The 111,416-nt window shown below is 40.4% G+C and overlaps 1 protein-coding gene across 5 annotated transcripts; it reads right to left on the bottom strand.

The window, feature by feature from the left end:
• Positions 1 to 8,903: 8,903 nt before the first annotated feature.
• On the bottom strand, positions 8,904 to 110,906 carry SEC24D (SEC24 homolog D, COPII coat complex component). 5 transcript variants are annotated; one of them, XM_070609232.1, is made up of 24 exons: positions 110,484 to 110,906; positions 109,891 to 110,368; positions 106,385 to 106,546; positions 98,438 to 98,567; positions 91,880 to 92,028; positions 90,392 to 90,667; positions 89,967 to 90,094; positions 82,168 to 82,279; positions 73,762 to 73,889; positions 51,874 to 52,012; positions 48,099 to 48,214; positions 41,447 to 41,571; positions 35,294 to 35,485; positions 34,605 to 34,698; positions 28,434 to 28,550; positions 27,471 to 27,641; positions 26,127 to 26,223; positions 25,853 to 25,998; positions 24,681 to 24,819; positions 23,755 to 23,873; positions 19,139 to 19,318; positions 16,356 to 16,547; positions 13,508 to 13,597; positions 8,904 to 10,109 (listed from the first exon to the last, which is right to left on the bottom strand). In XM_070609232.1, the coding sequence occupies exons 3-24, from the start codon at positions 106,500 to 106,502 to the stop codon at positions 9,969 to 9,971; spliced, it is 3,099 nt and encodes a 1,032-aa protein (XP_070465333.1). In that variant the 5' UTR covers positions 106,503 to 106,546; positions 109,891 to 110,368; positions 110,484 to 110,906; the 3' UTR covers positions 8,904 to 9,968. The 5 variants fall into 5 exon arrangements, 4 of the variants coding, with proteins under 4 accessions (XP_070465333.1, XP_008532747.2, XP_008532748.2 ...); XM_008534525.2 differs by lacking the exons at positions 109,891 to 110,368; positions 110,484 to 110,906 and adding an exon at positions 108,725 to 108,968; XM_008534526.2 differs by lacking the exons at positions 109,891 to 110,368; positions 110,484 to 110,906 and adding an exon at positions 107,962 to 108,651.
• Positions 110,907 to 111,416: the final 510 nt, after the last annotated feature.

Below are 111,416 nucleotides of genomic sequence, written 5' to 3'. Positions count from 1 at the left end.
GGTCCACACCTTGGGCCTAGCCAAGGGAAAGCAACGGTCCTGTTGCTTACCTGGCCTAGTCGACTACCTGTGAGATCTGTACCATAACGTCACCTTACACAGAGCTAGGAGTGGCTTCTTTGTAGCTTGAAAGTTAAAGGGAGCCACAGCCCACCATATTTCGAGCAAATAAGAAAAGAATAGGTGGTGGGAAAAAATACAAGGCCTAGAATGATCCCTTTGACAGTGTAATGTGGCATTCTTATGACAGAGGATGGAATTGACTCACTAGTTTTGCTACCTCACTTTCAGTAAAGGTTGGGGGATCACTTTCACAATGGAATCTGTGTTCACTGAGGAAAGGTTTCCAGTGAAAACTCATTACTCTGACCTCCTCTGACTTTTGATCATCTTTATATTTTCATGTCTTAACATTTTCACAAAATTATCTAAGAAATCACCAAAAATAATTTTTAGTTGCTTCACTTAACGATTCTTTATTGGGGATAGGAGCTAATTTGAAGTAACCCTAAATTTTTTCAGTTTAAAAGTTCTAAGATCAGCATACCTAGTATTATGCATGATGACAGTTGTAGGTATTCTAAGCCAAATGGTGGTGTGTATTTTCAGCGGCAGCACTTCTCCCTGTTACCTGTCTCCTTTCAGAGGGTGTTGATAGGAGGCTCCAAGTACTCCAGTTCTTTTGGACTTTTCTTCACTGTGTAGAAAAGAAAAGGGAGGAGGTCGATGATGGCAGCTGGAACAGATTTTGTGGTGGGGAATATCACACCAAACACTCCTGAACCAGGTGAGACCAAGGAATTGTGGCGATGTCAGTCAAAATGTGGAATGGCCACCATGAGACAGCACAGGGTGAGAGGTGTCAAAGCGAGGGGACTCTGGCATGGCAGCCGGGTCACATATCCAAAGTTGGGATGGACCAGTCCTGCATCAGCAGTAGACTGTTCTGGTAGAAGAGCCACTTGTGAGTCCTTAGCTCATAAATGTGGAAACTGAAACCACATCTCTCTCCTACTCTAAAGCCAAGGAAGTATTATGCCGTAGTTTCATTTTAAGTTGATGAAGTTGTAATGTAAGATGCCGGGGAGTTAATGTGCTGTCAAGAGCCGAGATCTTTGTGTCATGGCTGTTACTAGGAATGATTCCTTTTCATGTCTCGTAAAATACTTTCTACTCATCTTAATTGCTAAATTACAACTTTCGGATAAGTTACAGCAGCTTATTTTAAAACCCATACTGTTTTCATCCTGAATTTAAGAACATAAGATTTGGTCTTTGAAGTGTAGTTCCAGATTTTTCTGATTAATAATCTTTATTAACTTGACAAAATAATGGCCCAGTTGGTACTCATTCTAAATAGTAGTCTTTGATCTGAAAATGTCTCATATTTTTGTAAGCTATTAAAGACATAAGCCTTTGCTTTTAAGAAAGGCTTTTCTTCGAACAATCCTGTAATCTTCGGGTCCATGTAGGACTTTGAGCATTATCCTATCTGTGATGTGTGGCGATAGGGACTAAACTTTAGCTTGGGTCTCAAGTATGTGTAGTCAGTTTTGAAGCTATAAATCTAGGACTTCCCAGAAGGTTAGTACATTTATCCAGCAAACTGAGCCCACTGAAGATTCCATTTCTGGAAAAGCCACATTGCGTCCGCTCTCAAGGCCTCCATCATTTACTCAGATATAAACATGCTAGCTAAAATGCACAGAGAAAACTGCCTCATTTCATCTAGATAATTCTTTTCCAATGAACCCTTTTTCTAGTATTGGACAAAATATTAAAATAATCAGTTTGAGTATGGGTTATACTTCTTGCTTCTGTAACTGGAGGTGCTAATAAACAGTAAAATCAGATAAGGTAGGTTAAGCATACAGAAACTAAGCATATAATATGAATCAGTGAAGCAAGGCATGAGTTTTTCATATCGTGGAATAATTGTCTTTTTTAGACATACTTTGAATTATATTAAGCATAGAAATATTTACTTTCACTCGTTTACTTTCTCACATTTATCTTGTCTGTGCTGTTTTCCTACTTTGATGGGTTGTCTCAGCTCCTCTCTAAGAAAGGCAGAGCAGCACAGAGCACCTTAATAGCCAGTGACTTGATCTTAGGGCCATAGAGACCCAGAGAGAGAGCTGGGGACAGGAGAGCACATGCTCTGGGTAAGGTGGACATCATTACTCAGCTCCAGCTAATTGTCACCACAGAGGGAAGACGGTAATCTGAGATGTTCGTGTGAAATCTCCCTAGATGTTGGCAGTTAAAATAGTTTGTCTCCTTTGCTCACTACATTTTCCTACATGAGCTAAAATTTCTTAAAATTAATTTGGCTAAGTACTCCATGCATATTTTAAATCCTGGCCTCTAAATACTACGTAACCAAATTTACTAAAAAAAGAGGAAAAAAAGTTACCCAATTGGGACAGGAAACCATCACCTTGAAAACATGTAGTCAGTATACTTTGGAAGACACAAATGAGATTGCTGATGTGGACTAAGGCAGTGCTGTGGCCTCAAGCCGTCCACGTGTCCAATGGGAGGAGAGGCCTAGGCCTGTGTTGTCACGAAACACACCTTTTATAGAATCCCACGTCTGTTCAAGTTTTTAGTTTACAATTACAGTGTTAATATTAACTAGTGTTAATATCGTGAACGAATAACTGTATCATTCTGCCTTTTTTGTGTTTTCTTTGTCTTTTTAAAGCAGAGGGCAGAAAGTCAAACACGATTTTGTTCAGAGATAATCCAGTTTAGTAGTTTATGCTGCTTATATTACCAAGGTAATTGCTTAAATGTCTTATGGAATTTGCCGTCATTTTACAGGTTTATGCTTTTCAAGACAAATTCTGGGTAGGTACATACTTGAATATTTAGTAAAGGAGAGGTTTTTGATGTAATAATATTGCCTGTAATTCAGATAAGCTACACCTGAGGATGGATTATTTGGCCTTGTCCAAAAAGCTAGAGTTACATGCATGGTAAGTAGGAGCTCCAGATTATAACTTACTTTACTCTTATATCTTATTGAGATGAAAATTTTAAAGCATATAAGCATGATTAACAATACTGTATTTATGAAAATAATTCCAAAGCAAAATTTAAGAAAATACAAGCACAAATGTAAGATTGTGAGCCAGCTAACTTCGTCAATTTTAAATCCCACTGCCTCCTTGAGGTGCTCCTGACAGGGTCTTGCATAGGACGGCGTCAGAATCCCTTTGGGAACATGCCCAGTTCTGACTGCTTTCACTCACCCTCGAGTGAAAGATGCCGTCCCATCTGATAGCTGCCTTTGTCTACTCATTAAGTCCTGAGCTTGTCACCCTGCTGTTCATGCTCTGAGGAATTAGTCTTTGTCGTTCACCTTGCAGAAGCAGCTTCTAATGTGTGGCACAGAGTAGTGCTCAATAAAGAGCCCCTACTCCTTTGCTTGCTTCAGAATTGGAAGTAATTCCCAGACGACTTTTAATATCCCTCTCTTTTCACTTCTTCTTTTCCCTTCTGCTGAAGCTTCCTTGCTGCAGAAGAGGACTGTGTTTTTCTACTAAGGAATAAGAGAACGTTATGTTTGAGGCTGAGGAAATGAAGTGATTTCCACTCACCTCTTAGCAGCGGAGTCATAGAATCAGTCTCCTCTGGTTTGACTTTAAAGGCATCTGACTCTTTGCTCTGGATATAAATTTTTGCTTTCTGCCAAATACAACCTATTTTGAGTAAGGAAAATGATTTAACTTCATCTGTATCACCTTGTTACTAATAGCTTAAGTCAAAAGTTGGACTACATTCCTCCAGTGAGTGACAGTGGAGCGAAGGGAGAAGAGATTGCCTGAGAGCAGGGAGAGGACAGCTTGGTTGAGGATGGGCCTGGGGTGGCGCCCAGGCATCGGGAAACTGCTGCAGCTCAGTGCATGGCCTCAGGGAGAGAGGCCCTCTAGGAAGTAGCTGAGGGGTGCACCTGGGAGAGTGGCCATCCTCATTCATTTCTGCCAAGCACAGTGAGGTGGCAGGAAGGGCCTGGACGTCAGGAGACCATGGGGGCTTTGACACAGTCATCAGTGTGCACCAAAGACAGCGAAGCTTCCCTGCCAGTCCTCTGGACTAGAGGCTCAGATGCAATTAGGTGGATTTTTAAAACATGACTTGTTTTGCAAACTAGACTTTACTGTTGCAAATTCCTATCTATATGCTAACTCTGGTTTCTCCTAAGTCATAAATGTAAGAGCCTGTTTGCAAAATAAGCATTTTAGGTCCCTAAAACTTTGATTGGGTAACATGAATCTAAACCCCATGAGATATCCTCAAACTATTTTTCAAATATGAATAATATGTTTTTAAAGAAACAGTTTTTCATGGACCCAATTGAAAATTGAAAAATACTGATTTGAGAAACTAGTCTTATTCTATAAAAAGTCTTAATGGAAAATTCTTACTGCAAAAGAGTTTTGTATTTATAACTGGTAACAATTTTTAAACATGTTATCAAAATAAAAAGCACACCCTAAAAATCCTTGCACAGCTCACGTACTCTTGAGATATCTGCTGTCCCCATTGTTGTCATGGGAGTTTCCTCAACTAGACACTAGTCGTTTTGCTTCCCCAAAGTGACTTTGTTCTTTATGTGATGTAAAACTGGATTTTCAGGCATTAAGTTTGGATGACAGTGGCTCTGGAAACCGTATCTGTGAGGACAAACTTTGGGGATTGCAAGAGTTTGGCCTGGACGAGGGACATGTTAGGGATATGGGATAGCCTTTGAACTCTCTGACCACTGCCATCAAGTGAAGGAAGAATTCACCTGTGGCCTCAAAAGACAGAGCTTGCACAAAAAGGAGAAATTTCAGGAAGACAGCCTGCCAAAGAAAATTTTCCAACGAACAGAACTGTTCATAAATGGCTGCTTGGGAAGGAGGGAGCTGCTCTCACTGTTTCTCAAACAGAGGCCAGGAACCATCCATTAGAGATGACGACAACGGGATTTCTATCGCCTCTTTCAACTAAGATTTTTTTTCTTTTTATCCAGATTAGTCAGTATTACATCTTGTGTTTTCAGCAATTAAAATATACATTGTCAGTTCTCCCCAAAGCAATGCCTTCTCTGGAAGATTACTAATTAACCTTTCTGGAAGGTTTCAGACACTGTAGTGTATAATGCCTCCTAGGGGAGCTGAAGTTCAGTTTCAGATTATCTTTCCATGTCAAAAACATGAGCTAAATTTTGATCTTTATTCTTCATTGATTTATTAATAGACAAGTTTCCATCTGACTGTTGAACATTAAAACAAAATTAACATACCATTCCTAACTATTCTCAGTCTACTGTCATTGGTTAGAGTTTAGGAGTGAAGTTAGTGCCATTTAGTAACTTCCTCAAAGATGTGCCTTCTTCTATTTCTATTTTTTTTATTGAGTTAATGATAGGTTACAATCTTGCGAAATTTCAGTTGTACGTTAATGTTTGTCATTCATGTTGTAGGTGCACCACTTCACCCTTTGTGCCCACCCCCCACCCCACCTTTCCCCTGGTGTCCACTAATCTGTTCTCCTAGTCCACATTTTTAAATTCCTCATATGAGAGGAGTCATACACAGATTATCCTTCTCTAGCTGGCTTATTTCACTTAACATAATTCCCTCAAGGTCCATCCATGTTATCGCAAATGGAATGATTTTGTTCTGTTTTGCAGCTGAGTAGTATTCCATTGTATATATGTACCACAAAAGATGTGCCTTCTTGAGTGAGTGAACGCGCCTTTTTTCATAATGGCTCCTCAACATTCAAAATACAAATTCTTACCTTTGGTTTATATATTACTGAAGGTTTGGGTTTTAACACTCAAAGCAGCTTAGGCTACAGTTTTCTCATATTGGTGAATTTATTTTAATCTCTGAAACCATCTTTTAATTAGACATTTCTATAGCATTTAAAGATAGCTTGATTTGGGGGATATCAGTTAAGATACTCATGGCATAGTAGCAAATAAAATTAGGAGTCAGATTAGCCCTCGTTTTCATGATCCTTAGCAAGTTTAATTAAAAAATCTGATAAAATAATAACGGCAATGAACATTTAAATAATAGCACTGTGCCAGGGCCTACTCTAAGCCCTTTACAGTTATTAACTTAATCCTTGAAATACCAAGTAGGAAACCGAGGCACAGAAAGGTTTCTAACTTGCCCTGTATCACACAGCTAGTGGTGGAGCTAGTATAGAAACCCATACCGTTATGTTGTTGGTGCCAGAGCCCACACACTTAGTCATTGTGCTCTCCTGCCTCTCACGGTGTGGGGGGAGGGGGGGAGGGGAAGTACTATGCAGTCACACCTCCCATTGAAAGCTAATCTCTCCATTTGCACTCTGTAGTATATTCCCTTCTGTCTTCCAAGAGTCTTGCTTTTTTAAGTATCTTTTCCCTCTTTCTTCAATCTTCAACATTCTTTGGAGTAGAAGAATGAAACAGTATTGCCACTATTTTTATTTCTAACATAATACCGGCCTTCCACAACAATTTTGATGTTAAATCTTTGCCTGTCTGAAAACAAGGAACTCCTCCCTTCCACCTGGGACCCTCTCTCATCCCCTTGAGTTGCCTCCGTTCTGCCTCCCGTTCCTCAGCCAGTTCCAGTCTAGCACTCAAGCTCCTTGATGCCAGTAACACGGCTCTCACCAGTCACCCCTGACCTGTTTATTAATTCCAGCATACATTTTAGTCTTTATTTTCACTTGTCTTTGGGAAGCCTGTAACTTGGCTGCCCGCCCTCTCCATGAACTCTTTTGACCTTGGCTTTGTGACATCCTCCAGCCAGGCTTTCCTTCTTACCTCTCTGGCCCTTCCTCCCCAGTCTCCTCAGGTTTCTATTTGACTGTCTGTCTCAGGGATTTGCTGTGCTCTCACTACCCAGTTGCTCTAGGTTTTTTCATCCATGTGTGTGGCTTCTTTTTTTTCATATGTAGATGGTTTGCAAATTTCCAGTCCAGAGGTCTCTCCTGAGCCTCAGATTCACATTGTTAGGTGCCATAGTTTACCTCACTTGCATAGCTTGCAAGCTACCTCACAAGTAAAAATGTAACTACCACCCTTTACACAGAGAGAGAGACACACACACAATCCACTTCATCTCCTGTGTTTTCTTTCTTAGGGAATGGTCTCACCGTATACCCAGCTGCCCAAAGCAGAAATCATTTTCAGACACTTTCGTCTCCTTCAGTAACTCCAGTTCCTCCCTATCTCCCCTGTCAGGTGCCATTATTTTAGTTCAGGCCACCACGTCCTCTAATGGACTACTCCTGTAACCTCCAGACGGTCTCTCTGCTTCAAGTTCTGCCCCATACAACCCACAGTGATCTTCCTAAAGGGCGACCTGGTCACTCTCAGTGAAGTCACTTTGAGTGTCTTCACTTTGCATTTAGGACGGGGTCCAGACTCCCCTTGGCTGGGACTCACCCTACCCATCCCTCCAGCTTCATCCTTTGCCACTTTGTCTCTCCCTAGTAAGTTCCAGCCAACTGTAGCTGAAAGTTCGAGTTCTTTAAGTTTATTGAAAGGGAAATATATGCTCTCTCCCACCCTAGGCCTTTGTGCTTTTTTTTTCCTTCTCCTGGAATATTTACCAATACTCCCATTTATCTGGCTAATGTCTACTAATTTTTTTCAGCTCCCAGCTTCAGTATAACCACTTCTGGGACATCTTTACTGACTACCCTGCCCCCTGGCCAGGCAAGGTCAGATATCCCTGCTATGTATACAATGCTATATATATTAGCATAGCAGGGATATATATAAAAATACTATATGATACATAAAATCATATATATATAAATTATATATATATATACATGTCATGGCATTTCTGAGACTTTACTGTAATCGTAGAGGTGGCAGATTGTTAATGCTCTCTATTGTCTGTCTCCCCAGTAGAGGGCATAGTGCCTGGCACACAGAAGGTGAGCAGTACATATTTGTTAAGTGAGAACATACTACCTCCTAGAATGGCACATTCTTTAAGCACCTCATTACTTAGAAGGTTCTTCTTTCAACTGAGCAGCACCTTATCACTCCTATTTATTGGTTCTGGTTCTATATCCAGGGAACACACAGAGCAACCTTTAGACTATCTTCAGGTGAATTAAGGAATGTGCTCTGGGCTTCTGTTTCACACAGTGTGATGCTGAGAACTGAACACTCCTCTAGGTGTGGTCTGCCCTCAGGGTAGAGTAGGCCCATTGCTGTACTCATTTGACAGGCTATCCTTGTAATAAAGTAGCTTGAGATCATGTGTGCTTTCATTCCACTACTGAGTCATACTGACAAACTCTCTAAGTTCTTTTTGAAAAACCCGTTGCTGGGGGCCTGCCTGTTGGTATAGAGGTTAAGTTCACCTGCTCCGCTTCTGCAGCCCAGGGTTCATGGGTTCAGGTTCCGGGCGCAGACCTACATACTGCTCATCAAGCGACAATCTTCCTCAAGCAAAAAGAGGAAGATTGGCAGCAGATGTTAGCTCAGTGCCAATCTTCCTCACCAAAAACAAAAACAAAAACAAAAGCTGTTGTTTCCAGGAAGTATCTGCATGTGCATTTGGTTTTTGGATACAAGTTCAGGATCCTACATTTCTTGCTAAACTCATCCAAGTCGATCTGACACATTATTGCCAATTGGCTAATTTGTGGGGAGATTATAATCCTGTCAGTAAATTTGTTATTTTACTCAATTTCATGGCATCTACAAATTTGTAAATAAACCTTACTAGCTGTGCAATCATAGACAAAGTACATAACCGCTTCAGGCCTGCTTCTTCATCTGTGGATGGGGCTGAGAATAAGATTAGGGTTGCTGTGAGGAAGAAATGTGGAAATGTTCACAAAACACATGGTGCGATTCTTGGGGACATTACATGGACTCAGTGTACTGTAGCACTTATTATTTATTCATACCTTTCATATCAAAGTTAAACAGGGCAGATAACGACAGATGCCAGAGTCACACCACTCAAACCACCCTCCTAGGTGTGTATATTCATCAATAATGGTCTCATGTAGTTTTTATTTTGCCCACAAGGACATATTAGAGAATTTTTAAAATGCCTTTCTCAAATACACTGTCTCCGATATTTCCTAGGTTATTTATTTACCTAATACTCCTCAACTCTCAAAAGAATTCAGTTGTCCTGATTTGTTCTTAGTGATCCATACAAGCAACTGTTTTCCAGGACACTGAGTACTACCCTATTTCTTTTTAAAATCTCAAAATAGCTAAACAATGAATTCTACCTGCTGAGTAAGAGCACATGAAGTGATTTATTGATACTGGTTAAGATCCATTATATACAGGTAGAAACTTTCAAAATTGTACAGAGAACCATTAAGAATATTGATAAAGACAGTTTTATAGACAAAACAACAACTGGACAATAGTGTTAACATACACAACCATATAATTATGCAAAAAACATAGAACACAAATTGTCCTACCAAATAGATTCCAAGCTTATTAAAAGTCCACTATGCAAACCTTAAGTTGAAAAATGTGTTCAATGGGGTTACATGGTTTAAAAAAATTAAGTATAATGTAAAAATTAAGCTTTTTCCCTCACTGCAAATGGGAGAGGAACCAGGACAACTTTTTACCCCAAATCTATACATTTCGAAAAATAATTTATATGTCTAGCACAAAGAAAGAAAATTGAGAATGTTTACAGTTCTGTAAACTCTGCCTTTCATGAAATGCCAACTGCATCAGTTTTAACAGTTAAAAATTGTGCAATCAGAAATAGACTGTTCCCTTTACGGTACAACAGTACCTTCACTGGCTTTATACCTGAGCACCAAAGCTGAGTTCTAAAGGCCGTCTCGGAGAGCTATTCTGAAAATGAGCAGGAAATCAAAGCTAGCCTGTTACCACCTGGAGAATGAGGCACCAAGGAGGAGAGCATCTCCTTAGAAATGCAACAGCAGCAAGAGAGAAGGTGCAGTTAATTGAGCAGCTGGCAGATCTCCTTGTGGACACAGCAAAGGAAATCCACATAAGAGGATCCTCCGTAAAGTCCTTTGTCTTCTACCAGGAACTGTCGGAAAACCATTTCTGGCTGTTCACGCTGCTTTACTATCGTGAGCTAGGGAAAAAAGAACAAGGTAGCGGGTTATAAACATTCTCTGACGGTGACTCAATTTTGTATGCTTCAGTTTCACCAAAATTACAGAATGTCCACTGAATGTGAGGCCTTGGAGGATGACGGGAAAGTGCCTATTACCCAGAGTGGAGGGAGGCACTGACCCCAAACCTACAAAAACCAAGATGTATAATGATAAATGGCAACAATGAAACGTAGGCAGAGGGCTATGGGAAAGGCATCCCAAGGGTGGTGACTAGCACTGAGCCTTAGAGGACAGGGTAGGAGTTCCTTAAGAATGGGGGTGAGGGTAGAGAACATTCCATACCTGGGAACCACGCGCCATGTGCCAAAGACAGTCACGGTTGGCATGTAAATTAGCACAGGCTTCTAAAAGTCAGTGGGAGGTTAGGGACAAATGACAGTAATAATGAGTTTGGGCTTTTGTAGGAAACGTGACCCAGTGAAGGTGCCCCAGAAGAATTGGGAGCAGCAGACAGAATGTACTGGTGAAGGAGGAAACCAGGTAGGAAGCAGTTGGAAGCGGGTCGGTGGGCGATGATCAGAGGCCAGGTTAGCGTAGTGTGGGTGGAAGAGGGGGTGGTTTGAGAGGCAGCGCAGAGGTGGACGGCCAAGGGAACTCTGTTCCTTGCACATCGAGCTGCTCTAGGGCTGTGCTGTTGATGCTACAGCCCCCAGCCCCAGGTGGCTACTGAACACTTGAGTCGAGGCTAGTCCGAATTGGGCTGTGCCATAAACGTAAAAGACATGATGGGTTTCTAAGACTTAGTGTGAAAAAGAAAACGTAAAACTCAGTCATTGGTTATACTGATGACATGGGGAAATCTTAATATTTTGGATAAACTGGGTTAATAAAATATATTATTAAAATGAGTTTTTTGTTCTAAATGTGGCTACTAGAGAGTGTAGAATTACACAGGCGCTTGCCTTCCTGGCCAGTGCCGCACTAGGGAAGACACGCCCGGGGAAGAGGCCTGGGAGGGGGCCGTTCTGTCTTGAACTCTCTGAGCCCTCTGGCGGCCCCGTTCCTCACTCCTTGTCAGGAAGTCACAGCAGATGATCAGCACGGTAGAATTTCAGAGCTCCTCAGCCATGAGTGCGGTTAATGGAGCCCCACATGCACAACAGCGTCTCTGCACCTGCCTCCTGTATAACTAAGAGAAGCCAGCGCGTCCCCCACTCGCTCCCCCGTCCTGAAGCTACCGCAGGGCCTGCCATCACTAGCGTCGCCAGCTGCAGCAGAGGGGAAGCTATGGTACATTTTGGCTGCGAGGGCCCAGCCCTCCCTACTTTTGCTTTATATGCTTTTTAGTTATCAAATGGAATAATTTTGTCAACACAGCTTGCTTTTTGTCCTTTATTTTGGCCTAGGCCCTAGGCTGATAAGCTTTAAACTACCTCTGACCTAATAAAAATAATATAACAACATTAACAACCACCACTGCTGCTACCACTGCAACTCAGCTAATTCCACGTGGACTCGGACATGTGTGATGTCTTGGCTTTCGGATGCTAGGCACTGAGAGGTGACACAAGGACAGCTGTGTGGATCAGCACATTCCTCTCTGACGTGGGGAAGCACAATAACTCCTTAATGGAAACTTCTCCAAAGGAGTTTGAGGCTCGCATGCCGGTGAGCCTGAAGCCAAGGCTATTTTCTTTTTACTTGGGTTATATCCACCTTCTCCCACATGCCACTAGGACTCTGCCATTGTCCATTGTGGGCAACAGCAGTGTGGGTCTGCCCTCCACGATACAACTCAGGCTGAGATGGGACAGAATGAGATATTGTGGATGGAAGGATTTGAGGCTCCAGTTCCTTTAGAATGTAGTTCCTCCGTGGAAATTAATGGGAGGAAGTTCATATTGCTCATCTGTGGGCTTTCTAGTGCTGCCGTTCACTTGGGCTATTTTTTGGCTTTCATGTGGTGCTCACTGTAAAACCTCCTCTGATGAAGTGTGTTTGGCCATGATCTAAGGTGAGAAATAGCATAGGGAATGAATTTTCAGCCTTGGGAGAAATGTGTAGATTTTAGATTTTCAAATTCTTTATGGAGATGGTACCCTGAAAATGTCAAAGAGATCTTACAAACAACAGATAAATTTGCAAGTGGCACATAAGAAAATCTGATTCTTTAAGTATTTAAGCTGAAATTTTTTTGCCATGCAACTGCTTATATTTTATTCACATGCCATATTCGGAGCTTACGCCAGATGTTTTAATAACCAGAGCTAACATGACCTTGATAGGCAGTTACTGGAGCAGGTGGGAAAAAGCAGAGGAGAAGGTGGAGGGAGAACTGAGCACAGGGATGGCCTCCAGGTTTAGTCTGGCCTCCTCTCTGCAAATGGGGCCAGTTGTGGAGACGCAGTTGCTGCCACTGGTATAGAGATGGATTATCATTGCTATTCATTCTGAATACCAGTGGTCCTCAATTTGTGTTTCATGAGACCCTAAGATTTGATTACGTATCTCCCAGGTGTTCAGAGAGTGTCACGTGAAGAACGTGTTTAGTTCTCAGCCATCTCTAGGTCCTGCCCTAAAACTGAACCCAAGTAGGTGCTGTGTGGTGTGAAAGCAATTCTGGAAAGGTTCTATGTTCACCCAGACGTCCTACAGATTGTAAAGCTCTTCATTAGTTCAGTTCACCTAAGCTCTACCTAAAGTGGATACTTGCATGCCTGAGTATCTTTCACGGTTAAGAATGTTGATAGACTGGTACCACATTTACGGTTCAGGGGAAAATTGGCCCCATAATATCTTGGCCCTTGTCAAGGCCTGTGTCCAGGTCACGGTCCTATCCCTCTGTGGGAAGTAGCACAGTAAGAGACCATCATCATCTGTACATCCCAAATTCCACGGAACTCTAACAGTGAGCTTGGGAAGGAAGACAGGCGAGTAGCTGGGACTGAGCAACAAGGCACGATTTTCCTGAGTCACAGACATTTTAAATTCTATTACTCCAACTTGGAAAAGGCTTAGAAGGCTTAGAAAGACTAGGATAACAAAACTTTTCAGAGATAATAAATCAAAAGCTGTAAAAATCAAGATTAACAAATGTTCTGATACTTCTAAATTAATTTTAAGCACTGAAGGGTAAGTCATTTCCAAGCCTGTTAATGATATCTATTACTACTAAACCATAAAGAGGCTCTTCCTGATTACTAAATTAACACTTACTAAGATAACCCATGGTTAATCTGTGGTGATAGCTGTTTATCTTTTCATGTTTGTGATTGCTAAGTAACTAGATAGAGGTTAATGTGAGCTTTCTGTCAAAGATCATGTTATAAAAATACAGGACTTGTATTTTAAAATCTGTAACGAATTTTTTTAAAAAAACACTTGAAGAAAGAAAGAAATAAAATCTCCTTTTTACCTTCATTGAATATGGCCTCTTTTGTTGGATAATACTCATTATCATTCTGAGCGTTTGAGAGTACGGGCTTCCCACCTCAGGCAGTAACGTCTACATTTAAGAAAATCAAAATTTAAGTTTCAATACAATTTATAACATTTAGATAGAAGAAGCAATGAGATTATTAGAATGTTAAAGTTAAAAAAACATCCTTTTAAGCCATATACTTGACTATTGGCTTAGTTCATTTACCTAAAAACCAAAAAGGTGGGAAAATGCACTAAAAATTATTCATTCGTATTGGAATACATTTCTACCAGTGATCTGTCTTTTGAAAGTAAGACTCCTTCTCTGGAATTTGACACATGTATGTCACTGAAATGACACAACCTCTATATGTCTTATGCAAAGGATGTCTTTGGACCATTCACCAAGACGTTTAATCCCTTTGCAGGGTGGATATTTGAAGGCTCTGTTGGGAGAGAAAAGGATGTACTTTATTCCTTCAGTAGATAGCTGCAGGACCCTGAGGCATTATCACATTTGGAAAATGCCATCCAAATACCACTGGCCCTATGTTGAAACCACCCACCAAATGCTGATTTCTCCAGGGGAATATAGTCTCTCAGATTTCCCTGAAATCTGGTTAATGGTCTACAAAACTCTCCAGGTGCACGTGGCCTCTGGGGGACGTGAAGGCTCTGGGCTTCGATTTCTTCCATTAAGACAGTAAAATGCTAACGCTTCCTTCTCAGCAAGAAGACACCAAGAGTTAACACATCCTCTGTGAGTTAGCCATTGAAAAGGTGAGTTAGAGCATTTTACCAGTCACAAGTCTCAGGAAAAGATCATGACCAGTATTTTTCACAGGAGTTGTTAAAAAAAGAGCAGGAAATTCATCATTTGTGTTCACATTCCATTCCCTGTGTGTATTCTTTGACATGAAAGTAGAACTTTTTATTCAACAAATAACATAAGTATACTTCATGCACATGTCTCGAAGTGCCAACTGCCTCTAAAAAGAAAGCAACATTTGGTTTTCCTTCTGTTGTATCTTTTCAAGAAGGCTGAGAAGAGGTATGCTGACAGAAGCACACACCTGCGGATCAGCTGCGGTGTGGTGGAGAGACTGGGGCTATTTCATACATATATTCACTTCAGCAAATATGCACTGAACGTTTACTTCAACAATACATTGTGAAATAACAGGAGGTTTCCTTAAATTTTATATAAACATTCTTCAGGCTCATAGCTCTTTGCCTATTGAATTTTAATTTTTTAAAAATTGCATTTCTAATCATCCCTTAATTTCAGCCATATGCAGACATCTTACTATTTCTAAATCTTCATCCTCATCTTAAAACTAGTCTCCTAATAGGATATGGACACCTTTCATTCCTTTAAACATGTACTGTTGGGGCTGGCCCCGTGGCCGAGTGGTTAAGTTCACTTGCTCTGCTGCTGCGGCGGTCCAGGGTTTCACTGGTTCGGATCCTGGGCATGCACATGGCACTGCTCATCAGGCCATGTTGAGGTGGCGTCCCACATGCCACAACTAGAAGGACCCACAACTAAAATATACAACTATATATTGGGGGGATCTGGAGAGAAAAAGCAGAAAGAAAAAAAAAAGATTGGCAACAGTTGTTAGCTCAGGTGCCAGTCTTCAAAAACAAAAAACAAAATATCTATACATACTGTTGACATTCATATGAATGTGCAGCTCTCTAAACTTACCGCCTGCCCATCTGGCCTGGAATTTTAATCCTGCCCCTTCCTCCAAGAAGCTATGTATCTACCCTCACACCAGAAACTGGGGAATTAACTAGCCTGAAGCCATCTTGCCATAACATAAGTGAGGCCTCAGGGAACAAACTATCTGCTGAGTTCTACACGTGAATTCATAAGGAATCCGCCATCCAGCAGCATAAGACAATAACCATCAGATCAATGGGGTTCCTGCCACCATCGTCTGCAAATAAGGTCTGCAGTAAGTGTTGACTCCGGAACAAATTCTAATTGCTGGTTTTTCCTACTATACTTTAAAAATAAAGTCATTTGTATTCATTCCACATCAAACCCACAATGCTTTGGTAATGATTGCAAGAGGGGGGTATATAATCTGTTTCTGTGGGGTGATTATTTTGTAAGTCAGTGATCTGACCTAGTCTGTAGCTGTACATGGATGGAAGAGTTCTGTATGCCCATGACTCTGCGCCTCAGCAGCAGGGATGAGCCCGGAGCATAAGAACTGAGTTCAGTTCCCACTCCTGCCTCTTACGGCCTGGAAGAACTTGCCTCCAAGCCTCAAGTGGTTCCTCTGTGAGATCTTGATAACAATACCCTTCTCACTGATTCGTCAGGAGGGTGAAATGAAATGGGATATTTAAAGTATTTAGAGCACGGTGACTGACACACAGTCAATGATCCAGAAGTGCTGGCATTCTCTATTAAAGTCATATATATATATTTATTTTTTTGTGAGAAAGACTGTCGCTGAGCTAACATCTGTGCCAATCTCCCTCTACTTTATGTGGGATGCCACCATAGCGTGACTTGATGAGAGGTGCTAGGTCCACTCCCAGGATGTGAACCTGTGAACCCTGGGCCACCGAAGAAGAGTGTGTGAACTTAACCAGTACGCCACTGGGCCGGCCCCTGTATTAAAGCCGCATATTTTGGTTGTTTGATAATACTTTATACAAATAACTTTATACCAGCTCATTGCTACTCACTAAAACATGAGATTCTCTCATTCTTACACAGGACTATATGCCTTATTGTTTTTTCTTCTTTGTAATACATGAGCAAAAAGCATAAGAATTTTTTTTTTGTATATTACCACAAAAACAACGAAAAAAATACTTACCATATCTGTGTTGACATGTGCAAAAGATGGCACATTAAATATTCCTTGGATCAGTTCTGGTGGGCTGCTGACTCCCAACCATAAGAACATGTTCAGACCGTTGGCCAACAGGAATACTCCTTCTTCTGAGAGCCGGGACTCAGAGCAGCGAATCGCAGTAGGCAACGCCGTACTCTTGACGTCTAACGTGTGCTGTGCAGGCAAAGGCACGAGGGTCAGAAACTCCATCCTTCCTGCCCTCCTTCCTTCCTCTCTCTTCTTTTCCTTCCTCTTCCCTCCCTCCCGCCTTTCCTTCCTTCTAGCGTACATTTAATGAGTGCCTGCTGTGTGCTAGGCATTGTTCTAGTCAATCATCCCTGCCTTGTTCAGTTTTTTTGGAGGGAAGAAGAGACAATGAATAAGTAAAATAGACAGAATTTTGGATGTTGTTAAGTGCTATGAAGAAAAGAAGCAGGAAAGTGGGGTGGGGCATGTCAGTGGTGGTGGTGGTACAGTTTTAAATAGTGATGCCCAGGAAGGCTTGATGAGAAGTTAACTTTTGAGTAAAGACCTGGAAAGATGAGAAGGAACCATGGGGTTATCTAGGGAGGAGCATTCCAGATGGAGGGACCAGTTGGTGCAAAGGTCCTGAGGTAAGAGCCTGTCTGGGGGGCTGGCCCCGTGGCCGAGTGGTTAAGTTCGCGCGCTCCGCTGCAGGCGGCCCAGTGTTTCGTTGGTTCGAATCCTGGGCGCGGACATGGCACTGCTCATCAGACCACGCTGAGGCAGCGTCCCACATGCCACAAGTAGAAGAACCCACAACGAAGAATACACAACTATGTACCGGAGGGCTTTGGGGAGAAAAAGAAAAAAATAAAATCTTAAAAAAAAAAAGAGCCTGTCTGGGATGTTCAAGGATCAGCAGGGAGGCCGGTGTGACTGGAGTGGAGTGAGCAAGGGGAGAGTAATGAAAGATGACGTCAGACAGAAAGGAGGGGAGGAGAGTGCAGATAGCACGGGGCCAGGGCGGGAGGAACTTTGACTTTGACTGAAATGGAAATCCTGGAGTGTTCTGAGTAGAGGAGGGACATGAGCTGACAATTATTTTAACAAGATCACTCTAACTGCTGTGCCAAAAACAGACTGGAGAGGCAAAGGAGCAAGCAAGGAGACTGGCTGGAGGCTGTTGCAATCGTCCGCAGGAGGGACGATTATGCTTGAATCTGGGTGATGACAGATGAGCGGGTGAAAAGTGGTTGGACTCTGGATATTCTTGGAAAAGAGAGCTGACATGTTTGCTGATGGATGAGATGTGGCGGATGAGAGGAAGAAAGCAGTCAAGGGTAACTGCAAGATTTTCGGTCTAAAGAATTGGAAGGAAGGAGTAGTGATAAATGGAGGGGGAAAAGCCTGCCGGAGAAGCAGGGCTTGGTTTAAGATGCCCCTTACACACCCATGGAGAGATGCTCAGGAGGCTACAGGGACAGACACATCTAGAGTTCAGGCAGAGGTACGGCTGGAGGTATGAACTTGGGAATCAGCAGTGTATCAGCGTCCCTGAGCGCCATGAGGACAGATAAGACCCCCAAGGGACTGAGTGCAGAGGGATAAGAGGGGCTTCCCAGGGACTGAGCCCCGGGGTACTCCGACAGGGAAAACAGGGTAAACTTAGCAAAGGCAGCAGAAGAAGCCAGGGAAGCAGGAGAGAAAGCAGGAGAAGCCAAATGAAGAAGGTGTTTCTAGAGGGAGAAGTCAGCTGTGTAAGAGGCTGTCGCCAGATCAGAACAGGGAAGGACCGAGAACTGCCCACTGGATTGAGCAATATGCTGGTCAGCGGTGACCCTGGCAAAGGAATTTGAGTGCAGTAGTGATGTTCTTGACCCTTAGAGTTCTGGTTTCTCTGGTGTATAGATTTAATAATCCAATTTGACCTGAAATCAGTCATTTGTAATAACTTACACCTAACATTCATAGTGATTGAAAGAATCAATAGCTTTTTTATTTCTAACCTAATTTAACTCTTTCTAATACTGATTGCACTCTTACTGAGAGCCTGAGTATGAATTTGAATACAGGAATTAGAAATAAGCCATTAGTTTTCCCTGTTCTTATCCCTCAATTCTAACTTGTTAGGTCTCAAGGGAAAAAAACCTAATCACACAGTACAGGGGAATGCAAGACATGAAGGACTGGTTTCGAACGAGCAGAATACATGCCAAGTAAATTCTCTGAGGGCCAGGGCAGCAGGTCCCTTGTGCAGTGGAGGCATCCTCAAACATACACTGCTGGTTAACCCCTGACTGCATTTGGTCAAGGCTAATCGTAGCCATTCTGATTAAATGTGGTGACTCTCAGACATTCGTACATCGTATAAAGACACATAAATACATGCATGCACATGGGATCCCATTTGCAAACACATCAGCTCCTTTAATGCTATGAGATAGATTTCTTCAACAATCGAAGCTTGGCTTGCTCCAACTTGTCTACTGACCTGTCAATATGCCGCCTCAGTTGAAGAGTACCAATTTGGGAACGAGGGAAGAAAAGCATTCATCTGAACAATGAAGTAGGAACTCCTCAAATCCTGCTCCCGCCTCCGCCCCCCACACTCTGCACGTGGTGACACAGATAGGCAACGTACTCAGAGCGCCTGTCCTCAGTCCCACACTACACATTCTGAAGGCGTTCGTGACTAAATTTCTTCTTAAGAACAAAATGTTTCAGATATAACATATGGCAAAGGACAAAATATGATTGCCTCGCAGACTCCTCCGGGAAACGCACCACCACCATGTGCTTACTATTGGCAGAAGCTGTGGGTAGAAGAAAAGCTGAGAGTCGGCCACACCCATGGTCATGACCAGCTGTCTCTGGTATGCCCGCTCATCTGTTGAGATCTCTGGCCTGCTGAGCAGCACACAGTTTTTTAACAAACAATTCATGTACACGGGCAATACTTTCATGGAATCTGGTAGAATAAGCTGTAAAAAGAAAGATATTTGTTTCAGGTGCTTGGGCTTTACTAAGAAAGACCTGCCGAGCTTTATCTGTGAGATGGAAACATCACTTGATTTTGAGGTCCTTGTGAGGTTTAAATGGCAATCCATGCAAAGCACAGAAACTGGCACAGAGTAGGTATCCCAAGAACGATGGTTGGTTTTATTCATCTAGCGCTGCAGGAGCTTGATGCAGTGGTGATCAGCAACCCCCACCTAGGGTGCAATCCCAGCTCTGCCTCTTACTAGGGGTGTGACCCTGAGCAAATTACCTATTCTCTTTTCCTTGGAATAATAGCGCACCGACTTCACGATCATGGGGTTGTTATGACGGTTAAATGATTATTAATTTTGAAGCACTTAAAATAGTGCCTAGCACAGAGTATCATATACATGTTTATTACATAAAATGAACTAAGTGATTTCCTAATCTGTATTACTGAATTCTACCTCTTGAGTTCAAGCATTTCCAACTTCCCAGGAGCTATCTCCTCCTTTATTCTCTTTATGCATCTTAAACTCACACAGTTAGTCATGAACTCATCAAATACTTATTAAACGCCACTATGTCACAGGTTCTGTGCAAAGTGTCGAGGACGTACAGTCCTGGGCCGCACAATGACATTTCAGGGAAGGACGGGCTGCATATAGGACAGTGGTCCCATAAGATCAGTAGCATACAGCCTAGGTGTGTAGTAGGCTACACCATCTAGGTTTGTGTAAGCACACGCTATGATATTCGTACAATGATGAATCGCCTACCAACACATTTCTCAGAATGTAGCCCCATTGTTAAGCGATGCACAACTACAGAGGAATGAGGCATAGTCCACGTCACAAGGTACCTGAAGTCTGTTAGGGATGATAGACATACAAACCGGTAAAACATGATACGGAGATTGTGGTACTACAGATACAAATGAAAACAGGAAATGCTTCATGAATTTAGATGTATCACTACTGAATAAGGCAAAATAAAACTCCTACAATTCCACATATATGTTTTTCCTCTTATGTTTCCTATTTTAGATACTGGAACCAGCAGATGAAACTGAAGTTCATTTTCTTTACTCTCCATTAGTAAATGAATTCTTTCAATTCTACCTTAATAATCCACCTGTACCCTCCTCTCCATCCTCACTTTGGCTCACATGACCTCATTCTGGCTACCTCAAAGGACATACTTTGTAATGTGATGCTGCAAATAAACACAATGCAGCAATTCTAGAAACACAACCTGATGAGTAATAAATTACAAATAATTTGCCTGTGTTAACCTTCTCCCAACTCAATTTTATAAAAATGGCTAAAAAACAAGATTGACCAATCTGAGTATCACTTCCTTCCATTTATCAGTAGGTCAATGGACAGGGAAATATCCATAATACGTAGATCCATAATCCAGAATACATAATCCAGAATACAGAGGAGATAATGATAATTTGTAAACAGAAATATCTGGTCTATAAATTCGTGATTTCTTTTTAGCTTTCTATCTTAATGATGAAAAAGAATATATAGCCATGTGTCGTTTAATGACAGGGATACGTTCTGACAAATGTGTTGTTAGGCAATGTCATCACTGTGTGAACATCATAGTGTCCTTACACAAACCTAGATGGTACAGCCTCCTACATGCCTAGGCTAGACGGTGCCAATCTTATGGGACCACCTTCCTATATGCAGTCCGTTGTTGACCAAAACGTCATTATAGGCTACATGGCTGTACATTTATCAGAATCCACACTGAAAAGAAAATTTCCCTCGGGGCTCTTTTAACATTTACTCTTCAACTCAAATCCGTTTACGTCCTACGTCTCTTCTCATGACCTACTACGTTGAGTCATGTGTAAGGCAGACCTTTCTAACTGGTTCAGGCAAACATATTTCAGAATATTTCAGAATTCTACTTTGTAGTTTATTTCCCTTATCAACTTCTAATCTCCTTTCAAAGAACCAAAGACAGTTAAATACACGTTTCCTCCTATGAGTAGAACACTCTCTTATAATTTTTTCTCTAGCATAAAATATTTTTATTTGATAGCCTTTGATACTGGATTACTTTTTCAACCAAGGAAAATCATGATCCAAAGATGGAGGAGCCAGATCATGGTCATCCTCCAGAGCCAAACGGCCTGGATGCTACTTCTAAGCTAGTTAACTAGTTAGGCCTCTAACACATTATGAATGAAGAACGTTTTCCATTCCCACATAGAAGCACGCATACTAAACCTATTACTTTGCAGGTAAGTCATTTGACTTGCATTTCTGAAATCGCTATACTTCCAAATAACGTAATACATTTAAATTCAGAACAGTGAGCTATTAGATTTAATAAAAAGAATCTACTTTGCTTATGTGAGCTTAAAAAACTGTTTTAATGTTGTTTGTAGTTATATGTCTTAACCCAGCATATGACCCCCAGAGTTTAGTGCCTCCTTACACTCTGAGGGGTCACACGCTGGGTTACACTCCTTACACTCCTTTACACCCTAAGCACCTCTCTGCCTCAACCTAGTCCTGGCCCTGGCATACAGTAAAAGCAGTTCGACTGAGGTCCAGCATCACACAACCCAAGTATACAGCTCCTTAACAGTCTTGTTTGGATCAAGGAAACTTTGGTCTCTATAGAAAAACAGTGGAATTCCTTTAGGAATTTCTCCACAAATGCTGTTTCTCGCAAGCGAACTACAAGAGGCACCAAGTCTGAAGTTACATTCTCTGAAGAGAAGCCCAAGTCCAGCCATTCTAGGTTTTTACTTAATAGTATATTTTAATATATTATAATCCCTACATTTTCCAGACTCCATGCTGGATAACTGTAAGATATCTAAGTTATATCACATCTTAAAGCATATCATTGGTCAAAAGGTACACTTGAAATGTGCTAATGCGGAAAGAAAAATCTCATAAGAACAGGAATAATCTCCATCAACTTTTTAAAAGAAAACTGGTCATTATAATGTTTTTACTCCAAAAATAATTAAACAGTAATAAACAGATGATCTAGTAGTAGAGACAAAGCTTTTAACTTTTAAACCAGAAGGAACTGACAGGTTTTCTTTCTTTCCTTAAATAGGGAACAGATTTGTCTTTAACTTGAGGTCTCTGAATCTGATTGTTTCACCGTTGGCAAACTTCCTGAGAAGATGCTAACTGTACCTGTTCTCTGTCAACTAATCCTTCTGAAGAGTGAGATACTCCAGACACAGAAGAATGTTCCAGGCCTCTAAAACAAACAGTAAAACTGGGGTGTAAAGTGCTCATCATTGGACTCTATCCAGGTGCACCTGGTGGGCTTTGTCTAAATTAAACAAGCACACTGTGACACGGTACTGATATCAGAGTTTACCAAAGCGGCCAATCTTCTGAATATGAAAGAGGACTGACACTCATATAGATTCAAGAGCTGCTTATGTGATTATCAACACAGGGGATGAGAGCATGGGCAGCTGATTGAATCACTCTGGACAGCACAGAAAGAGATTTTTGTGAAAAGTCCGAGCTAATAACTGTGTTTGTTTTATTTTTGTTCTTTACCCAAATTATGAATTTGGCCCCCAAATTTATCCGTACTGTCTTTGTTGCTGGGGGCTTACTTTGGGTAGGGTTTCAGATGTCCCCTCAGCATGCACTTTTGACAGTGAATGAACTAGAGAGTTTTCCCATCTCTTCGTATCTCTTCTCTTATAATCCAAATTCTATACTCAGAAATTCAATACTCAGCTATGAGAAATGGCAGCTAGCTTTGACTGACAGAGGGAAGAGTGTGAACAAGAGAACAGATGCAAATATAAATGTGGACATGAGGTTCTCCTTTTTCTTTTACAGGAGAGAGTCTAAATGAGATTTATTTAAAGGACATTCTCAAATTCATATTAGTAGATGATGGCCAGAGACAATTCTTTCAAAACTCTTCATACCTATGAATAACTTTTAAATATAAAGAATTCCAATTTTATAAATTATATTTATGCTTATAAAATATAAAGAAGTCATTACTGCCATCAGTTCATGTTAACTTTGATTATTAATATGTCTAAAAAGTATTTAGGAACACAAATTTCACAACCAAATATCCATCTTCATATATCCATCTTCATAGGCAAAAAAAGAATCTCATTTGTATCGTGACATTTCTTACATATAACATTCTTCTGTTTATACATAATGTAGTGAATGTCAACTCAATATGCATACACATTTTTTGGTTCATGCATCTTGTAAAGCCACTAAGGTTTTTATTGTTGGCTATAAAAATACCACAGTCCCCAAAGCTGGCTTTCTCATTCTTTTTGGTAGAATGGTTTACTATATGGCATCTAAATCCGTAGAATATTATAAGCCTTCAACAGTTAAATGCTGAAGGAACAAGTGGTCATTTGGAACACTTTAGCATCTTCGTACAACAGGTAGCTTACCTGACTCGCTGCAGATGGACTTGCACAATTCTTTCGGTAACATGCCAACATATGGGCAGTCTGATTAACTAGAATTTCCCGGATGACCTTCAAGGGCTGGTGCAGAACTGCTTTAAAAGCTATTTGCACAAAACAATGAAAAGGGCATCAAAGTTTTAAGCTTAGAAATTGATCCCTTCAAATAATAAGAATAATAAAAAAACCCAAATTGCTATTATCTTCAGACTACCCAGCAAGGGATGACAGGATTTAAAATGTTAATATCATTTGCTAATGATCTCTGCTTGACTAAGTATGATGATCTGGCCAATGAAGAACAATGGCCTACCTATAACAAAAGGTAGGTAACTGGTCCAGATTTTTCCTTGGAATATTAGAGACAGAACTCTACACACAGAGAAAAGACAGATCAGTTTGCCATTTTCTGATGTCTTGAATTCCAACAGGCTGGATTGCTGCTGCTTCTAAACCTTAGTGTAGAAGGAGAAGTGTAGAAAACTTAAGTGTAGAAACCTTTCATGGGGGAGAAGGAGCCAAAGAAAATTCCACCTTGGGCCCCTCCCATTTCATAATTATCACAGTATGGATAATGTTAGGGACGGTCTTTTTTCCATTATCCCCATGTGCCAGAGGGCACGCTCATGTCCCATACTAAGATCTAAGTATCACCTTTCTAAATTTCAACTCAGACCCCTAGGGAAGGAAACTTTAAATAAAAGTTTATAGCTGAGCCTGAACTCAGTTATCTCATTATTAGAGTTAGAGATGCTGACTATTCTCCTTGACCCTTTGCTTCTAAATTCTGAATTTACCCACCAAAAGGCTGCACCGCCACAGTGCCTGTCAGCTACTAACTCAATTAACCAATAAGTCTTGACTGAATTACTAGGCAGGGTATACTGCACCACAGGATTAGCAAAGGTTACCTGACTTGGCGAAGAAGTTGACCAGGGCGTCTGTCTCACAGCTCTTATAGAGATCAGCTAGCTGGGAGCTGCAGTTCAAGCTGAGATTGTGAATCCGAAGTCTTCTCTGACCCCCAACGGTCGTGTAAAGCACAGCACACTGCAGAGGCAACATCGAGGACACGTGTTTTTCAGGTCAACATAACCCCCCGAAGCAAGTCTGATCTTATTTCCATTTACAGAACACTGTGTACAGCAGAAAGCCCTCTAAATTTTTCCAGAGGATTTTTTCTATTATTGCTAAAAGTCAAACAGCAACAAATGATGGAGGAATAAGGACCAATTCATACACTGGGTTTCTATGTAGGATTTCACTGGTTTAAACAAATTTTAATACAGCTATTCACAAGTAAATATCTGTTTGCATTTCCACAACTAGTCTGCATTTCGCCTATCTCAGATTTCATTACCAAGGACTCAGGTCCAGAAATAATACCTTCATGTTCTCATGGCCCTACTCAAGGCTCACTTCCCTTAAAAACATACAACTAGCTCTGAGGATGCACTTAGGTTTTATGCTGATAACATACACATTTCAAGATTGCAAACATGTAACTATTTCTCCAAATATCTGAGACTTTAAAATAAACATTGGTTAGAGTTCTTCCTTAGCGTAACGCCAGCCTCTCTCCATTCTTTAAGGATGACGCTCATGTCTGAAAACTATGACCATTAGATATAATTTTCTTGTTTTAACTCACAGTTTCCATGGCTTCTAGTTAATTTTATTTACTACAAAGCCAAATCCTATTTATACTTGCTTATAACATGATAACATGTGCTCACCATGGTGTCTGACATGTGGCAGGAGAGCAACAAATGAGTGAATGGGCGCTGAGCCAGAAAGAACTGAACACGAGTGGAGGTCAGCGAGCTGATGCCTGCGATACTGACCACGAGTCTGCAGGCCTCTCATGCAATGATGTATGATTGCTACTTCATAGAGACAGCATATATGAATCAGAGTATGGAGAATACACAACAGAGTACTCTAATGACTTTTGCTTTTGGAGAAATAGAGTGGAATTTCTTTATGGGGAGACTAACACAGTTGATGGTATTTTAGTCTCCCCACTGAATCTCTGTCAGTAACAAACTAATAAGCAAAAAGATGAGAATATACTTTAAATCACCTGGATTAAGGCTCCGCTGTCTTCACCAAGTTTGTCATCATGCTTGAACTCCACGGTCACTGCCTTGTCACAGTCAATGGCTGCCATTTCTATATCAGTGGTGTTGTTCATAAAAATCCCACCAAAGAAATCAGTGGCTCTGAAACCTAAGGATGGGGAAAAAGAAATTTTGCTTCTCATTATTTTACTGTTATTTTCTTGGTGGCCTGTTGTCAGTCTGAAGAAGAAACAATTATACAACAGAGACTTGAAAAATAGTCTAAGTGAAAATTACCTGTGCTGGTACGAACCCTCATAATAGCATCAAATCCTATTTTCTTTTCAATATCATTTCTGAGGTCATTCAAAAATTGTTGGCTATCCAAATGCATCTAAAAAATAAAGTATGATCAATGTCCACCAGATGGCAGTAAAAGACTTAAACAAACAATTCTTTTTTTTTTTTTAAATCTGGATTAAAACCTACTTTATCCAGAAATCTTAGAAAGGGTTTTTAAAGTTTTTTCAATTTTATTTCATTTGCAATCTTTGGTCTTATCAAATCCTTTAACTAGTTTACAATATAAATATGTGGCTAGGCAATTAAAAATAATTTATTGATGATAAATAAAAACAGATGATAATTAACATTTATTATTATCTTGGGGGAACACTCATGCTCACTCCATGTTTCAAAGTGGAGGTGCATGAACTAGACGGCAGCCCCTGACCCCTTGTCCTCAGGTGAGGGCAGGTGACTTGTCTGATTAGTAGTTTGGGGAAAGGAGTTGGGTGGGCACAGCTGAGCCTCTCTGCATCCTCTGTCTGGGGAGGCAGCCTATCTGCAGGAGGCACATGTTTCCCGCCCCTCAGGATAGTAAGTTTTCAAGGCACAGCTGTCCACAGGAGAAGCCTGTAGCTGTGCCCACCCTGGGCCTGAGTGTATAAGTTAGTCACATTGAGAGTGAAGCATTAGTGAATCCACTTGTCAACGAACCCAGGGCCACTATAGTGCTGACATTTTGATCATCTCCTGACTCTGTCTCTCAATTCAGGCTTAGAAGAGAGGGTATGATGAATTGATCCCCCAAACTGGAACAATTTAAAACAAATATATAGTCACTTATTTTCATTTTTTGTGTGTGTGAGGAAGATTGGCCCTGAGCTAACATCTGTGCCAATCTTCCTCTATTCTACATGGGATGCCACCACAGTGCATCTTGATGAGCAGTGCTATGTCTATGCCTGGGATCCAAACCGGTGAACCTGGAGCCACCAAAGCCGAGCACGTGAACTTAACGACTACGCCACCAGCCCAGCCCCAATATAGTCACTTTTTAAAACAATATCTTAAATATATTTAATATAAAGTATAAAACTTTTATGTAAAATATATTTTTCTCCATCATAGAAGCTTATATTGATATTCACCTCTGAGGCTGAAGGAGCACAATCTGCTGCCAAACACTTAGGGAGCAGGAAAGCAATTGCTTAACCATACATCCATTGTTTACCACTGGCTCTACAATGAACATTTGTCAGTTTCCCACAGCGGGGCACAGCTTTCTCAACCTATAATCTAAGCACCAGAAGTCAAATGGCAGTAGAAAACTGAGGTGAACAAACTGCTGGCATTTACCTGGAAATTGTTGTATTTGTAAAGGGTTCCTCCAGTGAGCAGAGGCACGAGACCCAAGGAGGCCACGTCCACATACTGACTGGGAAAGAGGAAGAGCGTCACGCAGCAGCCGTGAGCCACACAATCCCTGGCCAGCGAGTCATAGACATTTGTCTGGGGCTGGAAAAGTACCTAAAGAAAAAGATGCACGTGAGGAAAAAGAGAGTCACAATAGGTTTTTGGTTAAAATTTTTAATATCCACTGAATTCGTATTAAATTTCTTAAAGTGAAAAAAAAAAAAATTTTTCCTGTTAAGTGAACTGGGCTGAAGAAATGAACTGTGGCATCATCAGGGCAGCAGCCACTTCCTGAGCAGCCATTCTGTGGTCGGCTCAGCTGCGCACAATTTGATGTGATCCTCCCACAACGCTAATGAAGCTGATATTGCTGTCCTCCCGTCACAGCCCTAGAGGAGGCAGGCTGGCTGCTGTCACGTGGCCAGTAGCTGGATGCCTCCGTCATGGTCTTACCTTGCCCGCTGACTTGCCCCTCTCATGGCTCCACTGTCCGAGGGTGTGAGCAAAGCCTATTGTGGGCATCAGGCCCTCTGCCTCAAGCCTCAGGAGTGCTGTCAGATGGTGCAATCTACATTCTCCCTCTCCCTTTTACTTTTTTTCTGCATTTCCCCCATTTCCTCCATTTCTATAATAGTCTTATTACTCGGTCTCTTACACAGATTATACGTGAAAAAAGTTTGAGACCTTATTTTAATTTAGGTACATTTCGGACATCAGTTTTTCTAGGAATATAAAATTTCTTAAATTATTTGCAATTCAAAATATTCGTATCATATACAATGTCCTGGATTTATGCATTACATTTAGCTTTTCCTCTTTCTTACACAAAGGACACACTCCCTCTTTCCTTACTCCCTTTTAAGAACTGACATATAGTCACTTCAAAGGGTAACTGTTTACAAGTACCTTCTCTTTGTCTGTGTTAATCAGCTTTTTGTCGTCTCTGTTTTTGAGCTTCCCTGGTGCTTCCGCAGTCGGCAAGGAGGAATGGAAGATGAACAGTTTCCCCGGACAGTCTGCTGCCTGAAAAAAAAATCACAGAAAATGTTTTGGGTGGGAAAGTTTTATTTTAAGGGACTCAGAAAATAAATTAAAATATAAGTACTTTCTAAGAGCCAATCACTGTACAACTCTCGTTTAATCCTCACAATAACCTCTGCATCATTGGGCAACTACTATTCTCTCCATTTTACAGATGGGAACACTGAGGCTCAGAGAGGATAAGAGATTCGCCTTAAGTCACACAAGTTGTAAATGAGAGCACCAATATTTAAATGTAGGTCTATATACCATGATGCTTTAAAAAGCTATTACGATGATGCGTTACAGTGAAAATACTCTCTAGTGTAGCCTACAGGACAGTCTTTCAGGACCAGGTAAGCCCATGCTGCAACAGTAATTGATGAGATTCCCAGGTCATGATGCAACAGAAGCTCTTCTTCGAAAGCTTTAGTAAACACAGATTAAACCTAAAGCAGTATTTCAAGCAAGAATGCACAAGAATGTGGCGGTGGTGTGGCAACAGTCGACACCAGGAACCAGTTATTAGGCAAGATGAGACAGGGAAAATGTGGGATCAAGATTATATCTGTAGTCCCTGGGAAGCAATAAAAGGATGATTTAGGCTCTGCGAAAGACAATTCAGCATTAAGAATATTTAAAATCTTATTTAAGCAGCTAAGAAGTAACCTACCAAGCAAAATTTACTGAAATTAAATGATTCCACAGATTGCTCCCCTCCGATCTTGCTTTTCTCCAAACCTTCCTGGCACATTGCTGCCAGAGCGCTCTATGAAACAAAGGCTACTGGTCTGGTCATGGACGGGGCTTTTCTCCTCAAGAATCCTGAGGACTTTTTACAGGATCGAGTCCACGCTCCTTCATCCGGGTGGGAGCAGGAAGGGGAGGAAACAGTGAGATGAGCTGCTGCCAACATTTGCTGCGTGCAGCTCCGTGCCAGACCCTTCCCACGGTTCTTATTCTATACTCAGAACCTTGTGAACAAGGTACTATTGTCTGCATTTCAAGGAGGAAAACTGAGGCTCATCCAGTTTGCCCGGTTCACACAGCCAGTAAATGACAGCTTCAGGCCTTTGGAGTTTTGTCTGAATCTATCTTTCCAGTCTAATCTCCAACACTGCCTCGCCCCTGCCATCCCTTGCATTGGAAGTTTCTGCCACACAAGCTTCTTGCTTTCTTGGAATACACCACACACTTTAGACACTTTCATGTCTTTGCGTATTCTATCCCCTCAGTCTGGAATCCACATCTCCCTTTTCCTGGCCTGGAGCTGTTGTTTGCAAAGGCTGGGTTTAGCAGCACACACTGGTATGCCTTAGTCAGCTGGAAGTGTTTTAAGTTATTTGCTACTAATAACGAGGCACTTGGGTTTGCAAATAACTTCCTTAAGAAATAAATGGAGAGAAGTCAAGGTTAGCCCTGTCTGAATGTGTCTTACTGAGTGACATTCTGATATGCTTTGTGGAGCGGGTCACAGAGGTGCGGTCACAGCTGACACACTGGGAAGGGTGGGTGACCCCACGCCCCATCTCGTCTTTGCTGTGGCCAGTAGTGAGCAGCAATCCTACTGTTGCACGGGCCTTCAACTGAAAATTCCTGATAGATCAGCATTATTGCGATGGAAAACAAATTGCGAAAGGTTGGCCTGGAGAACCCACTGTTCAAAATTCAGCCCCAACGTCCTTTCCTCTAAGAGAAGTGTTGTTATCACTCTCGGCAGAGCAGGGTGCCTCTGCCTCTATGCCCCCACTCTACTTTGTAGATAAGACTATTCTAGAATTAATGACACCACTTCACAACTTTATCTACTCTACTGTCTTCTGCAGATCACAGGCTCCTTGACTTTTGGACACTGTGTTTCTCTAAGCCCCATCGGGTCCAGGGCCCTTCACTCTATCGATGCTCCATAAACTGCTGTGGAAGGCATGCTACGATGCATCATCTTGAAATCAAATTTAGGTATATATTAAGATAATTTAAAGATAACTTCCCCCCAACTAGTGATAAATTTGCAGTCTAACTACTAAAGGCGATTTCCCTCCAACTTTTTGCCAAACTCTATTTATCTAGTTTTACGGTGGAAGTAATAGCTAACTCGGAAAACTGCTGTTTGGCCAAGTTAAACGGGAATGCCAGAAATTCACACGGAGTTGAATTATGAGTGTCAGATTATGAAGGAGATGCGGATTTTGAAAAACTATGTGGGGAAAAAGACACTAAGAGTACAAGATGCTGTGGACAAGAGAAAATAGTGTATCGAAGCGTTTCATTGGCTAGTTCGAGGACTTCTGAGGAAACATGCATAAGAACTTTCCCAACAGTCCCTCTTTATCTTTGTGACAAATCAGCACCTGTTTTGTGTTGGTTTTTGTCTGCTCTCTTTGTTTGAATAAAGAAGTTTATTACTACTGCCTATATATAGATTTTACTTGGCATCTATCTGATAGACAGTAAAGCTATAATTCGAATGGGGGAGTCCAGTTCTAAAACGTCTTTACTCGGACACACGATGAGAAACACTGCACTTTGATGTTCTTTCAGCTTCTGCTCCCTGTCCACAGAGGACAAGACTCTCATCTCTGGCCTCTTGTGCAGAATACCCTGAGCTAGCTGGCTGACCAGCCGCAGTCCTGGGGTTCCCAAAGTCGCTCTTTGCTCTCCTCCCCATCGCCCTTCTCCGGAATACAAGCAATAAATGTCAAGTCTTGTATCACAGCATTACACCTCTTCTACCACACTGTAAACAACTTAGAAGCCGGGACAGCAGTCCTTACACTGCCTTACAAAACACAGGCACTTAGTAAATCTTTGCTGATTGAAAGAATGAGTGAAGGAATGAGGTGGTCTCTTCAATATTTAGATACTACCCTGCAAATTCTCAAAAGCCTTAGTTCTTAGCCAAAGAATGACTTCAGGCAAGAATTTTTATACCCTTATATATAAGTCACACAAATTTAAGTCTGGCTGATTTTTAGCCACACAGGGCTTGAAAAGATAATGAGACAATATGACTGTCAGAGGTAGCTAAATAATCCTATACACACCAGACATTTATATACACACATACACACATACACACACACACAAACTCTTTTATCCTGTTGGAAAAATCTTTTCTTCTTCCAAACCGGGTAGAGGTTTGCTATGAGACAGAAAGCGCGAACTGCAGACAAGCTCCAATTACACTGTAGCAGTTTCTGCTCTTATACAAGCAATTATAATCACCCAGAATCTTCCTTGCAGATGCAGGAGAAACGCCTTCATTAATCTGTTATTTACATCAACAATCTATTTATAAAAAAAGTTCTGAGGAAACATGATTAAAGGCACAGACACAATGGAACCGCTAAGGCAGAAGTAAAGACCTAGAAATCAGTAAAAACGTCAGGGAAAGGAAATAATTATATTAGAAAATCTACTGTAAGTATTATTTGTATCTTTCTTGGTAGTTAACGCTAAAAGAAATGTTATGAGTTGGAATTACTGTAATAACCTACTCTAGAAGACCAGATAGTGAATTTTTCTACATGTAAGAAATTGAATAACACAATCATGTCTCCACTTAATGTTCTACACAAGAAAGAAACTTTCTTCATAGTGTTATTTCTTAATTTCACCATTAATTAAAAGCTTAGGGCCAGATGTTAAATCATGGGTAAGTGAAAGCATTCTTAGTGCAAAAGTAACGTACAAAGTCGTATGGGTCAGGTATGCAATTTCCTGGTGAGATGACTCAATGTAAGGATATTCTCAGATACTGCAGAATAGAGAACAATTTCTTACGCTGGTGGTTCCCAGATACAGAGAATCAGCAGAACAAATTGGAGAGCTGAGGAATCAGAATCTCTAGGAGTGGGGCCAGAAATCCACATTCTTAAAGTGTCCATCCTTGAACACGTGACTCCATACTCACTGGTTGGGGAGCTGCTGCCTTATCCCCTGCAACAGTGGGGCGCCATGCAGACAGCGACTGCCACTGACATTATGTCCAACAGTGCCATTCTATAAAGGTAGTTCCTTATCTTTTCAAAAAGGCGATTATTTACCTTTTATAAAGATAGGTCATTCTACTTTGCAAGAATACTACTACTTATTAACTTCGATATTTATGAAGTTTTTTTGAGTTGTTATACTTAGATATCAGTTTCTTCTGATTTTCAAACTTGAATGTAAAAGTATACATTACTCTAACAATAAAATTATAAATATAACAAAAAATAACATGCGAAAGACATGAAAATACATTGGATGCAATGAACTGGCCTCTGGTAAGTGACTGATAGCTGAGAACACTGCTGTGGTCACTGTAGTGCGTGAGCAACCTCAAAGAACACTACGGCTAGTAAGAACACAGGGTTTTTCAGTAACATATCATAAATAATACCACATTTCAGACACACGGAATGCATGTACACAAATTTGCTTTATGCATTTTTTCTATGCTAAGCAGCCTCTAGACATCTTGTGGATTGCCAACATGGAACCTACTGTCATAAAACAGTATAGCTCCCTTGCAGAAATGGAATGTGGGGTTGAGCTGGGATTCGGTACTCAGGTCCACTGTAAGCCATGCCATTCTCTTCTTTCCCATTCCCTATCCTAATTGATGGCATATAGCCTATGAATATCCGCTCATCTTTCCTCCCAGACATGAGCACATGAATACAATTTTATTCCCAGTCCTAACTTCTTAGTGTAGAAAGCCTTGCAGGGTCATGTATGACTCATCATATATTGGGAAAATTACATATGGATTTCTAGGTACTTTACTGGAAGAGACAACAAAAATAACAAAACTCCTTCAAATTGAAATAGAAGATATTTGTTTTTAGCAATGTGGAATAAAATAGGCATTCCCAAGTCTTTCTGTAGCCCAACCAATCATCACCATTGACTTCCATGGATGAACTCTAATATCTCCAAATTGCTTTATGACGTAAAACATTTTTAATTTATGTTAAATTAACATGTATTCTGAGGCTTCTGGGGGGACATCCAATGAGAGAATGCTCTGAAGATCAAATAACCCCAGCAAGAATCGCTGTACTAGACCCAAGCTACAATGTTTAGACCCAAAATTTATGTGGAAGTGTTTCATAAACTCAGTTCTGTAGCATTGTTGTTGCTGTTTGTTATTATTGCTATTGTTATTATTATAAGCTATTTCATTTTAAAAGTTAATTTAAATTTAACTTAATAAAATTTTTTTTTTTTAAGATTTTATTTTTTTCCTTTTTCTCCCCAAAGTCCCCCAGTACATAGTTGTGTATTCTTCGTTGTGGGTCCCTTTTTTTTAGTTGTGGCATGTGGGACACTGCCTTAGCGTGGTTTGATGAGCAGTGCCATGTCCACACCCAGGATTCGAACCAACGAAACACTAGGCAGCCTGCAGCGGAGGGCGCGAACTTAACCACTCGGCCACGGGGCCAGCCCCTAACTTAATAAAATTTAAAAGTCAATTTTAGGAACTAGCAGTCCAGGCCAAAGTGGTTTAACTCTTGCACTAAGGTAATAATGATTAAGAGTAAGTGCTTTTCAATCATTTTGCCTTCTTCAGATAACTGTCTTTACTGCTATGAAAATGACCAGAGCCTCTTGGGCTCAGCTTCCCGGTCAGAGACACGGCCAATCTCGTGTCTGCTCTGGGCACTCGGAAAGGCCCTGCATAGTCACTTGCTGTCACATGCCCCGCATGTTTGAAAATCCCAGGGGAGGAGAGGGTGATGTGGGGACTTTTCACTTCATATCTGGTAGTTCACATATTGTTAAAATAATCTTAAAATAGATAACATAAAGTTTATAGAAAAGCCAAAGGGAGGAACTAAACTGGAAATCCTGACAAAATCAGTTGCTCAGACGCTAACGGGGCTGGAAGAGAAATGCTGGGAGCGACCTGTGGTTTGGGCCATTTCCTCCTGAGATTTGTGGGGAAGTTTGGAATGGCCTACGTGTTTTCATGAAGGCTGAACTTTCTTTCATGGATGAAACTTCCTTCGTGTGTGTGTGTGTCTGTTTTTAAAATTTATTTACTAGCACTTAAAAGAAGCTTCTTTTCACCTTTAGCGCTTCCATGCCAGCCTGGATGACAGGAGCAAAGACAGTCTCATTTTCATTCGAGTCTGCAAACATGTCCGGAATCTGGTCCAATAAACTGTAAGAAATGAATGACCAAAAGGTTCTAAATGTTTAGCATATTTGTAATAAACTTCAAGAGATGAATCACTAACATTTCAAGCCTAAACACATACGGTATTTATCTTATGCTGCACACCTATGGGTGAATTTCACACGCCCTTCCTCAGGGAACGATGTTCAGGCATGGTTCAGCACCAAAATTTATGATTTGTTCGGAACATTTACAAAATCACACTCTGTGTAGATATATTTTCTATTCACTACATTTCTGATCTCCTAAACTATAAATTCTTGGAACAGTGGGAATATATCTTTAGTTATTATCATCATCACTGAATACATTCCTCCACTTACAGAAAATACCTCCCTTGCACTACCTTTCCAGCAAAGACAAGGGGTCAATAGGGTTGCGTTTGAGTATTAAAAATATCCCTCCTTTTAGATACTGGTCTACATTAAAAAGAGACAGAACAAACATAAACGATAGAGTTTTATAAGCCACGTGTTAAAACCTCCTTGCTAACGACAAAACAAAATAATACATGATTGAATTGACACAATTAAAACAGATACCCGACCTGTAACTAAATTATAAAACACTTGATATTTACTTGTGAATCACAGATTGGGATTCCTGGTAGTTGACAAGGAAACCATCCAGCAAAGGAACAAAGACCTCAGAAACATCAGTCACCACCATCATCTGAGGCTGGGCCAAGTTACTCTTCACATTAAAGAAATGCAGAACTTTGTTGTATGTGATAAAACCAACTCGAATTGCAGAAGTCTCTTCTTGCTCTTCCCTAGGAGGAAAAAGAAATGTCTGAGGTTCTTTCACAGATTTACGAGAGAGGTTTCTATCAGAAATTTGGTAAGAACACCTTCTGTAAAATATATGGAAGACATGTTTAAAGCTTTGGTCATCATTGTTTACCAGATTTAAACAGTGCTCAGTCACAGTGGTAGGAGATGGGGGATAGATATTACAAAAATAAGTAAGCTGATAAAGAAAAAAATTCTAGGTAAAAACAATCAAATAGATATTATGAAAACATTTGCTCACATTTCTTTAATATATTTATTCTCAATCCACAGCAATTACAAGGTGTTTTTTTTTTCCATAAACAAGCTAGGCTTATTACATTCTTTATAAACAAAGCTCTCTCAGAAGTCACCAGAAGGTCAGAACAAATGGAATACCTAAAGCAAGAGAAAGGCACCCTCAGATTACAAACAGGACAGCTATTTTTATGAAGAAAGGACTCACTCCTCCTGTGTGCTTCTTTTCTTACACATTCTATAGAATCTCAATAGAAAATGGGCTAGATTTTGAGAGCTATACACCATATAAACATGTAGTATAAACATATAGTATAAACATATAAAATAAATCACATATATGAATTGATGATGTAATTCTTCTTTGGTAACCATTTGTGATGGCTGCAGCAAGATAATCAAAGTAGTAAAAGCTCCAAAACCGTAACAAAAAGTAAAATTTTTTGGAGGAATTCCAAGACAAGGCCTTAATCTTCCTGAAGGAGTATAAACGCATAAATGTTCTCATTCAAGTCTATACTGAATATATTCAGAACTGAGTGGTCTAGACTTGAGCTATGTGTTTACTCAAGTTTTCCTCCCTCCCTCCCTCTTTCTCTCCCTTCTAAAATAACACACCTAGACACTACCTGTGCTCTTACTAATTTTCAGTGGTGGATGTAACATAATACTCAATGGCTACATGAATGCCACAAAAGATATATGCCATTTTCTTTGACCCATAGATTTTGGTAAAACTTTCTTTGACCCGTAGATATTGGTAAAACTTTCTTTGACCCGTAGATATTGGTAAAACTTATTTTGCTTGGGGGACAACTTTTTGAAAAAGAACCTAGTTTTCTTAGTTTCTAAATTTTGCACACAGCATAGTTACTTGAGTACAACAGAAAGGAAAATGAAAGTATCAGGATGAAAGTATCTGAAGTTCAAATTGCTGATCCCACTGCAGACTTCCCAATTTCACTGATGTTCAGGAGAGCACAGGCTGACGAACTACTGACTTTAAATTCTGTTTTACTTCTCTACGTCCTTTGCTAACTGAGGGTATTTATTGTTCACTGTGTCCTTGATAAATGGGCGGGCAGTTTAAACAGATCCTCAGAATCCCTTCCTAAAGCACTTAGTAAATGTTTATATTCTGGACTCTTGCACGATTTTCAGAAATGGGAATCCTTATCCTTTGCTACTACACAGACACAGACTTGTACACACAGTGACACAGATACACACCCCTTGGTAGCCTAAACTTTATGACTTTGCGCAACTAACCACTATGCACACTGCATCCACTGTTTCCTTTCCCCTCCCTAATTATTAGAATTTTACTCTTCAAGACCAAGCTCAAATCCTTCTTCCTCTGTGAAACCTCCCCTCAGGCTACCAACCAGAAGTTATTTCTTCTTCTAAATTTCTACAAATCATTCTCATTGTGCTCTTAGTACATAGCGCCTTTCAGTTAACATTTCATGAATCCTTAACTATAAATCAGTAAAGGGCAGGGCCCAGAACTTGTGCTCTCTGCTCCTCCAAGGGTCTAGTACAAGACGGAGGATTAGAGATTTTGTTTAGGATGATTATCATGACGGTGAAGCACCGTATTTAAGAAGGTAAGTTAGAGTGCACAGATCAATGGAACAGAATTGAAAGCCCAGAAATAAAACCACATATCTACAGACAGCTAATCTTCGACAAAGGAGCTGAGGGCATACAATGGAGAAAAGAAAGTCTTTTCAACAAATGGTGCTGGGAAAACTGGAAAGCCACACGTAAAAGAATGAAAATTGACCATTCTTTTTCACCATTCACCAAAATAAACTCAAAATGGATCAAAGACCTAAAGGTGAGACCTGAAACCATAAGGCTTCTAGAAGAAAATGTAGGCAGTACACTCTTTGATATCAGTATTAAAAGGATCTTTTTGGACACCATGTCTTCTCAGACAAGGGAAACAATAGAAAGAATAAACAAATGGGACTTCATCAGACTAAAGAGCTTCTTCAAGGCAAGGGAAAACAGGATTGAAACAAAAAAACAACCCACTAACTGGGAAAAAATATTTGCAAGTCATATATCCAACAAAGGCTTAATATCCATAATATATAAAGAACTCACACAACTCAACAACAAAAAATTAAACAACCCGATCAAAAAATGGGCAGGAGACATGAACAGACATTTCTCCAAAGAAGATATATGGATGGCCAATAGGCACATGAAAAGATGTTCATCATCACTGATCATCAGGGAAATGCAAATCAAAACTACACTAAGATATCACCTTACACCCATCAGAATGACAAAAATAACTAAAACAAATAGTAACAAATGTTGGAGAGGTTGTGGAGAAAAAGGAACCCTCATACACTGCTGGTGGGAATGCAAACTGGTGCAGCCACTATGGAAAACAGTATGGAGATTCCTCAAAAAATTAAAAATAGAACTACCATACAATCCAGCTATTCCACTACTGGGTATCTATCCAGAGAGCTTGAAGTCAGCAATTCCAAAAGTCCTATGCACCCCAATGTTTATTGCAGCATTATTTACAATCACCAAGACATGGACGCAACCTAAGTGCCCATCAACAGATGATTGGCTAAAGAAGATGTGGTGTATATATACAATGGAATACTATTCAGCCGTAAAAAAGAACAAAATCGTCCCATTTGCAACAACATGGATGGACCTTGAGAGAATTATGTTAAGTGAAATAAGCCAGATAGAAAAGGACAATCTCTGTTTGACTCCACTCATATGAGGAATTTAAACCTGTGAACAAAGAGAAAAGATTAATGGCTACCAGGGGAAAGGGGGTGGGGGGTGGGCACAAAGGGTGAAGGGGTGCACCTACAACACGACTGACAGACAATAACATACAACTGAAATTTCACAAGATTGTAACCGATCACTATCTCAATTAAAAAAAAAAAAAAAAAAGAAGGTAAGTTAGAGCCCAAACTGATCGGTAAACTGATTATACGTGTCTCTTCCCAACTCCAGTTCAATGACGCTGCCTTGATAGTTTAAAATGAGGCTGGCTGGAAGTATTTACACCACAGGAATCAGCAAACACTACAAATGAAGGCTTTACTGATTTGAAAGCCAGTTGACCAAGCCACCACTGGTTAAACTCTCATTTCCCAGTAAACCTTTTATTACATAAAGTGGAAAACGTCCAGAAAATCATTAAGGGTATTTATTCTCATTTAATATTTAATTTGGAGTCAACTAAGGAACAAGATGCAAAAGAAAAATTACAGAAAGGAATCTGGATTGCTATTTCCCATCGGATTTGGACATTTTCAAATGATGGGAAAGGAGTATCCTGGGATTCATAGGGTTCACTTAAAACCTAAATTAATATTTTTCAAAAATATCTAATCAGAACATCTTACATAATTGAAAAATATTAGTACATGTCTCCATGGGAAAATGTTTTTTCAAATATTTGTTTGAGAAACAAAGGACTATCTTAAAATTTTTTCAATGGTCTAACTCCCTTGTTAAATTATATCCAGAAGAAAACTAATTCTTAGCCTCTCCTTCATATTAATTCTATTCAAATTTTGTAAAGTTACATAAGGAATATCATCCAGAATGACATGTTTTTGTTCTTCTGCTTTTCAATGACCCACCCCTTAACACTTGCCCCTATTATTTTAATGGAATGAATCCGACAGAGGAACACTGGAAGATATTAGTAACTACATGAACCAGAACATTCCCAAATCAAGCATTTTGAACATGTTAGCTACAGCAGCATTAAAAACAACCAGAAAAAAACCCAAGAGCTTGATCTGACCAACAGGTGAAACACTTCAAATCTTTTCTTTCCTGTTCCAGAGAAGCCAGACAGAAAAGTCTGTTAATCTGGCAATATCAAAGACACAAATTCAAAGTTAAATGGTAAAGGATGGAGCCTTTCTCTTTCAAAAGATTAGCTAAGAGATGAACATGCCTTGGACATTAATCAGGACTTACACTGTGCGTTAAAAAGGCTATTTGGCATACTACCTGCTTTAGTTCAAAGAAGTAAATCAAATTGATGGAAATCTTACCATTAAAATAAATATAAAGTTATACATATACACAGCCTAAAATAAATTTTGAGGCAGGAAAAAAACCACATATTTTTTAAAAGATCAAGGAAGTAAAGGTATTTTGGTTTGAAGAAAAACTCTTAAGAGAGAGATTTGAAAAGTGGCAGGGAATAACCAGCAGGATCCTGTTATTGTTTTCTCCTATCTCTTGCCAAAGTCACACATCTACTCCAATGGGATATAAAAGTTATGATGATACCAAAGGAAAGGGTGTGATTCTGTAACTTATGTCAATAGACTACAAGCTTCAGATCACCACCGTGTTAAAAGGAACGAGGGGGTGGTGAAGTGAGTAGGAAAATAGGTTAGCACAATTTGAACCAGTTTGAGAGAAGGGAAAGAGAGAGCAGTCATTTCCAGAAATTAGTTTTCTTTCATACTAATCAAGCTCAAAATTCAGATTGAGAATTAAAGCAGCCCTGTGAGTGAGGTCTATGATAAATTCACCATAGTCAGCAGAAATTCCACACTTCTCAGGTTTCCCTGAGAACGAGGTAACAGAAACTACAGTCACTAACAACGGGAGGCATCAGATGCCTTTCTCATGCCCCATCTTCAACTCACTCCAAGCTCATTCTTCATCTTAGAATTCAGTTTGAAATCACCTCAATGTTTTTTAAACATTCCCACTGCTTTTCCAAACCATCCTCGAGAATATTATGACTTCAGCTTCGTAGATACAAACAAAACTACTACTGGGAGGTCCAGAGTTCACTCATCTGAGCCTCACATGCACCAAAGCACCAGCCATATGTGGAACGAATACTGGGGAGTGGGCGCCCGAGGACTCGGGAGCCCTAAGGGCTGCAGACAACCCAGCCCTCAAAGCATCTCTTTCCAGAGCAGAGACTGCTTCTGTTCAGGAGATAGGGAGGAGAGGAGGACATTGAGACTGGTGCAGACACTAGGTTTCAGAGTATTTCTTCGCCTTTTATCTTCTTAAGTATGTCCTCCTCTCATAAAGGAAGGCGTTCTCCCTGCTCCTGAGTCTCCTTACTAGATGCTACTTCCCATCCTAAACAACTAGTTTGCACACTCTGAAACATAGCCACTTCTGCTAAAATACCTTTCCACCCTTCCTTTCGTGTACTGCCTGAGCAGTAGCAAGGAAAGTGATACACCTTGTGCCGTTAAGCCTGGTTGCTGCAAAGGGGTTAGATGGTGTAGCATAAGGGCAAAAGGAAATTTTGGGAAAAAGCCGTTGTGTCCGCCATAAGACAAGAGTTCGTTTTCTGGCATCCCTTAGACTCTCCACCATGCCCAGCAACTACCAGTTTCCACCGGAAAATCAATGCCTTTGAAAAGTGAATAACAGACTTCCAGAGTCTTTTCCACCACACTGTTGGGATTCTCCTTATAATTTATACTGTATTTTGAATGTTGTTTACCACAGCATCATTTTTTCCCAGTTTGTTTCTTTTCCTTTGTATAAAAGATCACTCTGACTTTTTAAGGACTCTAAGAATGGTACTGTTTGATTTATAAATAATTACCCAATGTCCTCATTAGCAAAAGATAGCAATGGGTCATTCAGCACTTGTTTTCTGGCCCATAAATTAATTCTCAAGATCGTACAAGTTGTCAAAAGAAAGGCAGTTTCCTTACTTTGGAAGCTTTTCCAGTACGGTCTTCAGTTCTTCACAAATGAGCTTCACGAGTCCGTTCTTGATGTTGCTGTAGGAGACATCGATCATGAAGACGAAGGCCGGGGCGCTAGGAGGCTTGTTCTTCTACAGGAGAGCAAAGACATCACAGAAATGCAGTCACTAAGTACGTACATTTCACGATCAAATGCAAACACTCAGAAACTCTGACAGGTCATCAGTTTTTTCATCTAATATTGAGGATATAACACCTGTGGAACTAAATCGGTTTCTAGAACACAGTCTCTGATGCCATAAAAAAGATGAAGCTGTTTCTCTTCCAGGACAGGACCTGGGTCCCACTATCGAATTAGACAGTATGACAAGGGCTAGCAGAGAAGGCTCGCTTTTGTAAAGCTCCAATGACCTTGCTGCTCCAATTGCCTAATGGTGAGCAAGTCTGGTAGTCGGCCCTGCTTATACCACTCTGCCTTATTGGAAGAAATGTGCCTGGAACCCTGGCAAATTGTGCCCAAAAGAAGTACACACAATAATTAGCATTTGTTTCTGAAACTGTCATAAAACTTCATTAACTTGTTGATATTGCTATTTTCAAATCTCTTCCTTTATAAGCTTTTTCAGTTCTAAAGACATGAAATTACATACTAAAATGTAATTGTATACTTTAAAAAATTGTAGTATATTGTTAAATACTTAGCTATTCCTAACACATTTATGGTAAAAAAATGGAATATTGGCCCTTTTCTCTATGTGTTTAAACCATCATTGTAACATAAAGCAGCTGCTACATAAATATTTTGTAGCTGTTGGTCCCTTTACTGGCTGGTGTTCAAACAGCTCTTAGGAAGTGATTCTTCAGTTGGATCTTACAAAATATTTAGAAAAGAGAGCCACAGGCAAAACACGTTAGTGACTCACACAAGAGAATAAAGAGTTGACTAATTTAATTGTTAACTTTATGATAGATGACAAAAATGTTCTAAAATAAAATTGTATTTTAATGGTTATAATTATAAAATTAGATGATAACATCTCCAAATTATCTTCCTGATTCATTCTATAACCACTACAAGGTGAGACATAAGATTCCTCTAATAAAAGTCCTTCACTTGAAATAATAAAAAAATTACAGGCCTTAAAAATCATCAGTCTGAAAACTTTAACACTTTGCCACATCGAAAATCAGACCAACAAAGAAATAAAAGACCTGTACTGCTATCTATGTGAACAATTTTTATTGAAAATAATTCTTGATCCTCACCTAATCTAATTCATAACATAGTCTCGTGCTGATCTATACATGAAAATGACAATCATTTCCATTCATTAAACCAAAACCTCTATAGGACCAACCCAAATGTGCCTTACCGTTCTTATATTCTCTCCTAAGTTCAGCATTAGCAGGTCCCCACTGAATGTTTTCCGTATCTCCAACCTACACATTTCTATGGAATGCTTCACTGTAACTTATTTTCTATGTATGCAAAACTAATTCATCATTCCTCTAAATGACATTCTCTTCCAACATCTCTTTCTCTATCAATAACATGACTACATACCGACTCAAAGGCTTGAAAACATAAAATTAGATTTGACTATTCCTTTTCTTTCAATCGCTGAGTCCCATTGATTTATTCTTTCAAAATGCTTCTTTCACACCTTTTACCCGATCCCTACTCTTAACCCTCTGGAAACTTGCCATCTTGTTCCTAGAGAACTGCAATGGCTTCATCATTGGCTTCCTTAATCAATTACTCTACCCATTCAATCTGGCTTGCTTTGTCCAGGCAAGCTTAACAAGCATGAACTCTATAAAAACGTGGTTTTAAATGACATCTTACCAAAACTACTCTCTTAAAGGTCCCAGACCTCCTGACTACAAACTACAGGGACTTCAAATAAAATCCAGCTCTCATCCTAAATCTCTTTTGTCTCTTTGCAATTTTAGGCATGGAAGACCGCTTCCACTTTTTTAGCCACCAAGAGACTGTGCTGTCACTTCCTCTCCTACTTTTCTGACCGCTGCTTCTGTTTTTTATTTTCTTATCTTTCTCTAGAGGACACCTTCTTCTTTCTTTATACCACATGCTCCATCACAGAAATCTCATTCGTTCACTCAGTTTTAACCAGCACATCTTCACACATGACTCCTCAAACTCTCGCTCATCTAGGGCTCTTTTCTGAGCTCCAGACCAGTGTTCCAATTAACCAAAACTCACCTCCACGAAAAGAACCTGCCAGCATCTTACACTCAAAATTTTAGAAGATGACATTTCTCCCACTATACTGGTCTTTTCTATAAGAAACTTACGGAAAAACACAATCCTCTAAAATAGGCTGGTTTTGAAATCTCATCCTCTCCACCAAACTGTCCGTCTCCCTAACCACCCATACCCGGTTAATCGTGAAGCCCTCTGTGCCTCTTCCAACTTCCCTCCTCTCTCCAGAACCTGCGAACCACCGTCCTACATTTCTACAGTCTATCTCTATGAATCTGACTACTCTAGGTACTTCATATAAGTAGAATTATACAGTATTTGTCTTTTATATGACTGGCTTATTTGACTTAGCATAATGTCCTTAATGTTCACCCATGTTGTGGCACGTGTCAGAATTTTCTTCCTTTTTAAGGCTGAATAATATTTCATTGTATGTATATACCACATTTTGCTTATCCATTCATTCATCGATGGACACCTGGGTTGCTTCCATCTTCTGGCTATTGTGGATAATACTGCTATGAACATGAGTGTGCAAATGTCTCTTTAAGACTCTGCTTTCAATTATTTTGGGTATATACCCAGAGGTGGAATTGCTGGATCATATGGTCATTCTATTTTTAATTTTTTGAAGATGTGCTATACTATCTTCATTTTCTCTTGCTTGGACATTTAGAAGTTAAGGTAGTACATTAACTTCTAATACCTCCCTGCCTCCAATCTCTCTCCTCTCCTTATACAGACTGCTGTCAGAATAAAAACTATCTGAGGCACAATACAGATGACAACGCTACTGCCTCTGAGAACAAGAAGTTGACTGAGTCCCCAGAGCCAAGCTCAGAGCACGGCACAAAAAAGAGTGTTCAATACTGTGGATTAATTGAGTGAATGGATGAGGGGATGGATGGATGGATTAATGGAAACAACTCCTTCCTTACCTTTAATTGTCCTCATAGCCTATTGAATTAACACAAATTCTTCAATGGGCTGACATTCAAGACTCTCCATATTACTTATTTGGCAAACATGTATACAAACCTAAGAGATCAAAGATATGTTGCCAAACCAGTGGAAAACAAAAGGATAGTGTGTGTCTCAAAACAATTTGCCAGCTTTACTTCCCGTCATCATTCTCCAACACACATTCCTCCAACTAATTTAAGTGCTTGCCATTTTCAAAACATTTCCTATCCAGAAGTCACAGTCTAGCAGGCCTGGGTCAAGAATTTGGCCGGAAAAGTGTTTTGTTTGGCATAGAGTTTTAAAAATATTTGAATTTGACTGTGTTTTGGAGGAAGGGGAATACACTCTCCAGTTATCCTAGTCTCCATGCTAGGTCCCCGTGACTCGCCGACAGTGCCTGCTGCTGAAGAAGGCAGAGTTGCAAAGACCTTTGTGCGACTGCTTATGCTCACCATTTAGTTTCCCCTAACATGTCCACATGTCCACGCTCTGCTCATGGTTTCACTAGCTCAAATGTCACTTCTCTGAATCCCTCCCATGATCCTCCAAATCATAAGTTATTGCTTGACTATTTTCTATGGCCCTCTGATTATTCTACTCTCACAGCATTTACAACACTTACATTTTGGCTTATATCATAACTACACACTTTTCCGATCAGGTCTATACATGGTAAGCACCTTGAGATCAGGTTCATTACCTTGCTAATTTTGGTATCCTTCACAGCACAGAGCCCAAGCGCCTTGGATATGTGAGCTATCCAATAAATGTCAAAGAGAATTAAAATGAAGTAGAGAAACTATATTTTATTTAGGGGAAAAAAAGAGGCTGGTTTGTAATGAGATTTTACATACTAGGTACTTTTTTTTTTTTTCTTTTTCTCCCCAAATCCCCCTAGTACATACTTGTATATTTTAGTTGTGGGTCCTTCTAGTTGTGCTATGTGGGACGCCGCCTCAACATGGTCTGATGAGCAGTGCTATGTCTGTGCCCAGGATCCGAACCAGCAACACCCTGGGCCACCAAAGTAGAGCACATGAACTAAACCACTTGGCCATGGGGCCGGTCCCTCAGGTACATTTTATATGCAGATATATTCTGTAAAGTTATAGGTGAAGAACTCCCAGTTATGTGACAGCACTGGGATCTGTTTTTCTAAGGGGACTCCCTGGTGATTCTGTAAATACTTGCCCACATATCTGCAGTGTGTTGATAGAGAATAAAGGTTCTGTGGTCAGGCAGACATGGTTTTCAGTCTGGCTCCATCACTGTCTAGATGTCTGACCTGAGGCTGGTACTTAAGCTCTCTAAGCCTTGGTTTCCCCATATAATGGTGGCACTCACCACATGGGTTCACTGTGAGAACTAAATGATGCCATATGTAGAAAGCACTTAGCATAGAGCATCCCACGTAGCAAACGACCAATAGTGTTCGTTTTATTATCTAAAATTGGTATTAAGAGGAACTAAATAAATAGGGGAAAACGTGATTTTGCAGTTCTCCCTTAAGTTTGTATGGTGTTAAAAAATACACCTACAAATTAAATAAGCTCTTTTTCATTGTCTAAATCCCTACGGCAACTCATTATTATACTTTATTTACATTTTAAATTATAATTAAATTTGAAGATATTTATAGCACCTTTTATTATGAACCTTACTTGGAATAATAAAAGGAAGATTAAACTTACAAAAAACTCTTCAAAATGTACAATTTGTATTTGGTTCCTTGCCTGCTGGGTGAGATTTCCCATCAATTAGACATCTGGAGCGTTTCCAGATAACAGAGTTTGAAGATACTGGGGCTCTAGTTCCCAGAAATAGATTTGACTCTCTGCCTAAGTTTCTACTAAAAAAGCATAAAATCAAGATAATGTAGACTTTTTGGCAGAGAAATGGAAACTGAGAACATACTTAGAATTATACTACGGGTGCAAAGATCAGTGAATAAATTTTCCATCACTAGTTACAGTGGCTTTATTACATTTAATTACAACTCCAAATGTTTATGTTCTGCCTAATCATTCTCCTTCAGTCAACAGCAGTGAAGAACAAATAAACTGTCCAAAAGTAATTAGCACTTTAGCACATGTTTTTTGCCTGAAATAAAGCATTTGTACCAAAAATATTCTTATGTTTCCCTAAATATGTTCAAATGTTACAACATTTTAAATCAACAAAGCGTTAACGTTCCTTTAATAACTAGTTATATGTAACGTTGTGAAAAAATCATATAAAACACTAAAATAAATTAGAAAGTTATGTTAATTGAAAAAAACTTAAAAATCCAATCGATTGAAAAAATCTTCTAGTTAGGAAAAATGTTCTTTGTAATTTATACTCAATACATGGACTGCTCCCTTAGCAAACATCTTTGAAAGGCATCCGTGGGTCAGGGGTCGTATTCTGAGAACTGAGCACTAGTAGGCATTCATTTTTTGGATGGGAAAGTAAGGAAATAAGTCAGAAGGACTCCATTTCTTCAAGTCCCTACATGGTATTTCAGATATAAGCTGAAGTCTGAACTGATGCCCAAGAAGATATTTTCAAATCACTGAAGAATCTTAAAGCCCTGAAAGGTACCCATAATGATGACACTATTACCATGACATTAGAGAAGGGAAACAGCCAGTCCTGGGATAGCAGTACAACTGCAAATTCATTCATTCATTCCACAAACATTATCAACTGCCTACCCTGTGTCAGAACACTGCAGTAGATGCCATAAACAAAACTAGGACAAGATTCTTGTCCCCAAGGATATCAGAAGCTACAAAGAGGGAAAACACGCAAGAAGATTTAAATTTCACGAGGATAACTGCTAAAATAGGTATGAGGAAGATTAGCCCTGAGCCAACTACTGCCAATCCTCCTCTTTTTTTGCTGAGGAAGACTGGCCTTGAGATAACAACCATGCTCATCTTCCTCTTTATACGTGGGATGCCTATCACAGCATGGCACGCCAAGCAGTGCCATGTCCTCACCCGGGATCTGAACCAGCAAACCCCGGGCTGCCGAGGAGCGGAACATGCAAACTTAACCGCTGCGCCACCAGGCCAGCCCGGGACATTTTTCTGAGATGACTGACAAAACAAATAAGGCACAGGCACTATATGGAACTGCTGTATTAAGAACCCAGAATATTCTATCTGGTAGGGACATAAGAATTAAATTGTTGTTTTTTCTTTCTGGCACAATTTTTTAGTCTCTAAAAGTGATCACTGCAATGGATGGTTTGGTTATTCAATCATGTTAACAGCCTAAAAGCCTTGTTCTGTGTTTTAGGCATTTCTACATCCCCATGGCACCACCAAAATGCTTTGTTTGTGAGTCAGGAGTCAGTTCTTTATGTATGAAAGTCACTCACTTGTTTGTATTTGACATCAATGTATAAACACTTGAAGTCTGGGAACACTTACTCTGCAATAATCCAAAGTAGCAACATATTCATAAGATTCTGGGAACACTTACTCTGCAATAATCCAAAGTAGCAACATATTCATAAGATCCTAGAGATAGCTCTGGCTTCTCATAGTGGTCCAGTCTTCTTCCAATGTGGTCCAGATGTTGGAAATAGAATGGTGGAACTAATAAAAACAAAACAGGAAAGGAAATCTTTTGTTTTCATAACACAGACAATTTAATAAGTTCTCAAAATTTATTATGGGAGGAAAGGATTTAGTATGAGGATAAAAAAGTATTTGAAACCTGGAATGTGGCATATTCTAAATATCCTCTATTTAAAAAGTATGTCTTGGAAAGAATGAGGGTTTTCTAAAAAAGTCCTCTGGACCCTTCTACAAGTTATTGATGACAAAGAACATTTATGATTTGGACCACTGTAGAGAAACAGGGTGTTATACCACTTGTGTTTTTAAGTTGCCACAACCAAAACATAACTGTCCCTATTTAATTACCTCTTTTAAAAGGAATTCTAGCTTTTCTAACTATTTAAATTTTCAATACACTTAACAGAAATACACATTGGTTATTTGGATTATACTATTAACTATGATATTTATTATCCTTTAATTAAGAGATGGCTTCAGCCATGGGGAGTTTGCAGGGTCATCTTTTAATGTTTGGGCTTCAGAGTAGAGAGGATTACTGTATTAGGGAAAGACCACACCAGGAAGATCTCAGCTGAGGAACTCTTAATTTGATTCAAATGTCTAAAGAGGTTAGTTCTGGCAAAGACCTGGAAGTCATCCAGTAGCACAGGAACACTTATGAGTCACACACTGAACACTTGGACAAATATGGCTTGGTATCTCTGTGAAAATGAACTGTTGCTGCCTCGAGATTAATAGGGCTGGCTCTGAAACCACCGACAAGAGAAGTATTTTGAATAACCAGCAATGCTCTGGTTTCAAGCACTTTGTAAAGAACAACATTTCATTTGTAAAACCACAGAAGTAACGTCTTTTGTTTTAAACCCAGCAACTCAGTATTCTTTATTTTCAGTTGGGAACTAACATGTGGATTACAACAGGATTGTTTCCTTAGATTGGGCTTAAAAATAATCACTGAGGCTTGATTTTTTTTTTTTAAACCATTCATGACTATTTCTTTTTAAACAAGTTTTATAAGATTCCTACATACACATGGATCTCTGAATTGGGAAAATTCAATGTCTTGAAAAGATCACAGAAGTGGGAAACAGACAGTCTCAGCTGAGCTCAGTGATCCATGAGAGGCTTAGACTGCTATTTGGTTACATTCAGATGAGATGGGTGATGCTGCATTGGCTGTTTTAAGATGTGTGGTGCAGTAATTTCTATACAGTTTCTATAATTCTTTTCCAGTTACAAGTCTGCATGTAATATGTGAAAGTTCTTTTCCTTTAAAATTAAGTAATTTTGGGGCCGGCTCCGTGGCCGAGTGGTTAAGTTCGCACGCTCCGCTGCGGGGGCCCAGGGTTCGGATCCTGGGCGCGGACATGGCACCGCTCGGTCAGGCCACGTTGAGGCAGCATCCCACAGCCCACAGCTAGAAGGACCTGCAACTAAAATATACAACTGTGTACAGGAGGGGGGGTTGGGGAGATAAAGCAGGGGAAAAAAAAATGATTGGCAACAGTCGTTAGTCCAGGTGCCAATCTTTAAAAAAATAAATAAATAAATAAAGTAATTTTATATTCATTAGCATTTAATACTATCTGTCACATTTTATAAACCAAAATTCAAGTCACCCCATAAATTATGCACTGCCAAATGACACTTGTCTTCCTGCATGCCTTCTGGCCTCACATGCTTCCCACTGTGCAATCTCTGGACACTTTGGAGAGAAATAGAGTGAAACCATGTGACCAAGCCTGCTGGCTTCTTCCTAACTCTAACAAACCTCTGTCTTCTCTAACCCTAAATGAAGAATGTAGGTGGCAATATAAATCTAAGGGAGTCCGGCTTCCTTGCAAAGACAAATATTTGAGCCTAGTATGAATAACCCTATTGGAAAGTGAACACAGCAGCCTCCTAGCAGCAGATACCCATGGGAGAGGAATTTCTTGTGCAGACATTCAAGAACAGTGAGTGGTTTTTCTCTACCAGGAAGTGGCTGGGCCTTTTAAGGTTCTGAGCTGATACTTTGGGTATGAGGCCAGGGAGTCACACCACATTGAAGATCCTGGATGTTCTAGGTGGACAGATCTTGGATAGATTTTTGATCACCTTCCTAAGAAAGTTGAGGGCTTGAGTGAAGACACTGAGGAGCTGGGCACCTTGGTGGAGGCATTTATCAAAATGCTCCAGGAAAGGCCTCTGCCTTCTCATGCCTTTTACCCCCCAAAACTAAAGCACAGGGAGGTGAACTGTCACAGGATTCCTGAAATCCAGGTCTCAAGATTGCGTGATAGCCAAGGATTTGGTTGCAGATTTCATCAGGATGGCAGAAGGAACAAGATCTTCCTTAGAAAGAGAAGTAAGGGTGGAGAACCAACAGAACATGGTCTCATTGGTATATCCAAGTTGTACTGAGTATATGCTACAGTTGGAGCAAGGAGAGAGACTCCCAAGAGGACCATAACACAGTCTGTGAGGCTAGAAACCAAAGATTCCACTCCACAGCAAGGTATTTTTAAGAATAGACGAAAGATCTTTGTGAGAAAGCCTCACAATGCCCGTCTCTGGCATTCTAAGGTGGGCAAGGCCATGGACCATGATGTGGGGGTGGGGAGGAGGGTGGACAAGGAGACAAGCATTGCTCATCCACCAGGAACACGCACAGAGCTGAGATGCTATGAATGCAAGAACATAGGCAGAAACTGTGCTGGAGTTCACTCGCCCTTAGGCAGTAGCAAGCAGTCACAGGAGTCACAGCTCCTGGGCAGAGTGCTACACATTCCTCAGATCTAACAACCTGCAGGAAAGCATGTCTACAGAGATGAGAAAAAAAAGAAAACACAGAAAACTCATGCTCTAATAATCACCATATGGTTCTAGAAAGACTCTATACATGTGAACGAACGTGGGAACATTCTCAGCCTGAGAATATGCATTATTTGACACCAAAGAATTAAAACTATAGACATGTTACAAACATAATAAATGTAAGCGCTTTTAGCAAGTTTGCAGTTTTTTCAACATCAGTAAATTCACACTAGTATGAAATTAAAAATATAGTGAATCTGGGAAAGCCCTTCATAATAATTTTTTTCCTTCTTAACCAATCCAACATTCATATTGGGGAGAAAATCTATATATGTGTTAAAGCCCTCAGTTATACCTTAGCTTTTCTTAAATACCGATGAGCTCATCTTCAAGAATATTTCAGAGGAATGAGAAAGAGAAAAAAAAACCTCTCAGATTTATCATCTGTAAACATAGATAAATACAGGTAGAGAAGGTGCTTCTTTATAATTTCCCTGGAAGGAAACCAACACGCTTCCTTTGGGAAATCCAAGCCCCTCTTTGCCTCCTAGAAAAGCATGAGACCCACATGGAAGTTGCTGTGTTTCTTAGAAAACTCAAAAGGAGAGAAGTAATTTTATTTCTCAATCTCCTTCCACAAAGGCTCAGTTGGAGGCAAAATGAAATTTTACCTCTTATGTTCACAGATGATAAACCTGACAGATTCTTTTCCTCTTTCGTCATTCCTCTGAGTTATTCTTGAATGTGAACTCATCAGTATTTAGGAAAAGCTCAGGGATAACTAAGCATTAACATGCATATTTTTTCTAAGTTGAGAAGTATAACATGTTTCATTTAATAAAGAGCTTTCACTAGGAGCACTTATTGGCAGCACTCACCGTCATTCACACAGTTGCAGAATCCACACTGATACCGCCTTCCTCCTTCAATGAACTGCATAAACGGACACATGTAGGCTTTGCACCTGTTGCATCGGACTGGTCCATTCTCTCCGTGATTCACCAAGTAAAGGGGAGTCTGTAAGAAGCAAGTCAAATTAGGAAATAGGTAGGTATAGGACTTCTTGGTATTTTAGAAATCCTACATAATAATGGTAATTTGAAAGTGGTTTAATGGCACTCATTAAGGAACTCTTAACTCTTAGTGTTCACGAGGAGAATAAGGATGCCTCTCTTGATACCCTGTGAACTCAAGGCAATACCCAAACAAAAATTAACTTAAATTTCTATCTCATTTATAAGCATATACGTATATACGTATATTTATGTATATGTGTATGTATATTCACTTGTATGTGTGTGAAGACAGAAAGCGAGAAAACACAATAATGTAATAATACTTAATAAAGCTTATGTTAGAAATGTCCTGGACACCTTGTAACACATATTTTGTTAAGTTTGTTCATTGACTATAAATAAAGAAGTAAATTGTGTCTGATTTTAAAAGCTCTAGTTTGCATAGCCCTGTAAGCTCTAGTTTGCATAGCCATGTGCTGTTTAGATAGTTCCATCAAAGTATACAAAATGTTTCTTCAAAAACGCAACTATCTGAAGAACTATTCAACAATGTTCACTTATTTAGGCAAGGAGGTTGATTCTGCCTTTCTGTTACTTTATCCCATGACAAAATGTTCCACAAAGTCCTCTCAATGTGGCTGGTCATGCTTTGCCAGAACTGAAAAATAAACATTCAATTGCTTCTTCCTCATAAACATGCGTAGAAACCATTACACATTTTTTACAGCTTGAAAGTGAAAAAGCTCAGCATTAGAAGTCTGCCTTGTTTCTCAACTCTCCCAGCTTTCAGAATAAAACCACAAAGATTCTTCTTGTTTTTATAAATCTCCTTAAAGATAACATTTCTAGAAAAGCTTGAGAATTACTGTTTGGCACATCAACTAAATTTTTCTTTAAGAAAAAGATGTAAATAAAGCAGACTGCTTTTTAACGGAGGCCTGAAGAGCAGGAGGAAGGTGGCAATGGGAGTGCGGGAGAAATAAGGCCATTTTCTGCTCATCTTAGAAAACCAAGATCTACTGTTTGTCCCTGCCCAGATGTTCAGTGCGAAAACTAATCCACCACTGAGGTTTCAGAAATGAGTTGTGAGGTCTCAGGGCAGGAAAAACCAAGTTTAGTATAATACATAAAAGAACCAGGGAAAGGATAAAATAAAAAATCACATTCACAGTCACTCCCCACTGCCTCTGCACTGCGTGCCCCCCACCTCTTGCCTCAAGGAAGCCAGGAGATGGACTGGATTTTCTTGTTTATGGTCTCTTCTGGTCCCTAGCATGGGTGCAGCTCTGGTGCCCCACTGGGAGGGTTGTGACAAGGATTAAATGAAGAATATATGTGCAATACAGACTATTACGCCTGGCATCAAATTATTGGATAAATGGTAACTGTTATCATATCTGTACAGAACAACCTTTCCTCTCTCAAAACCACTCAGCTCAGGAGTGATTATACTTAGTAGGAAAATTATAGTTTGATAGGTTTTGAGATAGGCTGGAGTTTCTAAAGGCATTTCATTATATAAATATTTAAACTAGCTAACATTTTGTGATAAAATCTTATTGTAAAAATGACCTAGAAGACCGGGAATCTGCCTTTCAGGAGATTTTGATACAATCTAATGGCTAAAAGTTGAGGGGTCCAGTAGATTTTAAAAACACTCTTGGAATTTGATTTATGTACACACACATTCGAATATTGACATATACAACATTTTTTAATACAAACTTTTTGTTTGAAAGGCATAAAGTGACAAAAGCTTGTCCTCTTTAGTTGGTAATTATAAGAAATAATCTGAGGGGACAAAAGGGAAGCAAACAAGAAGGTGTGCGTGCGGATGCAGTAGTAGTCTACCAGGCAGTCTAGACAAGGAATACAGAATTAGGGTAAGACGTGCAAGACACAAAAACGTGAAGATGAAGGAGCTTTCTCTGGATCAAAACTCCACTCATCAACCGTGCCTTTGGTTGCTGTTCTGTTCTACAGCTTCCACTCCTGAGGTCAGGAGATGCTTTCAAGAGTTAAACAAGGGAGAAAGTCTGCACTTGGCATTCACTCCAGCCCAGTTTGCTTCTCCCATCCTTTATTTTCAAAGAGTTCAAAGGCTATAATCAATTCCCTGGGAGATGTTAGAAACAAAATATGAGGCAATTATTTGCTAGACAAGGCAGAGGTAATGGAAGGAAGACTAACCTTATTCTTACTGATATGATTTACTTAAAAGCAGGCCCAGCCTAAAATTACTGTGAAATTGTGGGCAGCTAACACCTAAGCATTTCCAGTCCTGGCAGATGCAAACTTGCAGATCCGAAATGAATGTCTAGTAACAACCTGGAGTCGGGTAACGACTACATCTAGGCTGTTAAATACACTTACATTTTTTCTATTTTCACTCTTTTGAAAACCGGATGATGGAGAGGTAAGTAAGGACTTCAGACAACTGAGGTGACAGTAAAGAATGTTAAAAGCTTTTTAACTGTTTACATTTTCTTTTGGGGCAACAGGAGAAGGGTTTCTACATTACACTGTCTTGTTTCATCTCTCTCAGGCTATGTTGAAAACCACCAGAGATTGTTCTCTGCTCTCTGCAGACGACTGCTTATCTACTCTACGGTAGTATGCATGAGCTCATAAACAGCTAATCTCATGTTCTTCTGAGCTCAGCTTTAGTGCATGTAGCTTTTTAAAAAAAATCAAATTACTCTCCAAAAAGTTCCCTAAGTTGCTTTTTTTTTTCCCCTTACCAAGGGCATTGCATCATACTTACTTAAGGAATATTTTCAAATTTTATAATTTTGTTTATAAATGTACTTTAATCTTTTGGCCTCTAGTATGCCTGCCTGCTCTTTCTTTTCTGTTCTTCTCTTAAATGGAAAAAGTGAAAGGATGGAGAGCCTAGCTCTAAAAGCCTCATCTGGTTATTCTTGGTTCTGGTCCTGTGTGGCATGAGTTTATACAGCACGAAAGTGACGAGGAAGCTAAGGAAAGAAGGAGGAGAATAATATTTGAATCTTTTGCTTGTATTTTTAGATTACCAGGGCTATGCCAAATACTTTATTGGTACTAATTTTAATGAAGATGCTTTAATTGAATAAAATGTCTCCCTTTTTTGTGCATGTATAACGGTCGATTTTGGAACCCAAGCAAGAATATAATCTGCTGAAAAATGAGGTTCAGTGTTAAGATGATATAAGTGATTTAAAAAACAAAACAAAACAAAAAACTTGAGGTTATTTTTCCATGTAAAAGGAGTAGACAACAAGACGAATCACTCAGTAACTCCTTGGTACTACTCATACAATTTTTAAAGTTTTCTGATTTTAATACAGTATCAGTTTTCCAAGCCTTCCCAGCATTCTCTCACATAACTTTAACATCTATGCAGTCAGTGCCAGGTATCCTGCATGCCTCGGTGAGGCCTACAGTCCAGTGGGGGAGAAAGACATTTATCAAACAAGTGAGTAAACATGCAATTAAAAGAGAAAAGCAGGAGTAGAAAGAATACTTGGGAAATCATCATTAATAAAAGTTCTCTTCAGCTTAAAAGGCAATGTTAACCTATTCACCGATTGTATTTCCAAAGCAAAAATAGAAAAATGAAGCACAACATAGAAAGATCCCACTTGGAGAATTTTTGTAAAGTTTGTAGCCTACATATTTTTGTTTGGGCATCTATACAACAAAGAAAAGTCTGAATACACAAGTCTTGCTATATAGTCTCTGTTTCAGAAAAGTGAAGAATAAGAGAAGGCAGTTAAATACTGAAAACTGATTATACCAAATCTGGAAAGCTGAAGAAAATACGACTGTGTTTTTGTAGCATAGATCCAGTAGGTGGCACTGTGCAACTAAAAACCAAAACCAAACTATAACAGTAATGCCCTCGTCAGGTAATAAAATACTCAAGATAATTATGCTACATTCATTTTATGTAACTATAATAATATTTAACTGGATTTATGTCAGATATTACCACCACAAAATTAAGAAACCTATACTTTTCTTGAAAAAAGCCAATGGTTAAAAGATAGTCTGGATGAAACAAAATGAGATTAAACCTGAAATACAGGCTATTTTAAGCATAAATTGTATAGAAATCACAGAATGTACCAAATTTACTGAAGATAATAGCCAATAAAAGCTTATTTTAAAAGTTTCTAATCTTCTACCAACTTTTCCTTGACTATATGTAAGAAAAGAGAGGCATTGTTGGGAATGGCAGCCCCAAAGGACAGCAGGCAGCCTAAAGGGGGTCTGGGAAGCGAAGGGCAGAGGAAGCTACTGCTCCTGTGGCCAGCATCCACCTCCTGCTCTCCACATCAGCATCCCAGGTCCAAAATGACAAAGCAGAGACAGGCAGGCCTGAAGAGTGGCACTCAGCAGTACACTGTGAGGATGAAATGATTTTCTAAAGCAAACATCCTTCTTCCTGTTGGAACATCAAATCACAGGCCATGGTGTGGATGAAGAGAGAGGCAAGACACAGTGGCCAGTCCTGAGCTTTCAGGAACACGTTGACTTGGCCACATTACACCTGCCTGTATCCATGATGTTGCTCAATGAAAACTGTCCCCATGGCCCCTTTCTTCTCCTGTTTGCTCCACTACCCACCTCCTTATTTCTCAGCATCACAGTTCACCTGAGTGCTAACACACGCACACACACAGACTCACTCCTTAACCACCTACTCTCCTCTGTCTTCTCATACTTGTTCACTAATTTTGAAAAAAAATACCTATTTTCCATTTTCAACGTACACTTCTCTTCCCTTTCTTCTCTTCTTTTAGTTCCTTCATGAGAAGTCTCCAGGAAAGCCATTGCTGTCCTAGGACGATACGGTTGCCCCCACGTGACCACCACTCTACTTAACTAAGTGCCTGAAAGAAATATCTCAGCTAAATAGTTCCTTGCAATGAGAGCGAAAGTTCTGCCTACAGTGGTCCCTAAATCAGATCACAAGATTTACAGCAAGATGACTCCCAAAATGTGACACGATCCTGCAACTTGATAACGCATCATACTCAACGTCAGACCATATTCCCCAGCCCATCACTGTCAGCGCATGTCTCTAGCAGCAACAGTTTCATAGCATCAAATGCGATTTTGGCACGCAGCTACTCCTTGGCATTGGAGCGCTGCTTATTTTTTGGATCTATCTCAGGAGGAGGTCAGTTGGTAATTTGGATTAATTGGGGGATATAAGTAGAAGCATGGAAATGGTATGTGAAAAGATAATCCAGAACCTGTGATGAACAACTACCCTTTAAAAATGTTAAACATTCAGACTATTAGGCATGCTGGAAGACAAGCAGAGTCAGATTCCCAGAGGATTATGCCCAGAAGCTAAAATGAAAGGAGAGTCTGGATCAACTGCACTTATTAAAGACATCACCATAGGAAGAGAAACGAGAAGCAGCTTGGATGTGTCTTCTATTTTTAGCTTTACCATATATGACAATCGGTCAGCCTCCATGGACAGAAAAGGTGCAGAGCAATAGGTTTCTTCTTATACACGTGTTTCTACACAGCAGCACTGTTTTGTTCAATTTTTTAAAATAAGTATAGCATGAAAGAATAATATTTTCTGCATGCCTTTTAAAAATCGTATTATGAATCTTCTAAAAAGAAACAGAGCCTGATAATAAAACAACATACTGTATAAACTCTAAGAACATACATATATATATATATATATTTATACTTTCCAAGAATGTTTTTAGCTGATTCTTGTTAATCTAAAACTTCACGTTTTCATATTTCCAGAAAATTAGTTTGAGTGTTTGTGGTACTTGAGAGACTATTATCAATTTTTTTCTCTTCAACGTTGTTGTTAGAGAGTTTATTTATTCTTGTTACAACTATGTCTAGAACTTGTATTGGATCTGAGTATCTCTTTAATTTAGAAATTAGTCTTTGTTGTTTTGGGGGGCTTTTTTTGGTTTTTTTTTTTTTTTGTCTATCCAGTATCGAAAATCCTGAAAAAATCTTACTGATTCAAACTTATAATATATGTAAGATCATAACTGTTATCTGTTTGATTTGTAGTTTAAAACGCTTTCATATACAGAAAATCTCAACTTGATGTCGAGGTGTTGATAACCCAGGGAGTGGGAACTGCCATCCGTGTGGTTCAGAGGGAATGGAGGTCAGTGATGGGAAGTGACTTGTCTGACAAGCTGCAGAGCTGTAGCTCGAATTCTCATTCATTCATCCCAGCGATGGACCCTCTCTGTGCTCTACACACACACGCTGCCTGCAGACCGCTCTGCAGAAGAGCATGCAGACTCAGAGAAACTGCCGCTACCCACGGTCGGTGATGTGCATCAGGCCCTCAGTGCCCCTGGCAACCAGTAAGCGTCTCTTGTCAGTTCTCTCTCTCTCTCTCTACAGGAGTTATTTTATATCTTTTCAACCCCACTTCATCCTGCAAATAAGCTCCCCTTCCACTTCCTTCAGCAGATAATTTTCCTTCCTCGTTAACAAAGAAAATAGAAAACCTCAGATAGGAATTCCCTTGACTTTCCCCCCATGGATTTACCAGCATCTACCTAATATTTTCCTTTCTCTCTCTTTCTCTGTTCCAGTAGAAGGGGTATCCCTCTTTCCTTCTGACTCTTCTCAAGACCCCGTCTAAAGTGGGACCGAGTCTCAATCCGGCCCGACAGGACTGGCTTAGGCATCGCAGTAGTGTGTTCCCATATCACCTTGTGCCTGAGAACCTCACCACAGCAGTTTACTTTCCAGTATCATTACTAAATGCTTAGATCCACGCCTCACAGGTCTAACTTTTTTTTTGTTGTTGTTGTGTCCCCTACAGCACAACACCCGAGAGAATGGGCAGTCATGGTTTTTGAATGAATGAACAAAATATCTATCAGGTACCCACAAACAGACTGTCATACAGCCAGGGCAGCTCATGATAGGAGCTGAAGCAAAAGACACAAACAAAAGAAGAAATGACTTGCAGGGGGTAGCTGGGCTGGTCAAAAAAGCTTCTTTCAAGGAAGGCATGGGTAGTTACGAGGAGTTTTATTTCCACTGACTGACAGAGAGAAACAGACACTCTCAATCAGTGAGAGCAGCATAACAAGGAGAAAAAGCTGGGATGTGTTGGTGGCTAGCAGGCAAGAAGCCAAGTCGAGCTGAGATGAAGGGGGATCAAGAAGCTGAAGTAATGCTGGGCAGGGCCTTCGAAGCCAGGTGGGGCGTACGTCCTGACGGGCCAGGTTTCATACAGACTCTCCCTCTCTTCCCTCTCACCTCAAATCAGTTGTTACTGCATGGTAACTATTCTGACAGAAGATAGTTGAAATTTCACCATTCCAACTAAAATTTCACCATTCTAACATCTAAACTAAAATCACGTCTTTGGAAAAATGGTACATTCGTTATAGGTTTTGAAACCTGCTTATAAATTAGTAAACTCTATCATGTTTTACAGTTACCATGAGGGATTTTTAGAATTTCGGTTTGTTTCATCATCTCCTATACTTTATTCCATTCATAACACCCTTTAAAAAAGAAACACAAAAGATATTTGAATATTAGTTCTAATTTTTAAATTAAATTTCTAACTATAAGAATTCACTCCTTAACAGCATAGGTAAGCTTCAGGTTCACCACTGATCCCCAGGCCGAAGTTACAGAGTAGATTTTCAATAGGTATTTGTTGAATGGATGACAAGAAAAGGAAGCAGGGAGGGAGGGAAGGTGGGAAAAACTGAAGTCTAATGAAAAAAAATGAAGGAAGAGGAAAATACGGAAGTCACGTTTGGACTTGAGGATATCTGCCAGTCCTTTTCTCAGAGAAGATTAGGTCTGAGTCTGATAAGCTCTAATATGTGGAAGTTCAGCCCAAAATACAAAATACATACAAAATACAAAATACATACAAAATACAAAATACAAATAACCAAATTAAGAGACTCTTCTCTTGGAATGGCCAAAAGGGTCGTAAAGCAAACACAGCTGTGACCTTTTCACCGGGTCCTGTAATGCCAGGAAGGTTTTCTAGGGGCAAGGTCAAATCAGACTCTATGCTGATGTCTATGACAGGGCTGCTCCTGGTGACAGGGCATCCATAGTTTCAAAAGGAAAATAAATATCAGTACAGTTAAGAGAGCACCACCATACCAGCTTTCCCGAATGGAAGTCATAGCTCACGACTAAATTATAAACCATACGTAACGATTCTTAACCCAAAAATGGTCTGTTTGGATTGGGTTATGCTGATTCAGTCTTTCACATTATGGTTCTGTTTGCAAAGATCAGCATCGTTGTTTTGCCAGAACAAATGTTGGAAACTTGAGTAAGACACTCCCACTCACGATATTCAGGAATTCCATAGCTGAGGGACATTTTCGCACGTTTCTTTTAAACCTTGACCTATTATAGTTTATCTTTAACCCCTAAGGGAGAATTCTACTTTGTTGTCTAAGTATAGGCCACTTGCAGAAGACATATTTAATTGCTATAAGAATGCACAACATTCCACAGATGATGAAAATACATTTTAGACTTAAAAACCCTATGAATCATGTTTGTTTCTTCCATTATAAAATAACTGGCAGTTTTCTGTTCCACAAAAGAAAGCTGTAAAATACTCCACTTTAAAGATGAAAGGGTTAAAAATAATAAGCCTAGAGGCAAACTCCCTTTGTCTCTCCGGCAGAACTACAAGTTAGAAAAGTCTTCCCTCCATTGATCTCACTTTATATGGTCAGGAAAACACCTTCCAAATATTTTGCTCTGGGCATGAGTCAAGTCTTTATTTCAATGACACCTTCTCCAGCAGGGCTACCTGACCACTCTATTTAATGGGACACCTGCATGCTACCCCGCCCCCAGACAGTCCTCACCCCTCTCCCCTGCTCTACTTTTGCCTTCCTCCATACGTTAATTTTCGTATTATCAGGTTCATTGTCTTGCCTCTCTCCGCTAAAATGTGAGCTCCACAAGGGCAGAGATCTTTGTCTGTTGTGTTCACTGACATATCTCAGTACCAAAAACAGTATCTGGCACACGTTGGGTGAACAATAAATACTTGTTGAATTAAATCCTTGTTGGAATAAGGTAGAATAAATAAATTAATAGTGTTCCATAAAAATGGACACTGCTCATAAACTATCATCTCATAAACTATCATATCAAATAACAATGCATTATTGCCCAGATTGTGGTGTACAAAACAACTGAAAAATTCCTAAAGTCCAGGTGTGATTATACAATTAAAAAACTGATTCTGTAAATAAGTGTAACAGAAAAGTCAAATTACCATTTCCCTTTTCAGAGTAAATACCTATGAAAGCTATTTATTTATCCAAACATATCTGAAGCTTTTTTTTTTTTGGTCAGGAGAGACTGGCCCTGAGCTAAGATCTGATGCCAATCTTCCTCTTTTTTTTGTTTTCTCCCCAAAGCCCCGGTACATAGCTGGATATCCTAGTTGTAAGTCATTCCAGCTCTGCATGGGACATGGCCATAGCATGGCTTCATGAGCAGTGTATAGGTCCATGCCCACGATCCAAACCAGCAAAACATGGGCTGCCAAAGTGGAGCATGCAAACTTAACCACTCGGCCATGGAGCCGGCCCCTGAAGCTTTTTATATGACTTGCTTTTAGAGTGGTAAAAAATAGAAGACTCTAAGAGTGAAGCAGTCCAAGCTGCCGTCAATGTAAATACTACTTAGTGACCCTCCCTCATGGGCAGCCTGGTGCACTGGCTGGGCCACTCCCAAGTGAGGCAGCAAATCATCTTTTGTGGGTTAATTTAATTTGATCAAATAGTCAAAGTCATTTGGAGGAAAGACTTCAAAATAGGGTTAAAAGAAAGTTGAGAAAAAGATTTTCTTTTAAAAAATGTGTGTGACCAATTGAAAAGCATCTGGAGAAATACATTTATATACTTATCATATAAAAGAGCTGGAAGGAGAAGGAAGATGACGTCTTAATTTATCAAATAAATAGTAAAAATTGATAAATATGTGGTAATACATATCTATCCTTTTCCGTTAAAAAAGGAGAAATGTAAACAAAACCATATGTTTAAAGTTATTTAGATAAAAGAGTTTTTCAAAACTTTTTAAACTATAGAGGACAAGAGAGTACGGAAGGAAGTAAACCAAAAGAAACTTAACTCTCATTCCCATGGTAAAGACCATAAGATACTTCCCTTTACCTCAGTAGTTCAGTTTAGGATTAAGAAAAGCAATCTTTGTGGTGGAGGAGTTTCATGATATCTACATACACTAGATTTTATAATTATGGCTCTTCTCTTTTTACCTGTATTTTGCAGAAATATTGTAGAATAAAGTCAATGATGCTTTTATTTTCCCATATGATGAGTAACATTTTGAAAATTTTAATCCTCCTTTTTTTCACGTATGTCTCATGTATCCTCCCCCTCTTTATTTCATAAACACACACAGACACACACACACATATATACTATATCTCCACATTTATAGTGAGATGATAGTGAAAGAAACAGATGTTGGAAGAAAGAATAAAAGTGAAATCTAAGGTAAACTTATAAAGGAATTTTACTGTCTAGGAAATTCTTTAAGCAACCGTTATCCTAGTTGGCACAGCTGTTTCTGTCTGCCAGCAATGCTAAAAGCAAGGATAATTTTCAGTGAGTCCTCAAATGACTATTTTTCATAAGAACATACATGCAGGAAATAAAATATTTTCTTTGATAGAGAAAAATGGAAATTCAAGTAAATGTCGGACGTCTAGATGGAGATGACTCCAAAATGCAGGTCCCTGCCTTAGCTTGGCTCCTCGATTGCCAGTTTCTTTTTCATTTGCTTTGTAACTCATTCAGTATCAGATACAGCATTTGTACACAATAAATACAATAAATGAGCATGGATCTCTATGGTGAAAATCTCATCAAATTACTTGGCCTCAAAAGGCCAGCCTACTTCCATATATAAATGATAGTGTGTAACGAAAATATCATATTAAATATTTATTTAGCACTAAAATCTTTGCAGAATTGTTTTAGGTCCTAGGAATGCAATAGTGGGGAAAAATCAGATGTGGTCCCTACCCTCATGGAACCTAGTGGAAGAAAGACATTAATCAAACATACAAATACAAAATTGCAAACGGTGATACATGGTATGAGGGGAGCTACAAGGAGTATAATGTGGGAAATCCTGGAAAGCTCTCCTGAGGAGGTGACTTTGAACTAAAATCTAAAAGTTGAATAGGACTTAACCAGGCTAAAAGGACAGGATAGTGTGTGAGAGATTGAGGGAAAATTATTCCAGCAAATGCTCCTGAAGCACCTTATGCAAAACCAAAATCTATATAAATGTTTATGTAACGGTGGGCGCTTATCATGTGAAAAATAAAAACAGGAAATAGTGATACAATATCAAATGGCAGATACCAGGCAACACTTCTTTTTTAAAATATAATGAGTAGCCCTTTTCCTTATATGTGAATATAAATGTAGGGTCCACATGAGTTTCCTCCTTCTTCTAATATAAGATACTTAGCTAGAATCACTGAAGGGGTACAATAATACCCCTCGTAAATGTACACATTTCAGGTAAACCTAAATTATTGTAGTTTGCATACTTCTTTTCCTTGTATATAGTAGACTTCCCAAAATTAATGATTTAATAAGGTCATTTAGTAAATTCCAAGGAGGAATTTAATATTAGCAAATAATCATAACAATAATGATAAAGATGATAAGAGTAACTATCTTTCTTATAACAGCTTATCATAGTTTTAAACAACTATCAGTTAAGTGGTGCTATCATAATTTTATTTATGAGAAAAACAAGGCCCCCAAAGTTAAGTCCACTTTTCAAGGTCACACTGCCAGAAGTGGCAGAGTCCATTTGTGCACCCAAGCTCAAGTGACCCCCCAGTTCCTGCCCTTACCACCTCACTCAGAATGATGCTCAAGTCCTGACAAAGAATCACCTCAAAAGTCTCTTATGCTTCAGACAAACTTGGGTGTCAATTGCAGATGTTCTCAAATTAAAGGTTTGCATAGGGTTTTCTTTTCCTTCCTTCCTCCCTTCCTTCTTAAAAATAAGATTAAGTTTGTTAATCTTTTTAGCCTTTTTTCTCTTAGTCAGTGAGAATTTGATGCGTAGGAAACTTTCAAATATATATAAAACCTTAAAATATTTTATTTTCTCCTACTTGATTACTAAGGGGACACATCAACCACATACATTTTAAGCCTTTGTATGATCTAAATATCTAGAAAATTTGACTGAAGTTAGACTCATGAAGCAGGGTATAAACAGTGCATTTCACTGATTCCAAAATCCTATCAATCGTAAGAGATACCAAAGCTTCCAACCGAACATGAAACAGCGCTAAGAAGTCATTGTTAATAAGACATATTCCTGTTTCAGAAATGTTAAGATGTGAGAAAATGTGGGCCTCAGAATTGACAAAAATGATAGCAAGAGGCTCTAAAATATTTCCCCGCCTGTGGTGGTCCCTCACGGATGCCCAGCGTCTCACGTCCAGGGGGCTGGTCTCCTTGGCTCCTGTGTTATGGACACCGTGCCCTCAACCACCTGGCCATGAAGATGGTAAAACCCACACTTACACTCACTGAAAATTTAATCAAGGCAGAAGGCTTTCTTTTTTATTCTTGTTTCTCTTGAAGTTATTCTCCATTTAATAAAAAATAAAGATCTACATGAGTAATTTTGTGATTGAGAAAATAAGCGTGGTGCATTTAGCTTCTAAACTGTATCCTAAAATAGAATCCTGACAACCTTTGCCCCGACAAATGGGATTCTCCCTGGAGGTCTGCTGTAAGACCGTTCTAAAAAGGGATAACATTCTGTTCTTCAGCTGCCAAACTTTTTCACAACACTTTTTCATAGCATTGCATCAACAGTGACCAAAATCCTTAAGGGGTAAGACTCAGATTCTACAGTAACATTATACATTAAAATATTTTAAATGTTATATTCATAATTCTATTTCTATTTGAGTACATGCATTATTTTTTCATGTTTTTAATATCTTTAAAATACTGCGCTGAAGCAGACAACTTAAGATTCTAATGCACATACTAACAAACAGATTTAGGCTTTTGAAGGTTTTATTTAAAAATAATTTAAGTTATAAATCTTCTTTAAGTTCTTTAAAGGACACAAAATTATGGAGTAATCAGTTTCATTTCAGAGCATATTTATCACTAAAGCTAGCTAAATTGAGGCTGTCTGTAAAAAATGCATAGTCTCATAATCTTCATGTGATTTTTAAGTGAATAATACACTCCAGATTTCTTCTCCTAAAAGTATAATATAAATGAAACCACTCTGGGTTGGGCTGTGCAATTTGTTCACAAGAATTTCTAATAAGATATAGGATGTGTGATAAATTCATTGTAATCCACGCTGAATGCCTGATAAAGAGTGGAAAAGTAAGGTAGACACTAGCAGACTTCTAGATTTATAGGACATCAGAGCCAGACTTCTCCCTCTTGGGAACGGAGATCCAAGGTCACAATATAAGGCACAGCAGAAACCTAAAACCATTTCCTGGCTCCTAATCCAGTGTCCCACCATTTGGTTACCATCTATTGTGCTTTGGAGAAAGTCAATCTTTACTGGTTCCTAAAATATCTTTATATGATCAAAAATTATTCCTACTTGTCTTGCTGTTCTGCTCTTTATAATGAAATATAACCTCTCTCATTGATATGTGATAGAACACATCCATGATCTCTCAAACGATTTTTTCTCTACCCATAGAGTTTGTTAGAGAGGTGGATGAGCTTACAAGTGAAGTGTGTAGTTATTTAAAAGTATGAAATAAAATAGCCAAAGTAGGACAAAAACTTATACTTCATTAGCAACATACTTATTAATGGTCTCAAACTGTTGCCAAGGAACTTAATGATTAAGACCTTCTGTGCCAAAAATATTAATTTAGAGGCCTAAATTAACTGGAAATCAATCACTGTTCTGTAGTTAGGTTTATCTTTGTCTTTTAAATATCTAGCAACCCTGAGGAGAGAGCATTTGTTCAACTAGACCTTTACTGTATGCCCAGCCCACCACCGGATGCCAGATGGTCCCCACCTTCAAGGAGTACTAAGCAGTATCTTGAAGCCAAAAGACTTCAAGAAAAGAGGTCTAAGACCAACATTTCAAGATAACTCATGAGCTTGCAGAAACAAAAGGCTCATTGCTAAAACTACTGCCAAGAAGAAAAAGGAATGTTATTTTATGTGTTTAACCAAATAAAACCTCAACAAGCTCACTTACGGCCAGATGTAGTTTGAAAGAACTTGGAGTTTGGAATCTCAAGTTCCAGCAGCATTACTTATTAGCTTCATGACTTTAATAAGCCCCAGAATCTGCAGAGTTTCTACATTTATAAAGCTCAGATAACACCTACTTCACAAGCTGCTATGTTCCTAAAAGAAGGATGACACAGACAAAATACTACAGTAAGGCAGAATTTTGTTCCTTCGATGCATCAAACAGCAGTGTAAACTCTGCTAAAACTGTCCATTCAGGCCAATGAGAAGGCTGAAAAGTCAAATGCATGACAGAGCAATCCTGCAGGCAATGGATACGAAGTCCATGCCTGGCGTCATGTTCTGGTGCTGGGTTTATTCTCTGACAGTCTTTTCCTTTCTTTCTTTCTTTCTTTGTTTTTTTTTTGAGGAAGATCAGCCCTGAGCTAACATCTGCCAATCCTCCTCTTTTTGCTGAGGAAGACTAGCCCTGAGCTAACATCTGTGCCCATCTTCCTCTACTTTATATGTGGAACGCCTGTCACAGCATGGCTTGCCAAGCAGTGCCATGTCTGCACCTGGGATCTGAACCAGCAGACCCCAGGCCACCAAAGCGGAATGTGCACACCTAACCGCTGCGCCACAGGGCCAGCCCCATGTCTTTGCCTTTCTTGTTAACCCCACTTGTCAGTTCGTTGACATCCATTCCTTTTTCTTTCCAATGGCATCTTCTCACATCTACTAAATCTATCAGAATATGAACAATCACTAAGAAAAAAGAATTTAAACAGTATTTAATAACAGAACAGACTTCTTTATTCATTAAGTCGTAAGTAAGGTAAAACTTCCCTGAACGTAAACCTCATAGAACGAAGTTACTCCTCTCAGAGCCTTTCTCACATTGCACAAACCTCAGCTGTGTGCTCCCAGATTTTCTGTAAGTCCTAGACGCAAGTAGTCAGTCTTGTTTTTCTCCTTATCCCTAAAGTCCACCTCAGTTCCTAGCACAGAATAAGTAAGGGATTATAAATCAAGTGAAATTTAAAGTCTTGGATAAAAGTTTATCTGCACTAATTAATTCAATAAGAAAGGAAATGACTTTGACTAATATATCCGTCTATAATCTACAAAAATATCTACAGATATTCCTGAATCTAGTCACAGATGGAGTAAAAGCTTCTGCCATCTGGTTTATAGGTGAAATTACTTAATTTCATGTATAATTAGATGTATGTAGTTGTCCAAAATGTAAATATTTCCTATTTTAAAGAAAATGCAAAATTAAATCAAGTATAATCTTCAATCCTTTTGCATAGGAAATCTATACCATTTCTACCTCAGTTCTTAAAATAGAGCATCAAAAATAAAATCACAGGGGGCTGGCCTGGTGGCACAGTGGTTAAGTTCACACACTCCACTTTGGGAGCTCAGGGTTCGCTGGTTCGGATCCCAGGTATGGACCTACCCACTGCTTCTCAAGCCATGCTGTGGCAGGTGTCCCACACGTAAAGTAGAGGAAGATGGGCACGGATATTAGCTCAGGGCCAGTCTTCCTCAGCAAAAAGAGGAGGATTGGTAGCAGATATTAGCTCAGGGCTAATCTTCCTCAAAAATAAAATAAAATAAAATAAAATCACAGAGTACTAAACCAAAAAGCTCACAAGATAACCTATTACTTTTGCTGAAGAAATATCTCATACTTAATTATATTGAAAGTGGCAATGGGTTTCACCTGAAACACTCACAAAAAATTAAAATTATGGTAAGGACTCTGAAATATTAAACAATGATGACATCGATATGCCCTTGGAAATAGCATACATCTCACATCTCCAAAGCAAATGCTCACAGGGAACATTCTCTGATCATCCCTGCTCGGGGTAGGTTTATTTTTATAGGCCGTTGCTAACACAATGGCATGCTTTACAAGGTTCTGTCAAACAACAGAACCAACTTAAGAAAAATCTGCACTAAATAAATCCTTTTGATAGATGCCAAATCAGGAGATCTTTAAGGGTATCTTTTTTTTAATTGCAGTAATGATGGCAATATTAGCCAGATAAGGAATAAAATCCTAAAATTTTACTATCCTTAAGGAGGAGTCATTTATTATAGAGGCAAATAAAATGATATGCATGTGGAGAATAACTGTATTCATGTAATCCATTTACCTCTAAGAAATATACTTTAAAACTTATTTCCTTGATTATAGGTGATAAATATCAAAACTCAGCATGTCCCTCATTTTCTGTTATTAACTATAATTGTTTAGTTTTGGGTTTCTGGCTTAGGTAATTAAATAAATTACAGTGCCATTTATGGATAGGTGGAAGAATGAACAGGTTTAGAGGTCAGAAATTAGCTTTTGAATACGTTAAGTTTGAGGTTTCTATGAGGTGCCCAAGGAGAGATTTCAGAAAAGCATTTGGATGTCTGCATACGGGGCTGAGGAAGTGGGAGCAGGTAAGGGAGAGTAACAACACGGTGACTTCGAGTTAAGGACTCCAGGAGTTAAGGCAGTCAGACTGCCCGGGTCGTAACCTGGCTCTGCTACTCAGTAGCTGTTGACCTTAACAAGTTACCTAATTCTGTGGCTCATTTCATTGCATCAAAAATGGGATAATAAATAGGTTGATGTGATGATTAAATAAATAAACATACAGTAAAAACTGAAAATTGTGCTCATTGAGTGCTGTCTACGTTCTGACTGTTATTATTCTCATCAGTAAGAGCAGCTGCTGCTACAGATGATATGCAGTCTTCGGGGGGGATAGAGAGTCTAAAGAAAGAAGAGAGGAGAACAGAGATCCCAAGTCCACACCTTGACGAATCCCAACAGCAGACGTCGGGAAAACAACAAAGGGAACTAAAAGGTTCCCTGTCTGTGAGGTAGGGAAAGTGTCATGGAAGCCACAGAGGAGGGGCTGTGAAGAAGGCCCAAATCTTTGCTGACACAGACTCCCATCCAGCTGGCGGGGGTGGTGTAGCAATGGTGGGTCCCTAATGCCAGTGGCTCTCCTAGGTCCAGTTAATGTTCAGGGAGGAAGACAATTCTTTTGAGAGTACCACCTTTAGGGACTTCTTTCTGGTGTTTTAGCATCCCTTTCACATTTCTCATTTTTTACCTCTATTTCAACAAATAAAAATATAGGGTAATATATATGGTATATTCAGAGCAATCTTGAAGGTCGAAGGAAAAAGGAAGGGCTTCTGTAGAAAGAGCTTCAATAGGGAAAATAGTACTATCAGGATACATTTACCTGCTCACTATGCAGAGCCTCTAGCAACATTAAAAGAAGAGAGCATGTTATTTTCTCAAGTAGAGCTTCTCCCTAAGTCAGACTCCAAAAATAAGCCACCACTCTAAACTCATCCATTTATGACTTTGGAAAGCACAGAGACTAAAATGCAGCATAAGTTTTCTTTTCACTAAAGGAAAACCTCCTGCTGGTGAGCTGGTGGGGAGGGAGTTGTTTGTTTGATTAGATCAAACAAGTTTGGAAAATAGAAAGCACACGGACATTCAACGTGTATATGAAATGTGTATATGCATTTTTGGGGGAGCCTTGAACTAATGTTTGAAAGCTTTTGTCAACCAAAAAACTAAATACCAGGTTCTATTTTTGGGAATGTGTCGCTGAATAATTTCATCGTCAGTACTAACTGGTGATGACAAGAAGGTGGTCGTGGATTCTGGTTTTGGATACGAATACCTGTTGAGTTGTGTTCCACGCACACTTGACCTCAGCTGTCTTCTGGGGAGGGGATAGGGAGGGAGGAGAGTTTTTGTCAGCATGTAGCTGAAAACTGTGCAAATTCATTGCCACGAACAAGGTGCCCTGAAACTAACACTGCCCAGGGGCATAAATCCCAAGCATCCCATATTGATACGCAATTAACCTGCTGCCTAGGTTTCGTTCAAGGTAGAAATGTTACCTTCTCCTGATTATGAAGATCATAGAAGATCACCGTAAAAAGATGCAGACAGCATAGGAAGGGACGAGGCAGAGAGTGCATAGCTCCCCCCAGGAGAAGATGTGTCAAGGGTTTGGTAGAACATTCTTCCAAACACATTCATGTTAATCCATTTCCCTTGATTTTAGGATTCATATTTTAAACTTTTCACATTTCTGACATCTGTCTGCATCTTCAAATTGATAGATATAGTTACAATAGTGTTTGTCTTATTATTATATCATGCTATGCAGCTGTTAGAAATAAGGCAGCTCTATAGGTAGCGACATGGAAGGAGTGCCAGACATACTAACTGAAAAAAGAAGAGTACAGACAGTGTGTGTCCTAGATTATCATTTATATATATATTTTTAAAGTATGGATACTTATATGTTGGTATACTCATTTTTCATTTGTAGAAGGAATTATAAAAAGTAGGTAAAGGTTATCTGTAAAGGTGAAGGTGGAGAGTAGAAAGGGACCTTTTCTCATTGTATATATCCTTTTCATCTTTTGAATGTTTACGTTTTACTTTTTTAAAAGTAATTGATTCATTAAAAAGCAAAAAAAGAACACTACATATTATTATGGACACATGTGCATGAAGTGAATACACAAAATTACATATAGGGAGGACACATACCAAATTCATTGTAGTGCTTGCCCCTGAAGGAGAGGGAGGGAGAGGAATGGTCTGATGAAAGGAGACACCACATGATGCTGTGGAGTTTTTTTTTTTGAGGAAGATTAGCCCTGAGCTAACATCAGCTGCCAATCCTCCTCTTTTTGCTGAGGAAGACTAGCCCTCAGCTAACATCCGTGCCCATCTTCCTCTATTTTATATGGGATGCCTACCACAGCATGGCCTGACAAGGGGCGCATAGGTCCGCACTCAGGATCCAAACTGGCGAACCCCAGGCCACCGAAGCAGAACGTGCGAACTTAACCACTGTGCCACTGGGCTGGTCCAGCTGTGAAGTTTTAATTCTCATAAAATTATCTTAAGCAAATATGACAAAATATTAACTTTGTTAATGATGAGTGGTATGTACATGAGTATGATATTATTCACCAGTACTTTTTTGAATAAAAATTTTGTTCAAAGTGTAAAAATTGAAATAAAAATAACATTTCATGGGTACTACTGATGAAAGTGGGGATGAAAGCCATTGTCCTCACACAGCCATCAGAACTGTTAAAATTAAAAAGGCAACAACACCAAATGTTGGAGAGGATATAGAGCAACTAGAACTCTGATACAATGTTGGCAGGACTGTAAAATGGTACAACCACTTTGGAAAATGGTCTGGCAGTTTCTTATAAAACTAAATGAACGCGAACCCCATGGGCCAGCAATCTATTCACAGGTATTGACCCAAGACAAGTGAATATATGTCCACAGAAGGACTCGTAAGAATATTTACAGAAGCTTTTCACAAAAGCCAAAAACTAGAAACAGCCTAGCTGTCCATCAACAGAAGGCTAGATAAACAAACTGGTCCATCCATACAAAGAAATGCTAGTCAGCAATAAAAACGGAACAAACTACTGAGACATGCAATAACATATTTACGGCTCTCTAAAACACTATGCTGAGTGGGAGAAACCTTACACAAAAGAGTGCATACTCTACAAGTTTATTTACATGAGGACCTAGAAGAGGCAAAATAAATCTATGGTGGGAAAAATCAGAACAACGGGAGGGAGGCTGTGAGAAGGGTGGGAGGTTGACCGGGAAGGCGCATGAGAGAACTTTCTAGGGTAACAGTAACGCTCCATAGCTTGACAGGGCTTTGGGTTACACAGCTGTATTATTTGTCAAAATTCAGTAAACGTTTACTTAAGATATGCGCATTTTACTGTGAATAAATTTTGCCTCAAAAGGAAAAATAATCTGTAAGTGAATATTGAACTCTGGTTAATAATAATGCGTGTTGGACTATTTAGGGGGAAGTGTACTAATGGTGCATTGACTCTGAAATGCATAAAAAAAGATGGATTGATGCACAAATGCATCAACATGAGATAAAACAAGAATGGTTAAACGTTAATGGTAGAATCTAGGGGGCAGGTATAGAGATGTCCACTGTAGAATTCTTTCAAATTTTCTGTATGTCTGAAAATTTTCGTAATATGCTGAAAATAGCTAAAACATACTTCTAGTTAAGTTGCTTAACACACACACACATTACATATAGCAGGGAATTCTTTGTCATTACATATTGGTCTACCTTATTAAGTCAGTGATTTTCAAGGGGACTTTATGGGCATTATATTAAATTTCTGGGACCATCACATAAGAGACTCTACTTAAAATAAGTAAAGTAAATACTGAACGTACTTCTTGATTTACAAACATGAAACCACACTGCACGTAAGGCTGGCTTCTAGGAACAGCCCAATGCCTCTTCCATGGCCAACTCTAACCATTCACCCTATTCGCCAAAAGAAGAGAAAGCGGCATTCTGCTACATTCATCAGGAGAGTCAGTGGTCATCTCAAAGGGGATGAAAGCCACTGTCTCCATGGACACCATCTCTCTTCTCTTGCTTCATTCTCTGAGGTGGCGTAAAGCAGGCCCCTCCCCGACCCCAAGCCACTTTACCTCCACACGAGCTGGCATGGCCAGCCCAAGAAAGGGACACATCTGCTCTCTCTTATGAAGGCTCTGCCTCTTGCTCAGGTGCTGCTAGGTGTACACTAGATCAGCCAGCCTCACAGGCTCATTAAAGCTAAGCTGAGGTTTAAGTTGGGAAAAGCATTTGAGGCTCTGGCCTTTAGCACAGCAAACGCAATCCAGGGTTCAGCCCAGCTTACTGAACTAGCGCAATGGGGTCACGGTCAAAGCTCCAGCCAGACGCAAAGCCCTTCCTCACCTCCTCTTTGACTAGCTCTGCCATGGTGCCTTGTGTCTCTGCGTGCACGCAGGTATCCATCACTCAGGGGCATCAATAGGAGGAATGGCAGCAGGGTAGGGCAGACGCCTTGATCACAAGATCCACTAACAGCATCCTAATATCAGAAATTTTAAATATATACCATTTCTTACCTTTTTTCCCCCTTAACTATAGACTAGGTACATCTTTCCAAGTCTAAACATACAGGATTTCTTTACCTCATGCTTCCCAGTCATACTGACTTTAAGGAGGAGTTTCTGAGCATCTTGGCCCAGTGATTATTAAAGCAGATGTAGTAAGACCAAGGCCTTCAGGCTCTGTTATCTTCCTCCACCAGAACACCTAGAAGGTGGGGCCCTGTGCATAAGGGCCACCCAAGAGGTCTTTGTATTGGTCACTCTGTGACATTCGGTATTTTCTGTATATGTGCATTGTTACAACAGCCCCAAAAGTGACCCAGTCCATCAGTATCTGGTATAAAGGTTGCTGAAAAACATAGCTTAGCAGATTTTTTGCTTCCTAATGAATTGAATGACTAGACGTTTCTGCATTATATAAATATACTTCAGTTTTCTATTTATAATACAGAATAATGGATAAGAAATGATGAAAAGAGAATTTTGGAATTGGCAAGTTACTGAATTGCTATTTTTTATCATTCTTACCTCATTTGAAGGAATCGTGGCAAAGGGTTTGATGACAGCAGCTAACGGAATCTGAGCTTGCTTGGCCATATCTGACGTGCACGGGAAACAGTATGTCGTGCAACGGATATATCGAGGACTAGCATTGCCTGAAAAATGCAAAGGGATACACTTAAAATGTGCTTAGAAAAAAATCTACCGCACACTATTTAAATATTTATAAAGGTACTTCTAGACAATGCATTGCCTCATTTGTAAAACTTTCTTCATGATTGTGAAAACAGAAGAAGGGCAGTACTGTGCAATTCTACAATCTATATTCTAGGCAAACTATAGGTTTTTTGTGAAATAAAACACTCTGAATCCTAGTGCAAAAAATATAAAAGAGGTGCTTTAATTATTATTATATTATATGTAGTATATTTTATTATATGTAGTATATTATATATTTTACTATTATTATTATTATAAACAGGGTCTTAATAGTCAACTCACAGACTTGAGGGGTGTTTACACTCAATGGAAGAAATAAAGCAAAGGCACAAAAACATGAAAGAATGAAATTTGTTCTTCATCCTCTTCTATCACCACATCTGCTATGGAAAAGGTAAGGATTTGAACACCATTTCATATCTGCAAGTGATATTTTGTCAAACATGATTCCATTTGATGGGTTTTTTTCTAAACTTGGGAACTGAATTAGAAATGAAAATTCTACTTGTACTAGAAATCCTTTTTTTTTTTTTTTAAAGATTGGCACCTGAGCTAACAACTGTTGCCAATCTTCTTTTTTTCTTTTCTGCTTTTTCTCCCCGAATCTTCCCAGTACATAGCTGTATATTTTAGTTGTGGGTCCTCCTAGTTCTGGCATGTGGGACGCCGCCTCAGCATGGCCTGATGAGCGGTGTCATGTCCGGGCCCAGGATCCGAACCAGCGAAACCCTGGGCCAACCAAGCAGAGCGCACAAACTTAACAACTCGGCCACGGGGCCAGCCACTAGAAATCTTATTTTTAAAAACACCCTAATCTATTTTTAATATACATTAGGTTTTCTGACCAAGTATCTTTATTTCATGGCATACATGAGTATTAAAACAATATCCATGGCATGAAGAATATTTTTGAATCACTAGAATAACTTATCTAAAATAAATTTTGAAATTAAATTATAATACATTATGATCAAAAGAACGTAATCATCAAACGAACACATACTGAGGTCTATACTAGGTTGTAGAAACTGGCCTAAGAGCTTCCCTGTAGAGCATGTGTTCTTAGAGAGACAATAAACGGTAAACCTAATAAATGAGTGAGTTACATAGGCCATCAGAAGATGATAAATGCTATGAAAAAAGCACATGCAGTTAAGGCGTACCATAGTGGGAGGCAGACTACAATTTTAAATAGTTACAGAGTAGGCCTTATTTAAAAGGTAACATTTGAGCAACGACTCCAAGGAGGCGAGGGATTTACCCAGGCAGGTATCTGCAGGTAGGGCATGCCTGGCCTGGTGGAGGGACATCAGGAGGCCTGTGCGGCTGGAATGGAGCACAAGTGGGGCACAGCAGCTGGTAAGGAGTTCAGAGAAGTAGCAGAGACCAGATCAGGCAGATGCTTGAGACCATTTGAAATCCTCCGCTTTTCACTCCGAGTGAAACGGGGAGCCACTGCTGGGTTTTGAGCAGAAGCGTGTCATGATCTGACCTAGGCTCACTCTGCCTATGGTTTTGAGAATGGACCGCAATGGGGAGGAAGAGAACCAGAGAGACACGTTTGGAGGCTGTGCAGCAACCAGTGAGAAATGCTGCCAGCAGGGACCAGCCTGATAGCAGCAGAGGTGTTGACAGGTGGCCAGAGTCTGGACAGATTTTGAAGGGACAGTGACTTACTCGTTGATGGGCATGACGTATGAGGTGAGAAGACAGGAGGTGTGAAAGAAAGAGAAGGTCAGGGATGACTCCAAAGTTTTTGTCCTGAGGAACCAGAAGCATGAAGTTGCCATGAAATGAAACGAGAAGGGCTGCAGGGAAGGGGTCTTCAATGGGTACACGTGGGCAGAGATCAGGAATCTGGGAATCTGACTTTGGACACATGGAATTTGGGAAATCTATTAAGCAATCACAAGTGATGTTGAGTAGACAATTCAATATGTGAGTCTGGGCACTGGGTGGAAAGCTGGGCTGGCAATACACATTTGGGGGTTCTTGGCATCTCCACGGTATTTGAAGCCACAAAACTAGACGACAACCACCAAAGGAATCATCGTGGCCAGAGAAGAAAAGACGACTGAGGACTGGGCCCTGTGTCCTCCAACATAAAGAAGTCAGAGGAAATGGGAAACCAGCTAAAGGATTGAGAAGGATGAAAACGAGGAATGTCTGGTGAGCTGGAGGAAGAGAGAGTTTTGGTGGAATGGGGCAGTTGGGGGGGGGGGGTCTGCTTAGAGAGAGTTTAAGAGAGAAAGAAAGGGGGGGACTTGGCAATTATCCTTTCAAGTTTTGCTATGGAGGGGAGCAAAGAATAGAGGGGGGACTGGTATAGGAAGTGGATCAAGAAAACATTTGTATTTTTTCAGATAGGAGAAGGCTTTTTCAAAAAGATGGGAATAATCCTGTAAAAAGAGAAACACCAATAATATGAGAGAACGAGGGGAGACTTATGGTAAGAATACACTGGAGTGGTGCACAGTGGGAGAGGCTGGCTCTCAGCCAGAGCATAGGTCGCTCCTTTATGGCCAGAAGCAGGGGCACATGACACAGGGGCTGGATGTGATGGAGAATCCCTGGAAGCTCTCTTCTGATTGTGCAGTTTTCTCAGAAAGGAGGAAGTAAGAGCAGCTAAAAGAAAGGGATAGGAGAGGAGGCGTCCCAGATCTCAGGAGAGAGTATGAAGCAGTGACTAATTGTAGTAGAAAAGTGAGAGGACTCAGGGGGTACAGGGCGCTGGGAAGTTCGTGGTCCTGAGTTCAAACAGATGCTGCAGCAGGCTGGGAGCCTGTCGGGCCGTGTGCTGCTGTACAAGTGGGCCCAGAATGAGTGGAAGGTTGCACCTAAGAAAGCTGAGTTTCTTCTTTTCATCTTTAATCTATTATTGCCAGATTTTATGTGTTTTATAGGACCAGCTAGAAATAGGAATATTTCTATTATAAATATTTCTATTTATAAATATTTCTATTTATAAATATTTCTATTATAAATATTTTTTCACATAAAATATTCTGGTTTTTACATCATGGCAACTACTTCAAAGAGAAACAAAACAAAATATTGTGTACGACAAATTAACATGACTGCAGGCTGAATCCGGTTTGGGGCTCTGCGGCAGAGGGTCTGAGAGACGGCAGAAAGGTGGTACCAACAACAAGGATAACAATAACAACAGTACGTGCCAATGTGTCAGGCATCACTATAAACATGTCACATCACGTGTAAACTCATTTTAGTCTCACAATCGCGCTAGGAGATTGACACCCTTAGGACCCCATTTTGCAGAGAAGAAAACTGAGACCCCAGGAGGTTAAGTGACTTGCCAAAGGTCAAAAGGTTAGTAAGTGACAAAAGTGGTACCAGACCCTCTCACAATCCTCTACTGTATCCCAGATAAGTTGGGTCCAGGTCATGAAGGCTGTGAATTTTGGATGAGGTGTTAAGCCAGTCCTGTTGCCCATGAGCAATGATGCGACATTTTTTTCAGCAAGGGCAAGATGATCACATAAATACTTGAAGAGAACTAATCTACCCAGAATGTAGCAGACAGCTTCTGGGAGCAGGAAAATATTAGAGACAGGAAGACTGGTCCACTGCCGTAAGATTCCAAGTGAACACTAATACAGGGTAAAACAAGAGTTTGGGGAGCAGGAATAAAAGAAAAAGAAAGTAATAAATGTGAATATGCTTCAACCCCTGTTATTGTTTATTTCATATAACTTAGACAAAATCTTCCTCATTATCATCACACAATTTTATACAGACTGTGAAATAAGAATTTTGGAATATTTTAATTTTTAATTGCACTCAATTTTTACTAGTTAAAATTACCAATAACATATTGAAATCAAGTATTTGTTATCTTTAAATGGTTTTTTTTTTACAGGGAAATATGCATATGAATGAGCTCATGAAGGTGACTAAACAAACTTTTGTTTCAGGAAGATAATGCACACAAAGAATAAAATTTTTAAAAAGCAATTGAGTGTTTTTATATACACAGGTATGCAAAAGTCGGGTACGAGAGATATGGCTATAGTAGATAATTTAACAATCTCAGTAATTAATATTCAAAACTCTTTGAGATGCTTAATAAACAGCACTATGGGATAATCTGAGTGAAAAACATTCAATACATTGTTCATTCAACAAATGTTTATGAAGCTAAGCCCCATACTAGGGGCTTAGAGAGACAAGAAAGTGAAGCCTCTGGTTTCAAGGTCTAGTAGGAAAGAGTGATAATAAAAACAGATAACTGCAACAAATCATGGTAAGTACTACAGAAGAGCAAATCGATTAAGAGGCAGCCATGTGGATCAGTGGTGACTACACAAATGATGAGGTGCTTGAACACGATCTCATAGGATGGGCAGAAGCATAGAACCAAGGGACAAGTTGAGTCCTAAACTAGATCCCGTAGCCCAAGGCAAAGGAGTAATACTTGTAAAGTAGGTGCTTTTCTTTATTGGCTCCACCGCTAGCCAGCTGCGTGGCCATGGACAAGTCACGTAACCTCCCTGGGCCTTAGTGCCCTCATATCTGTAAAGTGGGACAGCTGAGCAAATGAAGGCCAAGGTTCCTTCTGACTCTATATTCTATTTATGTCTGTGAATTTTTGCACGTCTGAGATCCTTGGGCTACATCCTAAACCATGTACTAGTAAGTGTTAGCTAATAAGCCAGGCCAGACAAGGGGCTTCACAGCAAAGCGGTGTGACTGGGCCAACTTCAGGGCTCCATTCCAGGGCAGCTCTCTCTTCTTGCCAGGGGCTGGGCTGCAGGCTAAGGAGAGATGATGATGATCTGGACCCCACCACCTCGCTAGTCCTTCCTTCTCTTCCTACTCCTCCCTTCACAGTCTTTCCTTACATGTACCATAGGATCCAGCAAGTCCACTTCCAGGAACAGACTCAAAGGAATTGAAAGCAGGGACTCAAAAAGATGTTTGTACATTGATGTTCGCTGCAGCCACACAGCTGCTATGGCTATTCACAACAGCCAAAAGGTGGAAACCACACAAATGTCCTTCAATAGACAAATGGATAAACAAAATGTATATACATAAAAGTGAATATTACTCAGCCTTAAAAAAGAATGAAATTCTGATAAATGCTACAACATGGATGAACCTTGAAAATATTATGCTAAGTGAAATAAGCCAGACACAAAAGGACAAATATTGTATGATTCCACTTACATGAGGTGCCCAGAATAGGCAAAGTCATAGACACAGAAATTAGAATAAAGGATACCAGGGACTGGTGGGGTGGAAGACTGGGGAGTTACTGTTTAATGGGGACAGAGTTTCAGTGTAGGATGATCAAAGTGTTCTGGAAATAGACAATAACGAGGGTTGTATAACATCATGAATATAATTAATGCCACTGAACTGTACACTCAAAAATGGTTAAAATGGCAAATTTTACTATACGCGTATTTAATCACAATAAAAAAAATCATCTGTAAGTTCAAAAAGAAAACAAAACAAAACAAAAATCACAAAGAACTCTGCATGTGCTGTTCCTTAACATGCATGCTCTCTCCAGCCGCCATGCTTTCACGTAGTCCACCTCCTCTGCCTGGCAACCCTTTTCCTCTCCCAATCTCCCCACTTCTCCTCTGGTTTACACGTGCTCACTCAAGGCTCGGCTTGGCTGTCCCCACTCCAGCAGGATAGGCTGGGTGAGTTATCTGGTTAGTTACTTCACATTTAGGTTCCCATGGCAATATGCTTTTTATCCTTCTACAACATTTACCACACTGTATTAATATTTAGTTATATTTTTCCCTGCCAGATTGTGTACTCATTTAAAAATAGAAGCTTGTCTTTTATTTCTGAATAGAGGCAGCAGGTGATTGGTTAAGAATATGGGTTCTAGCATCAGAATGCTGGGGTTCAAATTCTAGCTTTGCTTCCTGCTAGCTATGCATCTTGGGTAAGTCACCTAAGCACACTGTCCCTTAGTTTCACACTCTATAAAATGAGGATGATATTAACGCCTATCTCATAAAGTTATAGGGCAGATTAAATGAACTAATCCAGATAAAGTGTTGAGAAGATTGTCTTGATGCATAGCAAGCACTTATAAACATAAACCACAATAGTAATGGGTACTGAATAAGTACTTGCTAAATGCATGCATCAATGAGTGAATGAATGAATGAACAAGTGGGGCCCTGCCCCCAGGTAGCTCACAGTCTCTTGGGAAAGACAGACCCAAACCACAGTAAAATCTAACGGGATGGGGCTATAATGGAAGTGTATGCAAAGCACTGTAGGGGAAGTAATTGGAGATTTCAAAGAAAAAATTTAAGCTGAGTTTGGAAGAACTAAGAATTTCCCAAGTAAATGGGTGACAGTTATATATTCCAAGGACATTTGTTCAGTAAATATGTACTGGGCAACCATTATGTTCTAGATACCAGGTGAGTGTCTAGGAATACAATGGCCAACAAGAAACAGTCCGTAGTCTGTTGCAGAGAAAATAGCACAAAGTGAGAATCAGAGATACGAGGGGAAGGATGAGTGGGAAACCTGAGGCAGACATAAAGGAGGAAAAGGTGGGAGATGAGGCTGTTCAGGAATATTATTTAGGTTGTAAGGAGCCTCAAATACTATTTCATATTTATTTAAAGTACTAAATGAACAAATAAATATTAAAAGCACTTATGTAACACATACTATTAGATTAAAATGAAATTGCCTTTTTTTTTTTTGAGGAAAATTAGCCCTGAGCTAACTACTGCCAGTCCTCTTTTTTGCTGAGGAAGCCTGGCTCTGAGCTAACATCGTGCCCATCTTCCTCTACTTTACACGTGGGATGCCTACTACAGTACAGAACACCAAGCGGTGCCATGTGTGCACCCGGGATCTGAACCGGCGAACCCCAGGCCGCCGAAAAGCAGAACATGCGAACTTAACCGCTGCGCCACCAGGCTGGCCCCGAAATTGCCATTTTTGTGGGTCAACAATGATAGGAAAATGTCAGAAATTTCACGTAGGTCCAACCTACTATACACCAAGTCCTACGTGCTTTACTAATGGGAACTCAACTAACAAGTTTGAATGGATTCTGCAAGTAATAAGGGACAAATTATTTTTAGAATAGGAAGTAATGTAATGTGAATTGTGTTTTAATATTAATATCTAAAACAATAACATCATCTGTAATTTATATTAAACCCTTCTACATGTCAAGCACCCTACATACACATGAGCATACTTACATGAACACACACACACACAGAGTCACCTCTAAGCCTTACCCTGGCCCTGCAGGGCAGGTCTTAATCCTCCCATTTTACAGAGGTGACACTGAGGTTCAAAGGGTGAGATGAGCACAGCTCACACAGGCAGTAAGGAGGGGAGCCTGGATTCCTGTGCGGGGGGGTGTGCAAGGCTCTCAATCAAAGCTCCTTCCGCCTCACTGTGTTGCCTGCTCTATAAGGACAGCACTGAAGGCAGCACAGAGGACGGACTAGAGAGGGCACCCCCAGCTAGAACGTGGCTGGCTTGATAACTGAGATGAGACGCTTGTCCGGGTACCGAAATTATACTTCTAGGATTGAGTACACGAGCCATTAAAACAGTATACTCAGAATCTGAGGCTTCAGATCTCATCAGGCTGTGTTTTAACTTGCCATAAACAATAGAATGATATATTCCCAGAAAGACCAAACCCGCACAAGAACAGATACATTAAACCGACTGCACACACAGAACAGTCAGTGGAGAGAGAGCTCAGCCTTTCCCCATCCCAACTGAAAAGTGGGAAAACAGAACCCAAATGCTAAAGGACTTGATGAAAATAAAAAATAAGATCGCTCCAGCTGGAACCAGGCGTGCTGACTTCTCAGTGTTCAATCCCTACAGCTCTGCTCATGTTGTCCTGCCAGGTCTCCAATGCAGTAAATAAATTAAACCAACGGAGGGCAGGAACTAATAGAAACCCACACGTTAAACGAAAGACTTCTCTTAAACTGATATATTGCACTATATCGCACCAGACACTCTCTAGACTTCTGCAAGCAGAGACTAGAATTCAATTGATAGTATCTTCTCAGTACTTGAGTGATTGACGGTGAACTGGTCCCCACTATCAGCTATAAAGAGGCTCCCCATCATTGATGGTGTTATCGAAGGGGGTTAGTGTATTTGCTTTTAAAAAAAATGGTGGTAAATGTTAAAACCTCAATCAAAAATATTATTGAAAATAAATACCTTGGTCTTGTATCACACAATCTGTAGTGACCAGGGGAGGAACCTGGCCTCTGGTGTTGGTGGCATAAACTTGTCCCCCTCTGGTGGCTCTGTCATTCTCGATCACCTGAATCTGATAAATAAGATATCAAGAGCAAGTTAAAGGAAGCTAAGATTCTTTCCAATATTCTCTCCCTCCCACCCTCTCATTATTCACGCACACAAAAATAGGCATTTTCTAAATGCTTTCAGTTCATTTCAAATCAAATTCTCATGAGAACCAACCATGCCCTCAGTTCCACTGTGGCTTACCTTCACAGTTTTAGATCAGCAGTTTCTAATTCTATCCGGTAATACTCTGAGCTCCAACCCTGACCCTTCAGAGAACTTTATTTTTATTCAGTTTTTTTATTGGGACCATAGATAAGCAATTAAAAAAAAAGATTCTGGTAGGAAAAGAAATTGAAAATAGCTTTATTAAAGAAGATACTTCTTGCAGTTAAAGAAAACTCTAAAAGGCTAAAAACCATAAAATTCAGAGGACCCGACTTACAATATATAACCTAAAAAGCCTTAACTAGTCTCCTCAAATCCCTCTTGATCTTCAATTTGCCTTTCAAGTTTCCCCACCACACTCCTGCTCCTTGAGACACAAGAAACAAACAATATAAAGTGTTCTCACGTGGGTTCTGCCTATGTATAAAATCAGAAGAAACAACAGTCCCTATATTTTGTCATCTAATTTGGAAACATCTTATTCTTTACTAAAATATTTATTGATAAAGAATACAGAGATATGAATTTGTCTTTCTGTTGTAATTGTCCAGGGATGAAAATAATGAGCAAAATCTAGTAGTATGGAGTTAGGAAGAAAACAAGAGGGAATCCTAATAATTATCTTCCTCTTCTTCTTTACCTTCTCCCAGCACTCACTTCTTTCATCACAGGATAAGAGAGACAAGAGACAAGGGGTAAAAAAAAGAAGGGAGCAAAAAGAGGGAAAAGAAGGAGAAATGAGATGGGTGCCAGACTGGAACACACAGCGTTGGAAGATATGCAGTTTTTTATATTCCTAAAGAAATTATTGATAACATGCAAACTGTCTTCCCCAAACTCTGAAATGTTACCTTCTCCTCTTCCTCTCCCATCTCACCCAATCCAGGCCCGAGTTGGCACTGATATCATTGGTTTGATGGCATATCAGAGATAGATTTAGCCTGCCTTTCAATCTACACAATTTCTGTCTCTCTAATTTCATAGGACTTGAATTCTTATTAAATTAAGGATATAGAATATGCTCCAAAAATAACTACTGTTAAGACACAAATGAGACTAAAAGCTACCATGGGCAGAGACAAGAAGCAAACAGAAAAATCAAAACACTATAATTGCTTATAGATTTCAACCACAAGGTTAACCTGGGTCATCCAAAATGGGAGTAGCTTTTATATTATCAACATTAATTATAATCATTTCAACAAATGAAGTGTCAAATACAAAAGAAAGATAAAGCCATGATAATCTAGATATTGAACATAGTTCTTGGTCTTCAACTAGACTATATTTCAAAAAGTTTATTTTTAAATTAGCCATTTGCAACTTACCAAGCACTGCCTCCAAAGAACAGTGTCATACGTGGTAATTACATTTCTAAATTAATCCACATTGTGGCTAGAATACTACAGAAAGAGTAAGAAGTATTATAACAGTTCTAGTAATTTTTAAAAATATATTATAGTTTTTTTTATTTGCCTCAAATGCATGCTCTCAAAAAACATGCTTAGGGATTAAACAACACACAGAAATTTCAATGGAGATTTTGTCTGTGACTTGGTACTTAAAGGGTTTCAATTTGAAGACAGTGACTCTTGAGAATGCCTAAGCTACCTCAAAACGTATAGATTTCTTTTTCCCTCAGAAGATGTGCCAGTAGAATTACTTTCACCATTATCTGCTGTACATAGAGTATTCTCGGTTCATAAAACAGAATCGGGAAAGAGAAAAAAAGAATGATTCTCTTGAGATAAATGAGCAAGAAGAGTAAGGGAGAAATGAGGTAAGAAGGTGTGTGCACATCTAAGGTGGGCTGCTTGAGGCAGAACTGTTCGAACGTTGGGTGGTGAGAGACAGAGGGGACCAGGAAGCGCTCAGCTTCTGCAGATACAGAAAGAGAGTGAGGAAGAGTTTTGATGGAGACACTAGTTTCCTCACCTTCAAAACGTGGACGATACCACCAACAAAAAGGGTTGTTGTCAGCACTTAGCTCGGACTGGCAGGTAACAGGAGTTCAATAAGCATGACTTTACATCTTTCTTTCCAGAAAGAAGAATTTATTTAGTTAGCACAAGCATGTTGCTTGGGTAATAGGAACATAAACGGGTACCAACTGGCATTGCTATTTCATTACTTTTATGACAAAAAATAATACTAGACTGATTTGTATGTATGTATTTTAAGGGTCTTGGATGAATTACAGAAATACTGCTTATTGCTTTTGCTGTTAACACTCATTCATTCATTGAACAAAGATGTGAATGCATACTATGTACCAGGCCCTGTTCTAGGAGCTGGAGACACAGAAGTGAACATAACCAAGTTCTCAGCCTCGTGGAGCTGACACTGTAGTACGGAAGACAGGCAATAAATAAACAAATGTACAAGTCAGATACATGCTATGTCAGGGAGTAATCAGTGCTGTGAGTATGGAGTGATATGGATACGGCCGCCAAGGAGATTGGGGATGAGCAATGAAGACACGAAGGAAATGAAGAAATGAGCCATGCCCTGCATACAGCCAGGGGAAGAGATTCTAGGCAGAAGAAAGATCAAGTGCAAAGACCCTGAGGCAGGAGTATGCTTGGCATGTTTGAGGAATAACAAGGAGGCTAGTGTGGCTGAAGTGATGGAGAAGACGGGTAAGAGACCAGGTCAGAGAAGTTTGTGTGTGCGCAGCAGGAGGCATGGGGGAGCCAGGGGTGGCAGATACGCAGGGTCTTGCAGCCCACTGTAAGAACTTTGGTTTTTAACTCCAGGACTACTGGAGGGTTTTGTTCTGAGCCATGACATGATCTGACTGAGAATTTCAGTGGATCATCCTGGCTGTTGTGTGCAGACAGGAAGGGCAGGCAGACCAGTCAGGAGACCCTTACAACAATCCGGGTGGATAGATAGTAAAGGCTTGGATCAGGACGAACTCATAGAGCAGGACCAGGACCAACAGAATGAGCTAAAGGACCAAACGTGAGATGTGCAAGAAAGAGAGAAGCAAGGAAGACTCCAAGTTGTTTGGGCTGAGGGACTGGAAGAATGGGGCTGGAATCTGGATTTCAGGGAAAACGTCTTGATGAGGAACATCTGCATTCTCATTTAAAGCCATGAGAATGGATGGGATCACTTAAAGCAACACTTCCTAGTGAGCCTAAGAATCATCCAGAGAGCTCGTTAAAACACAGAGTCCAGGGCCCTACCCTAGAGATTCTGACTCATAGGTCTGGGGTGGAGCCTGAGAACAAGAATTTCTAATAAGCTGCCAGCTGATGTTGATGGTGCCTTCCTGGGAGCACACTCTGAGTACTGTTGACCTAGAGAGTAAATGTGGATGGAGAGGGGGACAGGTCCAAAGATTAAGCTTTGGGACACTTTTAACACTAGGAAGTCAGAGAGGTGAGGTAAAGCCAACAAAGGAAACAAGAAAGAGCCACCAGTGAGGTAAGCAGAGATGTAAATGAGTGGTGGTGTCTCAGAAACCAGACGAAAAAGTGTTTCAAGGAGGATGGAATGAACAGATGTGTCAAATCGCTGCTGCTGTGTCGAGACACATGAGATCTGAGAATTGACCACTAGATTTGGTAATCGGAGGTCACTGGAAACCGGGACAAGCATGGTATTGGTGGGGTCGTGGTGACAAGATCTAAACTGAAATAGGTTCAGGAGGGAAATGGAGGAGATGAGCTGAAGACACTTGGTATAGGCAACTCTTTCGGTGATTTCTTGCTATAAAAGATAGCCAATAAATGGGGAGGAAACTGGATAGAGATTTCAAGAAGGGCCAAGGGAGGCTTCTTTGATTAACAATGAGAGGTGCTGAAGGATGTTTATATTCTGATGAGAATGATTTAGCAGAGAAAACTTGAAGTTTATCTTCAAATAAGTATAGATGATGCAGGAGACAGGGGATGTGTGGTTAATTTTATGTGTCAACTTGGCTAGGCCATGGTACCTAGCCTTGGTGGAATAACACCTAGTTTTTGGTCGAATAATAGTCTAGATGTTGCTGGGAAGGTATTTTTAAAAATGTGATTAACACTTGATCAGTCGAGTTTGAGTAAAGCAGATTACCCTCCACAATGTGGGTGGGCCTCATCCAATCATTTGAAGCCCTTAAGAGAAAAAGACTGAGGGACCCTGGAGGAAGAGGGTGTTCAGATGCCTTTGAACTTGAGCTGCAAAATGAACTCTTTTCCATGTCTCTAGCCTGCTGGCCTGCCCTGCAGATTTCAGACTTGCCAGTCCCCACAACTGAGTGAGCCAATTCCTTAAGATATCTCTTTCTATATAGATATACATCCTACTGGTTCTGTTTCCTTGGAGAACTTTGACTAATATAGGGGGACATTTGCTGGAGAGTCGTTCTTAGGAGGCCATAAGGACGGGATCTGGGGTACAAGCTTTTAAAAACTCCACCAGTGATTCTTTCGAGCAGCCAGGTTTTAGAATCACATGACTACAAGTTCACCTTAGTTTAGTGGTCATGAACTGGAAATGAGACTAGTCAGCATGGTGTGCATTTTCTCAAGTCACATTCAGCATTTGAGGTGTAGGCATGGAATAAATGTACAGCCGGTTTAACAACAAATGGGATTCTTCTAGACGAATTCAGTAGAGGGAGAGGGGCAAGGAAGTTTGAGAGTAGAGGATGTAAGAGACATTTATCATCATGGATCACATAATCTAAGCTGCATAAGAGAACTGAAAAGATGAAGGCAATGTGAGTCAGAGATAAAGTGGTAGGTTGTAAGTCTTGGTGGGTGAATTATTGTTGGAGTTTGAGTCCTAAAGGGAATGAGCTAAAGAGACAGGAGGCAGTGGTTGGAGAACAGGATGCTTTCAACCAAGATTTTGAAGGTGTACCATAATTGGTAATGACAGGATCTATGGTAGGACTATGGACAACTAAGGTGGGGTAAATGAAAAGCACATTGGAAGCAAAGATCAAGAATTGAGAGGCAGGGAATGAAAGCTTTTATGGATGGAGAGTAAAATAGCCAATAATTGTAACAGAAATAGTACTGGAGAGATTAACAGTGAACTTGGAGCTAAAAACTTCAGAGAATGATGCAGAATGACCCAGAGAGTCTGCTGATGCTATACACAAGCCGAGAAACAAGAAATAAAAATGAACTCAATGTGCCACAATACAATCATGTGCCACATAATGACATTTTGCTCGACAGACCACATATATGAGATTAGTACCATACAGCCTAGGTGTGTAGTAGGCTATACCATCTAGGTTTGCGTTAAGTGCATTCTATGATGTTTGCACAACGATGAAATCGCCTAACGACCCATTCTCAGAACATATCCCCATCACTAAATGACACATCACTGTATACGATATTTCTTTACCTAGAACAATGAAATAATATTAAACCATGAAAGTAACGGCTGGTAACATGATTATCAATCAAGGCACTAAGAGTTATTAAAACTTAATTTCTAACATGTTATAGAATGAGACTTTATCACAAATCTTCAAGTTTATATTCAAATAAATATAGAATAAGTGGTAAATTACAAAAATAGCCAAAATCCTCCACCCCTCCTTGTATCTGTGCCCCTTCTAAGCACTTTGCAGCTCCTCCCATCGAGAGGCAGAATATATTTTTCTACCCCTTGACTCTGGGGTGGTCTTGTGACTTGCTTTGGCTATGAAAATGTCATGGAAGTGGCAATGTGCCAGTTCCAAAACAAGACCTCAACAGGCCTTGCATATTCCTCCTGTCCCTTTTGGATATCTTCCATTGCCAAGTGAACAAACCCAGGCTAGCCTGCTTGGTGACATAGCTCAATCATCTCCAACTAACAGATGGGTCCCAAATACCAGACACATGAACAACACTATCTGTAGTGGGCTCAACTGTGGTCCCCCAACCCCTGAAAATATATCCATGTCCTAATCTTGGAAACCTGTGACTCTCACCTCATACAGCAAAAGAATTGATTAAATTAAGGATCTTGAGAGAAGGTGCTTATCTTGAATTACCTGGGTGGGGCCTAGATGGAATCACCAGTAACTTTATAAAAGTGAGGCAGAGGGAGTTTTGAGACGGATGTCCAGAGAAGACACAGAGAAGAGGAAGAGGCAATGTGATGACAGAGGCAGAGATGGGAATGATGTGGCCACAAGCCAAGGAATGCTTGGAGCCCCCAGAAGCTAGAAGAGAAAGGAATGGATTCTCCCACAGAGCCTCTAGAGGGAGCACAGCCCTGCCAACTCACTGATTTCAGACTTCCAGCCTCTAGACCTGTAAGAGAATCAGCTTCGTTGTTTTAAGTCACCCAGTTTGTGGTAATTTGTTACAGCAGCCACAGCGAACTCATACACCATCCTAGACCACTCAGCCTCCAGCTAAAACTCCAGCTGATGGCAGACGCATCAGCAAGCCTGGCCCATATCGGTTGAGCCTGGCCTAGATTAGGAGAACCGCCCAGGGAACCTACTAACACAGGAGCCCTAATAAATAGCGGTTGTAAGTTACTAAGTTTGGTGGTGGTTTGTTACACAGCAAGGGTTAGCTAATGCAGCCGCTCTTTGTGCTCCTCAGTCTATCTAACTTTTTCTACTCATGTTGATAGAACGACTTCAAAGACCAAAGTTAACTGTGTCAATTTCATGATTATTCCAAAAGTACTCAACATCCTGCTCATTGCCACAAGACCTGAAGTTTCTCCTGAAGGAGGACTATACATCCCTGTCCCATTGACATCAGGCTTTGTCATAGGACTTGTTTTGGCCAAGGGCACATGAGTGGCTGTGACATGCACCATAGCTGAGTGGAAACTTTACCAGCTATTGCACCTTTCGGTCAGTTCTCTTCTTTTTTCCCCTTTCTCATGAGAATAACATGACCCCATTATGGAGTGCCCCTTCACCCAGGACTCTGGAATGACAAGGGCACGTAGAGCTGTACTTAAAGCCAAATTGCAACTGCTGCAGCCTACATGTAACCTAAGAGATAAATAAATCTTTGTGGCCGTGAGTAAAGCTGGGGACTGTTATGCAGAATAAGCTAATAAAAGCTGATGGATACAGTTACTAAAGAGTAATCCTCCAAAGAAAGTTCCTTGGGTGCAGATGAATTAAGTTATAGCTCTAATTTTATATAAAACAATTTTTTGCTTTTTTAATATGCAAAATGTAAAATGCTTTGTACTTTCACTCTCTATGGGCCTCTTACCCTTATTGAAAAAGGTCCTTTAGTTATTTAAAATAGCATGTTTACATACTCTTCCTACGAACTACTCATTTAAACATCAATAAATACTGCCAATATAATCATCAATAGATACTACCAAGTTTATATGATACCAAAAAAAATAGACATAGGCTGTTTCTCTCATGGAGACCCCAGCAGGCCCTAACCCATCCTCCCTGCCACCACAAGACACAGACAGAAGGAAGCCTTCTCTATGTGACGGGTGTTGTGCTTCAACAATAAAGGACAGGAGAGATGCTTACACACTGAAGAGTTTCTGAGAACAATGAATGAAGAATGGTCCTTTATGAGGGAGACTGAGAGAGTGAGAAGAGCACTTACTGGACTGGGGATAGAGTCAGGATCCAGCTTCTTCTGGGGCTGGGGTGGACCGGCCATCTGTGCAGGACCTCCGGGGAAGCCCCCTGGGTAGGAAAGCTGTGCGCCTGCCATCTGGGGGCCATAGTTGGCTGCGTGGAAAAAATTTAAAAAGAAATGACCATAACCTCCAACCCCAGATGTAGGACTCACTGATATCATCATGCTGTTCAGTCAAGCACGCTACATTTCTGATCTCTTTAAATAAGGCAAGGTATTAGGTGTGAACATCTATGATTCCCCTTTTCTTTGCACTTGCCACACTATTCAAAAACTATCCTTCCTTAAAAGTAAGTGACAGATGCCTAGTAATATAGGAACAAAGCTGATTTCCAGTGAAGTATACTCCTAGGAAACCCACACCTGCCTCTGAGTCCTGCCCGCCTTACCCTGCTGTGGAGGATATCCAGCGCCCAGGTTCTGTCCTGGAAGAGGCGGGGGCTGGTACTGGGCATTCGGAGGAGCAGGCCCGGGGAGCCCGTCCTGCCTGTGCGTTGACGGAGGCAAGGGGGAGGCGCCAGGGCCGTTGAGTGCGGTGGGCGGTGGTGGGAGAACCTGAGATCCAGGCTGCAAAACGGATGGCTGTGGAGGTCGTGGAGGACCCTGGAACGATGGTGCTGACAGAGGGCCTGGGGGCCCCTGGCTGGGGGGAGCCATGCCTGGACCTGTGCGAGAAAGAAGACCAGCCCACCTAAACACCACATTTCTCAACTCTCCAACTTCTACAAAGTACACAACAGGGACGCTCGCTTTCCGGATACGACGCAAGAAGGAGCAAGAAGGCACCCTTACAAACTGCTTTTTTTGCCATGAGATCACAAATGCTATTTGGGGCATTTTAACTGGACAATTTAAAAAGAGTAAAAGCAATATTTACAATTATAGGGAGAAAATTAGTAGGATAAATTTTAACTCAGTTGTATTAACTTTACATGATTACATGCTATTAATTAAGGAATTGTAACTGGAACAATGGAAAATCATATAGAAGAATATTTTATTGCATAACAAGCATCATTCAGATAACTTACACATTCAATAAATTATTTGCAGATACAGTCCATAAATGTACAAGGATTTTGGAACTAGGTACAAATAACCAGGGAGAAGGGATGGACCTCTAACATGCTTTCCAATCATCATGGAAATAGTTGTAAAACCAGATTATTTTTTCCTTACTCATTACATGAAATTACGTGGCTGCTTGGAGACATATCCATTTTGAAATCAGTAAAAGACAGAGAATATTCTGGGGATTTTTCACTGATACTTCTAAAAAACTAACTTTCAGTAATGGAAACATTGTTCATCAAGACAAATGGCTGACTACACTGTTCCTTCGGTGGAGGTTCCTATGGCTTCTGTATCACACAGCCTTTCTATTGATGTCAATCTCAGCACCGTAACTCTTTTCCCCTCCTGTTATTCTTTCTGCCTCAGGACATCTGAGCTTCCATTCTTCCCATGATCTAAAGACAGAATTACACTGCGCTGTGAAACAATGAGTATCATATTTTTATTTTAGGGCCCCATCATAAACAACACAAGGTTAAAACTACCCTCATATTTCTTAAAATAATTTAACTGTTCTAATGTTTATTTGTGAAGTCAGCATTTTTTTGTTTTTTACTGTTCTAGTATTGACTGTAAGGTATTCTGAGAGTCCTTCAATTAACCTGAAGTAAATGGCAGCATGATCAGGAAAAACAATTAATTACAGCCATACATAATACAGATGATTTATATAAAAATGTCCAAAAAACTATTTCAATGTCGTGTGCCAGAGTTACATGTATTTTGAAAATGAAGAAAACCTTTCTCATTAAGAATATTCATGACACAAGGCAGTCAATGAACACTAATAATGAGACTGTTACCATAGCTGTTGACGTGCATAGCATTGAGCTGACTGCCCAGCTGGGTGATGGATGAAGTGGACACAGGACTTGGGTAAGACGATTGTGTAGAGGGTGAATACGGTGCGTAGGAGGGTGCCGCACTGTGGGCAGGTGGAGGACCTGGAAATCTAAGAGAGAAAAAGCTGGTTAAATAATATCATAGAGTTTGATATGCAAATAACATACAACAAATGTCAGCCACTCGTAAGATTAAATAAGTCCATCTAGTGGGCACCAGGCAAATGACTGCTATCATATGCTAAGTCTTTAATTAATGTGGATGTGAGCTCTAAATGAACCATGTAGCATCATCCCTATCTATGCTCACAGGCTGAACATGTCAAGATACTTAGAGAAAAAAAAAATTCCTAGTGTAAACACAGAGCCAGCTTTGGAAATCAATTTGAGAAGCTGAGCCCACCACAGAGTTAATGATCAATAGAACAGAAACCAAGAAAATTCAAATGGTTGGTGGTTGTAGCTTTATGACTATTCTCCTTATAGCCTACCCAGCCTTTGAAAACAAAATTTCACTTGCACTATAACTTCAGTGAGCAGGACACTGCCTACGAAATAGTACTTGAAAAGGAGCAACCAAGTAAAAAGTTTTGAAATTGCTCATTTTCTTCAATCTAATAATTTCGTCATGTTTTACCTTTGACGTATTTTGAACTTATTGTATGTTTATTTTTCCTTGTTTTCCATGAAGCAGTGACCACCATCTGATGAGCATTCCTATTATGGTTAATCTGCCAAATGAGGGTAAAGTTTTCCCTTAAGAGTCACATTATGACTTCTTATCAATTTTAAATTTTACATAAAAATTAAATTTTCCCAGCCGGACACCCTGATTTCAATTTCTCTGTAAACTGGAAATGATTTTCCCAGTGGCCCACACTCTTGTCTTCCATCCTTCACTGCCACAGAGAGGTCAGGAGCAGAGCCTGAGAGGCCAGGGGCCTCCTAAAGTCCCACAACTCATTTGTGACAAAACTGGAACCAGCCTTTCCCCAGGTCTTAATTGAGTACACTTTCCAAAACATCACACTAATATTCTCTTGTCATTTTTCTCTATAGATCTTAAGTTGAATAGTTACTATAAACAAAACTTAAAATTTATCTTCAAACCATTACTCTGTATGGTATTAAGCATATTTCAGAATGATGATATCCTAAACTTTGAGTTAAACGGATGAATGACCAAAACGCTTTTTCTATGTAAGTGTATAAGCTATCCTATGGCAGAAACTTGGTTTTAAAGGGTTATAAAGTTAGAATGGATAGTGTTTTAACTCAAAAAATATTGCTAAGCAAAGCTGTCAATTTTTTCTCCTGTCAAAAATGGAAAAAAGACCAATGCAGTTAGACTGAGCATCCTTTGATTTAAATAATTTTGGGGGAGAAAAACTGAATAAAGACAGAAAATTATAAAAGTCAACTTTTGGGGCTGGCCCAGTGGTGTAGTGGTTCAGTCTGTGCACTCTGCTTCGGCAGCCTGGGGCTCAGCAGTTCAGACCCTGGGCGCAGACCTACACACCATTCATCAAGCCATGCTGAGGTGGCTTCCACATAGAAGAACTAGAATGACTACAACTAAGATATACAGCTATGTACTGGCTGGGGCTGGCCCCGTGGCACAGCGGTTAAGTTCGGACATTCTGTTTCAGCATCCCAGGGTTCGTTGGTTTGGATTCCGGGTGCGGACATGGCACCGCTTGGCAAGTCATGCTGTGGTAGGCATCCCACATATAAAGTAGAGGAAGATGGGCATGGATGTGAGCTCAGGGCCAGTCTTCCTCAGCAAAAAGAGGAGGATTGGCAGCAGATCTTAGCTCAGGGCTAATCTTCCTCAAAAAAAAAAAACAAAAAACAAAACAAAACAAAAAACTATGTACTGAGACTTTGGGGAGAATAAGAAAAAGAGGAAGATTGGCAGCACATGTTCGCTCAGGGCCAATCTTCCACACCAAAACAACAAAACAAGTTAACTTCCACGGTAAAAGGTTTCTTTATATCTCTAATCTATTAATGACACTTAGGGGTGAAAAAGGTGGGGCAAAATATAACTCTAGGCTTACTTGACACATTTAAAATAGATTGTGCTCACTTAGAAATGATTTCAAGAATTGTGTTAAATATATGCTTTGTAAACCCATTGTTTCATAAAAAGATATTTCTTTTTTTCAAGAAATGATACTTTTTGTCTTTTTAAAAAACTCAGTCATGGGGGGTAGATATATGGAATAATTCCACACAGGCAGACTGTACATGCTCTGTAAGAATATATTTGTGGTGCAGCGTGAAACACGGTTACAGGGTTTGGATCTGATGAGCAGGAACTGGAAATGACTGGTTAAATGGGGGGAGGCGTGTTATTCAATTGTTTGAGTTAAAAATTCCCAAAAAGATGTTCATAGATATTTCACAAATGTTAATACTATTTTTAAAATATAAAATTGTATGAATTATTTATTACATAGTATAAATAGGATGAAATATGTTTCAAATACAAGTAGCCTCAAGTATCATTTTTTTAACTTCACAAAAGGTTAAAGATTTAAAATATATAATGAGAGAATGTACAATCATTAGCCATTACTCTTTGACTCATAAATGCCTACTTCTCATTCATTGCTTAATATATGTCCTGGGGTTAGGCTTCAGAAAGTCACAAATAAATTTTTCTTTTTTCTGACCAACTTAAATGTTGTCAATCAGACTTGAATTTTAAAAGCAATTTTATCAACTTAAAAATAAAATGGTATTAAAGGGCTAACACAAACTCTCATACCCATAAGGGAAAACAGATTAACAGAACATTTTAAACATACAAAGGGGTTTAATATTTTTCAATTTCATGACTTTACTAAATTAGTTTATCCAAGGTCATACAGCCTGTGAGTGTCGGAGCTTAGGTAAGAATCCAGGTCCTAGGACCTCCTGGCCTGGAGACCAGGTGTGTGACCACGGGCAAGCCACCGAACCTCCACAGCTCTCAGCTTTCAAACAGTAAAAATGAGCCAAAGGAATGGACCGATCCCTTTCTCTGCTATAAATATAACGTGGTTAAAATTAGGAATCATATAGACAAATATTTCTTATGTTGATTACCTCATTTAACCTGTTTCTGGGCCGAGAAGCACTCAATTGTATATTTTAATTTACTGCTTCACTGAATGTCAGAAAAGGGCAGATTCACCATCAAAAAGAACAGTCAATAAAGAATTACTACCAGAGGACTAATAAAACATGAAAATTGAGCCTCAGTTTAATCCTAACCCTCTGCAGAGCTGACTCAGTTGTCTGTGGCCTGCTCAACCTCAAACACTTCTCGTTTCAAGTTTGCCACAAACTGCTCAAGAAGTGGGCTGCATGCTGAAGTTTGTTAGAATGTGCAGATAAGGTGCCAAAATATTCAAGAGCTGATTGAAACAAAATCTGGATTTTTAAATACAAAGTCCAAAGAGAAAACAAAAGCTGTGCCAAACCATATCACTGCTTTCCACAAACAAAAAGTTAGAGAAAACAACTACTTCTCTTATTTTTCTTGCTCCCTCCTTTTCCATTACAACCAATTTCTTACCCAGGAGATCACACCCATCAGCCTGATTTCAGGAAGATGAGTCTACTATTAGCCCCCAATTCATCATTTCTCAGTCAAAATAGGTTGCTTACAATTGACTAAATGACTTTTCCTCTTATAATTAAAAAATGGATTTTTAAGTTGTACATTTTATTTAGTAGTTACCCAGCCAGTAACCCTCTGAAGATAACTTTCATACCATTTATGAGTTTAACGTAAACTTAATATAAATATATTAAACTAAATGTAAGTTTAAATAAAAGTTTAAGTAAAGTTTAACAAAGTTTGATCTTGCCTCAGCCAAGATCAAAAGGACACATGACTAGGATTGATTTTTAAATTTTTTTTTTTTTTTGAGGAAGATTAGCCCTGAGCTAACATCTGCTGCCAATCCTCCTCTTTTTGCTGAGGAAGCCTGGCCCTGAGCTAACATCCGTGCCCATCTTCCTCTACTTTATATGTGGGACGCCTGCCACAGCATGGCTTGCCAAGTGGTGCCATGTCTGCACCTGGGATCCGAACCAGTGAACCCCAGGCCGCCGAAGCAGAACGTGTGAACTTAACCACTGCGCCACCAGGCTGGCCCCTGAATTTTAAATTTTATGAAACATTACCTTTGAAATAATAACATTTTAAAAATAAAAATTATACATTTTAAATTTAAGTCAATATAATGACTCCAAATCATATCTTGTTTTCATTCAACAGTTTAGATCCAGTAAAAATTAAGAGACTTCTTTGATGAGTCTCCTAAGCACAGACAACTCCAGTGAAGTGCCATAATCATCAAAGAAAGGGCGTGTGGGCCATCTGTGCTCTCTGACAACCCTGGCATCAGACGGGTATGATTTCACCTGTCTAATCACGGTGCCCTTTGCCCTTGCATTGAACTATATACACAGAAGTACGTGCCAGGAGGGCAAGGCAGCACAGCAATCTGAATACTAGACTTTTCCCTGACTTTTCCGTTTTTTAACCCCATTTCCAACCTTCAATTCATGGTTCAAGTTGACTCAAGTGAATAGTGGAGGAGAGGGGGAAAAATCTGTCAGTGTTTCCCTGGAAATCACACTAAAAGCAGATTCCTAAATTGAGCTGCCATGAGGAGCTGGTAGGTAGGACAAGCTACAGACACCAGACTTTCTATATCCAGTGGAAACGGCATTGATAACAGCTAACACGGACTGAGCCCTTCACGGGTGCTGTGCACTGTGCAAGGTTCTGTGCACGTCTTGATCATCAACATCCTCATAACCACATTATTATTGTTACACTCGTGAGGAGGAAACCAAGACACATGGAGGTGACTTGTTCAGCTAGCGACTGCCTGAGCCAAGAGTAGCAAAGCTGTCCTGACTCCACAGTCTGCGCTCTTCTTCAGACGCTGTGCTGAGCTCACAACCACACAGCCAGGGTCTGTCTGATGGCAAAGTCTGTGATCTGTTTACTCCTAAGCAGCCTAACTCGAGTGAAACAAATGGAAAGAACCAAAAAGATCAATCCAATCTAGGCTAATACCAGTGACCAAAGCTTTTCTCAACTTCAAAGCAGCTGTTCAATCTTTGCATTTCTTCTGAATAAAAATCTGAGATGCTTGGCAGTTCACAACAATGAACTTTTCCAGATCTTCTTCCCTCTACTCTGGACTGAGAATTCCATTTGCTCATTTTACAGGTGAGGGAAATGAGGCCCAGAGGCCCAGGAACGTCACCAGCATCACACAGCTGGTTAATTGCTGGAACCAGAAGAGGCTTCTTGGTTCTCAGTCTGTCTGCTCTCCCCTTGAGCCCCACCACCACACCTGTGAGATTTGGGGCAGGGGGTCAGGTCCCCAAGCAGGCCTTTGACTTCTGGCTCCTTGCTCAAACCACAGTCACACATTGACCAAATTACTTAGATTCATCCTCTGTTGCCTACATTAGCCTTCACTCTGCATTTCACAGCTACCATTTCAATGGCAAATGTTATCACAACAAACAAGAGCCAGGATACATCGACCTCACAGATGCCCTGTGAGAGAATCAACTGGCTGATTTAAAAAGTTCCAGAGGGAGTTTTCCCACTCTTAGGGACTATAGGCTCCTTGAAAAAGCAACTAAATGGCTTTACCATTAGAGGGGTCCAGATTCACACTGGGAAGTTACTCCTCCCCCAACTACAACCCTGCAGCCTAACAACCAACCAGGGAAAGGAAGCTGGGGAACAAAGCCTCTGGGCACTCCTTGGAGAACCTCCCAAGTAAACACCGTCTACAGCCTGGCACTGGGATTCTCAGCAACACCTCCCAGGACAAGCAACAATGGGATCTCCAACAGGGAAGGTATGATGCTGGCTTCTTCCCAGGGGACAGTGCCGAGTGGCTTGCAGGGCTCCAACTTTTCCCTTCCTTAATTTCTTATAAACACAAACCAAAGATCTATTTCCTGTGTCTTTTTTAACTATCATCTTGCCTCTTAAGAGTCTCTCACTGGCATCTGTGTGCCTTCCACATCAAATCTACAGTTTACCACTGGCCACAACCTCATATCATTTTTAAAATATTTTTATTAAGCACCTACTGGCATTGAGCCACTTCTGACTTCAGTTCTCTGAAGGATTCAAGAGAATAGGTGATTTAAAATTTTACTGAGGATCACAGGCCATAGACAATGGAAGGAATTAGAAATTAATACAAAATTCTAAAATAAGATGAATATAACCCAAAACTAAAATGTGTAGCATTGATAAGAGTAATTTTTTATGTTATTTTTTAACATCTGGTATTGGTTTTTTTTCTCACTCCTAACTTTTCTAAATCCTTTGTTTCCTGGGGCAGTTTTCTAGTAGATCCTTCCAAGGATGTGAGCGGTATCACGAGGTCAAACTGTCAATCAGTAAACACGCAAGTTTGGCAGAGACACGTGAGACATTTTTAGTAGAATCTACAAATGAAGGTTGGAAGCTACCCAGCTCACCTTTGGGGAGGATGACCTTGGGCATGAGCTCCATTCTGGCCAAACTGATGAGGTCCAGGAGGTGGAGGACCCTGAGGCATCATGCCCCCAGGAGCGGCAGCCCCCAAAGGCCCTGCTGGCTTCATCATACCTGCAACGGAAAGCCGAGAATTTAGAAGAGTATGAACGTGCAAGAGCGGATGCAGAGACATCAGGTGAAAATGTAGTCTAGGAGTGGGAGGCAGGGAAAAATGGGTGAGGACGAGTTCTCCTTTTTTTTTTCCTCCCCAAAGTCCCAGCACATGGTTGTATATCCTAGTTGTAAGTTCTTCAGGTTCTTCTATGTGGGATGCCGCCACATCATGGCTTGATAAGCAGTGTGTAGGTCCACGTCCAGGATCCAAACCAGTGAACCCCGGGCCACCAAAGTGGAGCACGCAAACTTAACCACTACACCACCAGGGGGGCCCCAGGGCCAGTTCCCTTTGAAACTTGTTTTAACGATCACAGGCCTATCAATGCCAGGCTCTGGCATAGTTATTTGACCATCATATGATAGGAGAGCACAAAAGAAAGGAAGCATTTTAACATGAAACAGAAACTAACACAGAAGAAGTCGGCTTTGCATTGGTGGAGGCACCTTGATGGAACACACCATCACACAAAGAATGCCAGAATACATGATGAAAAATGCCAGTTGGATATCAGAAAATAAATCTAGAAAAAAACCAGTATGAGGCATCATAAAGTGTCCTAACTCTAAGTATGATGAAAAAAAAAAAGACTTCTAAAAATGCCTTTATTTCAGTTATAGCATGAGGCAGGCAAATGGAGAGCAGCATCTGTTTCTCCAGCAAATCCAGAGCACAGCCCTCAGAGGTAATAATTTCTCCAGGATCCCCAGTAGTGGGGTGATAAACAACTGAGGGACCACTCAAGTCATCACACTCACTCATACAAAATACAGGATCACAGGCGATTACTAGATGCTCCTGGCAGTGACTGTGTGCTCACTGACAAGCAGTTCTCAGAGATCTTTAAAGATTTCTCCTTCGGATTGTTCTCAGACATTTTTCTCTTTTCTTCTAGAGAAATGGTGGTACAGGAGAAAGATCATTGAGCTAGAAAAATCACTGGAGTAGTTCCAGGTCCCACCCGGCCACTTACTAGCAGCTCAGTGGTGCTGGGCAAGAAGTTTATCTTTGAGGAGCTGTTTCCCTTCACTGCAAAAGGAAAGGCTTAGTGTAGATCCCCCATGACAACCCTTCCAGGCTTTTAAAATAAAAAGAAGAAAAAGTACATTTCTTCTATTTGCTCTCTCCATTCGCATCCTACTTATTTTTGCTCCAGCCCATTCAATTGACTTTTGACCCAACCCTCCTCCCGGGCACCGTCATCAATGGACTCCTAGCTGCCTTCTGTGCACTGCTCCGTCTGACCTCATCACGGATTTCACACTCAACATCTCTTTTGTTCTTTTACTTTCTCTAGAAAGTTTATTCCCTCAGACAACAAGAGAATTGCGTGGAAGACCTGGCAGTGGCCCGTGACGAGTTTCTTATAGTGTCATCATAATATATTCGAGAGCATGCTTTCAAATGCTTGGGTAATCTAGAATGAAATATAACCAGTGAAGTGGCAGTTTTCATGAATAATAATATTGAAACTTTTATGAAAGTTTTCTTCTCTTAAAACAGGATTCCTTAAACTTAAGAAAATTTTTATATGAACTTTACAGTCACAGTTTTATTTAGCAAGTGTTCAGATACCAAGAACAAAAACAAGAAATATTATTCTCATAACACTACATTTTTCTATAAAGTTCTAAACCCCAAACCCAGCAAAGTTAGAAAAACATGAGACTTGCAGTGACACAGACTTCAGTTTGAATTCCTTCCCTACCATTTAAGAGCTGTGACCCTGACAGGATAGTTTGATCTTTTGAAACCTGGACTTTTAACACTGTGTCATGGCAATAACATCCCCTGTCTCCAAGGATTGTTCTGAGAATTACATGAAGCAATAGGTACGACAGCATCCAGAACAATGCCTGATATATAAAGGTAACTACTCAACAAATCTTAGTTTCCTCTCCTGGCCATATCCCCTGCCCTCCTTTTTTCAAGGATTTATATTCTAACAAGATATATACACCATAATCACATGCACACTTGCATTTTTTAAAACATTATTTGAACATTCATTTAAACATTATTTTAATTTGAACATTAATCTGTTCAAATTAAATTAATTGAACATTAATTTAAAACATTATTTTGAACAAAGTAGAAAATTCATAATACTAGTGCTAAAATAGTAACTACATGCATTACAAGATACCAAAGATATTCTCATTTCTTAAACAAGTAGGTAAACAATTTAGTCAACAACTCTCATATGTTTAGAGAATCAAAAAATAGTTCTCAGAGTTACTCATGTTTGGTTATTCGCATGGGTATGCACAACGCACGTTAATAAACTTCTGTTTGTAAAACAAAAACAAAAACTAAAAACAGTTCTCATATGCTCAAGCAGAACTGTTTTACACCAATCTTACTGAAATGCTCTTTTCTTTTATTTTTGGAAATCGGCTCTATGGTAATGATTTGAACTCATTCTCGTTCAGCCTACATTCATGCGCCTAAGAGCTCTCATGGCAGAGACAGACACGTAAACAAGCAGTTGGGGTGCCATGTGAGGAGCATCATGAGAGGCAGAGGGACTGCCTAGTTCTTCCTAGGGGAGTCAGGAAGAGTTCAAAGAGGAAGGACAGCTGGAGCTGACATGAAGGACAAGCAGGCGTTTTCTTAGTATAGAGACAGGATAGAAGATTCCAGCCAGAGAGCAAAGCTTGGGCAGATGTGAGAGAGCATGGCGTGACCACAGACTGGCAAAAGACTCGGCATAGAGAGATCGTAGGGGAAGATGGCTGGAGCTGAGGGTGTCCAGGTTGGTCGGGGTCAGACCATAAAGTCCTGTGTCATTTGGACTCTAGCCTCAGGGCAAAGGGACGATGCCAGTATCATTGCTATCTGCAAAGTCATAGTCTTCCCCTGGCCACATTACTAGCATTTTCAAAACTGATCAGAGGTAAAGAGAAATCAGGTTCTTTATACAGTAGTATGAGAATTTTAACAGGAAAGGAAAACTATACCATGAGAAAGAACTAACTATGCTTATACCACAAGAAAAATATCTAAAATCACAAACTGGTTTTTAACATAGTGGTAGATACCACAGACTAGCTTACCCAATACCAGTTCCAATTCCTTTCTGGCTTGCCTTTCCGTATGGTCCTGAGCTGGAAAGACAGGATCTCCATTTCTAGACTCCCTTACAAACTGGGTTGCCACGTGATCTAAATTCAGCAAAGCAACCTAGGAGAGACTCTGGCCAGGGGGCAGAGATGGTGGTCCTGGAGTAGAAAGGCAGTCGATGCTGATGGAATAGTCCTGCATGATACATGCGTTTCTATAGATGGCATAGTCCCAAGCCTGGTTCTCTAGCTCTCTAATAATATCTTAGCTTCCGGATACCCTTTAACAAATCCCTTTCCACTAGAGTGGTTTCCGTTATTAGCAAAAGAACCCTGACCAAAACAACATCACAAAAAAGCATACTGTGAATTTGGCCCTGGATCTGACAAACTAAAACCAAAATTAAAAACCATTTGTGAAAAAAATATTAACCTAAAATAGACAAAGATAAGCTCCCTGTTTACGGGCAGAATCATAACGGCTATCATTCCCGAGGCACTGCAGTGGTGGTGGTGTGCCTATATAAGCTCGCTGTTTACTACGAGCCTCCCCACCCATCGCACTTACCCCAGTCTCCGGACATCAATAGTTCTTGCCTCTCAGCTTCCAGACCAGTGGTCCTCAACCAGGGGTGATCTTGCCCCTGAATGGACATTTGGCAATGTCTAGGACTTTGGGTCGCCACAGCTTGGGGGCAGAGGTGGCAGTGGGAGAGGGAGTAGTGGTGTCTAATGGGTAGAGGCCAAAGATGCTGCTAAATGTCCTATAATGCACAGCACAGCCTCCCACAGCAAAGAATTAGCTGGCCCCAAATGTCAGCAGTGCTGAGGATGAGAAACCCTGCTCCAGAGAGCAGTGTGCCCAGCTCTGATTCCTCCTCCGCACTTTCTAAAGTGGAGTGTAACTCCTAAAATATGTATGGGACCACGACCCTTCCCAGGTGAAAACGCTTCAATGGCACCCTACTGCCCTTAAAATAAAGTCTAAATAAAGTCACAAGATGGCCCCACTTTCCACTCCAGGCACACCTCTCACTGCTGGCACTCTACACCCCAGCCATGCTCAACCTTTTGCAGGTCCTCGGAAGTCCCATCTCCCCACCACATTCCCCAGCAAGGCGCCTCCATCCCTGGCTGACTCTGGCGCATCTTTCAACTCATTCCCTCCAGAAAGATTCCCTTCACCCACAAGTCTTGGTTAGGTGTCCCCACCGGGTGCTTCCATACCACCCTCCACTCCCTTGATGACAGTGCTCCCCTGAATTGTAATTGTCCATTTACTTAATGTACATCCCACTAGATAAGTAAGTACTCTCAGGATTGAGATTAAGTTTATTTTATTCATTGTGATATCACTACTAGTATTCTGCTCACTCAATAAATCTGTTACTATATAGCACTAGGATTACAAAAACACAAGTAATAGGCACAAAGGGACATACGGTACGTGAGAAATACAAGCAAGAGTTAGCACTGGCCAGATCTGTGGTAGAAGACATCCTTCAAGGAACCACAACGAGGCTACCTGTCTGTCAGAAAACCAACAAGATGCCACCAGAAGACTAGAAAAGAAGGCACATGATGATTGAAGATGAAGACATCTAAGGCTACTCAGCACTGAGAAATAAAGGCTAAGGTAATTTAGTGACAGCCTTAAATAATTAAACAAAACACCATAATTTACAGAAAGGTAGCGTTACACAGAGGCTGACAGCCTGGTATCCATCTCAGAAGTAAATAAGGAGAAACAGGTTTAATTTAAAGCATGAAGGATTTAATCTAACAAAGACAGTTTTTTAAAAATATTTGGTAAACACCAGAGTGTTTCGCTGATGAATGCCACGGCTTGTCATTCACTGGTTCGTTGAATAAACATCTCATGAGGGCCTCCTCCGCTCCAGGGACATCTATTATAACACAGTGTACTAAATGGTAGAGAGGCCTGCGCAGGTGTTATAAGAACACAAAAGGAGAAGAACATTTATAAATAAGCTTGAGGAAGAATCGTGGTCAGAAATGCCTGCAAGCACAACACTCGAACTGAGTCTGAAGGACGAGCCTGAGGACAAACCCTGCTGGGAGGACAACATGGAGGCACGGAGGCTTTCTGGTGGCGTGGAGGACGAATCAGGGCACAAGCACAAACTAGCCCCCAAATAACTAATAGCTCAGCATCACTGGAGTAACATTGCGGGAATGCGGCACATGAGCTGAGAAAAAGAAAATAGGCAAACTAATGAAGGCCTAAGGAGCTTCAAACACAATCAGGGGCAATGGGAAACCATAAAAGGTTTTAAGCAAAAGAAAGTCAAAATTAGATTTGCATGCTATAAAAATCCCTCCAGCACAGGACTGGATTGTTTGTAGCAAGGCAGTGCTGGAGAGAGGGATAATGGTTAAGAGACCATTTTAGTAATCCAAGAGAGATGGATGGTTTGAACTATAAGAGTGACAGGGGGACAGAAAGGAGGAAGCGGGTAGGAAAGAGGTTTACGATTATCCAAACGAATTAGGGAGACCAACTGGATTGAAGAAGGTAAAAGGGAGAGATTTTTTACATAATGAAAGTTTCCAATTTGCCTAAATGAATGAGTGAGATATGGAATACCAGAAAAAATAGGTTTTATGAAAAAATACTGAATTGTCTTGGACAAGATAAGTTTGATGTACCTATGTAAACAGGTGAGCAACGGAAAATATGGGTCTGGAGTTAGGAGAGACATCTGGGCTGCAGCAATAGATCTGAGACTAGCACTTCATATGGGAATGACACAGCTTAGGGAAAAATCTATGGAGTGAGAGGAGAAGAATAAGGATAGAACAAAGAAAGAGAAAGCGCAATGCTTAAGGGTCTCATAGAAGAAGGGGAGCTCCTTAGAAAAAGATCTCCAGAAAGCCACCAAGAAAAATAGCAAAAGGATAGTGTCATTGAAATCAAAGGAGAAGAGAGTTTTTACAAACAAGAGCGGTAAACAATGTGAAATTCAAAGAGGACAGGACAGTGTCTACTGCTTTCGGTAAAAGGAGGCCACCGATGACCCTGGTGGGAGAAGGGAGAGGGTGATGGGGCCCCAGCTTGGAGTGGAGACTGTACTGAACAATGGAGGGACAAGAGGGGCAAGGATGGAGAGCCAGGAGTGAAGTAAGTGCTTGTTTGAGAAGATGACTGTGAAGAGAGGAAGGAACGGGCAATAACACTGAGAGTTATACTCAGGTCTTTATTGGAACTTGTTTGTTTGTTTTCTTGGGGCTTCTGGGTATGAATCCTGTCTAAGCCGTTAGCTCGTGATGCAGTCATAGTATATGACTGGGTAAGTCATAGTATACCAGACCTTCAGTGTTCTTAGCGATAAAATCAGGGCTAATAATCTGATGCATACCACTATATAAGAATTAAACAAGATAACACACGTAAAGCTTTTAGGACCAGTTTTTAACATATGGTAAGCACTCAAAAAAGAATAATTTATAATTATTATTGTATATAAATGCTGAGAGTGAATGGACCACGAGATAGAGATAAACTGGAGAAAGATGAGTTAATGGTTCCTATAGAATCCAGAAAGGCAAGATGCAAATGTTACAGGGAGGATGGGTCCTGGGAAAAAGGAGGTTTTTAAAAATTAGGGGCAGACTAAATCATAAGGGTGGCTTTCCACAGGAAATTCACAGTCTCAGAGCATCTTCTGCAGCAAACTGTGTGTGGCTGCTCCCATTAAGCCTCCCACACAGTGCTTTCCTCACCTGTGCTGTCTCTGCGCTCCATACGTACATCCACCACAGCCTGGATCCCCCATGTCTGAATGAGCCCTAGGGAGCCCCAAGAGATACTCACTCATATACACAGTCCACGCACACCAAGGACTGGAGCTGAATTCCTCAGCATCCTCTCAGAAGCCCCAAGAACTGTCTTACACGAATACTTTCAGGGAATTTGGGACCATCAGATCTGAAACAAGCTAGTATTAGCCTCACCTCTGACCCTGAAACTTGGTCTCTTAGAGCAGCCCCTTGATAAAGGGAGGTGGCCTCCTGGTGTCAAGTACCACCAGAGCTATACTTGTCCCACTCCATTCTCCTTTTATTCCCACCTCTGCCCTAAAAGCCAAGATTCCTTGCTGGGTACCTTATTTGAAAGCAACCAATATCGTTCAATAACGATTTTAAGGCAAGGCCAAGTTTTTTTTGTCATTATTATCGTTGAATAAACTTTAGTGTGCAAATCTAATATTTTTTCAATATCAAAATTGATTTTATGATTGCAAAAACCACTTTAGTGTGTGTGTGTATCTATGTGTATATACATATTTAGTATATATTTAGTACATAACATATATATATTTACTGTATAATATATACTTAGTATATATAGTATATATATTTATATATATATAAATTTTTTTATTGGATGTTTACAATAACCTTACACCACTGATTAATAGCAAGAGCAAGTCTAACAGTAAAAATAAAACACTCAGGAAACCTCTTTGTTTTAATCTATATTTAAAAACCAAATTCGTTGTAATCCATGCAGTAATCAAACCAATGATGAAGGCTTCTTCTTTGGGAGCCTTTTCTAAATGATCCTATAATCTCAAGCCATTGGATCATATAATGACCACTCAACACTCCCAAGCTGCTTTTTCAGAACATCTTATGTCTCTAAGCCTTAGAAGTCAATAATCACATAAAGTCAAAATAACGCACTTTACCTGGTGGAGGAGCTGCATGAGATGGGTCTCCATAGTGTCCATAATTCGGTGGAGAAAGGCCTATTCCAGGCTGGGATTGAGAATAGGGGGGTGTGGCCACATAACCCTGTTGACTCATTATGAAAATATCATTCCAAGGGATGGTTCTACAAAGGGATGGTTCTGCAACAGAAGAAAAAAAATGTCAACAAAAGGTTTGAGTCACTTAATGCTATTAAAAATATAAACACTGTTAATAAATGTTTACGACGGTTTGAGGAAAGGTACAATTATCAGGTACATGAGACATCGTCATATTATACAATATATCAAATCATTATCCCTCAAAAGGCTCTTAACTATAGCTCTATGGAACTCAGTAACTCACTTCCACATAGTCCTGGGCAAATTCTCAGGCATGAAATCTGAGTAACAATTGCCAATCATTTTTTCCTTGGAAGATGGAAATGTTTCACAGATTGTCTCTTATAAGTGTATCTACTATTTCTGTGCCTTTGGTTTCCACGGCCCCATTTCAGCACAGAGCATGCCACTGGCGATAGGCACGTGTCATTCAATTGACTGACTAGCAGAACTGGCAGGAGTCTGCAATCAAATGTCTTATGACTTGTGTCATTTTAGTGCTATCCTAATTAATCATTATAATCAGGCAGTTAGGACAAAGAAAAATCAGTAGTCCAACAAATACAACAGAAGATAAAGAAGTTGATAATGGACTTATTTTATGAGTGATAAATTGACCAAGCCAGGTGGCATTGAGAGTTGTGTTTCTCAAAGATGACAGACTTTCTGTCTGATTTAAATATCACACCTCTAAGAACATAGGCACATATATTTAAGGAACTAGAAAAGAAGTGCGATTTCATGTGTTTAGACACACACACACTCACAAAGACAACAGATGCATCTTGAATCTACTCAGAAGCTAAACATCAATTTGTTTTAATCTTTCCATTTTTTTTCCAGGTTTCACAAAATAACAAACATTTCACAGAACAGACTATTCTCAAAAAATTTTTATAACAGAAAAAGCTCTGAATCCTCAGAAGAGAAGCAGGATTTCACTCCAAATCTGCCAATACTTAGCTGTGTGGCATGGAACAAGCTGTCTTCAGTCCTCTCTGGGCCTCAGTTTCCCCTAACAAAATGAAGCCTCTAAAAGCCTTTCTGGATATAAAACACGGATTCTACAGTTTCTCCTCAGTTTCTTCACCCAGCGTAGGAATATCCTTCCTTTTCTTATTTTATGGTGCTATCTTTTAAGGTAAAAGATCAATGATACCCGCTGAGATGTGAAATAGATAGACTCAGGAAGCAGCATTCTCCATTTGGTTTCATTTTCACATTAAACTATACGTTTCCAAAATTAAAGCAACCAAGGAAAAATGTTATAAAATCACTTTCTTCTCCGTGGAAGGGGAGTACTAACGAGAGGAGAGAGTGGCAGAGGCCTGCCGGTCCACCTTGTTCCTGACAACGCTTTTCCCTCCTCCCACTTCGCAGAGAGAGACGTGGCAGCCCGAGCTTTGGTCAAGCTCATCTAAACAAGCGCATTTAGGAAGTCAGCAGGAACACACCTACGTAGCAGCCTGTTGCTGAGTGACAGAGAGGGAAGGCAGGGATGTTCACTCCGAAGAGCAGGAAGCAGCCGGGTCTTTCTTAACCGGTCCTGGGAGGAATTTGCTTCCTCATGCAACCCAGCCTGCCACGTCAAACTTCCTCACACAGAGCACCAAGTTACAGAAACCTGAGTCAGCTGCGAGCGGCGACATGGCAAGAAGCCACTTGGCACGAGCAGGCCTAGGATCAAAATCTGGGGAGCTCCAATCCCAGAACCACCCCCAGCCCACTGTCGCTCGACAACTCTAGGCCAGGTGCACCTCGCAACCCGGACGAAGGGCAGATGTGGACAAATCAGGTTCGCAGTCAGGATGTCCCGGAGCCTGAAGATACAGTTGCCATTTTTACTATGGATATTTCTAACATTCCCTTCCTCCAAAAAAAGAGGAAATTAAGTTGATACGGAAACGAGAAAACCGCTGGCAGTGGCGGGGGAATACTGTGGCTACTGAGGACCCTATTCAGGCAGTTCCAGCATCCCAAGACACAAAGATGGGGCGGGTAAAAAATGCCCACGCCCACCCCCCAATCCGCCCCCCATTATTAAACTGCACGAAAGGGCTAAAGCAGCAAAGGATGAGGTCTCCTCCGTTGCCCCTGCCACAGGTGAGCATCCAGCCCCTCGCCACCCCCATCGCAGGCCGGGCACCGCACCCGCTCCAGCGGCGCCTGGGGAGGGGGCCGTCCCGCCCGAGCGCAGCCAGGCTGGGCGGGCATTACCTGCTCGGCTCCGCACGCCGCCGGGCTTCCGAGAGCCTGCGCTCTGCTCCTGGCGCCGGTTGCCCCCAGTGACCCGGCTCCCGCTGCGGCCGCCGCTCCCGCGCCTCGCCCGGCCCGGCGTCCCCACAGGCTGCTCTCGCGCCCCGAGTTGCAGCTGGGCTGGGAACTGCCACGTCAAACCCTCTCCCTGCCGCGCGCCCCCGGCGCCGGCTCCGACCGCCGGCCGCGCACCCGCCGGCGCACGCGCACAGACGCCGGCTGCGGGGGCGGGCCCGGGGCGGGGCCGGCGCGCTGCCGCTCACCCTCCCATCTTTCTCTTTACGCCCTTTCCTGCGTGGTTTTTTATTTTGTTTGTTTGTTTTTTCCCCTCCAGCGGGTCAAAGATTGTAACGCAGTTGCTAAATCGCAGCCACATTGTCACTGTGGAGCCCGTAGGAAGGAGGGAGTGCGTATTGAGAGTTCATTCATTCTTTCATGCAACAGGTTGCAGGTTCACCTATCCATTCATCACATATTACTTGAGTAACTACGACATTCTAGGTACTGCACTGCCGGAACAGGAAGGTGCACCATTCCGGACCTCGAGGAGTCACAGTTTAAAGGCAAATCTGGCGCGTGTGCATGGACAATCTGATGACGTGCTCGTGCCCCGCGCTCAGAGGAAGGAACGCCCCCGGCAGCCTGGCAACGTGTAACACAGGGAGGAAAAGCTGTTTCAACCGAAAAGTATGTGGGAAGAGGTGTCTGCATGGACGCTGGGATGGCTCCTCCAACGAGTGTCCACATATTCGTTGTCTGTGAAATAGGATGGCTGGATCCCACCCCAAAACAGGGATCACTAACTAAATGTCTAAGCATCCAGCACTTAGCTCACAGTACTGTGAGAAGGAACTGAGAAAGACAGCAACCTACGTGAGACCTGGAACTTGACTTCTCTATCTAGCCTTAAAAATCAGCACCATCTGCCTGGTTTCTCACACTCCCACTGCTAAATAGAAAGGCCTTCAACGAGCCGTAGTTTGGTATAGCTACCGCTTTGCTCAAACTTACAAAAGTAAAGCCAAATCAGCGTTTTGTTTCCAAAATATACTTTCTTCGGGGCTACAAGAAAATAAAAGCTACTTGACAAATTCCTTTACTGATGAAATATCTAGGTTAAAACTTACGTGGCGATGAGGCTCCTGCTGAAACGCTGCTTGAGTGTTGCAGGCGTTTTAAGTTGTTTGAGCGTGGTGAAGACGAGTGGTGCCTCTCCTCACTCTCCCTTTATAAGATTTTAAGGTGTGACGCCCTGCATCTGTGCAGCTTCAGTACTGGTCAGGTTTAAAAATCCACAACGGTTTAAATTGGTTTCTTCTGTTCTCAATATGATGAAAATGTTTGATGGAGTTTAGGAAATTTTGGCCAGTGTTGAAGCAGTACAGCTTGCAAGAGGAGCAAAAAAAAAGTTGTATCACAGCTATGTCACAGTGTAGGAGAGAGGAGAGTCACTTGGAAATAGGAACACCATGTGATGACCTGGTTGGCTTGTTGTCCTGCGAAACAACTAGATTTGAACTTGTAAATTCCTTCCACGCCTTCCTCAGGGGCTCCAGGACCACTTGTGGTTTCAGTTCTAAGTTTTGAATTCCTAAATGTGCAAAGCTGGAAGAGATTTCAGAGATATGGATATTCAACTCAATATTCAGTGAGCACTGAATTCAATCCAGTCATTTTACAGATTAGTAAAACTGAGGTTTAGAAAATGAGAATGACTTACTAGTTTTAGAGATTCTGATCCTAGCTCCAAAGCTCTTTCACCTCATAGTTTTTTCCTCTTTGATCCTTGATTTGCCATTCTCTGTTAGCTGATTCTGCCTTTTCCTCCTGTGATGGCCTTATATTTCAAGCTTTCACATAACTAAAATATTAATTGACCACACAGTTCCAAGAGAGATTGGAGTTACTAATCACAAGTCTCTTTTTCTTATAAAGTGGACTTTTGGTTTCAGTCCTGCTTCCCTTTTCATGGCCCCAAGTGTACACCCCTTCAGTGACTAACTTAAGTTAATAAGTGACCTTATTCCTGTGGTTGGGTCACTGGCCTGCGCCAGACTCAAGGTCAGCCTAGATTCCCAGTCTTCCTTGGTCAGACCTGCCTTGCTGCTGCCTCAGCTCAGCCTCTGATGTTCCACAGGTAATTAACTTGTTCCCTCCAGTAACCATATCCTCATCGAAATGTGAGGTCATGGGGAATGTCCATGTGCTGGGGTTCAGTGTTCTTTCAGGTCTTTCTGTTCTAACTTTAAAAAGAAAAGAAAGCAGAGTCAATTCTGTAAAAGACTATATAGAAAGAGATGGCAATTCCTGACAGTACTCAGGGTTCTTTGGAAAGTCAGAGCTCTGATGCTCTAAGCATTATGTAACTTCAGTTTGGAGGTTTCTGATTCCAAAGCTACAGTTTGAAGAAGCTGTATATTTTAAAAAATTGAAATGGCCGGGACCTAAATGATGTTAAATACTTGGAAGCACAGTAAATAAGGCCAAGCTAAGTGGGGTTGGGGTGAGAGATACATGGTAGACTAAGTTGAGTGCAACCAACAACAGTGACAGTAGAGTTCAAGTGGTCACCAGGCCCAACACCAGGGCGTTTCTAGAATTACTTTTTTTCTTTTTTTTTTAATAACAGCTTTTTTGAGATAATTGACAATTC

The sequence above is a fragment of the Equus przewalskii genome, chromosome 2 (assembly GCF_037783145.1).
Source record: "Equus przewalskii isolate Varuska chromosome 2, EquPr2, whole genome shotgun sequence".
In the NCBI taxonomy this organism is placed as follows: domain Eukaryota; kingdom Metazoa; phylum Chordata; class Mammalia; order Perissodactyla; family Equidae; genus Equus; species Equus przewalskii.
Note: the sequence above shows the minus strand (reverse complement) of the source record. Positions and strands in the feature narration are given on the sequence as shown.

What these genes read in the sequence shown, in the direction of transcription:
- SEC24D (XM_070609232.1), bottom strand. Translation starts at nt 106,502, where the DNA reads ATGAGTCAACAGGGTTATGTGGCCACACCCCCCTATTCTCAATCCCAG. An exon ending in CAAGGTCATCCTCCCCAAAG is followed by an intron (nt 92,029 to 98,437) that starts GTGAGCTGGGTA and finishes TTTCTCTCTTAG; the next exon opens with ATTTCCAGGTCCTCCACCTG. An exon ending in GTACTGGAAAAGCTTCCAAA is followed by an intron (nt 35,486 to 41,446) that starts GTAAGGAAACTG and finishes TTTTCCTCCTAG; the next exon opens with GGAAGAGCAAGAAGAGACTT.